This window comes from Hibiscus syriacus, unplaced genomic scaffold (genome assembly GCF_006381635.1).
Source record: "Hibiscus syriacus cultivar Baekdansim isolate YM2019G1 unplaced genomic scaffold, ASM638163v2 tig00110931_pilon, whole genome shotgun sequence".
NCBI lineage: Eukaryota > Viridiplantae > Streptophyta > Magnoliopsida > Malvales > Malvaceae > Hibiscus > Hibiscus syriacus.
Window position 1 is genome coordinate 1269313 of NW_024062918.1, and position 135600 is coordinate 1404912.

The following is a 135600-nucleotide window of genomic DNA, read 5'->3' on the forward strand; positions in this document are numbered from 1 at the left end:
ATAATTTTCAAAAATGCTTTTTTTTCTAAAAACCATATACTTTTCAAAAATGTTTTTTTATAAAAAATTTATATATTATATAGGTTTTTAAAAAATGTTTTCAAAAACTATATACTATATAAGTTTTTAAAAATGTTTTAAAAACTATATATTATATAAATTTTCTAAAATGTTTTAAAAACTATATATTATATAGTTTTTAAAAGTATTTTAAAAACTATATATTATATACATTTTCGAAATGTTTTTAGAAAATATATATTATATACGTATTCTCAAAAACCGTTTGCAAACCATATAATATATATGTATGTATATATAAAAAAAGATACATAAAAAATATGTGGATGAAAATTAGTGTCTACAGTAATGATATATTAGTATTTTAGATCGAAATTTATAATTTTTCAAATATACAAAAATTAAAATGTTTTCTTTAATTACAGAACGACTAAAAATGATTTTAGATATAATAAGAAAATTTGTAGTAGACTTTAACTTATAAATATTACCATATTGGTGTAATGAACATATCCTATTAATAATATCTTTTCGTTATTTTAAGATGTTCAAACTATTTTTTATAAATAATACAAAATCTAGTTGCAGATCCATACAATTGAAAATGAATAATAAATAATAAATTTTGGTTTTAAAAAATAAAACATAGGTAAAAATATAAAGCCTTGTGACTTGGTCAACAAGTAATAAAACCCTAGACCTAAAAGAGACCAAAAAAATACCTATTTAATGGGGGCTCTGGTGCAAGAAAACAAGGCCCCTTGAATGCGACACTAGCACAGATACATGTGTATTAGATCGTAGTATACAATGACAGCCCGCCGTTAAAGGGAGCACAAAACCGGAATTTTCGGTAGACGGACAATGTATTTCTAGTCTAACAAGTCATTCTTCTTTGTTGGGGTCGGATGAAGCAGTCAGCGATATGAAGCTTCTGTTTTCCAACTTTTTGGATGCTGCTGCAGCCGGCATTCTTGGAGGGTTGTTAGTTGGGGTGGGGGGCATCTGACCTTGCTCGGATAACTTTCCGATAAGGTCCGTAACGGTGGGAATAAACCTAGTGGATAATGAAATAAGACCCGGGAGCTGCAAACACAGAGAGAAGAGGTTCTAAATTAGTCATTTAATCACAATGGAAACTGTAAATGCAGTCCAACAAAGACTTTTCCATTCCAATACTCCAATGCATCACTTATACTATAACATTTACGAGCTGTGAAATCGAGACCAATGGAATCTTTAATCTGACAACCGTGTTTTAACTGAAGCAAATCCTTCTCAGCAACAGGCTTTTGAAATTCTAGTTTACCTGCTTTTGAAGTAAACTGTTTCGGCGCATCGTGCCATTGGAGTCGTTGGCTTACCAAATGATTTTAGCATGCTCATAAATAAATAGGTGACAAAATGATATTAGTTCAGAACTCACAACACCATAACGGAATTGACCCGAAACGTCAAGCTGCAACCATAGAGCCTTCACAACCAAGTAACCCACAAAGATAACAGCCAGATAGAAAGGATTTCTACAATGAAGGATATTGACGAATAAGCACAAGCAAGCAGAAGAGGATAATGATATCAACAGATAGAGAACAAAATTAGTTCAAAGCTATGAGTGTAAAACGCACCTCAGAACAGTCATAAATTCATTAAATCCCAAGACCAGCAAGGCAACAATTGCCCATGGAGGTGGCAACCAGTTGTTGCTACGTTTGTTGGCTTCCTGAAAGTAGAAGAAAACTAGCCAGGCATCAATAAACTCGGGTGACAGAAAACAGCTGCAATGGGAAGGGTGGGAACGAAATCTTCAACATAATTAGAATTTTAAAATTCATGCCTGAGCAGAAATGGCCTGAGTGACAGTGTACTCCGTCTCAGTTGTGAATTGCCGCCACAAAGCCTTGCACTGGACAGGTGTGATCAATGTCCTTGCCGGAGGGACCTGAACCAGTTTCAATTAACACATTGAGAGAAAAATCAAATTATGACGATACAGCATTAGTGAGAAAGACAAAATGTAAATGCCCTACCGTAGCTTTAGCGTTATACATTTAGTAGGTGAATGCTAAAAATTTGGTTTTTATGGTATATGTATCAATGTGGGTTTTCATATTCAACCAATGTCAGGCAAATACGTATCAATGAATAGTATGCAATGATCGAACAGTTTGTACAGTTAAACTATATCTCATGAAGATCATCGGCAAGAACAAGACTTCACCTTCTCCCAAGTGCTCGTGGCAAGTGGATCAACCATTGTGGTCGCAGCACTCCTGTTGGTATCCAACAAGGCAGAAAATAGTATTTTCTCAATATTGTCAACACCATCTTCCAAACGGATTGCAGCCATAACAGCGAGCAGTTTCAAGCACTGGTAATAGATAACAAGTATGTTTAGCATAGAGCAGAATGTAGCATAATTCTGAAAATCCAACAACTGATACTACATAAACATACTTCAGTACGAGCTGTTCTAGTTATGGCCCGAATATCTTCGTTCCCAGTCCAAATCCGAGGCATTGAATCAGAATCATGACTGAACAATGTTGTAAACCTGCACTCTTTTTTTTTCAGTCAATTCTGTAATGTACAATGTCTAGCAAACCAACTACTTTGACTCAAACATTGAAATGTGTTAGTTACCTATCCTTCATACGGATCACTACCCTTCCAGCTTCTTCTTTAGCTTTTGTTTCAACCACTCCTCTGGCATAATCCTGTAGACTCGTTAGCATCTTGCCTTTAGCATGTTCATCCAAGTCAAAACCAGAGAGAGCCTTTGACATTCCACTGACAACGGATTCAGTTTCACACCGAAGAAGGTTCCTTATCGAGAGCCAGGTCTCGTTATTAGCTCCATCAAAAAGTGATTCAATGGGTCCTGCTAATGCATCATTCAGCTTTGCCTGCAAAAGAACCATAATTATCTCAATGATTCCAAGTAGTGATTTAACCAATCAAAAAAATGTGCTGTTGGATGTCACCGTGACTAATTATTCAAACGTTGTGGAATTTTACAACTATGAACCACAGAAATCATCCAAAGTAATTTGTTAATTATCCTTCATAATATATGATAATAAAAAAAGCACCCAAGAGCAATAATCATTGTGTTCAAAATAATTAAACTAGAAAACTGTGGGCCTTCCTTGTTCAGACCTATATAAATAACCCAACTGCTTAACATGACACCTTAGTTAATCGAGCTTCAATTATTTCCAAGGAATTCATATTGTATGCAACACTGTGAATTTTGAAATTTTCAAAAATTTGAAACATAATGAAGTTTAGAATAAGTTTGGCTAATATGGCATCTTAACTAGGTTGGCTAAAATTAATTTTAAAGTAAATTTTCAACAACTTGCAAGACCTTGAAAACGAAGGTCATCACACCACAGTATCAACATCAGTTCACCTTGCCTCTTTCAAAAACAAATTAGGTTACACTATCCACAATCTTTGTATTATTGCTTTATCGGTTAGGATTACTAAACAGAAGGTGATTCGGAAATATAAAATTGTTGATAATCATGAGGAAATATCACTTAAATAAATGGTCAAAAGGGGCAGACAGATAAGTTTATGTACCTGATAAGCTGAAGTAAGCTCTGAAAGTTTAGCAGCTTGGGCAGAAGCCACATGTGCCTCAATATCGCGATGTAGCTTATCCCTAAATTTAGAGGAATCCCAATTTGCTAGTTCAACAACGGCATCTGAAAACAACGTTAAACTCCATATTGAACTAGTGTTCTATAACTTTCTTTATAATGCCAGCTTATAGTAAACGAAAATGATTAATAAAGGTCAACCATACCTTCATATCCTTCATCAAACCAAGCCATGTAAGATTCAGTGCAGTTACGAGCAGCCACGGCAAACTTCTCTCCTCCATTCAAGGCCTTCTCAAATGCTTCCTTAAATTTTTCAAGAGTTCCAGACCTTAAATGTCCTAGTACGGTTTGGTGGGCTGGTTGGGCAAGCTAAACCAGAAGAAGAAAATTTAAATAGCAACAAAATTTTGAAAATAAAAGAATTGAATGGCATTACTTGGAACAGTTTTTCTTCAAGGTATTTTCTCTTTGATGATCTGACACCGTCATCAAAAAACGTGGCTTCTGAATCATATCTGAAGTCAGAATAAAATGAGCAAATAAATCAATGTCCCTGATATGGTTGTAAAACCACAGATAATAACTACAAAAAAGTCGAGAATCTTAAATTTTATCATCGGGAATCTTATTTGGCCAAGTTATGCCTTAATTTTCATCCACCAATTTACTGATGCAATATGTCATTATCACCATCATGACTTACAAGTCAACAGATTGCCAATCAGCTATCACGACATTCCTACTTATCCTATAGTGACAGAGTTCTGTACAGTCACTATGGCAGGATAAATCCCTTAAAAGTAAGCGCAGCTCTTCAAAATGCTTATTATATAGATTCAAACTTATTTGTAACTTGACACAGAAAATTTTCTTGAGATCTCATTGAATTAATCTTACTCTGATAGAGAAGCGTAGAGAAATGAATTCAGCTTCTTCCCGAAGCCAGCAACTGGACCAGTCTTTACATCTTCTTCTAACTTACGCCAGCTCTGTTATATGAAGTAATAAGTTGGTTTCAGTTTCTAGAAAAAAAAAAGTCAGATCACATACATATGGATCTGGGAGTGTCTACATGCATACATTTAGGATTCACAAACAAATCTGAATGTCCATGTACCTCACTTTCAATGAAAGCAGTGTACTTTTCATGGGCAATTTCTTCGCAACGTACTGTAGCCACCATGACCTACATGCAAATGAAATATGGATAACCTACAAGATTTATAAAGTTACAGTCAAATAATATTCAAAAGTTTACCTTATGGGCTGGAAGGTCAAGGTCCTTATTCTCCTTAATGACTTGCCAGATCTGCTGTGCACTAAAAGAGAACCCTGAAGCAGGTACCACTCCCCTCCTATCTCCAGCAAGCCCCCCCGGTGCAATAGAGTGGAAGAATCGTTGTCTCAAATTAGAAACCTTCAATAGTAATAATAGAATCAGACAAACTGCCCGTTTGCATGCCAATTAGTCAAAAGTTTCAGCACCATCATCCAACATACAGAAAAAATATAAACCGTTAGTAGAGATCTTTTATTTTAGCAATCTCAAGAGAAAAAGTAAACTGCACCTAATAACCAGGACAAGTGAGACAAAAAGAAATGCAACAACATAAACGGAGAAAGAAGAAGAAGAGATTATCAAACAATCAATGAGTCGATGTCCAATAGTGTGAAAGTCTCATTTGCATGCTATGCTGAATGTCCTTACGGGTGATTTAACCACAGACTGTGTACCTGCTCCTTAAATAACCCTTCCTTTTCTTCATAACTATTAAGTGCCACAACCTCAACCTGACCAGTATCGAAAATAGTATTAATCATCAGAAGCAATACCCATCTTTAAAGATATAAGGGGACATTAAACGTTTAAAGTATGCTGCATGAAATAACGACCCAATGTATCATACATTGAAAAATTCTCTTAATGGGGTTTCCTTATGTGCTTCAGGCTTAGGAACCGAATCCCATAACTGCAGTTCAAGAAACACTGGTCAGAAGATAGAATAACAGAATATACTGAGGAAAACAAGGAAGCATGGGCACCATATACGTACCTTCTGAATATCTTCTCTCAGAACAGGTTCTAAATTTTCTAGTGGTGTCTGCAAACAAGGAATGTTTAAGTAACTAATAAAGTCGCTTGAAATTATAAAATCCTTATTGAGATATAATAACAAAATAACTCTCCAAACACAAAATACTCCATAATAGAAGAAAGGCACCCACCCTCGTTTTATCACGAATGACAAACATCAATGTTGTTTTGCGGGGACTAAACAATCTCATCATGACCTACAACCAAATTAAAAGAAAAAATGAACCTCTTGAAATTCAGGGCACTGATTATAAAGGCAACAAAGTCAATACCTGGAATACAGTCTTAAGAAGAGGCTTGTTTGCAGCTTGCTCACGTCCAATATCATGACACCACCTAAATGAAAGTTGCTCAAGTATATTACTCGACACTTGCACATACTACTGATGGCAAAGAACTTAAATGAATCGAGCACCATGTAGGTGTCAAACCTTACATGTTTATGAGTACTATATCAGAAACTGCCAGTGCAAAAAGTGCACTTTGCTTTTCAAATGCTGTGTCATCCTGGAGTATGGCAAAACAATAAATAATATGTTTAAAAAAACTCTGCATTCCTCCCCATTTTTCGTAAAACAAAGGAAAATCAAATAAAACTCAAAAAACAAAAGTAGATACAGAAAATACACTTCTTCATCTTTTATAATCTGAATTCATCTATTGATTTGGTTCAGCTTGATCCATCACTCTAGCTTTCATGTTATTAGAGTGGTGAGACCTCTTTCAAGACATTAAAAAATCGTTAAGGGTTCTTTTAACTAAAAAACCCCAGAGCAATTATGTGATCGTGATCAGTTCTTCAATTTCACGTACAATCTACTAATCCATGTCCCTGAAAATATGCTATTGAATAAATATCCCCTTTTGTCGAACTTTTATGACAGAAATAGTGGTAAATCCATAAATATTTTTTAGGGAAGATACACATATATCAATAATACAAATTTCTATACGGGTGGACATAAATAAGATTTTAGGATAGACACAATCAATAAAAATAAGTAAATAACATATGAAAATTTGGATTTCAGGGTGGGCACTAATACTAATGTGAACTCTCCACTAGACAGAAAAAAAAATGTAACATTCAGAATTAAAAGCTTAACAAAAATTAAATAATGACTGAACGACTTTATTGATTTTACTCTGCAGTGAAACAAAAAAATTCATTCAATGCTATAACTATTCCTACAACTGACATATTATTAGCATATCCAACCCATTGAAAATTTCTCAGAATTAATTGGAGGAAGGATGCACTTGATAAAATTTCCATCAAAGCAAGGGAAAAAGATATCTAAGCTAATAAGGAGGGCAAACAAACAGAGTGAACAAATATTTATCAGTGAATAAAACGGTGTAGTTTCAAATTTTGGACGCTATAGTTAATAATAGGATGCAAGTTAGTAACGGTACCTCCCCACGTTCCCTTCCATCAGTACCCTCCAAATCCAATACTAGAGTGCAAGGCTCTATACCAGAGCATTTTGCCATCCAAATACCTTTCGTGGTTTGAGACCTAAAAGCAAGCACATCCCATTAGTTGTTTGAGCCAAGTGAAACAAATGCAATGTCTTGTTATTACAATAAATAAATAAATTACCTTCCTTTAAATGCATCCATTTCTCTGAAATTGGTGTAAAACAAATTATTTAACAGAGTGCTTTTACCTGTAAAGATCATGGAAAACAAAGTGAAACTTTAAATGCCATAAGCAGTAAAGCAGAACTTACATGGCTACCAAAACTTGATAAAAACACCAAAAGGTTAAAATCTCTCGTGGTGTGTGCTGTGTGTAATATAGAATCAAAATATTTATGCAACAAAGATGGATATAAAACACTGAAGTGACTGAACTTCCAACTAATGATACGCTAATTTGTGTTCCACGATCCTAATTCAAAATACAACCGACAAATGAAGCAGCTTAGTATGAATGGACACCTTGGGAACAACGAAAATCATAAGTACAAAGCAGGAAATCATGAAGATATAGCATACCGCTGCTCTGTGGTCCCATAATAGAAACCACGGCATATGACAGTCCGCATTCGGAAAGTCTTACTTCCTTGATAAACTGTTCGAGTCCGGTAACATTGAATGAGCCATCTCCATCAATAAGTTGAGTGGAACAACATTCTGCATCCGTCGCTGAGAAACAAAATGTTCATAGCATGTGTAATTCAATAGATTAAAAGCTTCCACAACAAACACCGATTCCTTGTTAATTTAAAAGCTAATTTAAATAGAAAATTCATATTCATATTCCCATTTTCTTTCTTTTTTTTTACTTTCCATTTCCTTAGCTTTCTCAGCATCCAAACATGCAATGAACATTAAACCCATCTCCAATAGCTCTTCAAAAACAGTAAAATTCAAATTCAGATCCAATTTCCGTTCTTCATATGAAACAAAATTGATCCTCCCCCTCCTTAAATCCGCGTTACATGCTTTAACGCTCTCCTCCTCATCACATTACATAAATTAAAAAAATAAACCGCCAAAATTGATTAACCAACGAAATCAAGAAACTCAAACATCAAAATCAAAAAGGAAAGAAATCATGGGACAATGAGAAAACATTACCCATTGAACCCTGTTTGAAATCTATAGCTCAAAATCTGAGGCGAATCATTTCAATCAAAGACACATAGGGAGAAATATGAATCGAACTTAAAGGAGCAATTCGAAGTTCCTCATCATCTTCCATTTTTATTTCTTCGTCCGTTAAAAGTGGGGTTGACAGTTGACTGCTCCCGCCTCCTGTAATTAACCATTAAACTTGATTTGGATACTAATAATTGTACTTTTTTTGCCTTGTGCTTGTGATTTTCCTCCGGTTTTGAATAGAGACCAATCATGTTATCTACGGTGTAAATGAGTGAATTGAGCTAAAATCTTATAAAGGTTAATTACATCAACCTCTTCAAATTATCATCAACTTTGTAAATTAATTATTTAATGGCTTTGTATTTTAGACATTAAATGTAAGTTCGCATGCAGTATAAAAAGAAAAGAATAGAACGATCTATCTAAAAAATAAAATATTTATCTACAACTTTTTGTCCAAATCAAAGAAGGTGAACCATCAGATCCCTTATTTTTGAACGTTGAGATACTTATGATTCACTCTATCATTCCACTAGTTTCAGTGTTAAGATGATTTCTGATCCATCTGTTGATCGTCTTACTTGCACAGCATAAGATACCCTGCTTGATCTTCAGTTGTATCAAGATATTATTCATAAAACGCAAAATCAAAAGAATAATTGTTTTTAAATCGTTAAGGGTCTCACCTGATCATATTGATCTTCCAAAACCTCTTGAGAGATTCTCAATGTTGTAGCGATATAAGAGCTAAGCGGCACAACCTTCTGTATAAATCGAAAAATGTAAATCATTTAACGTTCGCAACTTTATCAAAATTTTGTTAATATAAACAATGTTTTAAATTAACTTTGTTTTAGATTCATCTTGTCATTGTATAATGTTCTATCGATTAGGGAGAGACAAATGTTATACTCGTATTAAATAAGTAATAAATAATATATGTAAAATATTTCTTAACTATTAACAACGTATAGTCATATACACAACTTGCAGACTCAGTTATTTGAAATGTAAAAATTTTAGGAGAAATAAAACTATCTTTAATCATTGATGTCACTTGATAGGTTCATATTAATGTAAATTATAGTAACCGTACATGTATATATTTTATAACTTCTTTTACGATTAATATTTGAAAAATTATTTTATTAAATTTCAGGTTTTGTTAAAATTTGAATAATTAATTAGAAATGTATAATATTTCTTTCGTGTAAAATCTTTCACTGTGTTTATAAAGATGATTTTTTCCCATATGATAGAGGTATTTGATTGTTTCAAAAAACTTATTTATGTGTATGAAAAGTTCAATTATATTTGAATCATTGAACGATGTCATGGTAAAAGGAAATATTATTTTCTTTAATGGTATCAGATTCGAGCAGTTATGTTTGTATAATGTGTATGTTATCAATGGTTAAGAAAATTATAAACAGATAATATTTTGTAATAAGATTATTTAAAAAAATCAATTATATTAATAAATTTACAGTTAAATTATTAAAACATCAATCATATAAAAAAATAGAATAAATGTTAAAATTACTTCATTTATAGTACTTGGATTAAACTTTAGGCACTAAACTTTAAGAGTATAATTGTTTTATCATTATAGTTTTTAATAATTTCATTTTTGGCACTACACTTTTCTGAAAGCAGTCAATCAATGTTCATCATTGATCGTCTTTCGTGGCATGATCGATACCAAAACGTTCATATTACACACATATAGTCCTTAAACTATGATCCTCATTTTAAATTGTTCCTAGACTTGTGAACACTCTAATTTCATCCTTAAATTATGACTCTTGTTCTAAATTGATCCCAAATTTTTGAACATTCCACATCCATCCCTGATATATGACCCTCATTCTATATTGGTCCCCTAATTTTTTAATGTTCCAATTTATCCCCAAATTTTTTAATGATTTTGGGATATGTTATTGGAATGTTAAAAAGTTCATGACCAATTTAAAATGGGGGTCATAATCTGCATACACACATAAAAACAATCCTTAAACTATGATCTTCATTTTAAATTGGTTCCTAAACTTTTGAACACTCTTAAATTATGACTCACATTCTATATTGATCCCAAATTTTTGAACATTTCAAGTCCATCCTCGATATATAACCCTCATTCTATTATTTTCCCCTAACTTTTAAATGTTTCAGTTTTATCCCTTAACTTTTGAATGATTTTGGTGTACGTTATTGGAATGTTTCAAAGTTTAGGGTCCAATATAGAATGAGTTTCATAATTTGGTGATGAATTTGGAACATTCAAACGTTTAGGAATAAATTTAGAATGAGAATCATAGTTTGAGGATGATATTGAAATATTCAAAATATAAAAACCAATTTAAAATGAAGTTATAATTTAAGGATGTGTGATATAAATCAGCTCAAAATATATTCATTATAATTGCATTACCAAAGTCAATATAAATACCAAAATGTAATAAAATCATAAAGTTTATTCAAACAAAATAAGAAACCATTAAGTAGACTCAATAATAGAAGGAGTGTTATTTTCTCTAAGGTTTCGGATTCAAGCAACTGCATCTGTAGTGAGCGTGTGCGTTATCAATGATTGATAAAGATTCTGAACGAAAATTACCTTGTAATTATTTTTCAAATTTTATTTTTATTTAGGATACACATTTAGAATCTCAACTATCTCATTTGTTCTATTTTTATCATCCAATTATTTTTTTCAAAATCATAACTAATGTTTATTTTTGGTTACATGTCGTTAAAAAATTAACGATAACGCTGACGTGTCACTATAAGGTAATGCCACATTATCATTGAAAAATATCACGTCAACAGTTATGTTAATTTTTAATAGTGGATAATCAAAACGAAACCAAAATGTAATGTTAGATATGATTTTGAAAAAAACAATTAAGTGACTAAAAAAGAATAAAAGAGATAGTTAAGATACTAAAAGTGTCGTTTACCATCTTATTTTTCAAGCATGGCTTGGTCCCATCAACTGCAGACATCAATTACCATGGTGTTCTTAAGACCGATCTAAAATCTAGTGCCTAGTTGTAAAGTATAACTGTTTTTTCTCCCCCACTGTCCTTAATTATTACCTTTTTCTCGGTCTTAAAATCCTCATTTTTCTCCCTTTTTCTCTCGGTCATCCTTTAGACCCGGTCCATCACCTGTTTGCTGCAAAATCTCCCCTTTTCCCATTTATTATAATCTCTTCTTTAGTGTTTTAATTCAATAATTATTAAGTAAAATCTAAAGGGAAAAAAACCATATGACCACAATGAAGAAGAATATGTTACCACCTGGTTTGGTTAACAATCTTCAAGAAGTTCTCAGCAAAAAAGGAGGAAACAACAACAATGCTGGAAAACCAAAGGACGAATACACTGAGACATCTACTTCTTCAGCTGTTCTCGATGAAAACGACAGCTCCAAGCCTGTCGTTTTGGTCACCAATGGTGAAGGGGTTGATTCCCTTGGCCTTGTTTATCTCGTTCAAGCTTTGGTCGGTTTAGGACCTTACAATGTCAATGTCTGCGCCCCTCATTCGTGGGTCTTTCTTACTTTTTCCTTGAAAATTTTCTCGAATTTTCTCACCCCTTGTTTGTTTTTCCCGGAAATTTTCTGCATTTGCTTTTCTGGGTTGTCTCCGATTTTTGATATTTTATTCTTGTTTTTCATTGGACATGCATTTTTTTTCGTTTACATTTGCTTATTAGTTTGCTGTGATTTATTAGTTCCTTGCCCCTTGTTTGTTTTCTCGGAAAATTTTCTGCATTTGCTAAAGTTTTCTCACTGGCCATGCATTTTTTTTCATTCATCATAATAAGTATGGTTTCAGATTTTTCAATTTCTAATTATATCAGCTCTTGCATTTGATAATCTGCTGTTATTTAGTATTAGTTTCTAAGTGGATTGCTTTAGGGACAAATCGCTTTCGGTCATTCCGTCACTGTTCGAGAAACAATCACCGTTGCTCGGGCCGACATTGATGGTGCCATAGCTTATGAAGTATCAGGTCTGATCAATTTTAAGCATCTGAGTTTTTCTTGAATAGGAATATGAATCCTTGGTATTGTGATAAGCCAAGTACATTGTGTTAGAACCACCGTGTATATGATGAAATTCGGCTTTAACATAGAATTTTCCGACTGTTATTCGTTACCGCTTTGCTCGGAAACAAATTATTCAAAGCTTGTTAAAATTGACATTGGTTTGTTACTTGGTGTTATCTTTGATGGCAATCAGCTTCAACGACGATTTTCCACTTTCGAGTTTCGAGGACTCCTTATATGATGAAAATTGGCTTTAACATGAACTTTCCAACTGTGTTACCCTGTGATATTAATTGGCTTCCATGATGGTTATCCGCTTTCAGGGACTCCGGTAGATTGTGTCTCCTTAGCGTTATCTGGGGCGCTGTTCTCATGGCCAAAGCCTCTGCTGGTTAGGCTTTCATGCCATTACCGATGGATTATAATTCAGTTATGTTTTGAAGAACTTAACGACTTTGATGTATTTTCCAGGTAATCAGCGGAATTAGCCGAGGATCAAGCTGTGGTCATCAAATGTAAGTCTTTGAAAATGCCTGCACGATAATGTGTTATCGATTGTTTGGTGCTTGGATGCTAAGTAATTTATAATGTGTAATAATGCCAGGTACCACTCGGGTGTGGTCGCTGGAGCTAGAGAAGCGTTGATTAGTGGTGTACCATCTCTATCATTATCACTGAATTGGTGACTTACGATCCCGTTTTTGTGGATTTTGTATCGACTGTTTCCTTCTCACTTTTTTCGTGATTGAATGTTCATTTGAATGTTGGATATGACTGCAGGAAGAGGGAAGAAAGCCAAGAGAACGATTTTAAGGATGCGGTTGCCGTTTCTTTACCTTTAATAAAGGCAGCCATCAGAGATATCGAAAAGGGTGTTTTCCCTAAAAGTTGCTTCCTAAATATAGAAATTCCCACTTCTCCTTCGGCAAACAAGGTTCGGATTCTATGATTTTCGGAACAATGGTCTGATTTATAATAATATCCATCATGTTTAAAATGTTTACTGTAGTGGTTTTGTACTTCTGTGTTTAAATTGTCGTAATAATCTAACATGAATGTCCGGGAATCGTTGCTTCCTTGACAAGAAATCGTTTTTATTATACAAGGATCATTTCTTTATCTTCTTTAAGATAATTGACATTCTTCGAGAACCTCGTTGTTGTATTCAGTCGTTGCTTCATATATTTCTTTCTTTTTCGTAATCGGTTTTATCTGGTCTTATCGTTTATATATCTTGCTTATTCATGTGTGGCAGGGCTTTAAATTGACCAAGCAAAGTATGTGGAGATCCACGCTGTGTTGGCAAGCTGTTTCGGCTAATCGGCAACCTTCGGCTGCACATTTCATGTCTAATCAACAAAGCCTCGGGCTCCAACTTGCTCAGCTTGGTCGTGATGCATCTGCTGCCGTAAGTTTTTCCCTTATTAAAAGGAATTGCATCATTTCTTTATATTAATCTCGTAAATTGGATGGTCATTATTGTTGTAACTATTCACTCCTGATAATGTATGTATTTTTCGTTAGGGTGCTGCTCGCCGCGGGACAGCACAAAGTAAGAACGAGGAGGTAGAGTCTGTTGGGGCTGCCAAATCCGACACGAGAGTGAAAAAGTACTTTCGACTGGAGGTATGCAAATTCCAACAAGAAAATCTAAAACTCTGTGCTTGTAGCTGTAAAGCTGAGAACGACAAAGCTTTTTATATTTCTCAGACTCAAGTAATTATGTTCAACATTTCTAGAATCTGAATTTGTCTACTTCAGAAATATCTTGAAAACGGATAGCCGGTTTTCTCGTAAGGGTTGTGTATCCTCTCTTGCTCGTTCGTTGATCTTTTTCTGTATTTACGTATTTTTGCAGTTTGTAGATAAAGAAACGGAAGATACGGATGAAGACTTGGATTTCAAGGCACTCAACAACGGATTTGTAAGTTAAAACCTTACTGTAATTTCCCCGAAAAACCGGTGCTACGTGAACTTGACCTTGTGTAAATACAATATGGATAGATTGCGGTAACTCCACTGTCGGTTTCTTTGCAACTCGAGCCGGACATCGAAACATCTGCATCGAGCTGGATCTCCGGCGTGGTTAGTGGTGGTGGCGAGCAATAGAGACCCCGGGACGGACATGGAATCCGGAAATCATAGCCATTTGTACACAAAGTGCCTGAAAGCCAAGCAATTTGTGCTTCTTCGTTTAACATTTTATATATAAAAATCATCAAGTTGGGGTGTTTTCTTTTGTTATTAGCTTTTGATGCAAGGAAATAGCCTGGTCTGAAATTATGTGACCTTGTGCTTCCCTTAAATTATTACTATTATTATTTGAATGAATATTCAATATTTATAATTAGTATTAGTGGTGGATCCAGAGTAGATATAAATACTAATTTTCTAATATTCGTTATTTAAATTTATATTTCTTATGTAAGTAACAGGTTTTAATATTTAAATATAATATCTAAAATATTCTATTTTTTCGGGTAATGAAATCGATATGGGACGGGCATTGATCAGCTTAGATTAGAATTTTTGCTCATCCGAATTTAATCCGATTTAAAAAAGTTTTAATATTTAACTCAATTTAGATTTAAAAAAGTTTTATCCGATTAAAATCTGATCTATTTTATAATGTAAAGTTTAGACCTAATTGAAAAAAAGTTGGAGAAAATAGATATTTTTGTAATTATCTCTAAATACGAACTCAACCCGACCCGGTTGTATCCTTAAAAATCTAATCAAAACTAAATTAAAAAAACAACACTGAATTTATAGGATCGGATCGCATAAAACTTATCAAATTCAAATCGAATATTCATCCCTAAAGTCAAATATTCAAATACGTATCTATTATTTATTTTATAATATAAATCTGATTATTAAATTTATAGATTATTTATTTGATGAAACATTTTATTTAATTCATATAATATGAGAATTTAACATATACGATAAATAGATTCAAAATTTACTATTATTATATAAAACAACGTTCAAATATTGTAAAAAAGATAAATAATTTTTTTGTATTATTAGATATATAATTTCTTAATTATACATGTTTAATTATAATTAAAAAATTGGTACAAATTTTAATTATAATTAATTTAAATTTATAATTTTAATTTCATTTAGTTATAATATATGTCAACAATTTATAGAAAAACTAAAATATATATTCGACTGGGAATAATGGATGGTTTTAAATTAAAGCCCAAATCAACTTTATTGGGCCTTAACTGGTTGACCCATTAACTAACTTTACCTTCTTCCTTTTCATTCATTCTCTAGAGCAACTAGGGTTTTAGCACAAAAACCAATTCTTCAACTGAGAAAAAGAGAGCAAAAAATGGCGACGAAATCCCTAATTAGAAACGGGGCCTTGTTGATGAATCGAGTGTTCGCGAATCAATTCATGAACCCGAACCCGGTTACAAATCATCGGGTAGTGAATCAAGGCTTGCAAATCACTCCCCAGCTGTTCCCATCTCTCTCAAAGCCGAAACCCTCTCTCCATTTGACTCAAAACGACGCCGATTCTATCTCTCAAGTCTCTTCTATGGGGTTTCTTTATCCCACTGGCCTCCCTTCTCTCCGCTTCTTCTTGCCCGACGGTACTCTTTTCTCTATATATTTGATTGCTTTTGAAATGAAGTGGGAATTTATTTGTAATTATTTTAGTAAGTTAATGTGTTTTAGCTTATTTCATTTAACTCGAATGTTGGTCGGTTTTAGTTTATATCGTGGAAACTCATTTGTTTTCATATGGTACATCTTCATCAAGGTTTGCTTGAAATTTGCTTTGATTAAAGTCTGAATCTTTGATGCTGCTCAATTCGTTATACATTTTGATTGCATTATTGTGTTTGTTTGCTTGCATTACAGTATGCCTTTCTTATTGATGTTCAGGAGATTCATCAAGTGAGCCAATGCTCTGTTTCCCCAAGAGAACATATCAGCCTAGTACCATCAAGCGCAAAAGGAATCATGGTTTTTTCGCTCGGTAATGTTTTCTCCTCTTAACCCGAATCATTAACTTCTGGCATGTTGAGTCACTGTATCGATACAGTAGTTGATGAGTTGGAAAAACTGAATCATGGACATTTTGTTCAAGAACATCTTCTCTTAACTAGAATCATTAAACTTTTGACATGTTTGAAATTCATAGCACCTGTATAGTAGTTGACGCTTTCGTTTGAACTATAGTTTGATTTGTAAAATCTGAATCTTGGATATTTAGCTCAGAAGGTTTCTTTCTCTTATTGTGGATCATTAATTTTTTTACATGTCCTAGAGTAGATGATGCTTTAGTTTGAACTATAGTTTGATTTGTAAAACCTGAATCTTGGATATTTAGCTCCAAACGATTCCTTTTTCTGCAAATCACTAATTTTTGGCTAGTCGAAATTCACAGTATCAGTATAGTAGTTAATGATTTGGTTTGATCTTCAATAACCCTTCTTCAAAAAGGTTCCCTCTTCTACATGATGAAAAGCCGCTCTTTTGGTTTTGTTTTCTCATTCTGGTGTTTAGACTTGTATAATTACTATTTCGTACATGTACAGCAAGGCAACAAAGGGTGGCAGAAGAGTCATCGCTCGAAGAATAGCAAAGGGTCGTTCAAGAATTACTGCTTAAAATCTGGATCTTCTGCGATGTTTTCATCAGAATTAAAATCTAGAAGCTACCTGAAATTGGGTACAACTATGCAATTTCACCTTTGCTTAATTCCATTGACTCTGCCTTTTCTTTGTTCAGATAGATGTATGCCAATTTTTAGATTGTCTTTTTGGTACACAAACTTTTGCAAGTTGTTAGTAAGTTCTGAAAATGCTTGTCATTTTGTTATTTATAATGTAGCTGCATTTCGATTGATCTGTGTCTGGCTACTTAGAACAATTCAAAGTTTGAGTTTGATTCCGGTTTCAAGATTCTGTTAGGAGGAATAAAGAGAGATTCTTTTCCATTATGTTTTTTTTGTACAGCACATTTTTCTTTGAGTATTCATGTCTGGTATCACTTTCGACATGAGTACGAGTTGAATGGGCATCTAAAAGTGTTTACACCATACCTTTCCCACTTTTGAGGATAAAATGGTGAGGTTCAATGGATCCACCTATTGATGATAAAATTGTGAGGCCGAATCAAGTTCATGCAACTACCCTTGAAAAAAAATGACATTTAAGAAGTCCGGGATTGTTTTCAGCATCAGCAGGTCTGCTACTGCTGGAAACGTAGTCGTTGGCTAACAACATCGAACGCAGTCAGACCAATGGCTAGTGATGGAACAACCTGCAATAGGGTTAAGATTATTTCTTGCAGATCATGTCAAAGAACTTAACAAAGGGTAATGGATATAGTGAAATCACCTTTATATAGTTAATGCATAAACCTGCATACAATTGTCTCCATCCTTGACTATGAATAATGGATTTAAAAGCTTCAATGCTGTTTTTGTACCTCACACCATTCTGGTTCCGAATGTCAACCTGTAATATAAACAACTTTGAATTTGAAGCTCGAAGATGAATCTAGTTTAAACATGTAAGTCCGGTTTATCATGGAAACTATCGATGTTTAGTGGAAGTTTGTACTCTATTTTAAGTTGAGGTTTCATGAAAGCAAAGAGATGGGTCCGAGGATGCAGTCTGCTCTGATGCTTCCAGAAAAGGTTCTCGTAGTCCGGTTTATCATCGACACTATCGGTGTTTGATAACATGGAGTAGGTTTGGTTTGCCTGGGGATTCATGTTTGGCTTACATATGAATCAAAATTATACATGCCCCAAGTCGATCTGGTCCGAAAAATGAGTCTATAATATGTTTGGCTTGGGAAGATAATCCAATCATTGGACAAGTCTGTAACAATAAAAATCGGGCACGGAATTTACCGACATTTGTCTCCTAACAACATCCAATGGATATATTATAGTTTGTCCAACCAGGCCAGCCAATGCTCCACACGAAAGATTCAATGCCATAGGGCTTTGATCTTCTTTGGGAACCCATTTTTTGAGCTCCTTATTAGAATAAAACTTCAGAACATTGTAAGGAAGAATTCCTGCTAGTGTTGGACCTGATGTTTTAAAAAAACAAGTGAGTATTCACTCAAATTCTCAATGTGATGTTTGTTCAACTTTTCTTATCTGTGAGAAGGGAAGCCTAGCATACCTACACCTCGATTGAACCCGGACATTCCACCTTGATTATAGATCGTCTTGAAGATGTCTCTTATCCTTCGATGTGCAGGAAGACCCGAATGGATACATCTATGACTATCACCGAGACTTTGATATCGGTTCACCACCTTGAAAACAGATAACAGGAGAATCAGCTGCACCGATCAAGAGGCATACAACTGGCCGTGTCAAAAAAAGGGTTTTTGCACGAAGAGTTTGCGGTACCTGATATGCATACTTGGTTCAAGCCAAATCCAAGGGATAAGTGCACAAAAATGCTGTTGCACTAGCTGCAGAGCCAGCTAAAATGTCCAGCAATGGGCCTTTACCAACACAAGGCCATTTGTATAGCAGGAAACCTCGGTATTGTTCGTATGTCATGTAATGGAATATCGAATGCGGTAACATCCGAATGATGCAAACACCATTTGCTCTGCGAAGAAACGATTTAGTATGTATCTATGTGTGTGTGCATGCATGTCGTTTCTAACTCGAGATTGTTCATGTCATGTAGTGATATATCGAATGGGGTAACATCCGACTGATACAAACACCATTTGCTCTGCAACTATATGGGCATATATCATGTATGCATGCATGTATGTATGTACTACGTTTCGAGCAAGAAATACTTGAATTTCATTAGTGAACTTATTTGTATAGCCCCTTAAAACCTTCATTCTTCATTACCTTCTTCAATGATCCATACACCCCAACTGAATGAAACCCTTCTGCCCTTGTCTATCAGTTCAATCAATAGAAATAATTATAAAACTTTATAAATTTGCAATGAAAACATAATCAACCACAGACATAATGAATCAAACGATAAAGATTAATCTATATTATCCAGACACTTTGATTTCCCTCAATTATTCGTGTACCAGTAACATTTAAGAATCAATTATTCCATGAAAACAATAAACCGATAAATCATTTAATTTATAGATGGATGGATAAACCTTAACATAAATAAATATACGAGTGAGTCGAAACATGGATTACACGAACACCAGTACTCACTCTAAGCCTGAATAATATAGACAAAAATCAATTACAACAAGACACCTATATATCATTCAATCTTGATAGATGGATAAACCTTGACATAAATATGGGTAAATCAAAACATATTAAAACCGAACACCAATACTTTTTCCGAATCTGAGTAACATAGATAAGAATCTATTACACCCTAACAATTATATATCATTCAATCTAGATAGATGTACAAACTAATGACATAAACATCGATATGGTGAATCAAAACATGGATAAACGTGAATAGTAGCATTCATTCGGAATCAACGTAAAATAGATAAAAATCAGTTACATCATAAAGTCTATAATTCGATCTAGATGAATGGGTAAAGCTTGGAATAAACACGGATACGAGGTGTGTAAACACACACACGTAAGAAGTAATAACAATGAGAGTCCTTTGAAATAACGACGATCCATCTAAAACCAGATAAAATAAGCAAGAAATCATACCTGCAAAAGAATCTTGATTCGCTCCAATGGTGCTACTGTGGTTTTAGAGACGGTTGTGGAAGCACCGGCAGCGATCAATTCCATGAAATAAAAGGGATAAGAATGAACAATTTGGACGTGCTCATCTTCATAAGAACCAACCAATTTCATAGCTTTCACTGCCCATTCCAACCCCACCCCAAAAAAAGTTAGAATAATATTTAATGAACCAGTTACAGACCGGTCAATTTGGTAAGCTTTGTCTTATTTAATATGTTAAGACAATGGCAACCAGACCGGTTCTTGAGCATACGTGTTCGACTCTCATCGATTTGATTCTGGTTTAAATTTCGGTTATTAGTCTGATTGTTTCATATTTCTATTTAAATCAAATGTGTAGGTCATTTCTATAATTATTTTAGTTTAGTTCTATATATATTTTGATTATTAGTTTGATTGTATTTTATAATAATTAATTTTGATTATAGTTTATTAATATATATGTAAATAGGTTTGTATAATCAAAATCAAGTAAAGTGAACAGTGACTAGAGTAAATGATTAAAAACTCTCAATTAACACTTTCCTTCTCCCCTAAGTTGTGGGGTCAATACCTAAGAACAAAATTCTTTAAAAAAACAAGATTCTAGCAATTTGATCCATATTTTGTTAAAATTTATATTGAATTGCCCTAAAAGATTTCTTTCACGTTAACTAAAAAGAAAAACTAAAAACCCTAATAAGAACAATTTTCTCACCATCCAAACATGTCCACCATCTTTTTGTAATCACATTTTGGTTAGTTCTTCAGTGTGAAATTCTTGTTTTTTTTCCCGGTGATTATTGTTGCAGAAATTTGAACATGACTTCGTACATACTTCAGTGTGTTTTATCTCTTATTTAAATTGTTTTCAAGTGTTTCGTAAAAATAGTAGAGTTTAAAAATATTGTTAAATGTTTATGTTAGTTATCGAAATGAGTTTATTCTCAATTACTTCATATATCATGTCAAATACATATTTATATCTGTATGCAACGTTTATTCCCAACTACTTCACTTGTGATGATGTTCGTGCTACAATCGAGACCTATGTTACCCGGACTTCACATTTTCACCCAAAAAAATCGGATCTAAATTAATGTCCGACACATTCGGACAAATTTAAAAAAGAAATAATGTCGGAATCTATATTCATATCCAACACTCGTATCTAAGTCCGGGGAACATAAGTTCGATTAGTAATGATAAACCATGATACCGATTTATTATCTGCTAAATATCGAATGAGCTTTCCTACAAAAGAAATGTACTCTTGGGGTTGGCAAAGAAATGCTCCCGATAAATTAGTTCGCATTTGGTCGAATTACCGCCGATCATCGTTCCTAGAATTGCCGGAACTCCAGTGCGTTTACTTTGATGCTTCTTGACAAAAAGATGTCCGCCCCGAACCATCAACCTTAATAATTTCTTCAGGGGCTGTTTAAGAAATGTAAAGGTAAATCCATTAGTTATAAACTCAAGAGTAGGGAATTATAATAAGAAAAAGCAAGGAAAATTAAGGTTTTTAACTATATTTCTTAAACTTTTTATTTTTATCTTTTGCATTTCTAGTGTTCAACATGCTCATATCACCGTACTCATATCTGGATATGTGTTAGACGGATTCTCATACCGGACACTTACACTTGGGTTCGAGTTACATAAGTTTTTAGCTTGAAAATGCGGTAATGGGAAAATTATAATCCCATTTAAATGATCAACACTAAAGCTATCACACGAAGAATCCTACGTTATTTCGACTCTCCATTTTTAAAAGGTTCTTCTCTTGTGGAGTATCAATGTTCGAAGTATAAGTTGGAACCTGAACTTGGACTCTCTTATACATGGAAACCTTGAAAAAGTTAAACGTACTCGTGTACGACACTCATGTCTAACATAGGTTAACATTATATGCTAGCATCTAGAGAAACAAGGAGTTATGAGCTAGATACTTGCAATAAAATTTTATTATGTCTATGGCAAGAGTTTAACAAAATAAGCAGAAGTTTATGAATGTTCTGATAATCAACCGAATCGCATCTTACCTGGGAATTTAGCATTGGGAAGTCCATTTTGCGAATAATATCACCCTGCACAAACAGTGAGTATAAATAATAACATCAGAAAATGTGTAGACTCCCAACTCGTAGCTGCACATATCGAATTCAAATCTAAATTACCAGAATCTTTCATTGTTCCTAAAGTGCTTGTGTTCGACACCAGTGTCCAAAGGTATATTTGGAGTTTTGAACATGAGTATGAGAGTATGATTCCCAAAAGTTTTAAAAAATGGGGAAAATATTGACCTACTTTTGACAGAGGCACACTTTAACCGATATTCGCCTCCGAGTTTGGCTAACATAGGTCTTAATCAGTCTAACTTCTAGTTCGGTACCAACCAAAAAAAGGTTACCATTTATCAATCACCTCAAATTTCCATGTCACACTCATCAGAACTTTCAGAGGAAGATTTATGAACAAGTATAGAACACTCGCTTAACTTCTATATACGTGAATTTCTCAACGCAAACATATGAATAATAGAAACAATTTAAAATTGGAGGGGAGACATAGATAGCCATGACTGATTACAGCTTTATTGGGTAAGCATAAATCCTTATTTTATAAACTAATTTATTCTTTTACAGGGATCTAATGAAGTAGACCAATCCCAATTCCCATTCTTTTGCACTAGTTACTTTTTTCATGCACAAAAAGCGAGCAATAATGAAAATAAAAGCAAATATAAGAATCTTGTACCTCCAATATTCCTGGATTTTGCATCACAATACGAAAAGCCCGGTTAATTATTCTCTTATGCATTTTCTTCTTGTTGTTGCCTTGCATAGTTGATCGGGCAATGAAACGAAGTGAACCATCAAAAATAACCTGTATAACCAATTGTTAGGACGATATTTGACTCGTGCAGTTGCAAGTCACCAATCAGAGATTCAAACTCCCACTGTTCAACTATAAATGAAACCATATATTTGTGAATCTAAGAAGCTATAGATAGCATAACAAGTCTCCTTTCCCTTTGACTACTAGATGCTAGAAAAGTCAGAAAATCTCATCAAAATCTGTTCCTTGATTATGAATAAATGTTCTAATTCTTGTAATGGGTTTGTAAATACGTGACACAACATAGTTAACTGAAATTGTCCAGGACAAGAAGGAATCAAATAGAGATCAGAATGGAAGATGTTCCATAAGGAGACAAGAAAAATAAATCCCCAGACCTTCTACTTCACACTTTCACCACAATGTGTTATACCTAAGTATTTCGTAGTGCTATATATTTTTTTCTTTCTAAATTTTGTAAAAAAGTGTGGTCAAATGAAAGAATCAAACTACCTTTTCTGCTTGTCCAAACTTTTGCAGAACATCAATGACAAGTTCAGCCATTTTTTTTTCTCCTGAAAAAATGAAAAAGAAATAAATATGGGATCATGTATGTATGGCTTTTCGACAATAGGAAAGAAATGCATGTTTAAATATGACCATCCTAGTAAAAGTTAGCATGGATACCTAACGTATTCATAACTGTGGAAACTTCTTCAATGGTCAAACCTTGATCACCAGCCTTCTGGATGGCAGTGTAGACACATTTAAAGACCTCCACAGACAAACTACCAACATATTCTTGACTGGAAGTTAATGGCATCAAATGTGCAGCATGATCAACCATCAATTCCCAAGGTGACTTGCAAGAATCCCCAGGTGTTGGGACAGTGTGTTCAAAATTGACATTTTCCTTAACAATTTCAGAATGTGATGAAATGCTCCCAACTACAGGAGTTCCAGAATTACTGCCTAGATAATACCCATCAATAAATTGTTCATCACCAAAATTCTCCCCGTTCTTGAATGATGATTCTAGAGAAACAGCTCTTGGCACTGATGCTCGATGCACAGATAACTTGATACCTGGAAAACCTTTTTCACGCCGATTATCAATGGAAGAGTCATCAATAAAAGGGGCGGAAAAGCCTTTAACAAATTCAGCTTCTCCAACACCTTCAACTGGAATAGAAGGAGAAATGAACAGTTCACCCGAATAAATTAAGGCAAACAAATGAAAAGTTTCTCCACACCTTAAATCTACTGTGAGATCAAGTCCTCCTCTCATAAAATCTTTTTCATGTTCAGCAAGCCACCTAGAAAATTTAGCAGCGTTACTGCCAGTGTTTAACGGAAATTGATAGTCACAGACATTTGCATTTCTTGGGGCCTCCAGTAAGGGCTCATGCCTGCTCCGAAGAACATCTTCCAAGGCAAACTTAATCTTTTCCTCATTAAAACTATCTGAGTCCAGGAAACCTATGCTTTTATTACATTCGATGCCTTCAAACAAACTTCTCTTAGTACCTGTCCCCGATGAACCAGGCATGATTGGTCCACAATTATCATCATCCATTGATCTCTTCTCCATTTGTTCCATCTGCTTCTCATGTTGTTTGCTAAGCATATTACAAAGGCTCCTTAAAGATTCCTTGAATCTTCTATTATGCTTTAGGAATTTCATTCTTCTGTAGCAAGCATTTGGATGTGCTGGAAGGTTACCGAATGAGAGCCTTTGTTCCTCAGTTAAGTTTGCTCCGAGACCCACAATGTTTTTTACATATTGGATTACCAATTGCCTTAAAGAAAAATATTCATTTATGCAAAATGAAGCAATTAGTAAATATACACAATGGGGGGGAAAAAGGGGGGGGAACCATTTTTCTATTTTTAAAACTAGTAAAACATTTTTCAGCTAGACAAGTCACCTGCGGCATACAAGTAACTATTGTTCACATGCAATATATAAATGCAAACTTCACAAAAATTCGCCATAAGGCCATTTTCACAAAGAATATTTTATGCAAACTTCAATGGGAACATGGAATTGACATTATTTAATTCATTTTCCATACCTGTCTGCGTCATCTGTCCACTGGAACCTTTTTGGGCGTGCTGACTTCAATTTGGAAAAGGCCGAATGGTTAGTAGATGAATGATGTCTGTCTCCATTTGCTCCAGACCTTTCAGAATCCTTCAAATGATCTTCCTCTTGTTGTCCTTGCAACTGACCTGCATGCTCCTGAGGAGAGGATAACATTTTGTTTTCTTCTCCTATAAAATCTTTATCGCTTCCTGCTGAACTAGAAAAAAATTTCTGAAAAAATGACCCAGTTTCATTGCCAACTTTTCTACGCTTTAAAACTCTAGATTTTGCAGATCTTTTCCTTTTTTGAGAAAAGGAACTAATGGCCATCGGATCAGATTCAGTCTCCAGTGCATTTACAATTTTATTTCTTTCACGACGTCGCAGCTTAGCATTATATACACAAAGCACCTGCAACATTTCAAGGGAGATATTTTAAACAATAAAACAGCGAAGGAACTCTTTTACAGTTTTTCAGGTAAATATGAACATTAGTTTCATCAAATTAATAAAAACATTGAGCAAAGAAATTCAAGATCGCGAGCTTTGGTCCAGACTCCAGACAATTTCTAAGAAAAAAAGGGGGGATATCTTAAGGAAAATAGGGCATGATCTAACCTGCAATATGGTGAGATTTAGGTTCTTTGCAATCTCCTTACATTTTTTGTATGGAAGTTTTTCATTGAATTTGCTCTTGGCTAGAAGTTTCAGTAGCATTGCATGCTGACCCACAGTCATTCTTCGAACAGAGGTCCATGATCTGTCGCCAAAAATCTGAAAAAAATATTCAATTACCTCATCTCTGGGATAATAACTAAGCAAAGAAATCTTGGAATTAACAGTTAAAAGCGAAAAGCATACTGAATAAGATATAGAATACTTCCATTTCCTCATTGATCATGTTCTCATTTGAAAATTCTTGAAAGACACCAATTTGCACATAAGTGCAAGAATAAAATGATGCATGCATACCTCATGAACAGTAGACCCGGGGAATGCATGCGAAGCAGCTTTTGGATCAACCCTAGCATAAGTATATTCCAAAAATTGCCAGTATTCATCAATGTCATCTCTGTTTGAGAGGGTAAACTCATGTCTGACAATGTCCTGTTCTGGGCCAAGATCAAGAAACCCAGAATTTGAATGTGTTGCAGCCAATAATGGCTCCTCTATATAAGGCTTAAGCTCCAGGGCATAAACAGGACTGGCATGCGACAAATTGACTTCAGCATCAGAACTTCCTCTAGTTACCAGCCGAATCAACTACGTAAAAGTATCAAAGTTTGGGATTTGATACTAGGAATATATAAGATAAAAAGCATATAAAGCGTTGCCGAAAAATAATTCAGAAATAAATGATAATTTGTGCTTTCAAATATAAGACAAGTGGCATGCAGTACATGACATCTTACACAATGTTTACCTATTTGTAGATCTAGAAGTGGCACATTCAAGTACGAGAATTGTCCAAAATGCTCATTTCATGAATCTACAAGTAAAAAACATCAACGTGCATAATCATCTTAAGATTGATGTTAACTATTTAATTCTGTTCTCTCCAATATTCAAAGGTAAGCAATATGGTTTTGATGGTTCATGTTATCTTAGGGTCCTAATAATCAGATGAAAAGCCATCAGCTACAAAGAAAGGATTCTCTTAGAAGAAGGAAATCAAAAGAGAGAGAGAGAGAGAGAGAGAGAGGAAGTGGCATCTCAAATTCTTTCATTGGTGAACCAATCAGGCATATGATTACCTAAACACTGTTTAAGAGATTGGATGGTACCTACACCAAGGCAATAGTATCACATTCATACATTCAGAAATCTGAATAAACCCAGGTCAATTGATATAATAAATGAAAAATATAGAAAGAAAATATTAAATTTACTTTCAAATGTGAGCACGGGGTTGTACCTTCAGCCTCTGTAAAATAGATACAATCGAAGATAGTCTCCTAATTGCTGAAGTATCATTTAGATCATTATACTCTTGAATAGAAAGATCACATAAACACACTCCCTTCTTAACCTTCTCTCTCATGTTGTCAACTTTAACAGTAGAACCCACAACTTGAAGAAATAGCTCAAGTGGAATTCCCTTGGTGGCTCCTTCCATATCAAACAGATTGTGAGTGACATAAGGTTTCTGTAGATCATTATCTTGTCTCCCATATGATAAAACATCACCCCTAGCAGATAAACCATGTGCATATTCCCAGAGAAAACTATGCAACAGCCTTGCTTTTACCATTTTTCCAAATATGAATCCATTAGCACGCATGGCTTCTGTCCTAAGAGATAGGAAATTCGAACTATCATAAGTTTGAGTTATTTGAACACAGTCCAATAGACGAACTGGGTTATTGTTCCTCTTCCTGAATGAGGCCTTCCCATGAGCAAGCTTGCTAGAAGACTTGATTCTAGCACGAATTACACCAATTACTTCAGAAGATAAACTTTGAATAGATGGGTGCAGTACCACCTTGACTTTGCGGTTAACAGCCGTATCCATAATCTCATGTATATCTAGGTCTATATATTTGCATTGTCCTTCATTTGCAAGCTTCTGCAATATTTTGTCTACAGTTTTCCTGTCCATTGTTGTGCCTTTGTCTTTCTCGAGATTCACAAGAAACCTATACAGCTCTGTTCTCAAGACAAGCTTTTCAACCTGCATTGGTTTACCCACAAACACACACATGAATGGTAGTTAATCAGTAACCAAATTAGAGGGGGGGAAGCCTTAATTCACTTCGAGTAGAAGAGGCAAAGACCTGTAATAGTTCAAGTATTCTCTGCTCTCTCCGGGCGCTATCAACTGTCGAAGACTGACAAGCTTTAAGCATCAATGTTGCAGTCTTCACAGAATGAGCTGTTCTGTTTGGAGACACTGCTCTTGTTTCATGGATCAACTCTTGTGGCTTGCACGCATTGGAGATACTACTACTTGCCCCATCATCTCTTTGAGAGAAAGAAGAGAGATTCATTTCATTTTCATGGTTGTTTGTCTTCCAAAGGGTGTCACTTTCAGAACTCCAAAAATCTGATATTCGGGCTGATCCATCTGAACACCTAGGGTTGGCAACACCCAAACTAGAATTTTTGCCGAAAAGGTCTTTTAATCTACTAGGAATTACATTAGAAGATTCACTATTCCTGGCTGTCCAAATTCTGTATTCATGGCTTTTATTATGAAGTTCCATCTGCATAGGCATCCCAAATTTGTTGCTCATTAGAAAACAGTTTCTATGATTCGACTTCTTTTCAATTCCAAACCTCTTGCCTACCTGTTTCACAACAAACTTCATGAATGAGCTGAAAAAGAAAAGGTCTTAGATTCAGAATTAAACATTGGAGTTTGTGAAATCCACATTCCAAAAATCTAAAATGAAGAAGTAAATGTGACAGAACAGAATAACAAAGAGAAATTTTTGTTTAGGCAAACAGTTAAAAAAATATCGATCCCGTCTATAATCAAGAAATAACTTTGGTCTCTGATTTAGTCTGATTTGTCCAACATGGCCCCAAATTGCATAAAATCAAACACACAGTTATTCACTTACATCATTGCTCATTTGACACAACCACCACCTCTTGCATCATGACCGAAATGTGAATATTTAAGCATTTCAAGAGCAGCAATGTAGCTTAAACAAGATATTTCAACCATGAAACTAATGAATGACTATAGGCCCTGAAATGACTCATATGGTTAAAAACACATTAGAATCATGAAAAAGGCTACAAATATCTCCAATCTCAACCAACTTTAAAAAGAAATTTCTCAACTGTAAGGAGATAACTATAACTCTATCGAACTTCCAACCAAAATATACAACTAATAACCTTTCTCTTCAATCAATATGAAAATGAAGTTGCATCTGAACAACCTCCATATTTCCATTATCTCCAATTACTCATCAACCAGGAGCAATCATGCAAACCCCAACTGCCGTTTTCTCATTTCTTCCAAAGAGTAAACCTCTCTACCAATTTTTCATTTACTGCCAAAAGTAGAAAGGGGCAGAAAAGCATAATGTTATGAATGGAGCAGCAGGAGCTGATGATATCCACCAGCAGGAGGTTGCAATGGTTGAGGCTGAGTCAGCAGGGAGACGGCTAAGTTTAAGGAAGAAGAGAGCCCAATAAAGCTAACGGATTTTATCTGTTATTTTAAGGAGAGACGGATGTACACCTGGCATGAAAAATCTAATGAGAAATTCTTTCTAATCTTCTTCCTTCTATTTCTTTCTTTTACTGCAAATTCTTCTTTAGTTTGACATTTGGTGCTCTTGTTGAGAGAATACCGAGATGAGCTATAGTGAATCACAGAATCAATCAAGGGGTTGCAAGAAACACGAGAATGCATTAAGCATCATGTCTCAAATTTTGTGTCTTTCTATAGACTCTCTCAACAACATAAAAACTTTCTTATCACCATCAACTCTATTTCAATACCACAAACATTACAAGAAGCACTTAGGAATAAGAATTGTTTACAAGCTATGAAAGAGGAGATGAATCCCCTAGAAAGAATAAAACTTGGGAAATTGTAAACCTTCCAAAAGGAAAGAAAACAGTCGGGTGTGAATGGGTATTTACTTTGAAATATAGAGGTAATGGCTCATTAGAAAAGTATAAAGTTCGGTTAGTCGAAAAGGATACACACAGACATATGGGGTAGATTACCAAGGTACCTTTGCATCAGTAGCAAAAATGAGTGTTGTGTGTGCTCTTTTGTCTTTATCTTCAAACTTTGGTTGATGTTTACAGCAATTGGATGTTAAAAATGCATTCTTACATGGGGAACCTAGAAGAAGAGGTGTACATGGAAACTCCACCAGATTTCAATGAAATGTTTTTTGAAAAGAAAGTGTAGAGGTTAAAGAAAGCTTTGTATAGACTAAAACAATCACCAAGGACTTGATTCCAAAGATTTACCAAAGTGATTCTAGCAATGCAATACAAGGAAAGTCAGGAGATGATACCTTGTTCACAAAACATTCAAAAGGAGGAATTACAGCTCTACTTGTATATGTAGATGACATTTTTTTTATAGGAATAAGGCCTCATTAAAAAACCCCTTCATAACTATTAAGTTTTGTAGAACTCCATAGTCATTGGAAGGGGGAAAAGAGTACCCAGAATTTTATTACCAAACATAAGAAATACAACCAAAACCAAACATAAACAATACAAAGACCCCCATTACAACAACCCAACACCCCCAGTCTCACCGAACCAAAAAACCTGTCCTCACACTATTCTATTCCTTATTTAGCTAAACAATCAGCTTCCCCATTAATACATCTGTTAACATGCCTAGTTATAACATAAAAAACTGCTTAGCAATGGAGTTTGAAATTAAAGAACATGCAATCTTAGATGCAAGGCAGCAAGCACATGCAATCTTAGATGCAAGGCAGCAAGCACACCTATAGAGCCTAACTTGAGATTGAGTGGAGAAAAAGATGATAGCATAATAGATAAGGGAAGATATCAGTAATTGGTTGGGAAACTGATATACTTGTCCCATACAAGGCCGAAATAGCATTTGTCGTAAGTGTAGTAAGCCAATTTATGTATGATCCAAGAGAGAAACACTTGCAGGCTTTCAACAAAATTCTTTCTTATCTCAAAAGAACATCAGGTAGAGGAATTTTGTTCAAGAAAGATGAAGGATTGCTCATAGAGGCATATACCGATGCTGATTATGCAGGTTCTATTGTAGATCGTAGATCAACTTCAGGATATTGTACATTCTTGGTGGGAACCTAGTGACATGAAGGAATGAGAAACAACCGTTGTTGCGATATCACGTGCTGAAGCAGAGTTTAGAGCTATGGCTCATGGGATTTGTGAATTGCTATGGCTCATACTAATACTTGATGACCTTAAAATCAAGTGGGAAGGACCTATGAAACTTTGATGCGACAAGAAGTATGCCATCAACATTGTACACAACACAATCCAGTGCAACATGATTGCACAAAGCACAATGAAGTAGATAAGACACTTTTATTAAAGAAAAGCTGGAAAGTGGCATGATTTGCACTCCATATATAGCATCAAGTAATCAATTGGAAGATGTCTTAACTAAAGGAATGCCTACTTTCAACTTTGAAGACATTGCATGCAAGATGGGAATGGAAAATATTTATTCACCATCTTCAAGGGGAGTGTTGAAAATCTAGCATATCTATATCGTACAGCTATAAATGATATGTACATACTATGATTCCTGCACTACTTTAGGTTGGAAAAATTTACTTCTAATGTATTTTAGGATAGAATTATCTCCTAATTTTTGGGAGATTACAGATTTCATGCAACTGACAAAAGTCAACTTCCACTTGTATAAATATTGTAGAACTTAAGCCTAAAAAGGTGTAACAGAAAAATTCAGTTCTTTTTTCAGGTATTATGGTAGGGATAGGTATAGGATCCTGAAGATTTTCTAGGAAGAATATAAAAAGGAGTTCAGGCTTAAATATTGCAGCTAATGTCTGTTATTTTAATAAAACAAAAACATGTAGCTTCTTCTTCCCTCCAACACCTCACCTTTCTGTTTCTTTGAGAAAGGTGCAGTCCCATACTTATGATTCTTGAAATATAGAAGATATCTTAATATAAAACTCTTTCACAAACCTCAGTAATAAGCATCCCTTTGGATCCTGTAGCATCAATTGTGTCATAAATCTGATGATCAATGGGAAGCTCCACAAGCTGGTCAGCTATTTGACATCTTCCCAATTTCAGCTCTTTGCCTTCAACACATCTGATCGTGTTTTTCTCAAAATCCAAACATGAAAATTGTTTTAGCAAATGCAAGCACCGCTTATCCTGTGAAAAATTGAAGCATGTTAATGCATAATATTTAGAAATGAACATCTCCACGAAACAGGAAAAAGCTAGTTGAAACATCATAGGCAAAACTATCTCACAATTATATTATAAGCATGTACTTTTTCTCCAAAAGCCTATCATGATTGTAGTTATTTATCATTTATATTCAGGAAACTAACCTTCAATTCTTTTTTTAAAGAGGGAGCAAGAGTGATCATGGAACAAATATGTTTCAAGTATCAAATAACATATGCAAGGTTTAGCTTAATCCAAAATAAACACTTAAATTCGGCTTAGTTTGTATTGCAACAGAGAGAAGAAAGGAAATTATCACTTGGACTGGATTTCACTACATCAATTGAATTCAAATGGCTTCTTTCTAAAGCAGAATATACAAAGCCAAATAACATATTTAGTAATATTCAATGAAATAAAATATCAAACAAGATTACTCTAAATCATAAATGTCTGACTACAAAAAGTGTAACATGAATGTAGAAAACGGTGAATAGAATGCAAAATCAAAAAGAAACATTCATGACATAAGTCATCAAACTAACCTTCCCATTCACTTTTACATTAGTCTCCTCTACTACACCAGCAGTTTTCAATCTGTCATATATCTGGGAAAAGTTGAAGATGAAGAAATAGATTAGAACTATTAAGAATAAATCACCGAGATAAATCTAGAATACATGCAAAAACACAAACAAATGAACTAACTTTCTGCCATCTATGTTTTGCCTGCCATGACCCAACATAGCCAAGATCGCGTTTAATATCTGACATGACAAGAACCTAAAAGGAAAAAGGAGAATTCAAACAACATCAGTAAAAATTATTAAAAAGAAAATGAAACTACATATATCTATCTGTCAATCTTTCAAGTACAAGACATAAGTAACCTTGCCATGAGCTTCTTCGAGTTTATCACAGATTGCTTTCATTGGTGGCACATTATCATTCACAAGAACATCCTCTTCAATATGTTCTACATTTGAGTCCTCTTTGTCCACAGTCCCTTCATCTTTGGTAACCTCAAATTTCTCTTGAGATCTCAACTGCTTTGCATAACGGTATAAATGAATTAACTTTGTGGATAGGCATTGTTTACCACTTCCTCTAGTTTTCACGAGTGCTTCTTGTCTTATGATTAAGCCTCTTTTCTCAAGCTTCTTTACCAAATAGAAAAATCTGTTTCCTTCAATTCCAAATTCCTTGCTAAGTTGGCTTTGAGTTATTCCATTCGTCCTACAAGCACACAGTTAAAACTTAAAACAGCAATAACAATAATAAAAAGAAGACAATATCAACAATTCCATCTCAACATACAAGATTTCAGTACACACATTTACTTTGTTGCCCATATCATATATTCCGCCATTCGGATAGATAAAATCTTTCGATTTTGGATACTTAAAATAAAAAACAACTAACTACATTAGTCTAATGATTAAATTGAATTTCAGCCTTTTGTTTTCGAAAAGAAAAACAAATAAAACATCATCTAAACGAAACCTATGCTAATAACCAAATTACTCCACAATAAATCTCTTTCTCAAAATTCCTATAAAAAAATCTCTTTCTCAAAAAAACGGAACTGGAATTAATGAAAAATGTTAAAAAAAGGAAAGGAATACGACGAGCAAAATTAAAATTAACCTAGCACTGGCAATACGTTCAAGAACGAGACGCTGTTGATGAAACTCTTTTTCTTCACCTCCCAAAGAGAAATCATAAATGCCTAAAAAATTATCGCATAATTTGTCCTTGGCAACAACATTCAAATCCAGCTTTTCCGCATCGTCAAATCGCTGAATCAAACGATCATTGCGATCGTAAACACGATTCCGCTTCCGAAACTGAAGCGCTGGAATCTGAAGTAGGTTTTCCCACAGGACCCGTTTAATTTCGACGTTCAAAGCGAGATTTGAGCAGAGAGAAGATAAAGCAACGCCGTCGCGACCTGTCGAACAGATTTCTTCGACAGCGGATGATATGATGGCATCCATTGATTGAAATCTTCGTCTTCGATCGGATAGTTTCCATTCACTAGTTGAATTCAAAGAGCGGCCATGATGGAAAAATTGGCGGGAAGCGAAAGCAGCGTGGGAGAGAAAACAGGAGTGGGAGAATGCAGTTAAAAAGAAGCGTATCGGAACAGTTACTACATGTACGAACTTTACTCTAGCTCAAACTCTCAAAGCAGAGTACGAGGGTTGAGCTCACTTAAAATTTTTAGATTAATTATAATGGAAGTCCTTAAGTTAGGGCTGATATTCTAAATTGGTCATGAATTTCACAATCTTTTAATCAAATCTTCAAAGTATCAATGTTCAAGTCTTTTTGACGGCCTAATTGTTAGTTTATACCTTAACATTTATGGATTTTCGTTTCATCTTAATTCTCTAAAAGTACAAAAATTATATAAAAAAAACAAAATATTTTCATATTTTTAATAAAACTCTTTATTATGTTTTAAAAATTTTAAATTTTAAAAATTATAAGAAAAAAAAGCATTATTTATTAGTTTTTATATTGTAACATTACATGACTTACTCAAAGGTTAAGAAATTGGTTTTACTTGAAGTCCTGATTTTGATCCCTCCCAAACCTAATATTTTTTCTTATTTTTTATTAATAACATAATGAAATATTGTCGTTACCTTATAAAATGTTGATTAAATTAATAAAATTTTTAAATACTAAATTTATTTATTAAATTATTTCGAATTATGACTAAATTGGTGGAATATATATGTATTAGAGACTAGAATTATTTTTATATCAGGACGTAATACATTCTTTGTTAATTTTTAATTGTAGTTGATTAAAATAAAAAAAGGTAAACTATGTAAATAAACCTTTATGTTTTCGGTCTATCTGATTTTGGTCATCGATTAAAAAAAAAGAGCAATTTCCGTCCAATTATCTTCTTCTGAGTTGACAATGAAGGCTAATACCCATGCATACGCGATATTCAAATCCGAGTAGGGATTCAAATAGCGGTTGAATAAAGGTATCGGGACCGTTATATCACGGTTGTGGTAGTGCTCGAGATCGCAATCGCGGAAAATAACGATATGAAGCAAGATCATACCAATAGTGACAGATCGCGACCGCAATTTAACAGATCGGTGTTGCGGTAATAGCGAACCGCTATTATGCTATTATTTCGTTATTTTAATTTTTTTAAATAGTTTTTTAATTAAAAAATCAGCTCTTTCAAAAAATTCACGACTGTAATATCCACAATTACCGCATAGCATCTGTTATATTCACAACTGCGGTAAACGTAACGCTATCGAAAACGCGACCCTACTGTAATTTAAATCCCTGAATCTGAGACCTCAAAAAATTACAACAAATTATTTAAGCATTAAAGTACCTTGTTCGCGAGAAATCTTCAGTTCAAATCTCAACGTCTGCAATCTTTCCTTTTTTTCATGGTTTAGAACCGGTAGGTTAGCTCGGTTGGCTCACACAACACAACCACTGGCACTGCTGATAGAGTGCTTATGATTAGATTAGCTTATGATTTTATAATTTATTAAGGGATTTCTACGTTTGTGTAAAAACTGATAAAGTGCTTTGGCTAAACCTCTCTTTCATGATCAAAGAGGAAATCAAAAAATGGTCAATCTCCATTGCAAAAACGGTGACTGACGATGGTGATGAGTGGCTGTTAAGGGCGGAAACTTTGATATGATTCAATGATCAAATTGATATCTTATCTAAAATTTAGGGATCAACTTAATATTTTATCTAAAATTTAGAGTCAAATTAGTAGTATATCTAAAAATATAAGGGTCAAGTTAAAATTTAACCAATTTTACTAATGTATCACTTCAACAAACTAACATGAATTAATGACAAATAAGACAAATGGAAAGTAAAAATAACCAAAAACTAATTTTTCAAAATCGATGATCAAAATAAAATTTACTAAAAATAAAAGGGATCACAACTATAATTTCTTTATTTTTTATTCATATTAATCTTCAACTTTAATAATTTGTTTCGTTTTCAATCATTTTTAATAACTTTACACTGTAAAATTGTATAAAAGCTAACGCGGATCATAAAACCACTTGTGGATCAAATCGAAAAAAAAGGTTGAATTTAAGGATTAAATTAAAGAAAAAACTATCAAATTCAATAACTAGATAATTCAATGTACATATTTTAATGATAAGTGAGAACAAGCGTTCCTTATCATGTAGTGGCATATACGCCAACTCAGCTCAAATGGATATGAATTACACGTCATCTTACACAAGTCTTATACGAAAACCGATTTAAATCGTCTGCATCACTGTCCACACTAAAACTGTAGTCGTTTTATAATTGGTTGATATTTAAAAGTACAAAATATCAGTTCAAAATCTATTTAATGTCATTATTCAATTCCAATAAAGCAAATTATTAAAAAAAACTTAAAATGTCCACCAGAAAATAAGATAAATATTATTAAATATGATTTTTTTAAATAATTTGTTTACATTATTAAAAGAATAGCAATAATATTAATTTATGACAATCGAATTACAATTGAAGTGATAAAATCTAAATTTAATTATACTTGTTTCGAGTTATTTAAGTCTAAATCCTTATGTTCCATTAAATTGTCTCTTATTAATTTTTGTCAAATTTTTTAATTTTAACTCACTATTATTTAAAATTTATATTGATAAAATATTAAAAATATATTTTAAAATTTTCAATTAATTTGTTTTAAATATATTTATTTAAAAATTATTTAAATATGTAAAATAATCATGGTCAAAATTTAAAATTTTGACTTTTAAAAAGTCAATAAGGAGCAAATTTAATGAGACGGAGATTAATATTATCTTATTACTGACATAGAATAGTTAAAAGTTTTTTTATAATTTAATTATATTTTTATTCAATTAAATAAATAATTTTCTGATCAATGTACTTTTAATTTATAAAATTATCATTGAGCTTTATTAAATTATTATATTTAATGATCACTTTAAAAAATATTTAAATTCAATAGCTAAATATTCATTTAAGCATGGTTTGATGATCTCAAAGTATCTTACCCTTTTTTAGAAGAAGGTGAATGAATACAATCTATCTATAAGCCATCGGATAACCCAAATTTTATTCATACATACAACAACCGCACAACTAAAAACCAAGACGACAACCCGACCCGAAAGCCAAAACAGAAAAAAAAAGTACGTGTACCTAAAATATGCAACCGACTTGTCAGTTTTCCCTTCCTTTACTCTCTTTGCTCCACATGTTTGCCACCGATAATATCCGGTCACAATTATCACGAATCTCTCTTTAAAAACACTCCAATTTTTCTTTTTCTATTTTAATATATATTTGTCCATTTGTTAGAATTTCGTTTTCTCAAGCTCTTTAGAGATCCGTACTTACGGAGTTCCGTTGCCGGCGGTGACGACGATGGTCGGCTCCGTAAGCTGAAAACATCGTATGATCCCAACGATCGAATCGATCCCTTATTGTTTCTTTTGTTAAAGAAATGATAGATCATCCCTTTGCTGTATTAGTGATTCACGTTCGATCCAGATCCTGTTACGCAAGAGGAAAAAAAATCCATTCATCGTTGCTCTTAATCTTGCCCTGACCCAGATTTTTCACCGTGAAAGTGGTGTTGGGTTTTGTTAATTGTAATTTCAATGCAAAACTGTTGATTTTTGTATATATTTCGATATATAATTGGGAGATTAGGGGTTGTGGATTCGATCTTTCGAAAGTGGCAAAGATGGATTTAAGCGCGGACGAGGAAGAAATCGGCACAGAGATTCACATACCGCCGGATATAAATTGGGAAATGCTTGATAAAACCAAGTTTTTTCTTAGGTGCGGCGTTGTTTCCGGAGTTCGGCGACTCTTACCCTATAGTTTTGGTCAAGACACGGCAACAAGTTGCTCAATCCCAATTTCCGGCATCAGGACGGCGTTTTCGATCGTTACGACGGTTTCCGAGCTTTATACCGCGGTTTCGGCACTTCATTGATGGGAACAATCCCAGCCGAGCTTTATGGCTGCCCTTGAGGTAACCAAGAGTAATGTAGGGAGTACCACGGTTAACTTAGGCATACCCGAACCGACTGCGGTAGTGATTGCCAATGCGATTGCCGGATTAACAGCTGCGATGGCGGCTCAGCTCGTTTGGACCCATCGATGTGGTAGCCAAAGGCTAATGGTTCAAGGAACGAATTCGAGCTGTGGTGGTTCACATTGTAGATATCAAATGGGATCGATGCCTTCAGGAAAATAGTTCTAGAGATGGTCCAAAGGGATTGTACAGAGGCTTGGGATATCCATTTGACATACGCACCAAGCAGTTTGGTGGGATCTTATTCAGTTGCTCAAAGGCTTGTTTGGGGTGGCGTTGGAAGTTACTTATTGAAAAAAGACGAGGACAATCAGACCGGATTCAAAGACTGTGATGGCGGTTCAAGGAGTGAGTGCGGCAATGGCAGGCGGGATTACAGCTTTGATCACAATGCCGCTCGATACAATCAAGACTCGGTTGCAGGTTCTCGATGGTGAAGAGAACGGACGGCGCGGACCGACTATCGGGCAACCGTGAGGAATTTGGTTAAAGAAGGAGGGTGGCTTGCTTGTTATAGAGGGTTGGGACCAAGGTGGGCTTCATGTCTGTCTGCAACAACAATGATCATACTTTAGTTTTTGAAACGATGTCAGCTAAGAACAAGAGAGCTTGATGTAAATCAACAACAATAGGGCAAATTACCATCAAAACCCATACTCGTTTAATACAAGTAAGTTCATTTCTTCTTTCTAATTTCCGTTTGAAAAATGGAAGTAACACAAAATAAAAGTATTTCGTAAACTCAGCCTTAGTATTTTGCTGATAATTTATTGTTCTTCAAATATAATCGATCAAATTTTTACTTGCTCATATCTGAATGAAAATGAATGTACTAATTATCTAAACTAGAATATCGATTATTAAATTGGGGATAAATTATATCAAAATAAAAAATTCAATTTGAAATTCTAAAAAATACAGAGATTTAACTCGAAATTCGATAAAAGTTTCATTTCCTTTTAGCTTGATCCATTTATCAACCAATCTATAGTCAAATATCACGAGATTCAGGCTAAGCAACAAAAAAGAACAATTAAACAATATATTCAGAGGTTGTATGGTCATGATGATTGAATTAAATTAAAATTATTTTTATTTAATTATAGTTAATTTCAATTATTTTATAAATGAAAAAAACTTTACAATTTCATTAGAAAAATATTAAAAATATAAAATAAAATTATCTTGTCAAAAAAATATAAAACCTCAAAAATCAAAAAATATGAAAAAAAATCAAAAATAAAAATTAATCAAACCAAAAACCAATAGACGGTTTAAAAATATACTGAACCTTATACCTTGGGTTGAAAAATGAGGATGGCAACTTTTCAATTTGGAATGACCACTAGGACAATGGGAGATAATACGACTTTAGGAACCCTATTTTTTTTTTTTTGAATATTCTAAAATAATGAGATAATGTGTTTATTTTCTTTCTTAACCATTAATAATCATACTCTAAAAACATAACTGCTCAAATTAAAAATCTATAATCATAATAACACTTCTTTTAACCACTAAATCATATTATTTGATAGGTTCAATATTTGATTCTTTTTCCTCACAAAATGAGGGAAACGAAACGTTATTTCTCAAAATAGGTTTAGAGTATTTTTTTTGCAATAACTCAATTCTAACATCGAATTCGCCACAATTTTTCATTGAAACCCCTATCATAGTTGGACTTGAAAGGTGACCAATACCTATGATAGAGTTATCATTACCTAAATTATATCGATTACAAAAATCCTATCTGAAATTGGGATTTAGCCATGAATGGGTCAACTCATTTCAGGCACACACAGAACCAAGGCTCTAGTGAGTAAAAACTTAAAAAAAGAGGAGAAAATATAGAATACAAACACAATACTACTATTTTGAACCACAAATTGATCCAAAACCATCAAATTTTAAAAAACCACCAGAGAAAAGTGCAGGTTATTTAAGAAAGCTAGAAATCCAGAAACACGGATGTGAACGAAAATGATATAATGGGTTTATAAAATCATTTCCATAACGGTAAATATTATATAATTGCAATATGTGGGGTGACCAAGACAACCTATACGATCTTTCACGGACAGCTAGGGCTTTGTTTCGAGTTTCCAAGCAGTCTTTTGAAAGTTTATTCTTTTTACGAGCACAGCACGGCTCTCAAAAATGCTGACAGCAAACTGCAACCGGTTAATAGTCCGTCCTTTGTATTGCATTTCCTGCAAAATGGTTCCAGTTCTGTTAGGTATGAGTCCAACACCGATTTGTTAAATCTTTTTGTATAGTTGGAGAACCCTACCACTATATCCATGTTCGACGATGAGTGTTTCAGCTAAATGAAGAGTCGGAGTTACATATTAATTTCTCCTCTGCAAATCTACAAAAATTCTTACTACAACTCCCGGGAAGCAACATTGCAAAATGGGAGTGTGTTCCACGAAAACTAACTTAAGAGTGCTGTAATTGTCATGCTAAAGATGATTGACCGACAAATCTACACAAACTCAGAATTTTCAGAATCACTTACTGGTTGGTAGTATATCACAGGTCGTTGCCCAAGAAGCATCTGCTGCCCATACTGCAATTTTGAAAAAATTAAACGATAAATAAACATATCAAGATGGGATGGGTCGATAAAATAATAGCAAATTAATGTAGAGTTGCCCACCTGAGGCCCAGTTGGATGAAAATACGCTTGCGGTGATTGTATTGGCGCCACCTGTGGGTTGAATACAACAGGGTGGTGACCAGGAAAGGAGGGTCCAATCTAAAAACCATGTGATCATCGACAGTGATAAACACGTAAAGTAACGAGAATATATTTTGGATTGAAAAGAGAAAAATTATAAATACAATGAAAGTGAACCTTAATAAGGTCATATACCAATGCTTATTAAAATATATAATGCTGAATGATGTTGTGCATCCAGTTAAAATTACTGAATACAAGACTATTTATTAGAAAAGGTTACAGGTTCTGGTGAATTTCCTATTGACCAAAAAAAGGCCACAAGTAAACCGCTACACCTGATCCAATTTAGACGAATGCAGGTTGAATCCAGCTAGTAGTTTTCCCATTCCAAGTCGAAATCTAAGCTAACCGACCTAACCATTAACCAACGTAAAAGTAATAACCACCAGGAAAAAAAATGATGTCCCTGGAATGAGTACTATTAAGAATAAATGCACGTCAAAACTGAAAACTCCTCTTAGAGCTCAAGAGGTTTCCAGTCATAACTCGATTTCCGGAATTAATTATTATGTATTAGTCTCCGTTATCCAGACCCAGTGTGAGTGTCACATAAACAGGTATCTGTCCTAACTCCTACATAGGCATGTTCAATTTTCTAAGTTTTTCCATGTATTGAATGTCCCTGTAGGGTCATATAACAGGCATTAACTGAGGAGTCTAAACAACATAAGTATCCGTCATTAACTTATACATGACACAAGTAACAAAGGAAAACCATTGAAACAAGATTTAGTAATTTCAATGTGCAGTAACATTGGGAGATTTTTATTCATAAACAGCCCCGGATAATGCAAGAGTTGCCTGTCTGCTTGCAAATCAGTGTTCATAACAATTGCAATTACATTTAAGCAGCTTACCCCAAAATTAACAGGCAGTGCATATGTGGAACAGGAGACACTTGTGTTGATAGTAGAATGAACCATCAGAGACTGGGGATGGAGGCCCTAACAGATGTTGAGATGGTTTGAAACTCTTCGCATTAGGGTTCAGTTTGAATTCCTGATAAAACACTAAGATGTGTGAAATGACAACAGAAGACAAGAGACATAAAATCATGTCAAAAGTAAACAATAGAACAGTTAAGATTCTTCAAAGTTAAAAATACAAGTCTTGGAGTTGGCTTATAATGCACTGGAAAGTAAAAAAAAAGAAACGCACCTTTGCATGGGGGTTCAGTGTGACTTCTCAGAGGATAATGAGCCATTGATAAGCTTGGTGATAAGCAGGGCCACTAGATGCTGAGACAACAGCAACAGAATCTGAATTCGATGATGTAGAACTACAAGGTTGTCCGCAGACTTTACAGAATGTGTTTCACCAGTACTTTGCTAGAAGCTGGCCCTCAGAGAGTTCACCAGAAGAAGCTGATTTTTCACTAACCTTTGATATAGTGTTAGATGGATGAGTAGTAGAATTGCTGATGGCCCAGCTTTATCAGCCCCATCAAACTTGTCATTCAATAATGACTGGGAATCTGCATTACAAATGCTTATAAAAATAACCAGCTGCAGCAGCAAGATTAAATGCAGATTGATAGTTATAAAAGCATGATTAAGCATACTCACCATTGGAATTTGACAACTGCCAGTCCTCAGATGGCTGGCATTATAACGAACAGGAATTCAAACAGAAAACAAAAATGTTAGAAGAAAATAAACTAGAACTAGGATCACTAGAACAAAGAAACCAATGGTGATTGGTGATATGGATCAGTTATGGAAATTAAAGCAACAAATTAAGGTGCTCCACCAATAGCGGATCCAGGAATATTTTCAGGGTGGACACATGTATATTATAACATAAAACTTTTCGTATGGGGTAGACACAAGTAAATTTCAAGGTGGGCACCCTCAGTAAAATGAACTACTAATATAAAGAAATTCGGATTTCAAGACGGGCCCGAAAGCCTACATCCGTCACTGTGCACATTCCCATACAAGATTTGATTACAGCGATGTTTAACTTACATGCGCTTCTGAGCAAACTCTTGGCATCAATGCCTTCCTCCATGTTGACCAAGCAAATGGTCTTGGATCCTATTACAAGTGTTCAAATCAGGAGAAATAAAGAGCTAATGTCCAGAGAATTGCATCTTAGTAACATATCTAATATTGCCTTAAACTTGACAGAAAGGAGGAATCACAAATAAATCAGCAAAATACACATTGTAGGAGTTGAAAGGGTCAATGCTTCCTCCATGTTGACCAAGCAAATGGTCTTGGATCCTATATTACAAGTGTTCAAATCAGGAGAAATAAAGAGCTAATGTCCAGAGATTGCATCTTAGTAACATATCTAATATTGCCTTAAACTGACAGAAAGGAGGAATCACAAAAAAATCAGCAAAATACACATTGTAGGAATGTTGAAAGGGAAAAAAACAATTAAATACCTGCTTTCACTGCCAGATGCAGAGAAACTTTCAGAAGGAAATTCAGATGCCAACTGTTTGGCTTGATCATTAAAGCCAGTATGGTTCAAATCCGCAGCAATGGCTGCTTGGGAAGATGGTGCCTCATCCTACAAAAAGAAACAGAAGTCTGTCATAGAAGCTAAAAGATCACACAAGGAGTAAACGCATGCAATACAAACTCATGGGTTAAACAATTATCTTTCGTAGCACATTGTAGCTGGCATGGAACTAACTTTAGCATTACATCAAGTAAAATCCTTTACTAGTTCCCAACATTTAAAATGAGATAACGATCAAAGCACAGTCAGAGAAAATTATGTTTAGGAACGGCTATGATGAAATAAAAGATATGAAGAAACATCAGATGATGCATTGTTGAAGCATGTATCCCAAATGAAACTTCAATTGCAATATATATCAAATAAAATTAATCAAACTTGCACAAAAAACATACAAGAATCAAGTGACTAACAAAGAGATCAGAAGCTTAAACAAAATATACAACATGCAGTTTCATCTCAAAATGCACTGCAAAGAGGTGCATGCTCTCCCTACATGCCTAAGACATACTTTTTGCTTCCAACAACCAACCGAAAGTCCTTAAACTAGCAACTCAGTCAATTAGAAGCTCATTCTACATTCAAATTCCATAAACATTTACACACTCCCATCCGTATTCAATCTACCCATTGTTGTTAACAAGAAAATTAGATTTTTAAGTAATAATCGAAGGAATAAAGAATATAAACCAGCAATTCATGTGAACCTTCTCAAGTAATAATTGAAGAATAAAGATATCACTTAAGATCAACTTCAGTAAGCTATCCAAATTGTAATTGACACCCACCACCCAACTAATCTCCTCTCAAACCAATTCATCATAAAATGAAAATCCATCTTGATCAATATTGGAGTAAAGAAAAATTAAAAGATTTAGCGCAAGGTCCAATACCAATTTTCTTCATCAAGAAAAAAAAATATTATGGTTCTAATCTTGCTATTTTATTTACCCTCCTGGTTCATGGCAGTGCATACCAAACTTAAACTGCTGATTTTTTTTCTGAACTAAAAACACAACCTTAAAATAGTTTACATGAATACTCAAAATATGTGTGCATGTATGTGTATATATGTGTGTTTGAGTGTGAGAGTACGTTCAGAAAAGAAAGAACAAGAATATTTCAAATTCCAGAGGCCAAAAACTACCATTAAAGAAGTGTTGATGACATTCGAACACCGCCACTGCTTTGCAAACTGGTCAAATCAGTAGGTCCTCTATTGAGAGAATCAGAAGAATCTCCAAAGGTCTCAGTGTTTGGGAATCTAACATAATGTCCTCCTCTTCCTCGTAACCACTATCGTCAACCCCCTACCCCTATAGACCGAGAATACCTCATCTCCTCATCAATATCAAAATTATCATGAGATCCAAGCCTCTCTCCGTCATAAATTCAATACGCAAAGCATGAGAAATTTTAGAGACAAATTAACAAACTTGAAGCGACAATAATTCATATTAGGAAAGTTACCTCAGCTAGATGAAGGTCCTGGGTCTCTCACCCTCAATCTCTCTTGCTATTCTCATTGCTTCCTTCTCCAAGTCTCTCATTTGAGGACCTCTCTCAAGTTTAGTTGTGTAAAGTCCTCACTGAAAGTACTTGTACACCAAACAGCTTTGATTGGTTTCAAACTGATCCCAATTCCTAATAGTGCAATTACACACATATATATAGAATGTTAATATGAAAAAGAGGAATGTTACATATATTAACTGAAAATACAGAAAAAACAATTGTCAAAAAGCAAAGATTTGCCATAAAAAGTTTATTTTAATGCAAAGGGTCTCTTCTCTTTTCAGCTCAAACATTCTAGCATTGACAAAAAATCAGGTTCTGCCTGGTTATTGCAACAAAACGACAGGAGTACCCCCCAAAAGAATTGACATACTAGATTGACATGACAAAAGGAGTCTCAACCAGCATTTCCACATTCAACTAATCTCACAGAATCAAATACCAATGTAGAAATCATGTTTTAGTTGATATCCTTGATTCTCTTGACACAAAACCATTAAAGAACATTTCCCACGTACATCACACTTTGAAATTTCTGACATTGATTTTCAGTCAAATTAATTCAATGGGAAATAACCAGGCAAGAAATAGAGATCAAATAGAAATAAGAAAAAACAAATTACATGCAAGTTGGTTGAAGAAATTGGAATAGAAGAGTTATGACAATAAATTTTTGAAATAAGAGAACATTATTGCAACCTATTCCACGAGCCAGCAAAAATATTTTCTAGCTCAGGACATTGTGGGTAATCCTTGTCAGGAACCCAGGGCTCCAATTCTCTCTCCATCCAACATGACGGGATTGTGATATCACAGAATCTATCAGAAGTTCCTGATGTTTTTTCATGTTGGAGCTCACTGCAAATCCATCACTGGTTACAGCCACATCTGAAATCAATTCAAGAACAGCCAAATAATATGAAGAAATAAAAGATAAAAAACAAAATTTTGTTTTAACCAAGTTTCAACTATTCATTCACAATATCTAACTGAAACAGACTATCAATCTTCAGAAAGCCCCCCATAAATAACTTAACATTCATCTCTCACTGGCAACTCCACAAGATGGTACTCTAAAGATAGGAAAATTGGCAAAAACCTTTGCTATAACTTGCACAAGTTCTTTGGCAGGTATAATTAAAATATTTGGGTGCCTTGCTAACAAACTCGGCAACAGCCTTGTTTCCTTGCAAAGTACCTTCCTTATCATGCGAGCCATTTCAAGATTATTCCTGAAGTGGCAACAGAATGATGTTTCCAGTGTAAACTGATCCATTTTTCACATGGACTTCCACCATATGCCCAATGAGACAGGTTGTCAAATAAACTAACCGATCACGGGAAGAACTCTCATTACCTCCACTCTTCCCACCAGTCACTGCACCTATACCAAGTAAATTAGATGAAGAAAATAGTTCAATAACAAGAATTCATGTAAGAGAATGTTCACCTGTAGTTTGTATTCTCCCCTGATTAGATTTTCCTGACTGCACCTTATTCTCCAACCTGGCCCCACCCTCCCTATCACCTCTTCGACGGGCAAATCCATTAGCAGAAGATTTGGGCAACAAAGCTTGTTGGATATTCATCTAGAAGGAAAAAAAGAGCCTCTGTAGAGTAAGTTTTTAGAATCAACTCAACATTTCCAAGATCCAATTCTAAAGCATTAATGCTAGGATTTTTCATATTCGAGCTTTTTAGTTTAATACACTCAAGTGGCTTTAGAAACCAGGAAACCATTACACCTAAAGTTAAGCCAATGAAATAGAACGTCTCCTCTATCTTGTCATTGTTCCATGAAACCCATACAGTGATTAAATTAGCAAAAAGAAAAAGCAATGTGCTATTCTGAGAAGCCATGACAATGTTAGAATTTTAGGTTAGTGTTTTTGGTTTGTTGTAATGGTGTATTTCTCCATTCGAAATATTCTGTGTTTCCATATGTATTCGATACTATTATTAATAACTATGAGGTACTCTTTTCTTCCTTCCAATGTTCGTTAACATACTTTTAGTATGTGGACGAATACGAAGGGAGTTTTTTAATGAGGCCTCCAACTCTATAAAAAAAATGTTAGAATTTCAGGGCTCTCATTGTTAATCTAAAACTTTCCACTTATAAAATTATTAATAACTATGAGGTACTCTTTTCTTCCTTCCAATGTTCGTTAACATACTTTTTAGTATGTGGACGAATACGAAGGGAGTTTTTAATGAGGCCTCCAACTTCTATAAAAAAAATGTTAGAATTTCAGGGCTCTCATTGTTAATCTAAAACTTTCCACTTATAAATGTAGCATAAACCCGTAAACATACCCTATCCTCATATTGTTAATCTAAAACTTTCCACCTATAAATGTAGCACAAGCCTCTAGGATTAACTGTTGTCAAAGGTCCATCTTCACCTATTCTGCTAGTTATATGCAGAAATCACCATTTATTCGGAACACATAAGAGGCAGATCGTGATCTACTTAAATATGTTACCAGTAAGACATATAGACATATAGACCCTACAAGTTAACTACAGAGGCAAAATATATAGACAAATACATCCTACAAGTTGACTACAGAGGAAACAAAGCTCCCATATAAAGAATAGGAACAGTCGCTAAAGCATAAATTCCTTATTTTTTTAGGCTAAAAAGCAATCAATAGACCTCAAGGTCATTTTAACATAAAAACAAAATGCATTAAGCATGATTCGGTAAAATACACAAATAGATTAGCTGAGAATAGTGCAAAATTGTTGCAAGAAAATTTTCACATAAACAGCAGGGCCTTTTATCAACTTGTGAAGGATATCAGAACACGCTTCTTGAAAATAGTTGAGCTAATGCATGAAACAGTTGTACAAGCACCTAAAAATATCAGTTCAAAATTTCAAAAATCTTTGGCCTCACAGATGCATTTTCCCTGATCAGATAACTATTAAGATAGCAAAAGTAGGCAACAACCACCCTTAAGTTATAAGTCGACAGATTGCACCATCGTTAGCAAATATAGCTTCATAAAATCCATGTACTTAACAGTCACCTAAAAGGGAAACAATATAGTTACCTTATTTGTTTAAGTGCCACCTGTTTCTTAGGAGTTTATGATAAATATACCTCCATCAAAGAGGAAACCAGATTTCAGGGGGATTTTAACGAGGCCTTTTTCCTATCAAAAAATAGTTATCAAATTATCTAAGAACACCCTTAAAATCAAATAAATAAGCAAAAAAATGCAAACGCCTAAGCGTAAAGTCTAGGAGATGTTTTATTAGATATCAAAAGCAAATCAAAATGAGCACCACTTACAGAGTTTACGGATTAAAAAGAAAATTTTCATATCCAAAACCCTAAATTAAATTTTATAATTAAGCCAAATAGTCCTAAAATATAACTCCTAATTGCATCCGCAGTCAACAAATTTAACAAATAAATAGAAAGAAAAAAAGACATTCAAAATGAGAGGAAATGCGATCCTTGCCTTAATAAGCTTAATTAATTAATACATTCGGCAGGGAATAAAGGTAAATAAGCACCACCTGCAGAGTTAATTAATTACTTTGGTATCTAGAACCCTAAATTAGATCGATGATAGACGGCACGTAACCCTAAAATTCAACTGCTAAATGCATTGGCGTTCAGATTTTTCAACAAGAAATAAGCGAAACTAAATAAATAAAAATGAGAGAGGAAAAGCGATTCTTACTTTAAAAAACTTGATCAATCGATAATAACTTAGGCAGATTAAAGCGGTGGGTAATCCGAGTTAGGAGGGAGGAGGGGATTGGGAATCAGTGAGTTAGGGATAACGAGTTAGGGATAACGAGTTAGGGTTTTAAATAAAGGGGGGAGAGAGAGAGACCGAAGATCGAAAGACAAGCGACTAGGGGGAGAGAGACAGGGAAAAGGGAGAATGGTGATCAAGCGAGAGAAAGGGAAATTCAAAAAGAAAATTATTTCATTTCTGGGAAGAAAAAAGGGGAGAAGCGAAGAAGAAAATATATATATGGGAGAAAATTATGAATTGAAAAAAAAAATATTTTGCGTAAACTCATGTTTAGTCACTTAACTGTCAGAATATTTCTTTTTGGTACCTAACTACATAAATTTTCAATTTTATCGCTAAACTTTTGAATTCATCTTGCTTTGGCCCCCCATTCCGAAATTTAACATTATTTTAATTTTTTGGTAAATTTCTACAAAATTCCTCTAAAACTTTCACCTAAAACTTAGATTTTTTAACCCCTTTTGATTGATTGATGTTGTGAAGTATTTTCTTCTTAAATTGAATTATGTGAAGTTTGAGAAAGAGAAAATATATATATTGGTTTTACGTTAATTAGAAGAGAAAATCGCCTCAATGACCAAAAATGACTTATAATATACGATTTTAACCAACTTTTTCCGGATTTTCCAAAATGACCAACAAAATAGCAATGCAATCGCTAATTCGCAACGCGATCTCCATTATCGCAAATTCGCGTTGCATTTCGCGTTGCGATAGTTGGAAATCGTGTTGCGATGGTCTACAGTATCGTTGCGATTTTCCCAATTCGCAATGCGAATAAGTAAATCGCAACGCGAATTGGGAAAATCGCAATGCGATACTTACTATCGCAATGCGATAATACAAAATCGCAACGAGATACTGACTTTCGCAACGCGATTCTGATTTTCGCAACGCGATAATACATAATCGCAATGCGATTTTCAAAGCGCCATTAGTATCCTGGCCAAGTATTTTATTTTTAAATTCCAAACACGAATATTAATATATTGGAACACTGAACCGTCCACAGTATATCCCGTAATCGCAACTCATAACCTAAAACCTAAAATCACAACTCAGTCCTATCTCCATCTCTCACTCTCTCACCCATCTCCGGCGAAATCCGTCCCCATCTCCGGCGAAATCCGTCTATCTCCATCTCTCAGAGCCACCCTCACAATCAGAAATGGAAAATCAACCAAATCAACCAACGAGGGTTAGTTTTTTTAATTATTTTCTTTTTGAAAATTTTGCATTATTATTAGGTTTTTCATATTGAAATTGATGATAAGTTTACTGGTAATTTCAATAATAGATTAACCATTTCACTTAGATTGCTTATTATTAACCGAGAATCGCAACGCGATTTTAGTTTCGCGTTGCGATTCTCTCGTTGCGATAGTCATTTTCGTGTTGCGATTTTCATTTTCAGAAACTATTCTTCTTCTGCAAATTGAAACTTGAATGAATTGCATTACTTCAACCAAAAAACAAAGACAAATAAGAAATTCACAGTGTTGCAAATTTAAGTTTGAAGAATAAACTACTACTCTTTATGTTTATTATTGTTTTTGGTATATCTTCACAGTGTAGTTTTTGGTATATCTAACTTAGTATGTTTATTGTTTTTGTAGAACTTTTATTCGGCTCAATTAACCTTAAGAAATAAAGTCAGCCTGGCCAAAACAATTGCGTCGAAGCTTTCACCTGCACAAAGAAAAATGTTTGAGGATACTTGCTTCGGGCCATGGCTGAAAGTACAACATCCCGGTGGAGATGCGATGTTGATACACCTATTTCTTCAAACCATGACTAGGGATCTACCAGATACTATACAACGTCGTGATGAAGAGATATGGTTTGATTTTCCACCGGCGTATACGTGTTTTGGGCGGGAGGAGTTTTGCTTAATCACCGGTCTACGCTTCGGACACGTGATGTAGGTCGGTACACTAGACATATTACCCGCCCATCATGGTTATCCCGGGTTTTTCCTGAGCTGGAGAGGCCGAATCTACACGTGGAAGACCTGACGATATTATTGAATAAGAAAGATGGTTTTACTCGGATGGATGACGTCGACGTTGTCCGAGTATGCCTTCTAATTCTTTTGCATGCCGACTTTTTAGGTAGAGAGGCCAGACAACCTATTCCAAATGATCTAATCAAATTGGTAGAAGACCTAAATGCGTGGAACCTATTTCCGTGGGGCTCGTATTTATGGAAAGCTACATGGAATAAGTTATCGTCTGCCTTGGATGATCGAAAAAGTTTGCATGGCGATGGTTCCAAATACACTTTGACAGGCTTTATTTGGGCCTTTAAGGTAAGAATTTTTATATAATGTTTACAAAATTATAAGTAATTATTTAACAATTACTAATGTTTGTTATTATATTGTTTGTAGATTTGGATATTTGAGGCCTTTCCCGCCATGAAGACATATGCAATAAAAACTTCAAATAATATTCCCAGGGCTATTTCCTGGAAGAGGAAACGGACCTTGCAATGGGAAGATTTACTACGGTATACGACAATAAATAATGTAAGTTAACATAAATACTACCATATGTTTATAAACAAGTTATTACTAGTACACGTTTAACTTTGTTTGAGCTTTTATATTGTTAGGAGGCCAACACTCCTCTACAGAGGCTGACACCCACGGAAGCTGAGCTTGCCACTGATTGGTGGCAAGCTAGTAAGCGTTTTTTTGATGGAACGGTTGATGAGCAGCCTCCACTTCGGGAGCCATCACCTCGCCCAGAGCTATCACCTCACCCAGAGCCATCATCTGATCGACCCGGCTATACACCTCCACAACGACAGCCATCACCTATTCTGTCACATCATCGAGCCTCTTCTCCACCATCACCGCAAGATAGGCGACCGGCAAAGATGTCACGACGTTTATCTCCCTGTTCTCCACCTCCACCTCAACGGGATGAGTTAGGGGGAGTTACGTGATGAGGTCAATGCCTTGCGTGAGGAGGTCGGTACTTTACGCAAAGACGATGGTGCATGGCGTGTTGAGGTGTCTACATTACGTGGTGAGGTAGCCGCTCTACGTGAGATGGTAGCATCGTTGCAGAATGAGGTTCATACTCTACGCAACGAGGTAAGTTTAAGATTTTTCATACTCGTAATTCATTCGGTTGCTGCTAATACTGCTAAACTGTTTTTGTTAGTATTTGTTTTTGGTTTTGTTTTTGTCTTTTGGTTGAAGTAATGCAATCCATTCAAGTTTCAATTTGCATAAGAAGAAATAGTTTACTTTCGCAACACGAAAATGACTATCACAACGCGGAAATGACTATCGCAATGCAAAATGAAAATCGCAACGACAAAATCGCAATGCGAAATAAAATCGCAACGCGAAATGAAAATCGCAATGCGATTTGTGTTTCGCGTTGCGATTTTGTCGTTGCGATTTCATTTCGCATTGCGATTTTGTCGTTGCGATTTTCATTTCGCATTGCGATAGCCATTTCCGCGTTGCGATAGTCATTTTCGTGTTGCGATTTTAAGTTTCGTGTTACGAAAGTAAACTATTCTTCTTCTGGAATGTTTATATGTTGTCCTTTTAAATGTTTATATAAGTGCTTACTTCTGGAATGTTATCTGAGCATTTTGTGAACTATGATAGAATAATGACTTGGGTGAATATAATGCTAGTTTGAAACATATTTGTCTTTGTTTAATATCATGTCTGTTTATTTACTGATTTATGTATTAATTTTTTTTAGCGGCCCGATAAGGTGGATGCTTTACGTCGGGTTTTTCTTGCACGACGGAGTTCACGCATCAGACGGCGTGGACGTGCTATTACGTCTCCGTTCACCCCAATGGTGCGAAGACTCCGCAAGAAGAAGCCCGACTCACCGGTCATCCCTCAAGAGTCCCCTCCAATCGTTCAAGAGGCCCCTATCCTCCCTCAAGATTCCCCCCCACCGTTCAAGAAGCCACTGTCATCGTTGAAGAGGTTCCTCCCACCATTCCAGAGCCCGATTCATATGGGGTAATATATCGAAGTATTGAGAAACCCCCACCGGTTCCGGACATGATGGATGAGAGTTGGCTCTCGTATGAGTTACTGGCTAGTACCCTTCCGGTATTTGAAGTGGATAGGAGACAACTACCGGAAACAATTGTGGATAATACCCTTTGGGCTAAGACCGGCAGTTGATTTTTATCTACATGAGCGGAGCCAAGGGTGTTACACTGACATCAGCAAACTCAACGATGAAATGTTTTTGTTGCTTGATCGGTCTTGGTGAGGTGTGCTATTAGGGGTTGAAGACAATGGCTATTTGGATGGGGAGGTAAGTCTTATATTTGTCTTATATATGATTTTGATTAATTTGTTTAAAAATTAATGTAATTCCCTAATATATGTATTTTTTGTAAAACAGCATATCGATGCGTTGGTGTCACGTCTACTAATAATAAGGAAGCTTAGGAAAAATAAAAAAAAAATCGCTATATACAATAATGCCGGCGGTTTTTCACGCAGTTCACTTGAAGAATCAACGAGATGAATCATTTTCGTTGGGCAATGGACAAGCTAAACTTTATCCTGCATGGTGGGAGGTCGATAAGGTTAGTGTTTATTTTTAAATTTTTTAAAGGTGTTCATAAATAAGTGCACAAATAAATGAATTATTACTTATGATTGCATGTGTTTATCCCTGTTTTGGAACGTCGTCACTGGCTTCTCGTCCAACTTCAGCTCCCATCCCTTAAGATAATAGTGTATGACAACATGATCAATTACATATCACTGTCTGATTTGAGAGATATTTTCAAGGGATGGAGCTCTCATTTGGCTAAATTCTTGGATGGGATTAATTATTGGATTCATTCTGGACACAAGAAGCCAAAGAAGTTCAATGTCACAGTTGTCAGAGACGAGACCGTGCCACAGCAATCGCCGGGAGCCAGAGGGGATTGTGGTCCTCTCGTATGCCTTTGCTTGGCGCGTTTGACGACGGGAAGCACAGAGTTTTTACCTCCCACCGATAGAGATAGAGCTGCAGTAGGCTTGTGGTTTTGGCATTATATGGCTAGAACAATATATTCAAGACGCTGCCTACCTGCATCCGCGTTATGAAAGTGTCCATTGTTAATTGGTAAGTCAAATGCAAGTTTTGTTAACATATATACTCCTTTTGGTTTTAAAATGTTTGGTTAAGTACCTAGAATTCAATAATTTGTTGTTTGTAGGTTTTAGATGTGTAGGAAGTCTTGTTTGAGCAAATGTTTGGTTTCTGCAGGTTAATCCTTAAGTGAGCTGCGTGAAATGGATGTACGGGGTCACAAAGTTGTTGATTCATTGATTCAATAATTGATGAAGAAATAAGAATTATTATTATTTTTTGATTGTTTAATTGATTTGTAAAAGATGATTTGTAAATGTTGATTTGTTTAATTGATTTGTAAAACTGACTATCGTAACGAGAGAATCGCAATGCGAAATGAAAATCGCAATGCGAAATGAAAATCGCAACGAGAAAATCGCAAATTTCGCATTGCGATTTTCATTTCGCATTGCGATTTTGTCGTTGCGATAGCCATTTTCGCGTTGCGATAGTCAAATGAATGTCTAATAAGTGATAACAACTGAACAGATCATAGCAATATTCAAACTCAAGTTACTAATACATGCCTAACTGAAAATGTTAAAAGTGCACACATAAAATACACATAATGCAAGTTTTGTTAACATATATACTCCTTTTTCATTTCGCATTGCGATTCTGTCGTTGCGATTTGCATTTCGCATTGCGATGGTCAAATGATTGCCTTTCGCAACGCGATTCTGACTTTCGCAACGAGATAATACAGAATCGCAATACGAGTTTCAAAGTTCGCAACAGGTTTTAGTTTCGCAAGCCAATTTTTTGTGTATATATCTACGCAGCAGCACAATCAACCTAAATCCCTAAATCGCAACTCATTCCATCTCCATCTATCACTCTCTCCGGCGACATCCGTTCCTATATCCAACGACATCCTTCCCCATCCGGCAACAGGTCTTAGTTTCGCATCTCGTTTGTTTAGTAAATTAATTTACAACCATGAAATCATCTAATGTTGATCATGTTTGGATAGATTTGTGTTTTGGAGTGTCATGGGAGAATGTTCATGGTGTTTTACAATATATGCCTTTACCCATGAATCTTCAACTAAAACTGTTATTAAAGAAGTTAACTTATGAAACTCTAATGTTACGTGTTTCAAAGAAATTGAATTTAGATCCCCTAAGTGGATTTAGGCTATCTTATCAGAGAAATGGTAAAGTTTATTTGTTAACCGACAATGAAGATGTTGAACGATTCATTGCTTACATTAATGTTTCAAGTGATGATGTTACATTGTATGTTGTTGAACCTAGAAGTAGTATTGTTGGGTCAGTAGCGGGTAGTAATCAACTAAGTGGGTCTCAAAACCCACACCTTCTCTAATCCAAATCCAAATCAACTTTCAGCACCAAATTCCGGTTTTCGTATTGACCAATTAGACGATGATGAGCCAAGAGAAAAAATTGTGAGTACTAGTCAGTATTCGAAATTTGATCTTGGTCAATACCCGGACTTTGATATTGGTCAATACTCGGATTTTGATGATGTTTCAAAAGAAGAAACAGACCCTGCGTGTAATGATTTTGATATTGGTTAATACCCGAATTTTGATGATGAAACACCCGTTGCCGAGGAAGATGTTATTGATGATAATGAGGAGGAAGTTACGACTATGAATGAACATGTTGAACATCCATTCTGTAATTCATATAATCCTGAAGAAGAAAAAGAAGAAGAAAAAGTCCCCGAAGAAAAGAAAATGCCACGGGAGTATAACTGGAATATGCCAGAATTACTTCAGCTACCGGAAGAAGAGTTGGCAAAGAAAGTAGTTGATTGTTACACAAAAGTTATTCGTATCAAGAAAGATGATTGTTTTGATACAAAGGAAGACTTGAATATAGCTTTGTATACGAAATGTGTGGAAGATGGCTATCAACTAAAAGTTAACAAATCAAGCAAAGATCGTTTCGAAACAAGGTGTATGATTGACAAAAACTGTACGTGGCGTATGATTGCAAAGAGGATAAAAGATTGCGAAATGTTTCAAGTTAGGACTTTTATTGATAAACATACATGTTCAAGAACCCAAGTTTTTCCTAACCATAGACAGGCAAACAAAAAGGTTTTGGGTGGTTTTCTGGCTGAGTTAATGTTTTTGAATGGCAGGGTATATCGGGGACATGCAATTATGACTGACATGAATGCTCGGTTCAAGATTAGTATATCATATTCTTAAGCTTGGAGAGCCAAATATTATGCCTTGGAATTGTTGAGGGGGTCGCCAGAAGCATCGTTTGCCCAACTGCCGGCTTATTATCACAATTTAAAGCTGAAAAATCCTGGGTCGGTAACTCATATCAAAACAGATAGAGATGGATGCTTTGAGTTGCTGTTTATCGCCATTGGTGCTGCGGTTAGTAAATCAATATAATTCTGTTGACTCATTTCTGTTAGTTACATGCATTTCACATTTAAATGATTATATTTCTTGTGTATATTATTTTGTAGATTTGTTCGTTTATTACTTGCATGCGCCCAGTTATTATAGTTGACGGAGCACATTTGAAAGGTCGATACCTTGGAGTAAACTTATTAGTAGTAGTCATGGATGCTAACAATGGGATATTGCCAATAGCTTACGGGGTTGGCAAATCTGAAACCTCTGATTCATGGATATGGTTTATGGGGCATCTTAGGGATTGCATAGGTCCTATTAACAATGGACATACTGGAAGGCTGTAAGGCTTATCGGGAAGTGGATTCAATAAGCATATAAACTGTTTAAGACGTGTTTTGCCTCAGTGTGCTCAAACACTAGAAGATGTCGGGTTTGAAAGATGGTCAAGAGTACATCAACTTGGAGCAAGATATGGTTTCTGACGTCTAATAGTGCAGAATCAATCAACGCTCTAAGTCGTCATTCCCGGAAATTACCCATTACTATGTTAATGGAGTTTTTTCGAGCCTCTATTCAACAGTGGTACTACAAGAAAAGAACCATGCAGGTATTATTTCTTTGAATTCGTAACTTATCATATATTTACTAAGTATTATTATTTAAATTTACAGGAACATTGGAACATCGTGTTACACCATGGACTGAAAAAAGATAACAAAAGTGTTGTGAAGTCAACGTCATGGAGAGTTGAACCATGTTCAAACACTTGTTGAAGTACTGGATAATAACTTAAATGGGCTTGTCGATCTAAATGCAATGACGTGTAGTGTATGAAATGGTAAACATCTGGTTATCCGTGTGGCCATGTTATAAAAGTTGCTCTTCATCTAAACCAAGATGATTCAAGCACATACGCTATGGATTGCTACACTACAGAAGATCGACAGACTTATGCCGAGATTGTCTACCCTATTCCACATCCTTCTGAGTGGGACATACCAGATGACTTACAAACAGTTTTGCCACCAGCCATGGACAGAAGGCTACCTGGCCGACCAAAAAGTCACGATCGTATACCGTCTAAGGGTGAAGAGAAGAAGAGATCGACATGTAGTCGGTGCAAGGAAAGTGGTCATACAAGGTTGACATGTGGATCACCAGTGCCATCACAATCATCTTTTCCTCTACCAAAATATGGTTCATCATCAAAATCCAAAGCTCATATGGTGTCAAGAAAAAGGCAATCAAAATCGCAATAACCTTTAAAATCCCAATCACAACTGGCTTCACCTTTTGGGACGTTAACTTAGGTGATTTTTAAATGCAAACATGTATTATGTAGATTTTATGTGTGAACTTTTAACATTTTCAGTTAGGCATGTATTAGTAACTTGAGTTTGAAAATTGCTATGATCTGTTCAGTTGTTATCACTTAATAGGAAATCATCTTAATGTCTATCGCAACGCGGAAATTACTATCGCAATGCGAAATGAAAATCGCAACGAGAGAATCGCAATGCGAAATGAAATCGCAACGCTAATTTCGCAATGCGAAATGAAAATCGCACGAGAATCGCAATGCGAAATGAAAATCGCAACGCGAATTTAATTTCGCATTGCGATTCTCTCGTTGCGATTTTCATTTCGCGTTGCGATTCTCTCGTTGCGATTTTCATTTCGCATTGCGATAGTACTTTTTGCCTTCAACAATGCAGATTGAAATCAACAAAATCAACCATTACATTTCAATCAATTAAACAAGCACAATAAGAATTATGTTAACATCATTAAACAAATCAATTTTACAAATCACCTTTTATAAATCAATTAAACAATCAAAAAATAAGCAATAATTATTAGAAAATAACACTTCTACTATTGAATCAACTTTTGCAGCCATACATCATTTCACGCAGCTCACTTCTGAGATTAACCTGCATAAACCAAACATTTGCTCAAACAACACTTTCTACACATCTAAACCTACAAACAGCAAATTATGAATTCTAGGTACTTAACCAAACATTTTCAAACCACAAGCCTATAAACATACCAATTGTATGGCATTTTATAACGCGGATGCAGGTAGGCAGCGTCTCGTATATATGATCTAGCCATATAATGTCGAAACCACAAGCCTACTGCAGCTCTATCTATATCGGTGGGAGGTAGATACTATATACTTCCTGTGATCAAACGGTCCAACGCCAAGCATACGAGAGGACCACAATCCCCTATGGGTCCTTTCTTTGTTGTGGTGCGGTCTCGTCTCTGCTAACTGTAATATTGAGCTTCTTTTGCTTCTTGTTTCTAGAACGAGTCCAATAATTTATCGCATCCAAGAATTTAGCCAAATAAGAGCTCCATCCCTTAATATCTCTTAAATCAGCCAATGATATGTAATTTATCATGCTGTCATATACTATTGCCTTAAGGGATGAGATCTGAAGCTCGACGAGAAGCCAATGGTTACGTTCCAAAACAGGGATAAACACCTGCAATCATAAGTAATAATTCATTCATTTGCACACTTATTTATGAATACCTTTAAACTCAATCTAAAATAAACACTAACCTTATCGACCCACCATGCAGGATAAAGTTTAGCTTGTCCATTGCCCAACGCAAATGATTCATCTCGTTGATTCTCAAGTGAACGTCGTTAAAAGACGTCGGCATAATTGTATATCGTGTATTTCTTTTATATTTTCCTTAAGTTTCCTAATTATTAGAAGACGTGACACCCACGCATCGATATGCTGTTTTACAAAAAAAGACATATATTAGTAACTTACATAAATTTACAAAAAATAATCAAATTAAAATAAGAAATATAAGACTTACCCCTCCATCGAAATAGCCATTGTCTTCGACCCTAATAATACGCCCCACCAAGACCGATCAGCAACAAATAGATATCATCATTAAGCTTGCATATGTCAGTGAAAACACCCCTGGCTTCGCTCATGTAGATAAAAATCAACTGCGGTCTTAGCCCAAAGGGTTTATCCAGAATTGTGTCCGGTAGTTGTTCCCTCTCCACTTCAGATACCGGTATGGTACTGGCCGGTAACTCATACGATAGCCACTTGAATCCATCATGTCCGGCACGTCAGGTTTCTCAAGAATCCTACAATGACGCCATGTGAATCGGCTCTTGAATGGTGGGAGGGACCTCTTCAACGATGACAGTGGCCTCTTGAACGGTGGGAGGGGACTCTCGAGGAATGATAGGGGCCTCTTCAATGATAGGAGTGGACTCTTGAGGGATGACAGTGGCCTCTTGAACGGTGGGAGGGGACTATCGAGGAATGATAGGGGCCTCTTCAACGATAGGAGTGGACTCTTGAGGGATGACAGGCGAGTCGGGCTCTCTTCTTGCGGTTCTTCGCACTATTGGGGTATACGGAGACTTAATAGCACGTGCACGCCGTCTGATGCGTGAACTCTGTCGTGCAAGAAAACCCACGTAAAGCATCCACCTTATCGGTCTGCTAAATAATTAATACAAATATCAGTAAATAAACGGGATATTTTAAACAGTGAAAACAAAGACAATATATTTCAAAACTTCAACCAAAAGACAAATACTAACTTCACAGTGTTAAAGAATACACAATTTAGCAGAATTGGCAGCAACCGAATAAATTTACTTCAACCAAAGACAAACAAAAAGACAAATACTAACTTCACAGTGTTAATAAACAGTTTAGCAGTATTGGCAACAACCGAATAAATTTACTAAGCAATCTAAGTGAAATGGTAATTTAAGTGAAATTACGAGTAAATTTATCATCAAGTTAAATATGGAAAATCTTAACTTACCTCGTTGCGTAGAGTATGAACCTCATTCTGCAACGATACTACCATCACTTAGAGTGGCAACCTCACCACGTAAAGTAGACACCTCCACACGCCATGCACCATTGTTATCGCGTAGAGTACCGATCTCCTCACCAAGGCATTGACCTCCACACGCCATGCACCATCGTTATCGCGTAGAGTACCGATCTCCTCACGCAAGGCATTGACCTCATCACGTACTCCCTTGACTCATCCCGTGGAGGTGGAGAACAGGGAGATAGAAGTCGTGGCATCTTTGCCGGTCGCCTATCATGAGGTGATGGTGGAGAAGAGGCTCGATGATGTGACGGGATAGGTGATGGCTCTCGTTGTAGAGGTGTATAGTCGGGTCGATGAGGTGATGGCTCTCGAAGTGGAGGAAATGGAGGCTGCTCATCATTCATGCCATCAAGAAAACGCTGACTAGCTTGCCACCAATCAGTGGCAAGCTCAGCCTCCGTGGGTGTCAGTCTCATTAATGGAATGTTGGCCTCCTAAAAATATAAAAACTCAAACAAAGTTAAACGTCTACTATTAATAACTTGTTTATATGATAGTATTTATGTTAACTTACATTGTTATTATCGCATATGGTATTAAGTCTTCCCAATCCAACAGACGTTTCCTCTTCAGGAAATAGCCCTGAGAATATCATTTGAAGTTTTTATTGCATATGTCTTCATGGCGGGAAAGGCCTCGAATATCCAAATCTACAAACAATATAATAACAAACATTAGTAATTGTTAAATAATTAATTATAATTTTGAAAACATTATATAGAAATTCTTACCTTAAAGGCCCAAACAAAGCCTGACAAAGTGTATTTCGACCCATCGCCCCGCAAACTTTTGCGGTCATCAAAGGCAGACGACAACTTAGTCCAGGTAGCTTTCCATATATATGAACCCCACGAAACAGATTCCATGCATTTAGGTCCTCTACCAATAATATTAGCTCCTGAGGAATAGGTTGTCTGGCCTCTCTGCCTAAAAGCCGACATACAAAGTAGTAGAAGGCATACTCAGACAACATTGACGTCATTCATCCGAGTAAAACCATCTTTCTTATTAAACAATTTCTTCATGTCGTCGACGTGTAAGTTTGGCTTCTCTTTGACTCATCAGGAAAAACCCTGGATAACCATGATGGGCGGGTGATATGACGAGTGTACCAGCCTACATCATCGTGTCCGAATCGTAGACCAGTGATTAAGCAGAACTCCTTCCGCCCAAAACAAGTATACGCCAGTGGAAAATGAAACCATATCTCTTCCTCACCACGTTTATACTGTCGGGTAGATCTCTAGTCATGGTCTGAAGCCACAAATGGGTCAATTAGCATCTCCACCCGGCTGTACTCTCAGCCATGGCCCGAAGCAGGTTTCCTCAAACAATTTCTTTGTGCAGGTGAAAGCTTCGAAGCAATTGTAGTGGCTAGGCTAACTTTATTCCTTAATGTCAATGAAGCCGAAAAAAAATTCTACAAAACAATAAACATACCAAGTTAGATATACCAAAAACTACACTGTCAATAATACCAAAATAATAAACATAAATAGTAGTTTATTCTTGAAACTAAATTGCAACACTTTTGTCTTTTGGTTGAAATGAAATCGCAACGAGATAATGAGAATCGCAACGCGAAATGACTATCGCACGAGAGAATCGCAACGCGAAATGAAAATCGCAACGCGAAATGAAAATCGCAACGCGAAATGAAAATCGCAACGAGAGACCAACGCGAAATGAAAATCGCAATGCGATTTTGGTTTCGCGTTGCGATTCTCTCGTTGCGATAGTTATTTCCGCGTTGCGATTTTCATTCTCGAAACTATTCTTCTTCTGCATTACTTCAACCAAAAGACAAAACAAAGACAAATACTAACTTCACAGGCTAAACAGTTTAGCAGTATTGGCAGCAATCGAATGAATTTAATAAGAAATCTAAGTGAAATGGTTAATCTATTATTGAAATTACCAGTAAACTTATCATCAATCTCAATATGAAAAACCTAAAATAATGCAAAATTTCAAAATAAAAATAAAAAAACTAACCCGGAGGTTGATTTTCCATTTCTGAATGATTGTGAGGGATTTTGACTGTGAATGGTTGTGAGGGATTTCGCCGGCGATGGGGACGGAAATCTTCGGAGATGGAGACGGATTTCGCCGTAGAGAGTGAGAGATGGAGATGGGGACTGAGTGTTGTGATTTTTGGGTTTGAGGTTATGAGTTGCGATTACTGTGGACGGTTCAGTTTCCGATTTACTAAGAAAAAATTCGTGTTTGGAATTTGAAAAAAAAAATACGCGTTAATACGAATGGCGCTATGTAAATCGCGTTGCGAAAGTCAGTATCTCGTTGCGATTTTGTATTATCGCATTGCGATAGTAAGTATCGCATTGCGATTTTCCCAATTCGCGTTGCGATTTACTTATTCGCATTGCGAATTGGGAAAATCGCAACGACACTGTAGACCATCGCAACGTGATTTCCAACTATCGCAACGCGAAATGCAACGCGAATTTGCGATAATGGAGATCGCGTTGCGAATTAGCGATCGCATTGCGATTTTGTTGGTCATTTTGGCAAATTCGGAAAAAGTTGGTTAAAATCGTATATTATAAGGCATTTTTTGTCACTGAGGCGATTTTCTCTAATTAGAATCACGTGAAATAATATAAGAATCATATAAAGAAAAGATTGAAAACCTATTAAAAAAACTCAAGCAAAAGATTTATATGAACAAATCTGACTGTATTAACAAACGAATCACAACAGGTAATTCAACTATTGAAAAACCATTGACAATTGCAAATAAGAGTAAAGTGTTGTGAGAAAACTATCTTTGAATGCAACCCGTGTATCCAAATCCAATCCAATGATCAAAGCAAGAAAGATCAATATGATAACAAATAAACAATATCTTGATCATGTGAGACGACATCAAATTCAACCCTAAAATATATCAAACAATTGATAAATAATATCGAAAATGTACCAAAAGCATAGGAAAATGTGTCATAAAGACACAATTATTAGAAAACAAAAAAATAAAGAAAAAACAAACATACAATATAAAGAAAATAAGGGGAAAACAAAAATTATTAACTATCGATGACCATAATTAAGATTGGTGTCGTCGCTTACTAAACAAAGAAAAATAAAAAGAGCTCATGACATTTAATGATTTTCCTTCACATTTCATGTAAAAACTAATTAAGTTTTAGTGTCGCATCAACACTCACACGTGAAGTGTTACTTTAACACTAGAAACGTCACATTAGTAATATGAATCATTATTTTAATATCATAACGATCAATAATGATTTTTGTAGATTAAAAAATTATATTATTTTTCTTATTAGTTTAAGGATCACATTAAATATAAAAAATAGAATCATCATTTTTACAAACTATAAGGTCTTAAGAATCATTAAACTTTTCTTTTATAAGGGTGTGAATACTATCATACCGTTAATAAATAAAAAAAGACAACATATTTTAGAGATTTTACGTTAAAGCAACTACGGTTATAGTGTTAGAGGATATTTTGATAGATTTAATCACTCAAACTATTAAAGAAAATTAAAATATTTAAAAAAATAAAAAATAATTTAAAATCCAGACCAAAGTGTTAAATTTTAAAAAATAAAAAATAAATATTAGATTCCCTGGAAAAAAAATCCACGGTGGGATTAACAAATTCCGAGCTCCCCAAAGGGAAACAAACCAAAAGCCATGGCTGAAACTTCTTCAACATCATCTCCAAAACACCTCTAATCCCCAAATTCCATGATGATGGACCTTTCATCGTCGGTTCCGGTGCCAGTGTCAGCAACGGTGACTACAAACATTAACCCAACACCGCCGTTGACATATCCATCTCCGTCAACAACACCAACAGTAACGAATTCCTCAATTCTTCTTCAAAACAACAACATCAACCCTTCGCCTTCAATTGATCCATCACTGCAAAGTTTACAGCAGCAGCAGCAACAGCAGCAATCTCGCAAATTTCATCGCCGCCTCTCCTAAATCTTACCCAACAACAACAACATCATCAGTAGCAAATTTTATAGCAACAGACGTAACAAGGTGTTGGGGGTCTATCCAATTTCTAAATGCAGCAAACCCTTCAAAGATCACCGTCGATTTCGCGCATTAATCAGCTCCAACAACAACAACAAAGCCAGCAGTAGCGACAATAGCAGCAGCAGTCTCAATATGGCAACGTTTTAAGACAACAAGCTAGGTTGTATGGACAAATGAATTTTTGTGGGTCAGCTTCGATTCAAGCAAATCAACAACAGAATCAGCAGACGGGTAATCCCAATTTATCTATGTCAGCTTTGATTGGGCAAAGTGGTCATTTGCCTATGCTCAATGGTGCAGCTGCTGCTCAGTTTAGTTTGCAGTCTCAGCTTTTAGCTTCGGTATGAATATTTCTTTACGCCTTTTCTGGGGGGATTTCATTTTTTTTAGCTTTCAAGGCATTGTTTTGGTCGAGTTTTTGTTTAAAAGTGAGGAAGTAGTTTAATATTATGTAATTGCAACTTTGGTTTGTACTTCTGCTATGAGTTGCATGAATTGCTGATGCTAAATTATTGGTTTATTTGGTGATTTGTTTTATTTATCTTTTTGGAAATACTTCTATGTTATGTTTTTTATAGAAGTTGGAGGTCTCATTAAAAACTCCCTTCGTATTCGTTCACATACTAAAGTTATGTTAACGAACATTGGAAGGAAGAAAAGAGTACCTCAAATATTATTGATAAAATACCCGATACAAAAGATACCACGGAATATCCTCTCATGGTGATGCACACCATTACAACAAACACCTTAACTTCATATGACCTCATCCAAAGCCACAGTCAAATCACCTTACTTCTAATTACACCACCAGCAGTAGGAATAAAACAGAACATAATACAAATTAAAAGCAACACCTACAACCATATAAAAAAAACCACAATTGAGACAAGATCTAATGACTCGTCTTCTTCAGGAGCCCAAGTTTGGTTTGAATGAAGGTTTTATCTCATGCACCATGACCTTGAAGAAGTTGTCAGCAACCTTCAATTCCACCATCGCATCAATTCTCGCATCAGCCTTTGTGAGGACTTGAATTTTTGCCCGATCAAAAGATGATGGAGACTGACAACTTTCGTCAATAGCTAGTAATAAACCCCACTTATCAGCAATGTTCTTGAAAGTATCCCAATTCCATGCGTGAAAAGGAACACCCTCGCAAACTAACCATACTCGACGACACTCCATTGCCAAACTCTCTGACCAAGCTTCGACTATGGAGAACCACTCTGCGAGAATCTTTGATTTATCTTTCTTCACGCTTCTCAATTAAGCATTGTCCTCGAAAATCATTAAAATAACATTACCAGTAGCTCTCATTAAGGTGAAGCCAATGAGGCCCTTCGCTTGCATTTGTCTGGCGAGATGACCAATTTTGGCAAAGTCCTTGCACCACCCCCACTAGACAATTGCTCAACACCTGAAGTTTTTTTCATCTATAACACCTTCAACTTTATAATGATTCTTCCTTGAAACATCTTCCCATCCCGGACTTGCGAAGAACACCTGTCGAGGACTTTCTCCAAAAGGACTGTTGAGGTTTGAATTTAGCAAAATAAACACCAATTTTGCTTTCGTCGATATGAGAACCATTCATTTTTGAGATCGCTCTCCTTGCTTCATCGAAAGTTGCGAAGCGAATGAACCAAAGCGAACTCCTTTTGAATTTCTTTTATTTGGAATAAAGCATCAAGAACCCGACCATGAGAGCGAAATAAAAATCCAAACCTCTTCCAGAATGTTCTCTGGTAAGTTATCAATAAATAATGTAGCATCCAGTCTTATCATTACTGCACCCCTTTGAGGTGGACTCCAACACATCCTCTCCCCGCCGCAATCCTACACTGCTTCTCTTTGGCCTTTTTCGCTACCTTCAAAGTCGGCACTTGCTGCTCCACTCTCTGTTTATGAAGCTCCGATTCCGTAACCTTCGGCACCAAAATCTCCACTCGATTCACCTTCTTATCCGGAATTTTCAAACTTTTTCCAGCCTCTTTATCCCCGCTATTGGACTGCCGGCCAGCCTTAGCACCGAGAGATGCGGTTTCAACCCTCATCTTATCTCCTTCCACGTGTTTCTTGGTCACCTTTTCCTCCAGCACATGGACATCATAACTTGATGGACGAACTTCTTTAGGAACGGAAGATGAATTTGTTGTCACCCTCCCAACTGCAAGCTTCTCATCGATAGATTTCTTTAAGGTTTCTGCATCTTGCACAACTTCTCTTGCTTCCCTTAGTTTAACTGAATACTCTTTAACGAGCTGCTCAATATCAAGCCTTGTCTTATGCAATTTGTCACGTAATTCAGCGGTGTCTTTAAGTGAACCGAGGGAATTAACAAGGCGATCAAATGCCACAATAGCAGTTCGTATCTTGGAAATCCCCGCCTCCACAGACTGCAAAGCCGAAGCATGTTCTGCAGCTAGCCTTGGCTTTTGCCGAGAGGACTTGTAATGGAGAGGGGTAGCAAGACCCACTTCAAGTTTCCGGGAACTCATTTCTTTTGTGTTGCTTTATCGTTGAAGAAAAGCAAAAGAATAAATGGTGATGAACAGAACCAAAACTGCAGCTAAAGATCAGCGACGAACGTGGCTGACTTGATTGCTTGTGGAGAGACGACAGACGCAAGGAGATGGAGAAAGTAAAAATGTTGTTGTAGATCGCGCCGTCGTTGGAAAAGAAAGAAGAACGTCGCCAACAGCTAAAAAGTCGAAGGGCCACGTTTAAGATCCACTGAGTTGTAGGCTCTCCTTGGTGAAATGAAGCCTAGATCCTTGATGCTGGCGTTGAGTCGAAAAAATCTGGAAGTTTTGGTGTTCAACGGCCACCGGAAGTGACGGCCAGCGCGGCGTCTGACGGCGGCGGCGAGTGGCTGATGATGGCGGCGGACAAGGGTCGGAGGAGAGAAATTTTCAAAAACGCCTGGGGAATTTGAAATTTGAAAACGCGGGTTAGAGAGAAGCTGGAGCTTCTGTTAATTGTTTTTGGGTCGACTTTAAATCCCAGCTGGAGAAATCATCGTCCAAGGAAACAGATGCACATCCGTCCCTTCTATGTTATGTTTGAAACATGAATTTGAAGATCTGGATTTGGATATATTTGCTACATAATATTGAGGAATATATGCATACATTGTACTAATATTATTTTGATTCAATATGATTATATATTTGAAAGGTATGAAAACATGAATTTCAAATTTCCAAATATCTACAGGAATTTAGATTTCATTACTAAATAGGCATCTGACAAATCGATGAATTAGAGAAAAAATCATGAATGTTATATTTATATGTGTTCTACCCACAACTCCACTATTTTTTTAAATCTAAATCCATCTTTCGAAATCCAAGTCTCCAAATACTATCTCATACATTTTGGATTCAAGTTTTTCCTGTGAATTTTTTTTAGCAAGGATTTAAGCTGTTACATTTGTCCTTGAGATCTTGCTGTTAGCTAATTGAGAAAGAATCATGAATTTTATATTTCTACCACACAACTCCACTATTTTTGAAATCTAAATCCATCTTTAAAAATCCAAGTCTCCAAATACTATCTCATGCATTTTGGATTCAAGTTTTTCCTGTGCATGCTTTAGTAAGGATTTAAGCGAGTTACATTTGTCCTCGAGATCTTTCCGTTAGCTAAAGTTGGAATTATCGATGATTGCTAATGTTTCTTTTATTTCCACAATATAGCCGTTACATAGTTGATGGTTTTTGTCGGTGACTATCTCAAAGTCATTAGTGCTTTGCATTTCTTGCTTTTTGAAAATAAAGATTGCGCTGTTTCTACGCCTTAAGCCTTACAAAGTTACTAAATGGTGTATTCTTTGTGATATCCTTTCTTGCTATGCTACAAAGCAATTTAAACCATGTTCTAGTTTTCATCTAAATTTGTAAGATTATAATGATTTCTTGAAACATACCTTGTTTCATTTTAAATTTATTGTGATTATTTATTGTTGATATTAATACCTGGTTAATGCAGAACAAATTACTATCTAGGCTTTGATAGATACCACTCCTGTCTAATTTCGTATTCTTGAAACAATTTTTTCTTTTCTTAAAACATCTGAGGTCTTTTTTTTGTAGCCGAGACAGAAAACTGGTTTGGTGCAAGGGTCTCAGTTTCATACGGGAAACCCAACTGAGCAATCTTTGCATGGGATGCAGGCAATGGGGATGATGAATTTGAGCTCACAACTAAGGACTAATGGTGCTCTTTATGCTCAACAACAGATGAATCAGGGACAGATGAGGCAGCAGTTATCGCAACAGACACAACTCACATCACCTCAGGTATTTTTTACCTTTCTTACAATGATGTATTGACCACTTCGGTAAGCTGTGGGTTTCCCCCCCTTAATTTGTTCTGCTATAATTGGTCAATTTGAGAAATCATTTTCATCGGTAGGTTCAGTTCATCTAATTTATCTATGGGTAGGGAAGTTCAATTTGCACTAATATAGAAGTTACTGTATGTTTTAATGGACTCTTTAAGCTATGATGCAATTTTGAGACTTCAATCTGCTGATGTTAGGTTTGAAGCAGTACATTTTTTTACTACATATTGGACTTTAGTTATTCTTTGACTTATGTCCACACAGAATAGATGAATAAAATTTTAATTTTATTATTATAACTGGAAATTTGCAGCTTTAGGTTGCTCAGGTTTTCTGTAATATGTATAGGATTACTACCCAAGAAGTGAAATGGAAATCATGTATCTCCAATGCCACACTGACTATCATTTTCGGGAAAGTTCTAATTTCCTTTGACCATAGTTGGAATAGAAGCCAAGTTTACTCAGCATGCTATTTAACTCCATAAGTTAACTAAAACAGAATATGTTAATTGGAGTTTATTTCTTAACCTGCCTTGTTATTCCATTGGCACCTTTGGTGGAAATTTTATGGGGTAGGAAATACATAAGAGATTTTTCATGTTGTTTTAATGCTTGTTTTCGAACTAAATTGTTATCCCTTTAATTGAAGTTTATTTTTCATCCCCTCTTTGAACTACAGGTTCAAAGCTTACAAAGAACATCTTCTCAGGCATTTATAAACCCTCATTATCAGGGCTGGCTCAGAATGGACAACCGGGTATGATGCAGAACTCCCTCTTGCAGCAACGGTTGTTGAAACAAATGCCGTCAATATCAGGTGCAGGGTCACCTTCCTTCCGCCTGCAGGCAGTCACAATCCTCTTGCCACAGCAACTCCCTTTTTCTTCACCTCAGTTGCAAAATTCAATGGGCTTGAATCCTCAACATTTGTCTCAGCTAGTACAACAGCAGTCACAAATGGGGCAATCTCAAATGCAGCAGCCACAGAAGCAGCTACAACAACAGCCTCAACAACAATTACAACCACAACAGTCACCATTGCATCAGCAACAACAGCAGCAGTCTCCAAGGATGCCCGGACCTGTAGGCCAGAAAACTCTCAGTTTGCAGGCTCACAGCCCAATGCAACTGCATCCAGTACAACCACACCAGGGGGAAGTTCAAGCCAAGGAACTGAAGCGACCAATCAACTTCTTGGAAAAAGAAAGATACAGGATCTGGTTTCACAGGTTTTTCCTCCTTTTGACTTTGTCTTGATCATTCATTTGTGTTAGTTTCTGATCATTTTCTTTCTTCATTTACTGTGGCATCATTTTTTGGCTACGTTCAGGTTGTTTCACAAGGAAAGCTGGAACCTGAAGTGAAGATCTACTTCTGGAGATTGCTGATGATTCATAGACTCTGTAAGGCTCTGCTAAGCTAGAATGCATCTTATTTAAAGTGTTGATGTTGCCTTTCTGCATTTGGGGTTGTGGTACATAGTTACGAATCAACCACACATCATAATATCGATAACCTTAAAGGCTGAGCTTCTACAAATACCAATATGGTTGCTAGGCTAGCATTAGGATGTCTCTTTATGTCAAATATAACTTGAATATTGCAGAATATTTTTAAAGGACTATGACATTCTTCCTGCAATATTTGTGCTTAGACTGAAGAGAAAATTGATATTTTGGACTCAAAGGTATTTGATATTTATAAGCATGATTTTGAGAGGAAAAGAGTGTTTTGATTGTTATAACCTAATAGAGTGCTATATCTTTAACTTCTCCATCAGTTAGTGCCTAACTAACTAGTTAGTATTTGTAGCTTGTACAATTAAACCATCCCTAGCCACAGCTGTATTCTCTTTATTTCAATCTTCTTATTTTTGACCATTTCCTTTCCTGCCACCTTCTGGGTACCTTCATTGGTAGTAGGTAATGTTCTTCTTTGTTTAATGCTTTTATCGTTTTACATATTTTCAGGTGACTATATTTGCATGCAATTTGGCAAAGCATCGGAAATCTTCAACATTAGAGTCCAAGGATATCTTACTGCACTTAGGTTTGTGATTTACTATTTTGCATTTCTTTGGAAGATTACATGTCAACATAAGGATACAACAAAACTAAATAAATTCTGTTGCTGGCGTCACGAGACGAGACCATAGCTCCAAGCTTGTGTGGCTTTTGAATCCTGGAATCGACTCTTCAGAGATTCTAGATCAGCCTTCCATAATACCCTGGCTGTCAGAAAATTTCTAAAACATGCCATATTGGGACTCTTATGTTAAATTATGTAGTACTTTACTGTGTCTATACTGTGGGATTGCAGAAAGTTTTATATGTTTCTGCATTAATCAACCTTTTAGAGTTTCTTCTTATTTCAAGTGAAGCTTCAATAAATGTTCTACGTGGGATTATGTACAGAGAAAAACTGGCGTTTGACTATTCCTGGATTTTCAAGCGAAGAGCGGGACCAAACAAGACCCGTAAGTTTTTCAAGGTTATTCATTTCCTTCTGGGAACTTAGTTTGACACATGTATATGGTAGTCAAAATATTTTCTCTCATTATTATCTTTCTATTTTACATTTAACTTTGCCTGTTCAATCAAACCTTCTTGAGCTGTCTTCTCTAGCATTTCGTCAGATGTTATTAGCATAAGAACCTTTCATTTTATATGGAAATCTTTGATTATTTGCAAGATAAGAAGATTACAACTGCCGAATTTGAATCCTGTTTCTGAAACATGCAGTTATCGAGTGACCTCCACAAGAAGCGTCTTAATATGGTGACTGAAATTTTCAGTACTAATGTATAACTTTTGTATTACCCTCCTTAAGTATTAAAACTTTTATGTTTATGCAAATTTTTTGATTAGATACGTGCACTGATGGAATCGTCACAGCTTGAAACAAATGCAAATCCTAAAGAAATGACAAGGGCTGGCAACCCAGCTGGTGCAAACCATTTAATGAGACCTTCACCAAGTTCCGAGCAGTTGGTTTCACAAGCAGCTGGTTCACAAATGCTGCAGCAAATAACTCGATACTGACAAAAAGTTATCCATAATTTGGATCCAAATTCCTTTGTTTATGGATCAACTGTAGGTGAGCAATGTTATGCACTTTCACTAATGATTTATTGTCTCTCATCTTTTGTCACTGCCCGGATAGGTATTACTTTATTGTTACGTTACTCAAAACTTGAGTGTGAGGGGGTATATAAGCATACAAGTATGTCTCCGATATGGGTATGTTCATTTTTTTTTAAGTTTTTATCCTATGTGTTTGGAGGGTCATACCCTCTTACCCATGTTTGGAAATATGTTGGGCATGGATATTTCATGACAACCAACGAGTCGAAGCAAACATAGATTTATATTCTACTTGTCTATGCTGTATCTTGAGCTTATAGAACCATATCGATAGGCATTCTACGCATCATAATGTTATAATCTGAGGGGAAAAGGAATCTGGCATGCACTACCCATTTTCAAAGATGAAATATAAAGTTTCATTGCCAAACATGCCAACTTGCATTCATCAATTTACATGTCATTCTAATGCCATCCTTTATTCCGATGAGCCGGATAGAGATTACATGTCATATTTGATACTCGCACTCGAGTTTGAGTAACATAGGCTAGGCTTGCCCTGTACTTCATTCAAGCTGTCCAAGACTCTGGATCATACTACATTCGTGTCTGTCATTTATTCGATATAAACTTCCATTCCCTATTTCATTAGAATTTAATTGCAATATTTCCGACCGCCTCTTTTGCAGGTTATAGCAACTGAAGCTTGACAAAAGCAAAAGCTGTAATTACTTGATAAGTAAGTATCAAAGACGTTAAACTTTTTTTAAAACTAGCGCACTGTTTGACCATCTAGTTTATGTTGTGGAGTCTATAAAGCGAGTTTATTATCCGGTTTAAGCTTTATAGTCCTCGGTCACATCTAGAGCTTGGCCTGGATCTGTGCCGTTCTTTTTTATTTGTTTTTGAAGATTTATTGTCATTTATTTTACTTGACCCTCAATTTGTATTTTATACATAAACCGCTAGGTTTTCCCAAGTTTTTTTTCCATTTATGTTAAGGATATCATCATTATTAGGATGATCATTTTACCTGAACCCAACGGGTTTCGACTCAACTTTATAGGATCAAATTTTTTTATATAAAAAAATAAATTCGGGTTAGATCTGAGTTTAGGGTGAAAAATCTTATGCCCAAGATAATAGCATGTTTCTCCTCTATATAATTAGAGATATTATTATAATATCTCTCTATATTTCAACTAGATTCTTATTTTACTAATTAAAATTTGTAATATTTGTGATGATTCAGGTTGGGTGTTGTATTTTACCCAAATTCAGGTCAGGTTTTAGATTGAGTGAAATCTCTCTAAATTCGGGGTTATATTTGGGTCAGCCAAAAATCTGACCTAATCGACTCATCACCGTTATTATACACCTGCCCAAATATGTATCAAATACACATATCAACTTATGAACATGTCTAAATATGTATAATTTATTTTAAACATATTCAGTCGAATCGAATATGAGCACACCGACTAGATGTGGTCCAAACAAACGACAACCTTTCCAATTAAGTCATAATAATCACATGTCAAGAATGACTACAAACAGAATGATACCAAATAGCGTTCAAATATGTTTTCCGTTAATTATTATTTATAATTATTTCAGATTTTTAAGAAAATATATTTTTTTGTCATTATTTGTATTTGATTTACTTTTACTTATAATGAACTCAAACGGGAGCTTATTAGGTGACGTCGATAGTGAAAGGGAATTTTGTTCTCCTTAGAGATCATAGGTTCGAACAGCTACGTTTTATAGGATATGTGAGTTGTTTGCCTTATTCTAACTTATATTTCAAAATCATAGATATCCCAGTCAAAGGAAAAGAAACTCATAATCATTATTAAAATTGCTAATCATGGTTTAGGAGGGATCATCAACTTGAAACAAAAGACAATACTAACTTATGATCTCATCAGGTGACTGTTGTTGCAGCATGCCCTGCATTCTTTATTATCTCCAACCTTGAACTGAACCCAAGTGCCTAATCCATGAAAACCCTTATAATCAGAGATTAAAAAACTTAAAATTATAATTAGTGAAAAGAAAACTTATTAGTTTACCTTTGGAGTTTGTATGCAAGTTCTAATGGGAAAACCTTGTCCTGTTCCCCCCAAATTATAAGTGTTCCTACATCCAAATATGAAAATCCCAATCTATTAGTTTCAAGATTAGTAGCTTATTGCAATACAAGAGTTTGCCTTTTCAACCACGAAAACATCCGCTATTTAAATTTAAGGGTAAAATACACTAGAGGTCACTAAGCTGTGTCAAAATCATATTTGGTCAACGAACTTTCAAATGTTACAAAGTAATTATTAAACACATCAAATCATTATAAATGATCCTTACATGCTACAAATAGTAATAAATTTGACAAGTTTAATGATCATGTTATAACAATACGATAAATTCAAATGCTTATTTTATATCATCGAGAGATTTAATGACTATTTTACAATATTTAAAAGTCCACTAGTAAAAAATATTATTTTGACATAAGTTAGTGACCTCTAGTGTACTTTACGCTTAAATTTCATACGTTTAATAATCTCATAATTTTACACCTTTAAATTTCTAATATATATATTTTTAAAAATTTCACACAACACAATATTTTATGACCGTCCTTACTAATAAACAACTGTATTCGACATTAATAGGTTAAAGCAAAAGAATTTTCGGACCACCACCCCAACCGATGAACACCTCAACAAGCCAGTTGACCGAAACAATTAAGTATCTCCGACAGAAAACTTTAGTCGGGAACCTTTCCTTTCCTAATTAAGAAACATAAATTCAAATAGCGACGCTAATATCAACTACAGACGGCGACGCCAAAAGCAAAGGACAATAATCGGAAACATGGTTTGGAAGAAGCAAAACCTGAGATATAGCAGGAAGATTTGTGTCGGCTTTCTTCTCCACCAAGTAATTCGCAAGCTCAACCTTTTCTTTCCGGCAATGGTCATACATCAGCTGCAAAACACTCAAACCTTGAATTTGTCGTTCTTCGACGATGTTCACGACGTTAGATTATTTTTGGGTTTAACTATGGTTATAGTCCCCGTTCTATACAAAAACTTGGGATTTAATTCTTCATTTTAATTTGTTGAGTTTATGCTGATAACACCCTTAGTTATTTTTGGGTTTCCAATCCTTGTACTCTTTCAAACTTTTACAATTTAATCACTTATCTTTCAAGTTCTAGAAATTCAGTCCCTCTACTTGTCTAATTCAAAAGTTAAAAGCTCCAGTTGATAACACTACATAAACTTAATTTTAATTTGAACAATACTTGATTCAAAAAGTTAAAATCCAATTGATAAAAAAATACAAATTTATTGAAAATTAATAAGGCGTTATCAATTAAATTTTAATTTTAAAATCGGACAAGTAAAGAAACTAAATTTTAAAAAACCAAAGAGAAAAAGGACTGAGCGCATAATTAAACCATTAAACTTAACACAGTAAAGGGACTATACAGTGAAACCATAGATAGACCTTGGTTTTACTAGATGAATATGAAGCATCGAACTTACATTTATGAACTGTCGAATAAAAAAATCAGGGACCCAATTCAAAGCATTTTCCTTGCACATTGATAGTTTCACCAGCAACCTCAAATCATCGGTTTCTTTGGCACGAGAATCTCCGAAGGATGCCGTCCGATTTCCCTCAGCTGCGCCGCCCTCTGTTCGTCGGAATACAGCAGTCCACTGCTCATAATAACCATTCTCTCCACCGCGTCGGGGTGAATCTCCGCCATTCGATACGCCGCGAACCCGCCGTAACTGATGGCGTAAACGGAGAACCGATCGACGCCGAGCTTCTCCAGCCCATTTAACAAGCATTTCGCTTGGAACAAATCGGATCTGAGCGGGATTTCGAAAAAGATTTCCGAAAACAGCAAATCGGGATGAACAAATTGAACCTTCGCGACAAAGGACCCACTTGGTAAATGAACTGCCAGAGCGGGTTCCCGCCATAGCCATGGACCATGACGAGAGTCGGCTTGTCGAATCGACGGTGATTGGTGATCCAGAAATGGAGGGTGGTTTGATCGTCTAAATCAACGGCGATAGGAGAGAGATCGCATGAACGGAAATAGAGAGACAAGATTGAATCCATGAATTTGATTATGGATTGGTTAAAGGTGAGGATGTGAAGAACAAGGTGACGGAGAAGGCCGAGGGTTGTTGAGAGATAGAAGGAGATGAGTTGCCATAGATTTTCGGATTCCATTACTGAAACAAACAAAAAAATTGTTATGCTTTTGGGAATTTGAGTTCAGAAACAGTATTTGAATATGTTAGTGAATAATTATTTTTATTTTAACACATAAATCAATGATTAGTTGAAGTTTACGGAAAGATCTACCTTGCTACACCTTAATATATATTAGAAAATAGCGTTATTAATTTTATTATTATTTAAATAATAAAATCAATAAAAAAATTATCTTACATCAATATTTTTTAATATTTTCAGTAAAATATCCAACAATAACAAAACTAGTAACGTTTTATCAGTTTTGTTAACAAAATCGATAAAACACCTAATAATAATAAAATCGGTAAAAATAATAAATGTTTCGGTAAATTTTACCGGTTTTGTTATTTAAATAATAACAAAACCGATAACACATTTTTTAGTCGTAATAAAAGCCGCACGTGATCATTCCCCCAAATTTTACGCATGTGAATGTTAGTGAAATATCATTTTTATTTTAATTATAAAAAATATTAGAACTAATTTTATATCATTACTATAAAATGATTCAATTGATTCACATTATAGATACGATATATAGGAATGAATATGTCTAAACACTTAATATCCTCTAATTTAAAGTGAAGAAATTGAGGCTCATAATTAGCGATGGACATGTGTCGAGTCGAATAAGTTTTTGACATATTTAAATTTAATCAAAGTATAATACTTTTTCATTTGTCATTCGATTTGAGGTTAAGAAAAGTTTATCTTAACTCATTTTTAAGGTAAAAACTCGTATTCGACCTAATAAAATAAAAATATAAATAAAAATTTTATTTTTGTTAGATGAAATACATAGAGGCTCATAATTAGCGATGGACATGTGTCGAGTCGAATAAGTTTTTGACATATTTAAATTTAATCAAAGTATAATACTTTTTCATTTGTCATTCGATTTGAGGTTAAGAAAAGTTTATCTTAACTCATTTTTAAGGTAAAAACTCGTATTCGACCTAATAAAAATAAAAATATAAATATAAAAATTTTATTTTTGTTAGATGAAATACATATTTAATTAAAAAAAATAGAGAGACGTATATTATAGTGATTATCTCCAAATAGTAAAGGTCGATTATACTATTTTTCTGAATTAAATCGTAACGAGTATTTTATATTCTAAATCCAAATTTAACTCAACCCTAAATTTTTACACACAAGTCCAACTCTTAAAAAATAAAATTAGATCAAAATATATCAAATTGTATATCCCTACTCATTACAAAGAACTCGATTCCAAAAATCTTTTAAAGTACGTAAATTCACTCAAATAATCAAAATACTAATACATGGATTGCTGTCTATGATTAATTTCAAACTCGATTATTAACATTTAATAGTACATTTAAATCTATATTAAATTTTAATATCAGTTAAAAAATAAATTTATTAACTTCATAAACTCATAAAATAAAATATTAATGATGTTTAAATTCATTTTTTTACATTATATATATCATTTAAATTAATTTTCATTCATAAATTAAAGATTATTAGACGTTTATATATATATATATTATCTTATATTTTATATATCAACAAATAATATTGATAAAACAAAATTCAATAATCAAATACAATATAATTAATAACAATAAAATAAAAACTAAATTTACATTCTTATCCATAAATAATAATAAATTAATGTTACCTTTGTATATATCACACAAGATTCAATCAGCTCCACGTGCACTGGTCGGCCATGCAACGATCAGCATGAAAACCACACAATAAACTTTGAATTTAAATCAAAATAAAAATTAAGTTTAATATTTTATTAATATATGTCGTGAAAATGATTTGTTTCTGAATTTTAACTCCATTAGACAGTTGTCTCGATGCTTTTACTTATATCGTTGAAATATAATATATATATATATATAATGATATTAAATTTATTGTTAACATTTTTATATAAAATCTATAAAAGAATCAATTAATTTTAAGGTTTTATGTGGTTTAATTATTTTGTAAGTTAATTGCCGTCCAGCTCAGTTGGTAGAGCACAAGGCTCTTAACATTGTGGTTGTGGGATCGAGTCTCACGGTAGTCAATTTATATAATTCTGACTACCGGAGGTCTTCCACGAAAGCTGCTCTCAACCTGGCGTTGGGGACAATCTATTACCTTACCTCTCCTCATCCCATTACATATGGAAATAAAGTCAGTTAATTTTTTTAAGTATATATTCGAAAAAGAAATATGCTGAAGGATCCTTATTGTCAACTTCGAGTATTACTCGTCGTTCTCCCAAAATACAAAAACAACGTAAATCACAATAAAAATGTAGTTACATTTAGTGCATGCACTTTGAAAAAAAATTCTATCTTAATATCAATATTTCTAAAATATTTAATATAATAATATACATTTACTCCAGAGATCGTTGATACATACATCAGATATTATAAAAGTATATGTGTTATATTAGTCGTACTTTAAGATAGATTCCAAACTTAACTATTAACAACGTTAGCATATACTACAAACAACACCCTATAATTTTATTACTTTTAATAATTAAATAACTTAACAAAAAAGTATCCTATGACCGAAAGATTATTTTTATAGTTTATAATTTAATATGGTATGTAAATTTATAAATTATAAAATGTATTATATGTAAATGACATTACTTTTGCATTATTGATTCTAGAAACATTTATCTTAATCTAAAAGGATATTCGGTAGGTGAGATATAATAAAAGGAGTTGCTTTAGTAATTGCGTAGCAAAATTGAAGGCCTTACATGTATCATAGTAAAACAACTAGAGGTTTTTTTGAGGTTGTCTTTCTCTTTCTATTTTGAAGGAAAAACTAGATTGATCGAACACTAAATCTGTCCTGGGATGGATCGAGTTGGTAGGTGAGTATAGATTCTCTTGAAAATTTTAAATTATTATATATTTTAGATTTTTTAATAAATTTTTTATTGGAAATATTTTCGCTCCCGAAATTTTATAAATTGTCCATTTCTAAAATTTTATAAATTAGTTTTCTCATCCTAAAATCATTTGTTCGTTTGTCTCTATCGTTTAGAAGGTGCTCGAGAGACTAATACTAAAACGAATTAGCGACGTGTTTCACGAACATGAACACAAGGCAATTTTCAAGCATGTTATGTTTTTTTTACTCTCGTTCTTTTGAATATTAACATGAAATTTCTACAGTAAGGGCCTACAAGATCATTGTAGAAGCCATTGCAACTCAATTCACAGTTGAGAATTATATACAGACATTATCCTAAGATGAAAAAGACACCCTTATCTTTACATTGTTGTGCCTGTAATTACTTTTCCACTCGCCGGATAGATGTTCGAAAGCTTTTTCCGATTCATGTACCATCGCCGCATTGCCTTCTCGGATACTGGATGAATCATCCTCTGATTTTGCATCAGCATGACCTTCTTGAAGAGACGATGAGGCTTCGATTGTTGTAGCCTGAGGGTCGGACTCCGGGGTGGTGTTTACTCGTATTTCTTGCATCATTTTAATAGCTTCTTTCAAGTCTAGTCTTTCGTCCGGGCTTGTTCGCGTACAGAGTGAGCCTATACGAAGGAGTTTCTCCATTTCCCGGAGTGAATTCGAGCCACTGGCGATCTCCAGATCGAACAGTTCGGCTTGTTTTCCTTCAGAAATCGCTGTTGCCGCCAATTCGACTACATCAATTCCACCTTTACCGTGTTCAAGATATTGAGATGGGAATTTCCCTGTAAGGATCTCAAGAATGATAATTCCCAGGCAATAAACATCACTTTTATGACATACTTTTCCATGTTTATAGCTTCAGGAGTATTGTAAGCTATTAGGGTTCCGTTCCGGTCCGTGCTTACCAAGGAACATAACCCGTACTCGGAAACAAGCGGACGATTGTCCGGACCAAGCATAACGTTGCTCGATTTGAGATTGCCATGAGGAACATCAAGATAAGCAAGTTCAGCATGGATATAATCGAGTCCCTCGATGATTCCTTGCACGATTTTTAGTCTCGCAAGCCAGTCGAGTGTTGCAACCAATGTGGCAAGATCACCTATAGAAACCATTTGTATTGTTCATCAGAATCGATCGATGATGTTGTAGTATTGCAGACACATAGTTATAGAAAAATTCGTACCGTGCAACCGATAAAGCAAGCTACCGTTGTCGACGAACTCGTAAACGAAAAGCTTTTCTTCGATCCTGTAATGGTAAGCCAGAGGTGTCAAAACATTAGGATGTTTAAGCTTCCCAAGCCTTTTAACCCATGCATCAAACTCATCTTTCCCTAATGAATTCATCTCCTTCGTCCTCTTCACCACACGGCGACTCCGTTCGCCATCGTGGCCTTATACGAAGACCCCAAGGATCCGTTCCCGAGCACTTTTGCAGCAGCCTTCATCAAACTTGGCAAACAAAACACCCCTTTTCATGATTCACCATAACTAGCTCGGGCTGCACCACCACGGGTAGTTCCAGGGTGACTATTACACCTTCCAAGGCGATTCGGGTTCCTTCTAACTACATGGACTTCTCCCATGGTCGCTGGACATGAAACCTGAGCTTCAATATTCGCAATCGAGTTCCCGTTCTCGGTGGCATTGCCGCCGCCATTGGAGGCTTTCTTCCGCTTATTTTTCCTCCATGTGATTGTGAGGAAGACGATCAGTGCAAGAAGCATAACACCTAACGTTACAGTTGCAGCAATGATCTTTCTACTATCATTTTTATCTCCTCCGTCATTAACACTGCTTGGTTTATCAGTTTTGTTACACTCAACCCTTATTTGAGCTCCACAAAGACCTGGATTCTCAGCAAATATATTTGCTGAAAATCTCCATAAGCTCGAAGGAATCTCGCCTTTGAGTTTATTGTTCGAGAAATTGACAGACGTCAAGTCTTGTTGATTGAAATCCGGGATTTCCCGGAAAACTGGTTGTTTTCGAGGTGTAAATCGATGAGGCGAGAAGCATTCGCCAATGAATCCGGGATTTTCCCGGAAAACTCGTTGTCCGATAGCCAAACCCTCTTCAACGATTCCATCCCGGCGAAATAATCCTGGTATTTCCCCGGAAAACTTGTTTTTCGACAAGTAGAAAGCTTTCAAAGCACCCAAACGATTGATTTCGGGGATGTTTCCATCCAAAGAATTGTTCAAAACACTGAAATAACGTAAATCCTTCAAAAACCAAAGCGTCGACGTCAATTTCCCCGGATAATCCCATGCCTTCGAGGCGTAACCCAACGAGAATCCCATCTAAACAAAGCAAACCTTCCCATGGACCCTCTTCATTACAAGGGACCGATCCGGGAGTCCAAGAAACAAGAGCGCCGGCGTCGTCAAAAGACTCCTTGAGCATCAACAGAGCCTCCAAATCCGACGCAGCGAACGACGAAAATAACGAGGAAAGCAGGAGAAACGATGTAAGAGAGCAGCAAGAAGCAGCCATTACTTCAACAACCAGAAACAGTGAGGCTCTGGGGTCGTTTCGGACAATGCGATTCTGGTACTGCAATTTGCCGGAAACACTTGTTCTGGTGGTTTTCGGAGTTGGTTTCGGTTGTCGTAGGATGTTCATCACGGTGGTCGGATTGTTTGTCCTGATTTTGCCCTTTACTTGTGCACTACAAAATCCCTCCACATAATTCATAATATTTCACTACCTTTTTAAAAACCCTCTAACAATTTACATAGACTACTTTTATTATCTATTATTTACTAAAAAATCCAATAACACAAATTAGTCGATAAATAAGAAAATGAAATCACATCTAAATATTAAAACAACTTAAAAAAATATTACAAGATACAAACAAATATACTGACGATATTATATAAAACACCAACATTAATATAAAAAATTAAATATTAAATTTTAACTATATGAGAGTAACCAAATAGTTTAGCATTGTAATTTTAAGATTATAAAATCATTGTCTATATTTTTTTTTTAGGTGTCTATTTTTTATTATTATAAAAATAGATATCCAATATTTTATTCCATGATCATTTTAAGATCTATTTGTTAGCCGGTAAAAAGGTTGTTAATATATCATTAATGAACTTTTAATCCTACAACTGTTTTTTTTTTTTTATTTTAGAATTTCTTAAATAAAAATACAAAATCAAAACCAATACCTCATAATTGGTGGGAGTTTGATTTTACTTTTTGAATAAATGAGTTTTCAGAATCAGAATATCTGAGAATAATTTTTGAAAACTGGAAAATCAAAATCAAAGTTTTTGAACTAATTTTGAGACTTAAAGTTTACACTAATGTTCTAATTAATGTTTCCCATCACTTCCTATTCATACTATTATATATGTATATATAACATCAAACACCTATCTAAAGTTTAGACACTTAAAAATATACATATATATATAATATATATATATAGTTTGAATATTTATTTTATCAACCCTATTTCTTTTAAACAAATTTTAAATATAATTTTGATCATAGATAGAGGGAAGGGAAAGAGGGGACTCTAAGGGAATGAAAGGTGAGTACTCCTGACATGTCTATATCGAGAATATAAGAGAACAAAGATGAATAACTTAACTAACCAACCAGATGTATTTACTTCTAACCTAATTTTAATGAATTAAACTTTTCATTCGCGGCAAGTATTCTATGTGTATAACTGTGTAATTGCAATTTTTGTATTAGTATAATATTGACAATACAACCCTTTTTTATGTTGGAAAATGTTCCAATGATATGTTTCTTTTTATATGAGCATACCCGTATTGAACAATCCATTTCACACTTCGACAACATAGATAATGCTAGAAATAATCCAAACATAAATTTTCTTATTTGTCAAACGATTCAGTTTTAAATGTTCTATAGAGGTTATGACCAAGCCACCAAACACGAGTGATCATACATTGATTGATGAAACATCTACCTTCCTTGTAGGAAGCACAACATTCTTATTTCCAGGGAAGGCATTCCGGGAAATGTCTACGAGAGCCTTGAAACTATACGGTTCGTGCATGGATATTTCGGACAGAACTTTCCTGTTCAGTTGGATGTTCTCTTTCATCAGTCCATGCATGAGTTACCATAGTTTACCTGTAAACAAATAGCAAAAGCACAGAGACAGCAAGTCAGCATATGAAAGCAGTGACATAAGCAAGAAGACTACATTTATGTACACATAAGAAGTAACAGAGAACATAGCTGCGCAATGTCAGTTGCATAAAGATTTAATTGTAAATATATCACCTGCCGTTACTTGGACTCTGATGCAAGTGTCGGACACGAATATCTCTAACAACAGTATTTGACAATGTCTCTAACAACGGTATTTGACACCGAAATGCTCAATCTCTTATAAGTTTTTCTATACCATATAGTAATGGGATTACGAATTTGCCAAACAAATATGATGAAGTTATCACACTGCCCACCCTTCCATTTGCGTCTCTATGTTTTGAATGGAACAAAGAAACAAAAGGTACACAGCAGTAGTGTCCACTGTCAACACAACAACCATGATGGTGCATGCATAGATATCATGTGAACCACATACCTAGCCAACATGCCCACAATCATGTGAATAGAAAACAGCTCATACCCTTACATATAGGACACTCGATTCATGAAAGGCAAGCAAAATTAGAGCCTAAGATTCATCATACAATCAGGTAACAAACCAAGAACAATGACGACTAAGTATCAGTAGATGGTTTTAGCATTGCACCCGCACTTTATAAGGAGTATTTAGACTCCAAGTGAGCTACAGTTCAACAGTCCAATAAATTTTATGAGATGAAATGGGATGTGATGCTTTCATATCTATATTGACGCTAATAAATACTAAATCCACCCATTAGAATTATTTTTATGATGGCATACAAATTTCTCGTCTAAACTTTCTCAAAGGCTGGTCATGTAATTTTGAACCTATTCGTTTAATCGTGTCATGGTTTTTCTATTGTCAACAAATCATAGGCAAACAGAAAATATCACTGAGTTTATTCATCCTATTACATGATAAAATACAATATTGATGCCCATTCCATTCATTGTTTTTCCAAACTGCAAGTAGTTAGAAGGATCATGGGATCATGATGTTAAAATCAATAAGAAAAAATCACAGATATGCCATGAGCACCAGTGATGAAAAAAAAATTGGAGCGGTCAGTTCAAACAGAACTAGTGGCCTATCCAGTCTGGAAAACCCCCTAGAATTGGGAACCAATGACCTGTAAACAGCTGATTGAACCAGAAAAATACCTAAAAAACCAGATCAAACAGGTGGAGAGGAGCATACACTAGACCGGAATTGTGGAGAGTACTTCCTAGTCATTTCTATGAATTTAAACTCCCAATTAGTATTCTTTTTATGTTATCCACGAGTATCTTATCTTTTTCCTCCTCGTATTAAATTATTGTAGTGAATGATGATATTTGAACTTCTTAACCTCTTAATCATATTAAACACTATAATAAGTCAATAACATATTTTAATCGAACAACCTGAATCAACAGGTTGGAGCAGTGACCCCCAGTTTGAACTCCAATCCTGCTTTTTTTTTAATTCTTAACAAGAACTAAAGCAAAAAAGCAAGCCAATAATAGCTACTTGTGGTACAAAAATGCACATCTACAAACTCTTATCTGTTCTCTTTTAGTCCAAAGCTAATCAAATCTAAAACCAAAACAATATCCAGAAAAGACATTACAAAAAAGATGAATCATATAAACGGAGGAGTTCAAACATCAGGAATTTTCTATTAGAATACGAAAATTAGTAAAGCAAAACAGAATGTTAAATTCAGAGAGCTTACGCCATGTTGACGAGTCCCGGCATTGATGCGTGAATCCATAATGAACGCATGTCACGCTTCTTGTTCCTGCGATCTCTGTAGGAATACTGCAAGGCCTTCTCGACCCTCTCTCTTGCGATTCTTATACAGTTCTTTGCCCTTCCCCTGAACCCCTTTGCCAACTTCAAAATCTCCTTCTTGTTCATTTCTTTTTCACTCGCTCTTTAATCTTCTTTGCTGTCTGTGCATAAATTCAGTGGATGAAACCCTACGACCTAAAGCAAATGGGGAAGAAGATGAACTATATAGATTTTAGGGTTTAAGCCTTTAAGGTGGCAAATTGGTAATGTAATTCGGGTATATTCAATATGATTGGATACCTATATGGAAATAGCCCATATAGTTTGGACGGTTTGTATACTGAGAAAAATGTTTTATTTCAAATGATGGAAATAATTTATAAATCTTATTTGAGCACTAGAGATGGGTATTTATTTGAGAAATGATAGCGTGCAACATCTTAATATACGATTAAAAAAATATTATCGATTTGTTATTATTTAAATAATAAATTGATAAAAATTATCAAAAATATTATTATTTCTATCGGTTTTGTTATTTTTTTCTACTGATTTTGTTATTGTTAGAAACTTTACCGAAAATATAAAAAATTGATATTTTAGGTAAAAATAATAATATTTTAGGTAATAATTTGGTGATATAAAGTAGCTTATGTTCAGAACTTTCTAAATCATTATGTACATACTTGTAAACGCAACTGCTCGAATTCAAAATCATTAGAGAAAAAAATATTTTCTTTACTATTCAGATATCAACAGCGACGATTATCAAAATTTGTCGAGTATAATATTATTTATAGGGTTTAAAAAATTGAATCTAATTTGATTTGATCGAATTAAGATCTAAATTTAAACTCAGGCTCAAAATCTAACGATTCAACAAAAGATTCCGTATTTAGTTTAATTTATTCATAAATTTTATCTTTAAATTAAAATTTATCACACGAAGTCTTAGTTAAAGTTGTCAAGTTGATTTTTAAATTCTCAAATAATTTCTCGAAAATAATAATAACATTGACATACTTATATTAAAAAATATTATTATGTACTTATAATTGTAATTATTCGATACTTAATTTAAATAACAACATATATTGCAATATCAATTTAATAGTTTATCACTACAAAAAAAAACCCAAATTAGTAATAAATAACTTTGATTAGATCACACGTAATAAATGACAACTTAGGGTCTCTTTATTTATTTATTTATTTTATTTCATAGCTTTATTATTTTCTATCTCTTTCTCGAGCCCCCTTTACGATCGAACCATAGGCGAAGGAAGAAAAGGTGTAATTTTCTCGACAACCAAACAAACAGAATAATTTTCCCTAGAAAATATCCTTGAAAAGGAAAAAGTAAATGCAGCACCAGAGGAAAGCTACAGCAACAAGCCTTGATGCAACAGCCTTGATGCAACATCAGTCTCTCTATCACCCAGGCATCTTAGCTCCTCCACAGGTTTTCTACTCTTTCTTTTTTATCCTTTCTCTTCATCTAGGAGTTTTTGATCCGGTTGTTAGGCATGATTTGTTAGATTTTGCGTTTTATGATCTTCGAGCTCGTATTTTTGTTTATTGTTTATAATTAGCTAGTGGAGGTAGGGTTTGTTAGGGAATTTATGTAGCGATGATTTAGTTTTTGAAATACGACTTTCTTCCATGGGTTTTGAATTGAGTGGATTTTTGTTTCCGCTTTGTTGCCTTCAGCGCTCTGACATGCTTTATTGATCGGAAAGTTTATTCTTTCTTTTTTTTCCTGCATTTTTTTGGAAATGAGGAAGAATTTGTCCTTTGTAAAGTGATTCATTGTTTTGGGTTTGGAATTGGATGAGAGGTTGCTCTGTTTCTTAATATTTTTCAATTTTCATCATTGCATGAAGTTCCAATGTTATTTCTTATTTGAAGTTGCAATTAGCTAGCTAATAGGTTTTTCATTCTCATTTACTCATTACTGCGTTCACTACTATGGTTTTATTTAACTGGTGATCAAAATCTTCTTGTTGTTTTGCAAATGTCGAAAAATGATTAGATGTCTTTTAGTTCCCTAACCTATCTTCTTGGACAACCCTTCTTCTATTTGTTCATGCTTATATGTGCTACCTTTAAATTAAAACATGGTTTGGTTCCTGAATTTCATTTTGGGACTCTTTAGGTTAACTCCATGAAGCGAATTTATAAGTACATGGTACTTTTAATATCTGCATTCTCTCAAAGATGCATTTAGAGCAGACACTACAATTCTGCTAAAGTATGTTTGTCTAGACGAGGCTGAATATTTTGGTTGGGTTTCCACTGAAATGCCAAAGGGTTAAAATGGATCACAGTGAAAGCAAACAGATATAGTCGTATTTGGCTTTAAGTTGAAAGTGCATCTTGTTTGTCTTTTATAGGTTGTTTGGATACCTTAAAAAATTCATCTTCTTTCTTTGATTTGAAAGCTTTAGAATTGGGTGAGTGGGAAGGAACATTTTGTACATCATTTCTTTGTTTCCCCTTCTCAATTTTCCTTCTTTTTCACATATTTATTTTGCAGATAGAGCCAATCCCAAGTGGAAATCTGCCTCCTGGTTTTGATCCAAGTACATGCTGCAGTGTGTGAGTGTTTGCCTAGATTTTGTTTTCTTCCTATTTCCTTCTTGTTCTTCTTCATTTTGTGTGTTTGTTGTTATCCCTTCTTAATTGAGCAACTTCCCAGTCACTATTATGCTTATATCCATGCACGTTGTATACACTTTCGTTCGTGAATATGGTGGTTGAAAATGTTGTTTCTGCCCTTAATGCTAAATTCTGAGCTGTATCTTTTTTGCTTGACGATTGAATAGTTTTGCAAATGTAATAGCTTTTATGTTCTTTCATCTTTCTAACAACTCAGGAAGTTACTTATAGCCTTTTATTTTTTTTTCTTTTCTTTTTAAACTTCTAGTTTTTATTTTGAGAAACTGCAGGTATGTGGGAAACATCCATACACAAGTGACTGAACCACTACTCCAAGAAGTTTTTGCAAGTACTGGTCCTGTTGAAGGTTGCAAGCTTATCAGAAAGGAAAAGGTATTGTTTTCAATTTAGTATCCTCTTCTTCCCCATACTGTGAGGATGCTCTAAGTGTTCTATGGTTAACTTTCTATACTAGGCTTTCACCCTTTTCCTTTAGCCTATTGGTTACCATGTGATTGACATGCCTTTTGTTTTCTCTCTCTAATTAAGCAGTCATCGTATGGATTTATCCACTACTTCGATCGCAGATCAGCTGCTCTTTCTATATTATCTCTAAATGGAAGGCACTTGTAAGGGTTAATTTCTGGTTCTTTTTCCCCTCTTACTTTATTTTGGGTTTGCTTTTACCTCATATCATGTAATCTGCAGATTTGGACAGCCTATCAAGGTCAATTGGGCATATGCTAGTGGTCAGAGAGAGGATTCATCAGGTTTGTGCATGTTTTTGTTTGCAAATTTTCCTCTCGAACATGTATAATGAGTTGGAAAGTATTATTTTTTAGTATACTCTTTTGATACTATCATAATTGGTGCAGGTCACTTTAACATTTTTGTTGGGGATCTCAGTCCTGAGGTTACTGATGCAATGCTGTTTGCGTGCTTTTTCTGTTTATCCTAGTTGTTCGTAAGCACCGCATCCGTTGATCTTGATAGCAGTAAATGCATGTGCTGTAACTTATTGATAGTAAATGCTAAACTATCAGGAAAGTGCAAATTTATTTGTCAGTAAACCTCGATTAATGTTTTCCACATTGCTATTAGAGTGATCATCTATGAATAACAAAACTGATGCTTTTACTGATTTCAGGGATGCACGGGTTATGTGGGATCAGAAAACTGGACGTTCAAGAGGATTTGGGTTTGTTTCATTTCGCAACCAGCAGGTACTGTTCCTTGGTTAAGCTTATGGTGGCTCTGTTTTTCTCTTCCATTATAATGTTGCTTCATCTATTGACATGAACTTCTTTTATCTGTTCAGGACGCACAAAGTGCTATTAATGATTTAAGTGGTAAGATAAATGCTCATCAATAAAGCTGTGAATTTTCGCATCAAAATCTGATTACATTTCTTTCATGCTCGGAAGTTATTCTTTATAGGTTGCTGAAATAGTTATCTGAAATAACTTTTCCTTTCTTTTTATAGTATTGATTCATATGTTTGATTTATGTTTGTAGGAAAGTGGCTTGGAAGTCGACAGATTCGTTGTAACTGGGCAACAAAGGGTGTTGGTACCAGCGATGACAAGCAGAGCTCTGATGACAGAGGTGTGGTAGAGCTAACCAATGGCTCATCAGGTGTGTTTATTGCAGCTTTCAAATCAAACATTCACATTATTATTGTTTCGTTAAATGCAAACCCCAAAACTGTTGTCAGTATTTTATTACTTCTATTCAACCTTTTTATGGGTCTTTAAGTTTGTGCGGATGTGAAATAAACTTTTATTTTTTAGTATTGGATGCAGAGGATGGTAAAGAGGCAACAACCAACAACGAGGCTCCTGAGAATAATCCTCAATATACTACTGTTTACGTTGGCAATCTTGCTCCCGAGGCAAGTAACTTATATGGACCTTGAAAACTCCCATCCTTCTATTAAACTTTTCGACCAATGATGGTTTGAGCTTGAACCGGCTGTCTGTATTTGGATTTTGGACCCAAGAAATCCCATCTTCTAATGCAGTTTTGAGTGTTTGCAAGAGTTGGCCTTGTGTTTACTTTGTACTGTAAAGGAACATGTTAAGTTCTCGAATAAAACTTATTATCTTTTATTCCGGCAGGTCACCCAACATGAACTCCACTACCACTTCCATGCTCTTGGTGCTGGTGATTGAGGAGGTTCGAGTCCAGCGTGATAAAGGCTTTGGCTTTGTGAGATACAGTACTCATGCTGAGGCAGCTTTGGCTATTCAACTGGGGAACGCTCACTCATTTTTATGTGGCAAGCAAATTAAGGTTTTTCTCTTCTTTTACTCGAAATTTGGCTTCTCTACTGAAGTGGTTGGAGGAGGATGTTTTAGGAGTTCTTTTACTTGAAATGACTTCTCTACCAAAATGAGCAATGGACTGTTGTTTTTCATTAGATTCTTTTTTCTGATCTATATCTGACATTCGTGTTTGTCACATTATGTGGACATGACTTTCTATGATCCCTCCAAATACATGGAAAAAAGAACTTAAAAAAAAATCTAATTATTCTTGTGTCGGATGCATAACTGAATCTGGAACACTCGAGTCCAACTAACGTAGGTTGTGCTTCCAACTTCTTTCAAATTGTAATCCCTTCGTTAATTTGTTTTATGCAGTGCTCATGGGGCAGCAAACCTACACCACCCGGAACAGCTTCAAATCCGCTTCCTCCTCCTGCTGCCACACCTTTACCCGGGCTTTCAGCGACAGACCTTTTAGCCTACGAGCGGCAACTTGCCATGAACAAAATGGGTGGTGTGCACGCCCTAATGCACCCCCAGGGACAGCACCCTCTCAAGCAAGCAGCGATGGCAGTCGGTGCTGCTGGAGCAAGCCAGGCCATATATGACGGCGGATTCCAGAACGTTGCGGCTGCCCAGCAGCCAATGTACTATCAATAAATCAAAAATCAGACTTTGTGTGGTAATATATTATATCCTTAATTCCATGGCATTCGCAGGTTTTACTTGAGTTCTAAAGCCCCACACCCCTTCCCCCCCAAAAAAAAACATTTAGGAGGCTTTTTAATGTGTTTCCCCCCTCTTTCTCTTAGCAGCGAGATTGCATTGCGCCCTGCATTTTCTACTCTCTATATATCATACATATGTTTGCCTGTTTGTGTCAATCTTATGTATTTCCTGATTATTTTGAGTTCCTATGAATCCTTTTTATTGTATTTTCTCATATATTTCATAACACATATATAGAAAAAATAGAACATATTTAACTATCATCATTTTTAATGTTTATTCTATTGTCTACTTTTATGTTTTTAGAGTTAATTGAACATGAGGTCCCCAAACTATAATCTCATTCTAAATTGATCATTCTATTTCAAAACATTCTATGTAAGTCCTCAACCCATGGCCCTCCTTCTAAATTAGTCTTTTTGTCAATGTGCCGTTAGCTTGTGTTTGACGGTCTTGGGAATTTTTTTGAAGAATTTGGATAATTTAAGTCGTGAGTTTAATATCAAAATTTTTTAAAATAAATAATTTAGCTAGACATATCAATAAAATATCAAAATAAATATATTTGGTAATTCAAATATTGATATAAAATATTTTTATTAGGGATCATTTTAGAATAAGGTCATTTTAAGGACTTGCATAAAATGTTCTTATTTTTATTCTTCTAGTGGTTGTATATGAAAGGGTAAAATAATAGTTTCATATATAACAGGTAGGGCCGAGAACTTTTTTCTAAGCCTGGGCCCAATTCTTCATAAGTTATCCGTTTCACTTTTTAAAAAAAATATGAAAAGTATTATTAGTTATATATTTTATATAATTAAATATTAATAAAACAATATATATTTTAAATCAATTAGACATTATTTAGGACGGGCTGACCTGCGCGTGGAAAATTCTTACCCAAAACCTGATTTGAATGGGTTGGGTCAGGCGGGTCACCCGGCCATGATCGCGTCACATGAACCAATCAAAATACCAAATAATCATTACATTAATTTCACAGTTTCAGTTTATGCAACAAGCAATGGATACTGATTACTGAAGATGGGAGCGAAGGGTCTAAAAAATTCTGCATTACGAGCACGACTTAACGTCTCCCGGTTCGACTAACCCCAGTTCTCAACCCGACTTTCTACGAGAACAATGTGAAAGAAGTTTTCCGATCACAAAATTATTGTCAAAGTCCACTAAACGGAATAAGAGGGTACTTAACGACAAAATGGGCCGAACTGGTATTTTATAATTCAGTGCTGGATAGAGCCGTCATTAATCGATTACTTCAGAACGACAAAAACGAAGAATTTAAGTACATGATCCAACAAAAACCAGTGTTAAAATTCACAATTTCTGTATCTGCAAAGGATGCAACTAAACAACAGCCATTCCGAAGCTCTAAAACTATTCAGAATTACATTAGGCAGAGTTATTGGAGCAGCTCTCATCAGTCTGTTTCTAACCTAGCGATATATTTGTCATAGAATTTACCTGCCTTCTCCAGGTCTCCGAGCTCGGTGTAACAATCGGCAATCGCTCCATATGCTTCTGTGCTTCCTGAGTCCTCTCCTTTTCGTTCCGAGATTGCTAAAACCATTGAATGGTACTTAATGGCTTCTCGATATTTGCCTTGCCTTTGCAATGAAGCACCTGAGTAAACCAAACTAATGTTTAGACTCCAATGGATATTAGATAACATACATTCAAAGGCTTTATAATTTACTCCCATCACGTTTCCTCGCTGCTATGGTATTCATAAACAACTTGGGATTTTTTCATTATCGGATATATGGTTCCTGTATAACCAAATACTACAAAACCCGAGATGATGGATGGATAAACAGAGGTAGATACCTAAACCCCGGCAGCCTTCTTCTCTTCGATAGGATCTTTAGACTCCGAGCAAGCTCCAAGGCTGTCTGAAACTCTAGGAAAGCCTTCTCAGGTTCTTGATTCCTTAAATGGTTCTTCCCACTCTTCAATCGAGAAATCAACTCTTCCTTTCTCGGATCAACAATTACATCCTCTTCTGATATTCTACCGACAACAGGAGCATAACTCAGGGTTGGAGCATATGACTCTATCTTCGCCTGCCTTCTTAGAGCAGTATTGATCTGGCGCAGCTGCTCATTCACTCGCTGCAGTTCGCCTCTCCTCTGCCGTGCAAGCAATCCTGAGGTACAAGTTACGGATTGTCAGGGAAATAATAATTCCGGAGTTTAAAGGGAAAACCATCAGCTTTTGTGACCTGAGACATATCTTGGACCGAGCAAGTTAGCCATTTAGAATATCTTCTCTGTGTATTTAAGGTTTAACAATTTCTTCAAGTAAAACAAAGATGGTTTGAACAATGAATACCAATTGTAGGATCGTGTTCATATGTCATTTGCAAAGCACTCAAAGTTGTATTATTGAGAAGAAGTAAACGATGAAAGAATTACAAAGATACCTCCCACCGTGGCACCAATAAGGGCTACTAGTAGCAGTAAAGGCATGTTGAAAAAGGAGTTATCAGCTTCACATGTTTCCGCTAGGGCTTTGAAAGGAGCGGTAAATATCAAGACATTGGTAGCAAGAAATGCTGTCACTGGAACTCTTAACGCTAAATCTCCCTGCCCCCAGCATCAATTGATTAGAAAAGTTCGATAAAAGTAAACATATTAGTTCTCGAGAAATGACTTCATACACCATAACATGCAAAAGTTCAAATCGAATTCAAGATTTCAAATTATTATCTTAAGCTTTATACACACACATCTACTTACAAAAACTCACACATATACATATTGCACTTCACTTCACTTAGGCTAGCAGTTTATTGTGTGTGCCTTGCGCCCGAGGCAATACATATACATATACATATATATATATATATATATATATATATATATATATTGCTCAAGTTTGAAGGATAACATGTAGTCCACAACCGTATAACAAAAAGTTACAATTTGAAGCTAACTAACTAGCTTGATCTTTTGATACTATCAGCAGAAATAAATAACAAGAGTAAAAATGCTGCTCGGGGGACTCACCGTCATACCTCAAGAGCAGCTAAATGTTGTAAAACTCATCATAATGTGATGAAATACAACCCAAGACCTGCTTTCTATCCGACTTTTGGCAACGGACTAAGGACCGTTTACCCAATTCTTTCGTTAGATGATGAATCTCAACCGGCTCGTTCACATCTTCAAAGGATGGTCCGAAAGTTTCTACTTTACATATAAAAGATGCCGTCTTCCCTGTTTTCAGTCATCAAATTTAACCTCCCAAAAAATTGCTTTCATGATAGTTTACTCCGCTTCTAGTTAAGTTCTAATAGTTTTAATTATTTCCAAATTTAGCATAAAAATCATTTTTTTCAGGGATAAAACTTATGAAACATGACATAATAGCTAAATTACCAACTACTACTCGATCTGAATTAGTTTAAGGTAGAAAAATTCGCTTATTCTGCATAAAAAATCAATCATTTTAAGTGTAAAAAACATTAAACATGGCATATAGCTGAACTAAAAGAACCCCAGAAGCTTACATTGCAGCATTGATTATTTCCAAATCACTCTTGAAAAACCCATTTCAATACCCAAATTTATTCCCAATTTCGCATCTTAAATTCAATTTTCCAGGCAAAAAACACATGAAACACAACATATAGCTGAATCAAAAGAACCCCAAAGCTCACCTTACAGCAAAAAAAGAAAAACACACAAATAAACAAGAAAATAATACAAAATTTTCAAATTTAGAGAAAGATGGAACAGTAACCTGGGAATTGGGGTTTAGAGAAAGATGGGCGAGTGAGGAAGCAAGAGCAATGAATTATAGATGACATTGCTTTGGATAAAAGACCTTTGGATTCGCTAAAGAATTTAGCCTACTACTTTTATCATAAGGTGTTCAGCAAGACATATATGCCCTTCGGATTTTACGAACATTACATCTATGCCCTTCATTATTTTAGGGTAAACTACATTTAATATGTAAAATATTACTTTTATTCCATTTTGATATCACATTTTCTTCAAAATATCTAACATTTAGTTTAGGTTTCATTTTAATATCTGTCATTAAAAACTTAACGACGATGTTGATGTGTCATCATAAGGTAATATCACGTTATCATTGAAAAAATAAAATACTATGTCAACAATGGCATAGTCGCATGTTGTTGAGAGTGGGCACTGAAATCTAAATTTTCTTCATTTAATTATTTATTTTTCTGATAGTGCTTACTCTGAAATTTTATTTGTGCTCATCCTATTAAAAATTTTGTGTTGTTAATATGTTCCCATCACAAAAAAATATTTCTTGATCTATGTTATTGCACTTAAGGAGTTTTCTTAATTTTTAACAACAAAGTACCAAAATTAAACCTAAACTAAATGTTAAATTTGATTTTGAAAGACAAAAATTTAGGTACAAAAAATAAACACAAAGTAATAATTTAAATACTAAACATGTAGTTAACTTTATTTTTATCACACAATTTTATTTTAAAAATAATTTTTTAATAGTATGAAATGATTATAAGTAATATATTTTAAAATTTTATTAAGCATTGATAACTCACACATCTATAGACATAAACGTTCGAATTGAAATATTTAAGTAGAACAATATATTTTTTATCGTCGTCGGTTATTAAATTCTATTTAAAAATATATTTATGTCAAAAAAAATAATGTTTAATTTTTAACTTTGATAACTTGAGATCATGGTATAAGTTCAGGGGCCAAAAACTAATAATAATAATAATAATAATAATAAAAATAATAATATAATAGTAATAATAATAATAATAATAATAATAATAATAATAATAATAATAATTTTTGTATGTAAGGCTCTTCGTTTTCATTTAAATCCTATTTTAAATATTAGTATCAGTTAAGGCGTAATAGCTTTTCAGATTCCTGCCCAATATATTCCCCCGCCAATATTCTTTAACCCTCCCCCTTCGATTCGCCGGCGAATATGTATCACGGCCGCGAGCGAACACCTCGCGGTGGCCGTCCCTCATCTCGCGCTGGTTATTCCAATCACAGTCACAGCCCTGTAAGTTCTTCTCTAACTTTACTAATTACGCATTCTTTGAAGTTTTTATTTTTTTAAAAAGGAAATTTTAAATAAATTACTTGAAAGGTTTAGTTTCTTAGTAAAATTGAAGGCCCGTAGTTTGCTAGATTTGAAGATTTTTTATTTGTCGGTATTTAATTTAATTATATATTTACCATTAATTATAAATGTATAGTTGATTTTGGTTTATTGTGAGGTTTTCCGATGGGGGAATAGTTTTTTAATTTCGACATCATGAATTTTGATTTCTATGGATGGTAAAAATTTCTTAGTAGATTATCTGGCGCTAATGTTTGGATGTTAGGTCACGAGTAATTAAAAGTTTTTTCTTGTTCTTTCCCCGCGGTTTAAATAATTTTGATCACCATCTCCAGGCTGGGGATTCTGGTGAAAAGTCTAATTATACTCGGGATGATGGAATGTTGGAAAGTCGAGGGAGACACTTTTGTAACAAGTCTCGAAGTGGTTCAAGTTACACTAAGTAATGCTGCTGTTTATGAATATAGGCCGAAAACACCATTGGCTGTTGGTACTGGATTTCAAGGTCAAATGATACTCCTAAAACCCGGGGAACTCCAAATGAGGCCCTTAAGGACGATTTTCAGTCATTGTCTCTTCACTCGGGTTCTATTGGCTCAAGCCCCGTTGTAGATAGGGACCAGATTGAACTCTCATCAGTTGAGGAGACTGAGAGTTGTGCAGCTATACTGCATCATGATCTCTCCAACAAGGTTAACATCTCTGATTCAGTAGACAAGTCCGAAACATCCGGACCATCGCAAGAAAGGAGTCCCCAAAATAGTTCAGTTATCGATGATTCATGTCAGGTAAAGTGCCAACCTGTGGTGGAGCCTTTTGATATTTGCTTGCCCAAAATCGGAACTCCAGTCATGCTCAAACCATCTTTGCTTGTAAAGAATAGAGAAAAGCGGAATGAAATGAAAAGATCGACCGAAGGCCAAATAGGAAATGTATTGAGACCTGGGATGGTGCTTCTAAAGAATATCTGTCTATAACTGATCAGGTGAGGCTTGCTAATTGCTGTATCTCAATCTTCTAGCTATATGTGCTTCTAAAGAATTCTCTTGATAATTGCTATATCTCCAGTTTACCCATGAAATACTTGTGTTTCCTTTTTGTTGATATGTCTATAAAATTTGAATTTGAGAATCTTGTTTCTTTGTTACTCAGGCTCGGGTCCAAGTGTTGGATACGAGTATGCATCTGTCAAAATTTTCTAAGTTTTCTATGTATTTGGAGGACCCTATATGCATGTGCTAGACACGGATACTTTAAGAAAAATGAAGAGTTGAAATGACAGTCTTATTTTAGTGGTGTCTGTGGTTATAGTAACCATTGTGGAACTTGCAGCAACCTTGAGTGTTCAATGGCTCAGCATCCATTGCTTTGAGGTGTTTTGACCTATACACTCTTCATTATTCTTGAAATACCCATACTTAGCATTGGTGTCCAATACGTATATACACAAGGAATATGACCATTGAAGAAACCTCGTTACATGGAAAAACTTTGAAAATTTTGAATATACCTAAGTCAAACACATACTTGTATCAGACAAACCCATGTCCAAGTAATATAGGTTTTGACCATGTTATCGGTGTTTTCATATGTTTTAAAATGAATTCTTACCATGCTAGAAAAGGGTGAATGTGATTTGGGGTTCTGATCTTTGTTAATTTACTTTGCATCCTCGTATGTTTCTAGGTCAAAATTGTAAGAGCTTGTCGAGCTCTTGGTTTAGGTTCTGGAGGTTTCTATCAACCAGGCTACCGTGATGGTGCAAAGTTGCATTTGAGAATGATGTGCCTAGGTAAAACTGGGATCCAGAGACAGGTAACTATGGAGATCTTCGGCCAGTTGACAGATTGGTTCCCCCTGCTATTCCTTGTGAATTCTACCAGTTGGTTGAAAAGGCAATAAAAGATTCGCATTCCCTTGTACAACAAAAGACCAAGGCTAGCCATGCAGAAGACATTATCCCATGGATGTCACCAAATATCTGCATTGTTAATTTCTACTCGGCAAGTGGTCGACTGGGACTTCATCAGGTCCAAACTTTTAATCCCTTTTCATCCTTGATTTTCATGTGCCATCATCGAAAGTCTTTATCAGTATCCAACTCTTTCAGTATTCGAAACAATCCTTTCTTCCTCCCATTTCTCTAGGATGTCATAAATATATTTTTACTCCTATTTGGCTTATATCCTATCCATATACAACTGAAAAATTCGGCTCATGTTGTTCGCAGGATAAGGATGAAAGTCCGGGAAGTCTACGTAAAGGGTTACCTGTGGTTTCCTTTCCATTGGAGATGCAGCAGAATTTTATATGGTGACGAAAGGGAAGTAGAAAAAGCAGATAAGGTTGAACTTGAATCCGGCGATGTGCTTGTATTTGGTGGGAAATCTAGGCACATCTTTCATGGCGTGACTGCAATTAAGCAAAAAACTGCACCTGCAAGTCTCTTGGAGGAAACAAATCTCTGGCCAGGTCGTCTAAATCTGACTTTTAGAGAGTACTAAAATCCTAGATGCAAGCTTTTGAATGACATAATCTATAAAGAAGATAAACTTTAAGGTTTACTTTTTGTATGAATTTGTGCTTAACGGCAAAAGAAACGTGTTTGTTGAATAGCATTTCATGCTTCGAATATGTCGGAGTCAACTGTGTTACGAATTCTGTACCCTTCTTGATAGTTAGCTCTAGAAGTTGGATTCTTTCTAATCTTTCACTCATATACTGTTGATGATTTGCCATGTCTTGCCATAGGTTCATTTGTAATGCAACCACAGAATGTTGTTTGCCATTTTAACTTCGTTTCTTTGTCTGCTTGTAACCTCTATGAGATCCCTTGTGATTACTCACGTTCTCATTGCCTCTACCAATACCCAATGTTTCTGGGGATTGAGGGTATGTAGACATGTAACTATTGTTCACCACACACACAAGCAACGCAGTTGTGTTTAAATCCGACCGGACAGGGACTAGTCACAAGCCTAATGTTTCCAACCACCAACCGATTCGATTTGATTCGACAATATCCAACTACATCCACAATGAATTCAAGAGATATTTCTTTAGATACAATCTAACAGAGCATTTAGTCACTAACACATGATACACATTATTAACATTTCTTCAAGTTCAATTGTGATAAATCAATTACAGCAAAGAAAAGCATGATAACTACACTTGAAAAAACAAGCCCTACTAATTCCAATACAATTCTAGTGTCTTTACTCATTACACACAAATAAACACATAAAATCTAACCCACTAATCAAATTCCAATCCTACTGAACTCAATTACTACAATCACTATTGTTATCGTTATTATTGTGTTGTTATTACTATTAGTAATTTTGCTATGATAATTATCGGAGTTGCTGATTCCGGCACCCTTTTTCCCTTGCTTCAACTGCGAAATCTCCAGCTGAATCTTCATGAAAAACTGCATCCTCTGCAATTCCATCTCCTTGGCGAATTTCATCCTCTGCTTCTCCATCTCCACCACTTGTTGAAGCTTCACGGTCTCCGCTTGCTCGTACGTTTCACCGAACCGTAATATCGCTTGAGTCAGTTCCCTAACAGAGTTCCCCCATTTTCTTCTTTTTTCACCTGAATTGGCACCCTTATGGGCCACCTTTCTTGCCATTTTTCCCGGAGGTGGTGGTAAACTATCAAACGAATCCGCATAGTCATCGTCCATATCATCCTCAGAATCCATATCCACCGGACCCTGTTTCCTCTGATTCTTCAATACAACCATTCTCGGTTGCTTTTGTTGGTGTAGTTGTGGTTGTTGTCGTCTTTCTTGAACTTGAGAAACTCGATATGGATTCAAACTGGACCGGATCCCGACCGGAATCCCCATCGGTACTTTGGACAAAAAGTCAACACTTCCACTGCTACCACCGGCAGAGGCGGGGGAAGCTGTACTAGCAGGAATTTTAGCCGAGGGTCCTATAAGTTGATTCAATTTCTCATAAAACACCCACTTACTCCGCCCACCTCCGGCAGCAACCTTAGCTTTCTCCAACTTATACTTCTTCTTAACCGTATCGATTCGATTCTTACACTGAATATCTGTCTTCGGAGTTTTCGCATAATCCTCTCTGCTACTCACAATATCCGCCACTTCTTTCCAATGATTCTGTTTTAAGTTCCCACGGCTCAGCTCCAAATACCTCTCTCCCCACGCATCAATTAAAACCCCAGTAGCGCTTTCGCTCCAGCAGTCTTCCCTTCCACCGCCGTTGCTCTTCGGCTTCTGCGGCGGAGGAAGGGCCAGCACTATCGCCTTTTCGTGTAGACCCGGCTCTTCTGGAGGTGGCGAATTCGGAGGAGGCGTGGCGGCTAACGCCATGGTTACACGACTATTAGACGGCGGTGACGGTGAGGACGGCGATGCAGATCCAGTAGCTGCCACCTCTGGGTACGATTGGATCTCTTCATCTTCTTCCATCGGAGATCCAAAAGATTTGATAATTTCAAAAAATGGTGGGTAATTAGGGTTTCGAAGAGAAACGGAGAATGATATTTATTTTGCCTTGTATTTTCGGTTTATCTTGTTTTTTTTATCGGTGGATGGTACGGAAAGTTGAAGTGGGGCGGGAAGCCAAGTGACGGCGTCGGTGAAGGAGGCATTGAATGGGGAACACGTGGAGAAGGGAGGGTTACGTGTAAGGATTTGATTGGTGGGAGCGTGGAGCTTCCGTCACCGGCGTTAATTTTGGCAATATAGGTTCTATTTTGAGCGTTCATTTTCCGGTGTACCGAAATTACCCTTTCTTTGCCAAAACTATAAGCTTTTGTGGGTCAACGTCAACGCTCTAAGTGAAAAAGGTATCCTCTTTGTTTTTGTTTTTTTGGGTAAAAGACATAAATGGTTCAGTCACTGTACTGTATTGTTTTTTTTGAATTTTATGATTATTAAAAATTATAAAATAATTTTTTAATTATAGAATGCTATGTTGAATTTTTTTATTATTTTTCTTTATAATAGATATCTTATTAAAAATCCTTTCATAGAGAAAAGAGTGCCCCATAATTATTTATTAAAAAATTTGTCTCAAAGTAACAAATGATCCTTACAACAATTGCATCCATATAAACTGCTACACAACCACTAACCCAAACAAAGCAAAGATCCAATCATCCAATTCTTTTAAAAGTTATAAAAATAGGGATCTGATTATTCATAAGTTTTAAATTAATTCTTTTTTGTTAAAGAATTGACGACTATTTGAGCTGGACATTAATCTACTCATTGAGATATGATAAAATCTGATCTCAAATTCGTTTGAGCGTAATTTGTAAATCGAGTTTCTATTTACATTAAGTCGTTGAGTCATTCCTTTAAACATTATGTCTTCAAGCCAATGTTTGAAAGCAACGACGGTGTCAATATATATCATTAGAATATGATTTTATTATATCTCAGTCAGTATATGTTAACGCCCAAATCAGACAGTCATCAATTTTTTAACGGAAAAGGACGAGTTTGGAATATAGAATAGTTAGATGATCATTTTATAATTTTAATAGTTGATGACTTATCAAAGCAACATCTTATAATTGAATAATCATTTAATAACTTTTAATAGTCGGAGACTCAAAATAGTACTATATAGTTGGAGAACTATTTATATACTTTACCCTTATTTTTTATGTAGAAAAAAATGAAAGTATAACTAAGTGGATCCTTCTAGGGACTTTTTACCCTAATAACACTTAAAAAATTAATTTCCTAATTAACACGGCTATAGATTAATTTCTAGATTAATATTTTATAAAGACATTTAGAGTTGAGCATTCAATTGAGTCGAGTCGAGTAAATTTTTTTGAGTTATTCGAGTTGACGAGTCATATTTTATGACTCGAACTTAACTTACAATTTTTCCTAATCGAGCCAAGTTTAAGAAATTCGAGTCGAGTTATTTGAGTTTCTTTACAAATTTAGTTGTAATTATTTAAAGTGCGGATTTATTTTAATTTTCCGACTTTCTCTATCCATATAAAATATATATTTCTTCATATTCTTTTCACATTACAATGTTATCTAATATATCAAATACAATTTAAAATTATAAATATATTTACAATATTATATTTCAAAGAAGGTATTTTGAGGATAAAATGAAGGATGAATTAAAGAAATATGGAAATCATGCAAATCGAGGGACTAAATTGAAAATACACATGTATTCTATGATGATTTAGGAGCATGCGGTTCAAATTTGGTAAAAATTTGACTTAAAATGGAGGAGGAATTGAAGGAATAAGAAGAGGGACCAAATCGTAAATCTGTCAAAACACTCAACCAAATTTTCAGTTTTTCGAGTTACTTGAAATTCTGAAATTTCAACTTGACTCGAACTCGAAAACCGAATTGATAATTCGAGTTGACTCGAAAAACTCGAAATTGAAAAAATGATTCGATTTTTCGAGTCGAGTGGAGTTTTTCACCCCTATATACATATGATATAATACGTTTTTAGAAGATATTATTGATAGAAAACATCTTTTGTTGATGTGGTAGAAGTCGATAAAAGTTCTTAAAGGTTGGATTAAGATGAAAAAAAAAGATTAACATGTGTGGTACGTGTCAATGACATGTATTTACACGAGTTCAAATTGAACAACGACGGTAATGTGCGTGTACAAGCTTTATTTTCAATCACTCAATTAGTACATGTTTCAAAAGCTATATTTAAACACATAATAAAATCACATCTAAATAATGTGAGATTTGGAGAACTCATGATCAAACATGTTGAGCTATATATCAAAGATATGTCATGAATTTTTAACATAAAAAGATGAGTTTTGAACATATAATACTCGAGTGACAATTTTGTAACTTTTAATAATTTATAAATTCAACAAAACAACGTCCTTAATCGAAATACCATTTTGTAACTTTTAAATTTAATAGTTGAGATACCCAACAAAGCATAGCCTTATGTGTGGAACCATTTATATTAGAATTCATAATTTTCAAGAAAAATTAATTAAGTTGAAATTCAATCGACTTATTTGACATTAAACTTAATAGTTAAACATGGTGTAAATTACTTATGTGGCAAGGATTGACCATTTAAGTACAAAAAAAATGTACCTTAAACTCTGAGCAAAAACCTAGAATATATACACACAAACACACATATATTTAAGATTCACGAATGTAATAGCGACCCAATGTCCTTTACATTGAAAACAAACTTATTGGCAATCTTGTAGGACAATTCGAGTATTTCTAAATGGATGCTTGTCAAACATATACAACCAAGACACTAAATCCCAAAATTAAGGACAAATTATTCCACTGAATTCACAAGCAAATTAGTGCAAATTAATGGGTTTTCGGTTTATTTTATTGGACTAGGTAGGTCTAGGTTATAATTAACTTTTCTTCCAGACATCTAGTTTGATAGTGACGTCGATCGGTCCCGATCACATTAGGGGATGATCATGAGTTTGATCATGTTTTTATCTGTTTGAATTTGATCCGAGTATAACTCATTTATCCGTCATCTAATTCAATTTGAGTTTATGAAAGTCATTCAATCCGACTCAACGCAAATATACATAAAAATTCTCGTTTTTATTAGGTAAAATAGGGATCTAATTGAAAGTATATATATAAAAGAGGTATTATAGCAATTATCTCTAAATATATAAAGATCCATTGTACTATTATTCTCGGGTCGAGTGAGTCATATATTTTATCCTAAATTCAAATCCAACCCAAATTTGAATTAAAAAATGATCCTATCGGATCGAGTCAAACCCATCGAGTTTAGATCAAATGTCCATCCCTACATCTGAAGTCGAATTAAATCGAATCAAACTTTTAAGTAAAGGATGAAGTTCTCTGATAACATTTTTTCCATCCATAAAATTCGAATCTAAAATCTTATTTAAAAGAAATCAAACTTCTTAACGCTCCCAAATAATATTAGTGGTAATAATCAACTTTGTTGTGACGGTACGTTGTCTTTTCACCAAACATAAATTTAATAATATTAAAACTTGAGAAATCACTTTCATTATGATGTGAACTACAAATATTTTGATTTAACCTCTAATGGCGGACGGCAAAGGATTAAGAGGACAAACAATGTACGGCATCGTCACAATATATGTTAAACTAAGCTCGTTTCTCAGTAGGGTTCTGATAATGGGAGTAAGAGCAAGTAGGTTGACTAAGTTGGTCGGAGATAGAAGGTATAAGCAAGTCGGATTTACTCCACTGACTCCGAAAGGTTACGTGCCGGTACGCGTAGGGGTTAACGATGATACGAGGCAGTTCATCGTACATAGGAAGACTTTATGTGACAAAGATTTCTCAGATATGCTATGTAAATCGGCCGAAGAATACGGTTTTTGCAACGAAGGAGTTTTGAGGATTCGTTGCGAAGCGAAGGATTTCGAAGAGTGGATCATGAGAAGGACGAAACGGAAAATTTTCGTGTTACTTGAGAATTTGTCGATGTTGATCGGATAATCTTCGTATCAACGTCGAAGGTATGTAAATGTATTTCCATGGAGCTGCTCTGTGCCTATGGCAACTGGATATTAGGAGTTGCTTGTGGTCAGAGGATGGTCTTAAAAATTTAAAGTCATTTGGATATTTTTTAGATGTAAATATGTTTAAATAAATGTGTTTATGATATGGTGTGTGATGTAAACTTGATTTGAAATAAAAAAATTAATTGTAAACTTAATTTAATCAATTAATTAAATTTGAAATGATAAGTAATTTTATTATTATAACAATTTGAAATAATAGCAATAAGTTAATATTTATTATCATATTTTTTACGAAGCACAAATTGACGTAAACATATGTAATAACAATAATTGAATTACAAATATTTATTTATATCGATAATTTAAGTGTAAAAGAATTTAATGGTGACAAATTATTATTATCAATACTAAATAACGTGTTATAGTTATCTGTTTATAAGATAGTATTTACGTCAATAATATTTGATTATAAGATAATATTAAATAGGTATTTTTTTGAGCTCTCTTAAGTCTAGGGTTTTATTACTTGTTGACCAAATTATAAGGCTTTTATATATGTTTACTTATGTGCTTTTAAACCCAATTTTGTTATTTATAATTCATTTTCAGTGGTATGAATCGTTTTCAAGGTTTCGTCTTAATTAATTCGGACCGACCTGCGTCGTACACCTAATTTTAATAGGTGAGTCTCCCAACAATTTTTTTTTGTCTACACAAATGTTCAACAAATTGGCTTCGAATTCTTTAAAAAAAAACTGTTTCCTACTAATTGTTGTCTGAAACAATGCCCTGTTTCTTCTTTACTGTTTTCAATTTCTTTCAACCCCCGAGATCTTGCACAAGTCGTCAACAAGCAGCCCAGTCCAGGTAATTTAATTGGATTATCTACTTCTTTATTACCTTGAGATACATTATTGAGCATGCAATGGTTTTGTATGATTTCATAACAACTGAATTTAAAATGAATCAGTGAGTCAATTTACCTTTTAACTTACCATTTCAACCTTCTTTTATTTCCTATGAACTGCTGGAAAGTTGCATACGTGTTTCCTAATTTTCATACTTATAGAGATATATGTATGCTCTGTTTAGGCACCTACGATTAAGATCTGTCTATCAAATTTCAACAGGGTTTGCTTCTGCTATAGCAGCTTTGTGTGATGGCAAGCAATTGAAGTTCTGCTTCTTTGGTTCTGGTCCTTTGTTTACTGCTTTATAATCTCACGAGAGTTTTAATCCGGTAAGTCAGCTCTGTCTTCTTCCATGAGTCTGTTTGAATGATCTTTTTTCATCTCAACTTCTTTTGGCATTGAAGATTAACTGAGTTAAAATGATAATACAAATATGATTGTAGGCACAAATCAATGAAGTACGTCGAGCCTGCAGTGTCCGCTGCAAATTGTCTTGGATCTCCCGTGTGTAAATACTTGCAATATCACCGAAAATTCAATGATTATGTGAGCAACTTTGAGGGAATCGAAGATGAATTGAATAGTAAATGGAAGATATAGAGCTGCAATTGAAAGCAGAGCTTCTTCATACCTTGGGGAAGGTACCTAAGGGAGTTCAGAATTGGTATTTTGACTTGTTAAGAGTGATTCAAGACTTGCTATTTTGTTTTGTTTTTAAGAGTGATTGCTTCGAGATTGTATTTTGACTTTCAATTAACTCCACTTGTGTAATGATCTTTTACTAAAAACTCCTGAAAACGTGGTTATGTAAATATATATGTACTTAATGATGTTTGATATGATTCATGTTAAGTATGACTATTGTATGTTACCATGCATAAAGTTTAAGCATGTTATAAACGTCGATTTAATATCATTCTATGGACAACAAGGTAAGTATGTATAAGATATGTAAAATGACCCAATAAAGTGACCAGTAATGCATATGTTGTAACATGTTTTAATGTCAAATGCATACCGTTGAATTCTTGGCGAAATGGATGTTTTGATACACTATTGAGATGCCATGGATCGTGTTACATGTTGCATAGAATGTAGGTGAAGATTGAATTTGTTTATAACAGGTTTAAAAGTTGAATTTATCGTTTGATGTATTTGTATAGGTATCAAACAAAGGATATCAATATTAAATCAGTAAGAGGTATCGTTACTATTCCGTGAGTATCGATAACTTAAGCTAAATTCAAAACTCAGTGTATCGATTTACTATCGATATTGGTGTGGAGTATCAATACTGCAATTGTGGTATCCATACCATATACTTAGTATCGGCACTTATAGGCGGATCAAAGTTTATAGACCCCGAATAGACCTTGATACTATTCTCAAATATCAATATTGTTTATATACAATATTAATATTATGTTGGGGGGTATCGCTACCAAATTAAGGTTAGAAATTTTAACTTAAGCAAGGAGTACTATGGGGAAAAGAGTATTTAAAATAGACATCGATACCATTCTCAAATAATTATTTTTAAATTAAAATTAAAATTATTTTAGACAATTTTTAATTTTGATTATTAAAAAATGAATTTTATACATTGAAAAATATATTTTCCACTCGAAATTATAATATTATTTTTTATATTATATTTTTATATAAATAAATATGATGCTTATCAAAATTATTTTAAAGTATAAGTTTGATATACTAATTATATTAATTATACATTAAATATATTTTTTTCTAAAAAGTTAGATAATGTAATAATTAAAAATATTTTTATGAATTTTTTTAAATATTTATAATTTAATATTAAAGTTTAACTTGTTGAGAAAACATATATCACATGATAATTTGGTGAAATGTGCATCCAAGTAATTTATATTCCTTCAATCAAATATTGTAATCTTATTCCTTCTGCTAAACAGACGAAACAAGGTAATATAACATTCCCATGACAATGTTATATTCCAGTAATCTTATTCCTCCCACAACTTTAACAAAAAATGCTACTATTTAGAAAAGAGTATTCCCTAGTAATATTCTTTCTGTGAACCAAACACGGAAATACAATTCCGAAAGATTATTCCCTTGATAATGATCTTTTTCTTGAACCAAACGGCCCCTAAGATGTAAGGTGTAGTATGTATCATATTGAGGTTTAACGTTCTTCTTTAATTAAGAATATTGATATTAACTTTTTTAAAAAGAAATCATTAATTTTATTCAAAATAGAAAACGGCCAAATGATAAAAAAACTTGTCAGAAGACAAAAAAACATATTATACATGCAGACTTGAAAATAAAAAAACAAGAGAAAATAAAAGACAATAAGAATACCGACGGTCGACAATCAACATTAAAGTTGATGTCGTTGTCGATCAACAAAGATCAACAAGAACTCGAACGTGAAATAGAGTGTAAGCAAGTGAACTTGACCTTGTTTAAATACAATCGCCATTTGCAGAGCACAGGGAGATGGTGGTTTTTCAAATGCAAAATCACTGCTGGTGATCATTGTTAGATAACTTAAGAAAATGATCGGATCGAATTTGAGTTCGAGTTTAAAACTGAAAAGTGTGTCGTTTTGAAACAATATCCACTTTTCCAAATCTCTTCTTTTTCTTCCTCATTTCTGGATTGTACGCCAGTTTTTGACCTGTATGCATGCAAAAGAGTATTTTCCTATCTTATGGTTAGATTTATATATTTGGACTGTAACCTGCTCTTCGGTATTCAAGATTTAAATTTTTGATGTTTCGAGTTATTTATTCTCGATTGAGTCGTTTCGTGTTAAAACTAAGGGTAAAGTATATAAATGGTCCCGACTATATTTTTTTGAGTCATCAACTATTAAAAGTTATAAAATGATTTCTCGATGATAGAGTGTTGCTTTGTTGAGTCCCTTGACTATGAAATATATAAAAAAATTAACGCTCATTTGAGCTAAACGTTAACATGCTGACTGTGATATGATAGTCGTTTGAGATTATGAGATCATATTTTGTCATATCTCATTCAGCAGTTTAACGTCTAGTTCAGATCGTAGTCAATTCTTTAATGGAAAAAGACGAGTTCGGAACATATGAATAGGGGTTACCATTAACTTTTAATAGTCGGGGGACTCAACAAAATAACATCTTATAGTCGAAAGATCATTTTTTAACTTTTAATAGTCAGAAAAAATTAACAAATAATATTTTATAATCATGGACCATTTCGTAACTTTTAATAATCGGGAAATTTATTGTTAAATTGAATTGGATTCTATTGTTCGAAACCGATTTTCAAGTTTGGATTGAATTGATAGGTCCAATGGGGATGCATTGCATAATACAGTGAAAGAATAATGACTAAATTGCATGATCCTATGTCAAATAATACGAATATAGACTATATATAAATGTACGGATATTTAAAAACTACATGATATGAATAATTAACGTGTTTTAGCTTGTATAAATTATTGAATTATAAAAACTATGTAATTTGAGGAGTAATTATAAATAATAGGTTCATTATAAATGTCATCGTCCTATTAAGTCTAGTCGAATTAAAAAATTTGAGTCATTCGAATGAACGAGTCTTATTTTTTAAAAATTATTTGAAATTTTATTCGGCTCGAATTATTTGAATTTTTAAAATTAATTGTAAATATTTATAATATTATGGTACTATTTAATTTTAATTTAAATGATTCTTTATAATCATATACAACATATATATATATATATATATATATATATATATATATATATATATTATTTTCATATATATACATGTATCATTTGAGAGTTGAAAGATTCGATTCAAACTTAAAATTTAATTTAATAATTACTAAAATTTTGAGATATTCGAGTTCTACTTTATAACTCAACTCAGATTTAAAAAATTTCGAGTCAAGTTTTGCTGACCCCTAATTCCTTATACAGATTATTACATGAAGTTCTCAAATTTTAAAAATGGTTTTAAACTTTTTTTTCCTCTTATTAATAACTAAACTATAAGTACTCAAAATCGGATTGTGTACTCGAAATAGGCAACCGGACCTGAACTTCTTTTAGTAAAACCCAAGTAGTTTTTACAATGCGAGTTTCGCCGGGAAAGCAAGCTAATCAGAAAGGATGGAAACCCAAATAGAAAGCAATAAAAGCAGTAATGATTTGAAGAACAATTTATACTACATACTACTACAAACTGTTCTATACCAAATTCTAACAGTGTGTCATTGCCTCATTGGGATGCAATGCTCGACTCGAACAAAAAAACGATCAGAGTACATTCTGGCCGATCGGTAAGCATTAACGAATCCAGTCCTCGATGTTTTGTTGCAAGTCGATATCAAAGGACCAATATAAGACTGGAACGTAGATTTTACTCCGAGAAACTACTTAAAGAGTACAGACCTTGAATAGGTACATAAAATAGTGGCCAAGCCTACATCATCATAATTGAGCAAAGTAAAGCGAGAATGTTTAGAGTAGAGACGCTACGAAATAAAAAATTCCGTACTGTATCTTCGTCCAGAATATTCTACACCATGATTTCGTCTTGTCCATCGTGTATTCTTATAGGTTTGATCTGATCCTCTTCTCTTAATCTCAGTCGATTTTCACGGAAGAATATATCTTGCGAACAAACCAGAAGCAAGCATAGAAGCCGATTGTCCCAGTCAGGACAAAGAAAGCATATGAAACAATTACCATATCCGAAGTAAAGGATGCCTGAAACCAGCTTAGTGATCTCCAATTTGGTAAAGAAGTAGAAAACCGAGTAAAGGAAAAAGTAAAGAGCAGAGGAACCAGCAGTCAAGTAAGATCTCCACCACCAACGATAGTCTTCACTGCACAACTGGAAGTAGCAAAGTACGATTGTTATCTCAGCACAAGTGATTATTAGAATAACGAACACTATGAAGAGGAAGCCGAAGATGTAATAGAACTGGTTTAGCCATATCGATGTCAAGATGAAGAAGAGCTCAATAAAAACAGCCCCAAACGGAAGAATGCCTCCGATGAGTATTGAGAAGACTGGTTTCATATACCATGCCTGCCGGCTATCTGCCTCGGAATTTTGTTGGTCTTCACAGGGTCTTCAATGGCTGGCTTTTTGAAACCTAAGTAACTGCCGACAAAGACCAAGGGAACTGATATACCGAACCATAAGCAAACAAGAGCAAACATTGTACCAAATGGCACTGCACCAGAAGATTGCTCTCCCCAAATTAGTGCATTCAGCACAAAGAATATGGCAACAGGATACCCGGAAACATAAATGCGTTTTCAAAGTAATTCTCTTCACTCTGTGCCCTTGAACATTTTGTATAGACGAGCCGAAGAGTAACCGGCAATATTCCCATGAAAACCCACAAGAGAACCATAGCAGTCATGAGCCCTCCACGATTGGAAGGATAAAAACCCAGCAACGCAAATATCATTGTCACGAGACATTGCAAAATCTGGACACCTGTGCCAACGTAAACACAGAGTAAACCGTAATTGATTGGAGGCCTAAAGACATCCCCATGGACAAGTTTCCATCCCGTTTCTTCCTGAGCCTCATCTTGGGTTTCAAGATTATAGTTTGCAATATCTTTGAACAATGTTCTCATCATGATCATGGCCACCATGCCAGATAAGAAGAGACAATCATCAACGAGTTTATGATGGAAAACAGTGGATCTGATCATCATTCATCAGAAGGTATGTGTCCCACGAGAAGCCCATTTGATATCACTCTCCTGAAGAAAAACCATAAATTAACCTATGCATTAGGATATGCAGCGGGAAAAATGATGACAAATGAGAACGGGAAGGCCTAAGTACCTTGAAAGTTACATCATATGTAAAAACAACTTCCTTGCCTACGTCAACTTCTTGCGGAACAGTGCTACCTTGAAATAGATTTTTGGTGTCCTTATTGCATGTTGTTACCTGGGGATTCTTCTCATCCATTCCTTGTATTCATGATTAATACTGTTTACAAGAGACGACGGATGAGTCATTTGATAAAAATAGAAAATAACCATGATCCTAAAAGCGTTAGTTTCTAATGTTGCATGGTGAAGGCAAATTCATTAAATTTCACACCCTTTTGAGTAGCATATTTCAATGAACAATTAAATTTGCTATGTTAGAATCAAATTGAAGAGGATTGCATAGAAACAACTCTTAATGACTAAGTTAATCAAATCCACAAAACCTAATTAAATGCTAAAACAAAGCAAATGAACAAAAGGAAGTAAAAAGGAATTGATAGAAAACCTGTTTGGAGTAACCTCAAATCCAACAATTCGAGCAGCATCGGTCTCAGTATCCCTGTGAAACATAACCCTGAAGCTCAAGTGATTGTTGATAAAATACTTCTCCTCCTTGCTCTGCAATGACAATGAACGGCTAGAAAAGATAAAACACATAAATCTTTGAAAGCAATACTATCTTCCAGAGCATCATACCCCAGCATAATTCCCTTTGAACCCACACGGAAACCATGTTCATATGTTGTTGACTGACTCCATCTCTCCTTTGTCTAAGTACCGCAACCGGAAGGTTGTCGAGAATCCTGTGCATCAACTCCATATATTTAGTATAACATGCACATATATAATACGAGCAGTAAAAGAAGTGAAAACAATCATTAAAATAAGGCTAAGAATTACATAAAACATCTCCAAAAAGAAAAAGGAACAAGAAAATATGAATCCTAGGCATCACATTTAGTACTTACATATTAACTCGATATCATCATCAATTTTTTCCTTGAAATTCTTTGCAGATTTGGCATCAAGTTTTTTTCGACAGACTACTTTGCAAGGCTGATCCTCCCTCATTTCAAACTAAAGAAAAAAATGATAAACATGAAATGAGATTGAAGATAAAATCATAAACTTTTAACATAATTCCCTTTGAACCCAACACGGAAACCATGTTCATATGTTGTTGACTGACTCCCATCTCTCCTTTGTCTAAGTACTGCAACCGGAAGGTTGTCGAGAATCCTGTGCATCAACTCCATATAATATAGTATAAACATTCACCATAATAATACGAGCAGTAAAAGAAGTGAAAACAATCATTAAAGAAATAAAGGCTAAAAATTACATAAAACATCTCCAAAAAGAAAAAGGAACAAGAAAATATGAATCCTAGGCATCACATTTAGTACTTACATATTAACTCGATATTCATCATCAATTTTTTCCTTGAAATTCTTTGCAGATTTGGCATCAAGTTTTTTTCGACAGGCTACTTTGCAAGGCTGATCCTCCCTCATTTCAAACTAAAGAAAAAAAATGATAAACATGAAATGTGATTGAAGATATAATCTATAGAACTTTTAATAGAAAACCACTTGTCACCGACAGCATATAAATACAAAAGGTACAGATGCTTACAGTGTAGACAGAATTCTCTATACGGTCACCACGTAACACCTCCCCTAAATTTTCAGCATTGTTCAGAATCTTGGGTGGTTTACAGTAGTTCAAGTAGTAATAGTCATATGGAAGTTGAGTCTTTGTAGATGACAATTTGTTCACTTTTACATAAAGGGGATCACCCTGTTCAGAATCAGAAAAAGGACAATCTAAGACTTAATACAAATACAATCATACAAATAATAACAATAAAGGAGATAAAAGCCATGACAAAAAAGATCTTGAACAAAATTCAGAATCAGAATAATATCATCTGAATATTCTCTCCACCAATCCCTTGCCTTCAAAATTAGGAAACGGAAAAATATTTTCAAGAAAAGTAACATGTGCCCTTGAGGACCCTAAAGAGAAATGCAAAACAGCATTGCATACTTACCAACATCAGATCATACAAACAAATAGCCCGGGTGCCACATAAAATTAACACCGAGTATGCTTTTATGATTTTAACTCTATAGTCAATGATCTCTTGAAACTTGGAAAATTATTGTATTATCTTCATAGTTTTGGATGTTCATTGAATTTAAGGAAATAAATTGCAAGAAACACATCCTTAATTTCAGAAGATTTTAAGAAACAGAAAAAGTAAGATGCTGAGAAAGAATGAAGTAGCCTTAATTTCTTCACACCGATGATCATTAGAGAGTAGCTGAGAGCTCTATCATCCCTCAAACACCAAAAGCCCCCAGGATCGAAGGGCTAAGTTATAAGCTTTATTAAAAATTAACCATGCATAACAGTAAAGATACTATGAGCCTAAAACTAGATCACTTCAAGGATCAGCAAACAGGTGTTTGCTATTCACATTACACCATAATCAGTAAACACGGTCCTTCTGGAATTAAACATCTTTGCAAGTCAAATATGATGATTCAACGAGCATAAATAATTAACTCAGACAGGTCAGCTTGTGGTTACATTCCATTCTTTAAAAGCTTGCACCAAAGAACATTACAAATTCCAGCTGCCGGTTACAATTTGAACTTTCTATCAATTGTTGAGCAAAATATGAATATCCCAGCGTTAAGTTTCAAAAACAGCATTAATATTCAAGTACCCGTGTCTGACATGCTGCATGGGTAGGTATGACCTCCAAACATGGACTGACACCTGAAATTTTTAAATTTTCATATAATTTAATTATTTTCTTTATATTTTTTATTGACGATCTAACTTTGCCACCTAAAATTTTATAATTTCGTACCTTAAATTTACAATATAAGTTACTAAATATAAAGTTCCTCCTGACATAAAATCATGTGCCGTGTCTTCAAAATCCATCAAATACATGAAAACTAGAAAAATCAGACTATGCCCGTGTCGGACTTACCATATTCAACTTAACAAATCCGAGTCCGAATAACATAGGTAGAAAATGTTGTAAGCTTACAGCATACTAGTACACCATTCAGAACCAAATCCAAACAAGCAACGCAATCACCATTAAAACGAAACTAAAATCAAATCCATTTAAAAAAAAAAAGAATGAAACCCCAAAAGGAGAAAGAACACAACTACAGATCTAAAGAGAAACGAATACACCTACACATCGATCAACACTTAAACCCTAGATCCAAGTCCAATATCCCATAAAAAAACAAAAATTCACCCATGAATCATCACTAACATTAAAGATAAAACACAAAAAAAGAAAAACCCAGAGCGAGATAGAGGAAAAAAGTACCCTTTGAAAATCACGAGGGGCTACACCCGGAGGTAGAAGGAATGAGCAGTGCATAGCAGCAGCAGAAAAGTGAAGAACAGAGTCTTCTTCTTTGTACCCATTTCTCTTCTGCAACAGATAGATTGAAAGAGAAATCCTAGAAGAGAGTTGACAGATTTTGGGATAGACAATATATGTGACACAAACACGGTTAATTGCATTAGAGGTCCTCCTACAATTGATCTTTGAACTTTAAAACATTCAAATTAGGTGACCAAATTTAAAAAATTGTTGGATTATCTAAACGAAATAAAGTAATAGTTGGGACACAAAAAGTGTAGTTTACCCTAAATATAATCCATGAACACTGGGTCGGGTCTTAGTCAACGATCCAGTGAAGTGGTGAACGGTGCCGCTTCTCCAAAATATTAAATCTTTCGGAAATCAATCCACCATGGATAAACTCAGGGAAAATGAAGAGAAGTTCAATGGAAATCGAAGGAGCATATGGTTCAAAATTGGCGCTAAAACCAGGCTTGAAGACCATATTCGGAAGAGGTTTAGGATTCAACAACGGTGACCGGACCGTCTCTCGCCGTCACGTTGAACTCGAGCTCGAAACTCCGGTCGATAAAACCGGCGGGACCCAAATGATCCCATGGTTTCATTTGAAGTTATTGGAAAGAACCCGGTTTGGGTACGGAGCAGAACGAACGGAGAGATTAAGGTTTATAAAAGTTCCGATAAAGGTCAGCTGGAAAATGGCGATTGGTTCTGCGTTTCGGGTCGGATTCCTGTTTGGTTTGTAGTGAAGAAAATTGAAGAAAATGAAAAACAAGAAGAAGATAGAGATTTGGGGAGTGGGAGTGGAGCAGAGAGTGTTGATGTTGAACATATCGATCCAGTTAAAGGTACAATTTGCTTCTTACTTATTATTTTTGTTAGATTGAATTTTTTTTTGGTTACTCTGAAAATGAAAATCCTGGAAAAATTAACCAATTACTTACACTACTTTTAACTGATTTGAACTTTATTCATTTTTAGTCTGATAGTGAATCAGTAAATGCTGATTTTCGTTTTCTTGTAATTTGTAATTATGAGTTTGAAGTGCTAAGAATCTCTCTTATTTCTGAAATTTGTTAGATTAAATTTGTGTTTGGTTGCTGAGAAGTGGGAAATCCACTAAATTAATCTATTAGCTAATTTTATTCTTATCTGATTTGTAGCATTATGATTTGAAAGTTTCAATTTGTAGTTGATTAATGAATTGGAGAATGCAGAATTCGGTTTTCTTGTGATTGGGCATGAGTTTGATCAATACCCTAATCAAAGGATCCCTAATATAAAGAACTGGGACTGGTTTCTGGAGGAACGTGTAAAGGGTAGCGATCATGAAGATGACGAGGATGAAGCTTTCGATGGAAGGAGGAAAAGTCAGGGAGAAAGAGAAAGGAAGGAGAAAACGCTGATGATGACTGGACTGGTGAGAGCGAGGGCGATATCGAGGAGGTTGCATTGACAGGAAAAAAGTCCGGAGAGGGAATTATTCTACAAGATCAAAGGACCGTGATAAGTCAAAAAAGGATGGTGGAAAAAGGAAAATTATGCGCCAACAAAATCGGTTGCTGCAGGGGAAGAAGGTGGTGTTGACGACGATGATGAAACGCTTGGTGGATTTATCGTGGAGGATGATGATGCGGAGGTGGAAGAAGAAAGCGAATTGGATGATCATATATCTTTAGTAGTTAGTTAACCTGTTTTAGCTAGCATGACGTCGAAGTTTGATATACTAATTATATTAATTATACATTAAATATATTTTTTTCTAAAAAGTTAGATAATGTAATAATTAAAAATATTTTTATGAATTTTTATTTAATATTTATAATTTAATATTAAAGTTTAACTGTTGAGAAAAAAACATATATCACATGATATTGGTGAAATGTGCATCCAAGTAATTTATATTCCTTCATCAAATATTGTAATCTACATTCCTGCTAAACAGACAAAACAAGGTAATATAACATTCCCATGACAATGTTATATTCCAGTAATCTTATTCCTCCCACAACTTTAACAAAAAAATGCTACTATTTAGAAAAGAGTATTCCCTAGTAATAATTCTTTCTGTGAACCAAACACGGAAATACAATTCCGAAAGATTATTCCTCTTGATAATGATCTTTTTCTTGAACCAAACGGCCCCTAAGATGTAAGGTGTAGTACTGGTATCATATTGAGGTTTAACGTTCTTCTTTAATTAAGAATATTGATATTAACTTTTTTAAAAAGAAATCATTAATTTTATTCAAAATAGAAAACGGCCAAATGATAAAAAACGTGTCAGAAGACAAAAAACATATCATACATGCAGACTTGAAAATAAAAAACAAGAGAAAATAAAAAGACAATAAAGAATACCGACGGTCGACAATCAACATTAAAGTTGATGTCGCTGTCGATCAACAAAGATCAACAAAGACAAAAGAAGAAGAGATAATTAATACAAAGAAGATAATTTTTTACTATCATGACACCTTCAATGTGTTTGGTAATTTATAGATCTGAATTAATTATCAATTAGTATTTTAATAAATAAGAAATCAAGTCTTTTAAAATTCGAATTCAATATTATATTAGACTGAAATGATCACTTAGGAATCTATTTTAAGTTATTTGTTTCAAACGCATATATTTCTTTGTGAAACCACCCAAAAGATACGCAACAGAAATCTGTGATGGACCCTTTTTTCATATAAAATCATACGTTTTATCTCCATTTTGTTCCCTCCCACGTAACAGAGGACAAACCAAAACAAAATCTCTAGAAAACCATCCTGCCGACATCGCCTCCGATATTAAACCATGACGGAAGATTGCGCGGCGTGTAAATACCAACATCGGCGGTGCACTGCCGGCTGCATTTTCGCCCCCTATTTCCCCCACGACCGCGAACAACAGTTCGAAAATGTGCGTAAATATTTCCCAATACACAAAGTTGCGCAGACCATTATAAACCTAGATCGTTCCAAGGTAGATATCGCAATGCGAAACATCATCGTTCAATCCGATATGCGAGCCAAAGACCCTGTCGGTGGTTGTTATCGGATCATACAAGAACTCGAACGTGAAATAGAGTGTAAGCAAGCTGAACTTGACCTTGTTTATAATACAATCGTCATTTGCCGAGCACAGGGAGATGGTGGTTTTCAAATGCAAAAATCAGCTGCTGGTGATCATTGTTAGATAACTTAAGAAAAATGATCGGATCGAATTTGAGTTCGAGTTTAAAACTGAAAAGTGTGTCGTGTTTGAAACAATATCCACTTTTCCAAATCTCTTCTTTTTCTTCCTCATTTCTGGATTGTACGCCAGTTTTTGACCTGTATGCATGCAAAAGAGTATATTTTCTTATCTATATATTTGGACTGTAACCTGCTCTTCGGTATTCAAGATTTAAATTTTTGGATGTTTCGAGTTATTTTATTCTCGTATTTGAGTCGTTTCGTGTTAAAACTAAGGGTAAAATATATAAATGGTCCCTGACTATAAGATATTATTTTGTTGAGTCATCAACTATTAAAAGTTATAAAATGATTTCTCGATGATAGAGTGTTGCTTTGTTGAGTCCCTTGACTATTGAAATATATATATAAAAAATTAACGCTCATTTGAGCTGAACGTTAACATGCCGACTGAGATATGATAGTCGTTTGAGATTATAAGATCATGTTTTATCTTATCTCAGACAGCAGGTTAAAATCCAGTTCAGATCGTAGTCAATTCTTTAATGGAAAAAGACGAGTTCGGAACATATGAATAGTCGGGTTATCATTTTGTAATTTTTAATAGTCGGGGGACTCAACAAAATAACACCTTATAGTCGAAAGACCATTTTGTAACTTTTAATAGCCAAGAAATTTAATAAAATAATATTTTATAATCATGGATCATTTCGTAACTTTTAATAATTGAGAAATTTATTGTTACGAAACCGATTTTCAAGTTTGGATTGAATTGATAGGTCCAATGGGGATGCATTGAAATAATACAGTGAAAGAATAATGACTAAATTGCATGTATCCTATGTCAAATAATACGAATATAGACTATAGTATAAATGTACGGATATTTAAAAACTACATGATATGAATGATTAACGTGTTTTAGCTTGTATAAATTATTGAATTATAAAACTATGTAATTTGAGGAGTAATTATAAACAATAGTTTCATTATAAATGTCATCGTCCTATTAAGTCTAGTCGAATTAAAATTTTTTGAGTCATTCGAATGAACGAGTCTTATTTTTAAAAATTATTTGAAATTTTCTTCGGCTCGAATTATTCGATTTTTTTAATTTAATTGTAAATATTTATAATATTATGATGCTATTTAATTTTAATTTAAATGATTCTTTATAATCATATACAACACATATATATATATTTCATATTATTTTCATATATAATATACATATATCATTTGGGAGTTGAAAGATTTGATTCAAACTTAAAAATCAATCCAATAATTACTAAAAATTTTGAGATATTCAAGTTCTACTTTATAACTCGACTCAGATTTAAAAAAATTTCGAGTCAAGTTTTGCCGACCCCTAGTTCCTTATACAGATTATTACATGAAGTTCTCAATTTTTTAAAAGTGCGAGTTTCGCCGGGGAAAGCAAGCTAGTCAGAAAGGATGGAAACCCAAATAGAAAGCAAATAGAAAGCAGTAATGATTTGAAGAACAATTTATACTACATACTACTACAAACTGTTCTATACCAAATTCCAACAGTGTGTCATTGCCTCATTGGGATGCAATGCTCGACTCGAACAAAGAAACGATCAGAGTACACTCAGGCCGATCGCTAAGCATTAACGAATCCAGTCCTTGATGTTTTGTTGCAAGTCGATATCAAAGGACCAATATAAGACTGGATCGTAGATTTTACTCCTACGAGAAACTACTTAAAGAGTACAGTCCTTGAATAGCGTACATAAAATAGCAGGCCAAGCCTACATCATAATTGAGCAAAGTAAAGAATGTTTAGAGTAGAGACGATACGAAATAAAAAATTCCGTACCGTATCTTCGTCCAGAAATATTCTACACCATGATTTCGTCTTGTCCTTCGTGTATTCTTATAGGTCTGATGTCTGATCCTCTTTCTACATTCTCAATCTCAGTCGATTTTCACGGAAGAATATATCTTGCGAACAAACCAGAAGCAAGCATAGAAGCCGATTGTCCCAGTCAGGACAAAGAAAGCATATGAAACAATTACCATGTATCCGAAGTAAAGGATGCCTGAAACCAGCTTAGTGATCTCCAATTTGGTAAAGAAGTAGAAAACCGAGTAAAGGAAAAGGTAAAGAGCAGAGGAACCAGCAGTCAAGTAAGATCTCCACCACCAACGATAGTCTTCACTGCACAACTGGAAGTAGCAAAGCACGATTGTTATCTCAGCACAAGTGATTATTAGAATAACGAACACTATGAAAAGGAAGCCGAAGATGTAATAGAACTGGTTTAGCCATATCGATGTCAAGATGAAGAAGAGCTCAATAAAAACAGCCCCAAACGGAAGAATGCCTCCGATGAGTATTGAGAAGACTGGTTTCATATACCATGCCTGCTCGGCTATCTGCCTCGGAATTTTGTTGGTCTTCACAGGGTCTTCAATGGCTGGCTTTTTGAAACCTAAGTAACTGCCGACAAAGACCAAGGGAACTGATATACCGAACCATAAGCAAACAAGAGCAAACATTGTACCAAATGGCACTGCACCAGAAGATTGCTCTCCCCAAATTAGTGCATTCAGCACAAAGAATATGGCAAACAGGATACCCGGAAACATAAATGCTGTTTTCAAAGTAATTCTCTTCCACTCTGTGCCCTTGAACATTTTGTATAGACGAGCCGAAGAGTAACCGGCAAATATTCCCATGAAAACCCACAAGAGAACCATAGCAGTCATGAGCCCTCCACGATTAGAAGGAGATAAAAAGCCCAGCAACGCAAATATCATTGTCACGAGAGACATTGCAAAAATCTGGACACCTGTGCCAACGTAAACACAGAGTAAACCGTAATTGATTGGAGGCCTAAAGACATCCCCATGGACAAGTTTCCATCCCGTTTCTTCCTGAGCCTCATCTTGGGTTTCCAACTGATTATAGTTTGCAATATCTTTGTACAATGTTCTCATCATGATCATGGCCACCATGCCAGATAAGAAGAGAACAATCATCAACGAGTTTATGATGGAAAACCAGTGGATCTGATCATCATTCATCAGAAGGTATGTGTCCCAACGAGAAGCCCATTTGATATCACTCTCCTGAAGAAAAACCATAAATTAATCTATGCATTAGGATATGCAGCGGGAAAAATTATGACAAGAATGAGAACGGAAAAGCCTAAGTACCTTGAAAGTTACATCATATGTAAAAACAACTTCCTTGCCTACGTCAACTTCTTGCGGAACAGTGCTACCTTGAAATAGATTTTGGTGTCCTTATTGCATGTTGTTACCTGGGGATTCTTCTCATCCCATTCCTTGTATTCATGATTAATACTGTTTACAAGAGACGACGGATGAGTCATTTGATAAAAAATAGAAAATAACCATGATCCTAAAAGCGTTAGTTTCTAATGTTGCACGGTGAAGGCAAATTTCATTAAAATTTCACTCATTTTGAGTAGCATATTCAATGAACAATTAAATTTGCTATGTTAGAATCAAATTGAAGAGGATTGCATTGAAACAACTCTTAATGACTAAGTTATAATCAAATCCACAAAACCTAATTAAATGCTAAAACAAATGCAAATGAACAAAAAGGAAGTAAAAAGGAATTGATAGAAAACCTGTTTGGAGTAACCTCAAATCCAACAATTCGAGCAGCATCGGTCTCAGTATCCCTGTGAAACATAACCCTGAAGCTCAAGTGATTGTTGATAAAATACTTCTCCTCCTTGCTCTGCAATGACAAATGAACGGCTAAGAAAAGATAAGAAACACATAAATCTTTGAAAGCAACACTATCTTCCCAGAGCATCATACCCCAGCATAATTCCCTTTGAACCCAACACGGAAACCATGTTCATATGTTGTTGACTGACTCCCATCTCTCCTTTGTCTAAGTACTGCAACCGGAAGGTTGTCGAGAATCCTGTGCATCAACTCCATATAATATAGTATAAACATTCACCATATAATAATACGAGCAGTAAAAGAAGTGAAAACAATCATTAAAGAAATAAAGGCTAAAAATTACATAAAACATCTCCAAAAAGAAAAAGGAACAAGAAAATATGAATCCTAGGCATCACATTTAGTACTTACATATTAACTCGATATTCATCATCAATTTTTTCCTTGAAATTCTTTGCAGATTTGGCATCAAGTTTTTTTCGACAGGCTACTTTGCAAGGCTGATCCTCCCTCATTTCAAACTAAAGAAAAAAAATGATAAACATGAAATGTGATTGAAGATATAATCTATAGAACTTTTAATAGAAAACCACTTGTCACCGACAGCATATAAATACAAAAGGTACAGATGCTTACAGTGTAGACAGAATTCTCTATACGGTCACCACGTAACACCTCCCCTAAATTTTCAGCATTGTTCAGAATCTTGGGTGGTTTACAGTAGTTCAAGTAGTAATAGTCATATGGAAGTTGAGTCTTTGTAGATGACAATTTGTTCACTTTTACATAAAGGGGATCACCCTGTTCAGAATCAGAAAAAGGACAATCTAAGACTTAATACAAATACAATCATACAAATAATAACAATAAAGGAGATAAAAGCCATGACAAAAAGATCTTGAACAAAATTCAGAATCAGAATAATATCATCTGAATATTCTCTCCACCAATCCCTTGCCTTCAAATTAGGAAACGGAAAAATATTTTCAAGAAAGTAACATGTGCCCTTGAGGACCCTAAAGAGAAATGCAAAACAGCATTGCATACTTACCAACATCAGATCATACAAACAAATAGCCCGGGTGCCACATAAAAATTAACACCGAGTATGCTTTTATGATTTTAACTCTATAGTCAATGATCTCTTGAAACTTGGAAATTATTGTATTATCTTCATAGTTTTGGATGTTCATTGAATTTAAGGAAATAAATTGCAAGAAACACATCCTTAATTTCAGAAGATTTTAAGAAACAGAAAAAGTAAGATGCTGAGAAAGAATGAAGTAGCCTTAATTTCTTCACACCGATGATCATTAGAGAGTAGCTGAGAGCTCTATCATCCCTCAAACCACACCAAAAGCCCCCAGGGATCGAAGGGCTAAGTTATAAGCTTTATTAAAAATTAACCATGCATAACAGTAAAGATACTATGAGCCTAAAACTAGATCACTTCAAGGATCAGCAAACAGGTGTTTGCTATTCACATTACACCATAATCAGTAAACACGGTCCTTATTCTGGAATTAAACATCTTTGCAAGTCAAATATGATGATTCAACGAGCATAATAATTAACTCAGACAGGTCAGCTTGTGGTTACATTCCATTCTTTAAAAGCTTGCACCAAAGAACATTACAAATTCCAGCTGCCGGTTACAATTTGAACTTTCTATCAATTGTTGAGCAAAATATGAATATCCCAGCGTTAAGTTTCAAAAACAGCATTAATATTCCAATGGTAGTAGCAAACTCTGCTCCAACTCTTCATTTTTGTTCAAGTACCCGTGTCTGACATGCATGCATGGGTATAGGTATATGACCTCCAAACATGGACTGACACCTGAAATTTTTAAATTTTCATATAATTTAATTATTTTCTTTATATTTTTATTGACGATCTAACTTTGCCACCTAAAATTTTATAATTTCGTACCTTAAATTTACAATATAAGTTACTAAATATAAAGTTCCTCCTGACATAAAATCATGTGCCGTGTCTTCAAAAATCCATCAAATACATGAAAACTCTTAGAAAAATCAGACTATGCCCGTGTCGGACTTACCATATTCAACTTAACAAATCCGAGTCCGAATAACATAGGTAGAAAATGTTGTTAAGCTTACAGCAGTACTAGTACACCATTCAGAACCAAAATCCAAAACAAGCAACGCAATCACCATTAAAACGAAACTAAAATCAAAATCCATTTAAAAAAAAAAGAATGAAACCCCAAAAGGAGAAAGAACACAACTACAGATCTAAAAGAGAAACGAATACACCTACACATCAGATCAACACTTAAAACCCTAGATCCAAGTCCAATATCCCATAAAAAACAAAAATTCACCCATGAATCATCACTAACATTAAAGATAAAACACAAAAAAGAAAAACCCAGAGCGAGATAGAGGGAAAAAAGTACCCTTTGAAAATCACGAGGGGCTACACCCGGGAGGTAGAAGGAATGAGCAGTGCATAGCAGCAGCAGAAAAGTGAAGAACAGAGTCTTCTTCTTTGTACCCATTTCTCTTCTGCAACAGATAGATTGAAAGAGAAATCCTAGAAGAGAGTTGACAGATTTTGGGATAGACAATATATGTGACACAAACACGGTTAATTGCATTAGAGGTCCTCCTACAATTGATCTTTGAACTTTAAAACATTCAAATTAGGTGACCAAATTTAAAAAATTGTTGGATTATCTAAACGAAATAAAAGTAATAGTTGGGACACAAAAAGTGTAGTTTACCCTAAATATAATCCATGAACACTGGGTCGGGTCTTAGTCAACGATCCAGTGAAGTGGTGAACGGTGCCGCTTCTCCAAAATATTAAATCTTTCGGAAATCAATCCACCATGGATAAACTCAGGGAAAATGAAGAGAAGTTCAATGGAAATCGAAGGAGCATATGGTTCAAAATTGGCGCTAAAACCAGGCTTGAAGACCATATTCGGAAGAGGTTTAGGATTCAACAACGGTGACCGGACCGTCTCTCGCCGTCACGTTGAACTCGAGCTCGAAACTCCGGTCGATAAAACCGGCGGGACCCAAAATGATCCCATGGTTTCATTTGAAGTTATTGGAAAGAACCCGGTTTGGGTACGGAGCAGAACGAACGGAGAGATTAAGGTTTATAAAAGTTCCGATAAAGGTCAGCTGGAAAATGGCGATTGGTTCTGCGTTTCGGGTCGGATTCCTGTTTGGTTTGTAGTGAAGAAAATTGAAGAAAATGAAAAACAAGAAGAAGATAGAGATTTGGGGAGTGGGAGTGGAGCAGAGAGTGTTGATGTTGAACATATCGATCCAGTTAAAGGTACAATTTGCTTCTTACTTATTATATTTTGTTAGATTGAATTTTTTTTTGGTTACTCTGAAAATGAAAATCCTGGAAAAATTAACCAATTACTTACACTACTTTTAACTGATTTGAACTTTATTCATTTTTTAGTCTGATAGTGAATCAGTAAATGCTGATTTTCGTTTTCTTGTAATTTGTAATTATGAGTTTGAAGTGCTAAGAATCTCTTCTTATTTCTGAAATTTGTTAGATTAAATTTGTGTTTGGTTGCTGAGAAGTGGGAAATCCACTAAAATTAATCTATTAGCTAAATTTTATTCTTATCTGATTTGTAGCATTATGATTTGAAAGTTTCAATTTGTAGTTGATTAATGAATTGGAGAATGCAGAATTCGGTTTTCTTGTGATTGGGCATGAGTTTGATCAATACCCTAATCAAAGGATCCCTAATATAAAGAACTGGGACTGGTTTCTGGAGGAACGTGTAAAGGGTAGCGATCATGAAGATGACGAGGATGAAGCTTTCGATGGAAGGAGGAAAAGTCAGGGGAGAAAGAGAAAGGAAGGAGAAAACGCTGATGATGACTGGACTGGTGAGAGCGAGGGCGATATCGAGGAGGTTGCATTGACAGGAAGAAAAGTCCGGAGAGGGAATTATTCTACAAGATCAAAGGACCGTGATAAGTCAAAAAAGGATGGTGGAAAAAGGAGAAATTATGCGCCAACAAAATCGGTTGCTGCAGGGGAAGAAGGTGGTGTTGACGACGATGATGAAACGCTTGGTGGATTTATCGTGGAGGATGATGATGCGGAGGTGGAAGAAGAAAGCGAATTGGATGAAGAAGAGGAAGACGATTTTGATGATGAAGAGGAGGACAATGAAGATGACAACTAGTAACATGGTAAGCATATATCTTTCGTAGTTAGTTAACCTGTTTTAGCTAGCATGACGTCGAAGTTTGATATACTAATTATATTAATTATACATTAAATATATTTTTTTCTAAAAAGTTAGATAATGTAATAATTAAAAATATTTTTATGAATTTTTATTTAAATATTTATAATTTAATATTAAAGTTTAACTTGTTGAGAAAAAAACATATATCACATGATAATTTGGTGAAATGTGCATCCAAGTAATTTTATATTCCTTCAATCAAATATTGTAATCTTACATTCCTGCTAAACAGACAAAACAAGGTAATATAACATTCCCATGACAATGTTATATTCCAGTAATCTTATTCCTCCCACAACTTTAACAAAAAAATGCTACTATTTAGAAAAGAGTATTCCCTAGTAATAATTCTTTCTGTGAACCAAACACGGAAATACAATTCCGAAAGATTATTCCTCTTGATAATGATCTTTTTCTTGAACCAAACGGCCCCTAAGATGTAAGGTGTAGTACTGGTATCATATTGAGGTTTAACGTTCTTCTTTAATTAAGAATATTGATATTAACTTTTTTAAAAAGAAATCATTAATTTTATTCAAAATAGAAAACGGCCAAATGATAAAAAAACGTGTCAGAAGACAAAAAAACATATCATACATGCAGACTTGAAAATAAAAAAACAAGAGAAAATAAAAAGACAATAAAGAATACCGACGGTCGACAATCAACATTAAAGTTGATGTCGCTGTCGATCAACAAAGATCAACAAAGACAAAAAGAAGAAGAGATAATTAATATACAAAGAAGATAATTTTTTACTATCATGACACCTTCAATGTGTTTGGTAATTTATAGATCTGAATTAATTATCAATTAGTATTTTAATAAATAAGAAATCAAGTCTTTTAAAATTCGAATTCAAATATTATAATTAGACTGAAATGATCACTTAGGAATCTATTTTAAGTTATTTGTTTCAAACGCATATATTTCTTTGTGAAACCACCCAAAAGATACGCAACAGAAATCTGTGATGGACCCTTTTTTCATATAAAATCATACGTTTTATCTCCATTTTGTTCCCTCCCACGTAACAGAGGACAAACCAAAACAAAATCTCTAGAAAACCATCCTGCCGACATCGCCTCCGATATTAAACCATGACGGAAGATTGCGCGGCGTGTAAATACCAACATCGGCGGTGCACTGCCGGCTGCATTTTCGCCCCCTATTTCCCCCACGACCGCGAACAACAGTTCGAAAATGTGCGTAAATATTTCCCAATACACAAAGTTGCGCAGACCATTATAAACCTAGATCGTTCCAAGGTAGATATCGCAATGCGAAACATCATCGTTCAATCCGATATGCGAGCCAAAGACCCTGTCGGTGGTTGTTATCGGATCATACAAGAACTCGAACGTGAAATAGAGTGTAAGCAAGCTGAACTTGACCTTGTTTATAATACAATCGTCATTTGCCGAGCACAGGGAGATGGTGGTTTTCAAATGCAAAAATCAGCTGCTGGTGATCATTGTTAGATAACTTAAGAAAAAATGATCGGATCGAATTTGAGTTCGAGTTTAAAACTGAAAAGTGTGTCGTGTTTGAAACAATATCCACTTTTCCAAATCTCTTCTTTTTCTTCCTCATTTCTGGATTGTACGCCAGTTTTTGACCTGTATGCATGCAAAAGAGTATATTTTCTTATCTATATATTTGGACTGTAACCTGCTCTTCGGTATTCAAGATTTAAATTTTTGGATGTTTCGAGTTATTTTATTCTCGTATTTGAGTCGTTTCGTGTTAAAACTAAGGGTAAAATATATAAATGGTCCCTGACTATAAGATATTATTTTGTTGAGTCATCAACTATTAAAAGTTATAAAATGATTTCTCGATGATAGAGTGTTGCTTTGTTGAGTCCCTTGACTATTGAAATATATATATAAAAAAATTAACGCTCATTTGAGCTGAACGTTAACATGCCGACTGAGATATGATAGTCGTTTGAGATTATAAGATCATGTTTTATCTTATCTCAGACAGCAGGTTAAAATCCAGTTCAGATCGTAGTCAATTCTTTAATGGAAAAAGACGAGTTCGGAACATATGAATAGTCGGGTTATCATTTTGTAATTTTTAATAGTCGGGGGACTCAACAAAATAACACCTTATAGTCGAAAGACCATTTTGTAACTTTTAATAGCCAAGAAATTTAATAAAATAATATTTTATAATCATGGATCATTTCGTAACTTTTAATAATTGAGAAATTTATTGTTACGAAACCGATTTTCAAGTTTGGATTGAATTGATAGGTCCAATGGGGATGCATTGAAATAATACAGTGAAAGAATAATGACTAAATTGCATGTATCCTATGTCAAATAATACGAATATAGACTATATAGTATAAATGTACGGATATTTAAAAACTACATGATATGAATGATTAACGTGTTTTAGCTTGTATAAATTATTGAATTATAAAAACTATGTAATTTGAGGAGTAATTATAAACAATAGTTTCATTATAAATGTCATCGTCCTATTAAGTCTAGTCGAATTAAAATTTTTTGAGTCATTCGAATGAACGAGTCTTATTTTTTAAAAATTATTTGAAATTTTCTTCGGCTCGAATTATTCGATTTTTTTAATTTAATTGTAAATATTTATAATATTATGATGCTATTTAATTTTAATTTAAATGATTCTTTATAATCATATACAACACATATATATATATTTCATATTATTTTCATATATATATACATATATCATTTGGGAGTTGAAAGATTTGATTCAAACTTAAAAATCAATCCAATAATTACTAAAAATTTTGAGATATTCAAGTTCTACTTTATAACTCGACTCAGATTTAAAAAATTTCGAGTCAAGTTTTGCCGACCCCTAGTTCCTTATACAGATTATTACATGAAGTTCTCAATTTTTTAAAAGTGCGAGTTTCGCCGGGGAAAGCAAGCTAGTCAGAAAGGATGGAAACCCAAATAGAAAGCAAATAGAAAGCAGTAATGATTTGAAGAACAATTTATACTACATACTACTACAAACTGTTCTATACCAAATTCCAACAGTGTGTCATTGCCTCATTGGGATGCAATGCTCGACTCGAACAAAGAAACGATCAGAGTACACTCAGGCCGATCGCTAAGCATTAACGAATCCAGTCCTTGATGTTTTGTTGCAAGTCGATATCAAAGGACCAATATAAGACTGGATCGTAGATTTTACTCCTACGAGAAACTACTTAAAGAGTACAGTCCTTGAATAGCGTACATAAAATAGCAGGCCAAGCCTACATCATAATTGAGCAAAGTAAAGAATGTTTAGAGTAGAGACGATACGAAATAAAAAATTCCGTACCGTATCTTCGTCCAGAAATATTCTACACCATGATTTCGTCTTGTCCTTCGTGTATTCTTATAGGTCTGATGTCTGATCCTCTTTCTACATTCTCAATCTCAGTCGATTTTCACGGAAGAATATATCTTGCGAACAAACCAGAAGCAAGCATAGAAGCCGATTGTCCCAGTCAGGACAAAGAAAGCATATGAAACAATTACCATGTATCCGAAGTAAAGGATGCCTGAAACCAGCTTAGTGATCTCCAATTTGGTAAAGAAGTAGAAAACCGAGTAAAGGAAAAGGTAAAGAGCAGAGGAACCAGCAGTCAAGTAAGATCTCCACCACCAACGATAGTCTTCACTGCACAACTGGAAGTAGCAAAGCACGATTGTTATCTCAGCACAAGTGATTATTAGAATAACGAACACTATGAAAAGGAAGCCGAAGATGTAATAGAACTGGTTTAGCCATATCGATGTCAAGATGAAGAAGAGCTCAATAAAAACAGCCCCAAACGGAAGAATGCCTCCGATGAGTATTGAGAAGACTGGTTTCATATACCATGCCTGCTCGGCTATCTGCCTCGGAATTTTGTTGGTCTTCACAGGGTCTTCAATGGCTGGCTTTTTGAAACCTAAGTAACTGCCGACAAAGACCAAGGGAACTGATATACCGAACCATAAGCAAACAAGAGCAAACATTGTACCAAATGGCACTGCACCAGAAGATTGCTCTCCCCAAATTAGTGCATTCAGCACAAAGAATATGGCAAACAGGATACCCGGAAACATAAATGCTGTTTTCAAAGTAATTCTCTTCCACTCTGTGCCCTTGAACATTTTGTATAGACGAGCCGAAGAGTAACCGGCAAATATTCCCATGAAAACCCACAAGAGAACCATAGCAGTCATGAGCCCTCCACGATTAGAAGGAGATAAAAAGCCCAGCAACGCAAATATCATTGTCACGAGAGACATTGCAAAAATCTGGACACCTGTGCCAACGTAAACACAGAGTAAACCGTAATTGATTGGAGGCCTAAAGACATCCCCATGGACAAGTTTCCATCCCGTTTCTTCCTGAGCCTCATCTTGGGTTTCCAACTGATTATAGTTTGCAATATCTTTGTACAATGTTCTCATCATGATCATGGCCACCATGCCAGATAAGAAGAGAACAATCATCAACGAGTTTATGATGGAAAACCAGTGGATCTGATCATCATTCATCAGAAGGTATGTGTCCCAACGAGAAGCCCATTTGATATCACTCTCCTGAAGAAAAAACCATAAATTAATCTATGCATTAGGATATGCAGCGGGAAAAATTATGACAAGAATGAGAACGGAAAAGCCTAAGTACCTTGAAAGTTACATCATATGTAAAAACAACTTCCTTGCCTACGTCAACTTCTTGCGGAACAGTGCTACCTTGAAATAGATTTTTGGTGTCCTTATTGCATGTTGTTACCTGGGGATTCTTCTCATCCCATTCCTTGTATTCATGATTAATACTGTTTACAAGAGACGACGGATGAGTCATTTGATAAAAAATAGAAAATAACCATGATCCTAAAAGCGTTAGTTTCTAATGTTGCACGGTGAAGGCAAATTTCATTAAAATTTCACTCATTTTGAGTAGCATATTTCAATGAACAATTAAATTTGCTATGTTAGAATCAAATTGAAGAGGATTGCATTGAAACAACTCTTAATGACTAAGTTATAATCAAATCCACAAAACCTAATTAAATGCTAAAACAAATGCAAATGAACAAAAAGGAAGTAAAAAGGAATTGATAGAAAACCTGTTTGGAGTAACCTCAAATCCAACAATTCGAGCAGCATCGGTCTCAGTATCCCTGTGAAACATAACCCTGAAGCTCAAGTGATTGTTGATAAAATACTTCTCCTCCTTGCTCTGCAATGACAAATGAACGGCTAAGAAAAGATAAGAAACACATAAATCTTTGAAAGCAACACTATCTTCCCAGAGCATCATACCCCAGCATAATTCCCTTTGAACCCAACACGGAAACCATGTTCATATGTTGTTGACTGACTCCCATCTCTCCTTTGTCTAAGTACTGCAACCGGAAGGTTGTCGAGAATCCTGTGCATCAACTCCATATAATATAGTATAAACATTCACCATATAATAATACGAGCAGTAAAAGAAGTGAAAACAATCATTAAAGAAATAAAGGCTAAAAATTACATAAAACATCTCCAAAAAGAAAAAGGAACAAGAAAATATGAATCCTAGGCATCACATTTAGTACTTACATATTAACTCGATATTCATCATCAATTTTTTCCTTGAAATTCTTTGCAGATTTGGCATCAAGTTTTTTTCGACAGGCTACTTTGCAAGGCTGATCCTCCCTCATTTCAAACTAAAGAAAAAAATGATAAACATGAAATGTGATTGAAGATATAATCTATAGAACTTTTAATAGAAAACCACTTGTCACCGACAGCATATAAATACAAAAGGTACAGATGCTTACAGTGTAGACAGAATTCTCTATACGGTCACCACGTAACACCTCCCCTAAATTTTCAGCATTGTTCAGAATCTTGGGTGGTTTACAGTAGTTCAAGTAGTAATAGTCATATGGAAGTTGAGTCTTTGTAGATGACAATTTGTTCACTTTTACATAAAGGGGATCACCCTGTTCAGAATCAGAAAAAGGACAATCTAAGACTTAATACAAATACAATCATACAAATAATAACAATAAAGGAGATAAAAGCCATGACAAAAAAGATCTTGAACAAAATTCAGAATCAGAATAATATCATCTGAATATTCTCTCCACCAATCCCTTGCCTTCAAAATTAGGAAACGGAAAAATATTTTCAAGAAAAGTAACATGTGCCCTTGAGGACCCTAAAGAGAAATGCAAAACAGCATTGCATACTTACCAACATCAGATCATACAAACAAATAGCCCGGGTGCCACATAAAAATTAACACCGAGTATGCTTTTATGATTTTAACTCTATAGTCAATGATCTCTTGAAACTTGGAAAATTATTGTATTATCTTCATAGTTTTGGATGTTCATTGAATTTAAGGAAATAAATTGCAAGAAACACATCCTTAATTTCAGAAGATTTTAAGAAACAGAAAAAGTAAGATGCTGAGAAAGAATGAAGTAGCCTTAATTTCTTCACACCGATGATCATTAGAGAGTAGCTGAGAGCTCTATCATCCCTCAAACCACACCAAAAGCCCCCAGGGATCGAAGGGCTAAGTTATAAGCTTTATTAAAAATTAACCATGCATAACAGTAAAGATACTATGAGCCTAAAACTAGATCACTTCAAGGATCAGCAAACAGGTGTTTGCTATTCACATTACACCATAATCAGTAAACACGGTCCTTATTCTGGAATTAAACATCTTTGCAAGTCAAATATGATGATTCAACGAGCATAATAATTAACTCAGACAGGTCAGCTTGTGGTTACATTCCATTCTTTAAAAGCTTGCACCAAAGAACATTACAAATTCCAGCTGCCGGTTACAATTTGAACTTTCTATCAATTGTTGAGCAAAATATGAATATCCCAGCGTTAAGTTTCAAAAACAGCATTAATATTCCAATGGTAGTAGCAAACTCTGCTCCAACTCTTCATTTTTGTTCAAGTACCCGTGTCTGACATGCATGCATGGGTATAGGTATATGACCTCCAAACATGGACTGACACCTGAAATTTTTAAATTTTCATATAATTTAATTATTTTCTTTATATTTTTTATTGACGATCTAACTTTGCCACCTAAAATTTTATAATTTCGTACCTTAAATTTACAATATAAGTTACTAAATATAAAGTTCCTCCTGACATAAAATCATGTGCCGTGTCTTCAAAAATCCATCAAATACATGAAAACTCTTAGAAAAATCAGACTATGCCCGTGTCGGACTTACCATATTCAACTTAACAAATCCGAGTCCGAATAACATAGGTAGAAAATGTTGTTAAGCTTACAGCAGTACTAGTACACCATTCAGAACCAAAATCCAAAACAAGCAACGCAATCACCATTAAAACGAAACTAAAATCAAAATCCATTTAAAAAAAAAAGAATGAAACCCCAAAAGGAGAAAGAACACAACTACAGATCTAAAAGAGAAACGAATACACCTACACATCAGATCAACACTTAAAACCCTAGATCCAAGTCCAATATCCCATAAAAAAACAAAAATTCACCCATGAATCATCACTAACATTAAAGATAAAACACAAAAAAAGAAAAACCCAGAGCGAGATAGAGGGAAAAAAGTACCCTTTGAAAATCACGAGGGGCTACACCCGGGAGGTAGAAGGAATGAGCAGTGCATAGCAGCAGCAGAAAAGTGAAGAACAGAGTCTTCTTCTTTGTACCCATTTCTCTTCTGCAACAGATAGATTGAAAGAGAAATCCTAGAAGAGAGTTGACAGATTTTGGGATAGACAATATATGTGACACAAACACGGTTAATTGCATTAGAGGTCCTCCTACAATTGATCTTTGAACTTTAAAACATTCAAATTAGGTGACCAAATTTAAAAAATTGTTGGATTATCTAAACGAAATAAAAGTAATAGTTGGGACACAAAAAGTGTAGTTTACCCTAAATATAATCCATGAACACTGGGTCGGGTCTTAGTCAACGATCCAGTGAAGTGGTGAACGGTGCCGCTTCTCCAAAATATTAAATCTTTCGGAAATCAATCCACCATGGATAAACTCAGGGAAAATGAAGAGAAGTTCAATGGAAATCGAAGGAGCATATGGTTCAAAATTGGCGCTAAAACCAGGCTTGAAGACCATATTCGGAAGAGGTTTAGGATTCAACAACGGTGACCGGACCGTCTCTCGCCGTCACGTTGAACTCGAGCTCGAAACTCCGGTCGATAAAACCGGCGGGACCCAAAATGATCCCATGGTTTCATTTGAAGTTATTGGAAAGAACCCGGTTTGGGTACGGAGCAGAACGAACGGAGAGATTAAGGTTTATAAAAGTTCCGATAAAGGTCAGCTGGAAAATGGCGATTGGTTCTGCGTTTCGGGTCGGATTCCTGTTTGGTTTGTAGTGAAGAAAATTGAAGAAAATGAAAAACAAGAAGAAGATAGAGATTTGGGGAGTGGGAGTGGAGCAGAGAGTGTTGATGTTGAACATATCGATCCAGTTAAAGGTACAATTTGCTTCTTACTTATTATATTTGTTAGATTGAATTTTTTTTTGGTTACTCTGAAAATGAAAATCCTGGAAAAATTAACCAATTACTTACACTACTTTTAACTGATTTGAACTTTATTCATTTTTTAGTCTGATAGTGAATCAGTAAATGCTGATTTTCGTTTTCTTGTAATTTGTAATTATGAGTTTGAAGTGCTAAGAATCTCTTCTTATTTCTGAAATTTGTTAGATTAAATTTGTGTTTGGTTGCTGAGAAGTGGGAAATCCACTAAAATTAATCTATTAGCTAAATTTTATTCTTATCTGATTTGTAGCATTATGATTTGAAAGTTTCAATTTGTAGTTGATTAATGAATTGGAGAATGCAGAATTCGGTTTTCTTGTGATTGGGCATGAGTTTGATCAATACCCTAATCAAAGGATCCCTAATATAAAGAACTGGGACTGGTTTCTGGAGGAACGTGTAAAGGGTAGCGATCATGAAGATGACGAGGATGAAGCTTTCGATGGAAGGAGGAAAAGTCAGGGGAGAAAGAGAAAGGAAGGAGAAAACGCTGATGATGACTGGACTGGTGAGAGCGAGGGCGATATCGAGGAGGTTGCATTGACAGGAAGAAAAGTCCGGAGAGGGAATTATTCTACAAGATCAAAGGACCGTGATAAGTCAAAAAAGGATGGTGGAAAAAGGAGAAATTATGCGCCAACAAAATCGGTTGCTGCAGGGGAAGAAGGTGGTGTTGACGACGATGATGAAACGCTTGGTGGATTTATCGTGGAGGATGATGATGCGGAGGTGGAAGAAGAAAGCGAATTGGATGAAGAAGAGGAAGACGATTTTGATGATGAAGAGGAGGACAATGAAGATGACAACTAGTAACATGGTAAGCATATATCTTTCGTAGTTAGTTAACCTGTTTTAGCTAGCATGACGTCGAAGCTAGAGAGCTTGTTTCTGTACATGTACTGAACTGCTGAAGGTAATTTGTAAATGGTCCTAATCAAGCGAGTTTAATTAGCTTAATCTTTATCTTTAATTGAGCTTGAGCTTTAAATGTGAAGTTCAATTGACCCGAGCCAAGTATCAAGACTCAGTTCTTGAATGGAGTTTGAACTCTTGAGCTCGGGTCAACTCGATTACAACCATAGGATTTGGTGGGAAATGGTATTGTTGTATAATGTGATAGGTTGTAAAATATGGTGGTTGTTTTTATATCGTGAATGGTCGAAAACTGGAAATTTCAAGATGTGAATTTAATGTTTGCACTTTGCACAGCAATTTATGTTGTACTTGTAGGAGTTTTTCGATTGTTTGCTTGAATGCTGATTTGTTCATCTAACAGTATGGTGCTGCTGGAACTCGAATTTAAATTTTCTCGAGGGTTTTATTTTTTTATCTTTCGGTGATGAAGCAATAACATACTGTACATATTCACTGCTTATGTAACTACTTCGGGCATGGTTGTGTATATATGTATGCTAAATTAGCCTTTTCGGATATAGATTTTCAATAGTATTCTAAATCCCGTCTGTGTAGTGTTCATTTGCAATGATATTCTGAAACTGTACTTGTATAATTCGTTTCTCGACATAGCAGTTCTTACATGAATTTTGTCCAATGTTACATGATTCGATATTGCAGGCGACGACTACTACTACAGGCCGGATTTAACAAAAGCTGCCCTTGCAAGGTTAAACCTGTTTAGCTTTTGTAGTTAACCTGTAATTAGCATGACATTTATCTAGAGAGCTTGTTTCCGAACATATGCTGAAACTGTAATTGTACTCGGCTTGTATTTTCTGTCGTGATTTTATCTATTTCTTACAGTTCAACTAATATAGTAAACTACGTATCCGCATCTGGCATTTAGGCTTAAGTTCGTCTAATATAGCAGACTACAGTTCATCACCGTCATCCGGCGACCTTGGTACGCGGCAATAGGTACAAGTCTCTGATGCCTTCCATGTAATCTTTCTTCAGTTTCAGCCATGGATACATACCAGGCTTGTATGTATCATTTAAACCTTAGATCACCAAACCTTCCCAGTTTGCTTTAGTGGCGCTTTAAGGCACATTTCAACTTCCTTTCTTTCGCTTCGGATTGGCTCGTAAAGAGGATTTTTACAATTTTTGAGCTGTTCT

At 34.9% G+C, this 135600-nt stretch overlaps 11 protein-coding genes, 1 long non-coding RNA gene and 13 pseudogenes across 15 annotated transcripts; 11 read left to right on the forward strand and 14 right to left on the reverse strand.

Moving 5' to 3' along the window:
• Window positions 1-667: 667 nt before the first annotated feature.
• Window positions 668-11486, reverse strand: LOC120146872 (protein ROOT HAIR DEFECTIVE 3-like). Its single transcript, XM_039160352.1, has 25 exons — window positions 11436-11486; window positions 9024-9101; window positions 8019-8190; window positions 7729-7878; window positions 7331-7397; window positions 7144-7246; window positions 6164-6234; window positions 6000-6063; window positions 5859-5924; window positions 5687-5734; window positions 5540-5602; window positions 5367-5423; window positions 4891-5049; window positions 4750-4818; window positions 4530-4621; window positions 4069-4147; window positions 3836-4001; window positions 3610-3734; window positions 2665-2927; window positions 2479-2575; window positions 2243-2392; window positions 1859-1963; window positions 1650-1744; window positions 1448-1544; window positions 668-1107 (listed from the first exon to the last, which is right to left on the reverse strand). Exons 1-25 carry the CDS (start codon window positions 11484-11486, stop codon window positions 907-909), a joined length of 2688 nt encoding a protein of 895 aa, XP_039016283.1. The 3' UTR covers window positions 668-906.
• Window positions 11487-11608: 122 nt separating this feature from the next.
• Window positions 11609-14748, forward strand: LOC120146924 (5'-nucleotidase SurE-like). Its single transcript, XM_039160406.1, is given in 11 exon segments — window positions 11609-11886; window positions 12262-12275; window positions 12278-12355; window positions 12716-12783; window positions 12864-12907; window positions 12997-13074; window positions 13173-13326; window positions 13648-13800; window positions 13917-14018; window positions 14251-14316; window positions 14397-14748. Coding segments are annotated over 11 exon segments (1140 nt in total). The 3' UTR covers window positions 14502-14748.
• Window positions 14749-15687: 939 nt separating this feature from the next.
• Window positions 15688-17348, forward strand: LOC120146927. 2 transcript variants are annotated; one of them, XR_005518258.1, is made up of 4 exons: window positions 15688-16003; window positions 16299-16392; window positions 16955-17087; window positions 17250-17348. XR_005518258.1 is itself a non-coding variant. In XM_039160407.1 (3 exons), the coding sequence occupies exons 1-3, from the start codon at window positions 15739-15741 to the stop codon at window positions 17025-17027; spliced, it is 432 nt and encodes a 143-aa protein (XP_039016338.1). In that variant the 5' UTR covers window positions 15689-15738; the 3' UTR covers window positions 17028-17264. The 2 variants fall into 2 exon arrangements, 1 of the variants encoding a protein (XP_039016338.1); XM_039160407.1 differs by having other exon boundaries at window positions 15689-16003; window positions 16955-17264.
• A 39-nt stretch (window positions 17349-17387) lies between these two features.
• LOC120146925 lies at window positions 17388-20218 on the reverse strand (annotated as a pseudogene).
• An 888-nt stretch (window positions 20219-21106) lies between these two features.
• LOC120146762 lies at window positions 21107-34028 on the reverse strand. The gene is made up of 15 exons (XM_039160258.1): window positions 33515-34028; window positions 32758-33103; window positions 32576-32650; window positions 32413-32475; window positions 31655-31849; window positions 27781-28293; window positions 26922-27677; window positions 25979-26269; window positions 25625-25780; window positions 24996-25417; window positions 23608-24719; window positions 23434-23495; window positions 22840-22968; window positions 22125-22169; window positions 21107-21516 (listed from the first exon to the last, which is right to left on the reverse strand). Exons 1-15 carry the CDS (start codon window positions 33862-33864, stop codon window positions 21334-21336), a joined length of 4698 nt encoding a protein of 1565 aa, XP_039016189.1. The 5' UTR covers window positions 33865-34028; the 3' UTR covers window positions 21107-21333.
• Window positions 34029-37142: 3114 nt separating this feature from the next.
• On the forward strand, window positions 37143-38693 carry LOC120146763 (annotated as a pseudogene).
• A 1183-nt stretch (window positions 38694-39876) lies between these two features.
• Window positions 39877-41677, reverse strand: LOC120146764 (polyadenylate-binding protein-interacting protein 3-like). Its single transcript, XM_039160259.1, has 4 exons — window positions 41577-41677; window positions 40636-40734; window positions 40495-40545; window positions 39877-40186 (listed from the first exon to the last, which is right to left on the reverse strand). The coding sequence occupies exons 1-4, from the start codon at window positions 41640-41642 to the stop codon at window positions 40058-40060; spliced, it is 345 nt and encodes a 114-aa protein (XP_039016190.1). The 5' UTR covers window positions 41643-41677; the 3' UTR covers window positions 39877-40057.
• A 54-nt stretch (window positions 41678-41731) lies between these two features.
• On the reverse strand, window positions 41732-44568 carry LOC120146765. 2 transcript variants are annotated; one of them, XR_005518252.1, is made up of 5 exons: window positions 44339-44568; window positions 43112-43239; window positions 42687-42755; window positions 42285-42318; window positions 41732-42193 (listed from the first exon to the last, which is right to left on the reverse strand). It is a non-coding gene; the product is annotated as an uncharacterized LOC120146765 (long non-coding RNA). The 2 variants fall into 2 exon arrangements; XR_005518251.1 differs by lacking the exons at window positions 41732-42193; window positions 42285-42318; window positions 42687-42755 and adding an exon at window positions 42900-42944.
• Window positions 44569-45932: 1364 nt separating this feature from the next.
• LOC120146873 (polyadenylate-binding protein-interacting protein 4-like) lies at window positions 45933-47804 on the reverse strand. The gene is made up of 3 exons (XM_039160353.1): window positions 47766-47804; window positions 46157-46316; window positions 45933-46090 (listed from the first exon to the last, which is right to left on the reverse strand). Exons 2-3 carry the CDS (start codon window positions 46293-46295, stop codon window positions 45933-45935), a joined length of 297 nt encoding a protein of 98 aa, XP_039016284.1. The 5' UTR covers window positions 46296-46316; window positions 47766-47804.
• Window positions 47805-63533: 15729 nt separating this feature from the next.
• Window positions 63534-72086, forward strand: LOC120146751 (annotated as a pseudogene).
• Window positions 72087-73232: 1146 nt separating this feature from the next.
• On the reverse strand, window positions 73233-75637 carry LOC120146794 (annotated as a pseudogene).
• A 3210-nt stretch (window positions 75638-78847) lies between these two features.
• Window positions 78848-81231, reverse strand: LOC120146874 (annotated as a pseudogene).
• A 1156-nt stretch (window positions 81232-82387) lies between these two features.
• On the reverse strand, window positions 82388-84717 carry LOC120146713 (annotated as a pseudogene).
• Window positions 84718-85805: 1088 nt separating this feature from the next.
• On the forward strand, window positions 85806-90092 carry LOC120146708 (annotated as a pseudogene).
• A 1374-nt stretch (window positions 90093-91466) lies between these two features.
• On the reverse strand, window positions 91467-93953 carry LOC120146710 (annotated as a pseudogene).
• Window positions 93954-95839: 1886 nt separating this feature from the next.
• Window positions 95840-97873, forward strand: LOC120146712 (annotated as a pseudogene).
• A 418-nt stretch (window positions 97874-98291) lies between these two features.
• LOC120146709 lies at window positions 98292-99932 on the reverse strand (annotated as a pseudogene).
• Window positions 99933-109247: 9315 nt separating this feature from the next.
• LOC120146776 lies at window positions 109248-113928 on the reverse strand (annotated as a pseudogene).
• A 258-nt stretch (window positions 113929-114186) lies between these two features.
• On the forward strand, window positions 114187-115280 carry LOC120146734 (annotated as a pseudogene).
• Window positions 115281-116614: 1334 nt separating this feature from the next.
• On the forward strand, window positions 116615-116995 carry LOC120146875 (LOB domain-containing protein 22-like). Its single transcript, XM_039160354.1, has one exon. It carries the CDS (start codon window positions 116615-116617, stop codon window positions 116993-116995), a length of 381 nt encoding a protein of 126 aa, XP_039016285.1.
• Window positions 116996-118605: 1610 nt separating this feature from the next.
• Window positions 118606-123268, reverse strand: LOC120146832 (annotated as a pseudogene).
• Window positions 123269-123533: 265 nt separating this feature from the next.
• On the forward strand, window positions 123534-124927 carry LOC120146772 (sarcoplasmic reticulum histidine-rich calcium-binding protein-like). The gene is made up of 2 exons (XM_039160270.1): window positions 123534-124005; window positions 124380-124927. Exons 1-2 carry the CDS (start codon window positions 123567-123569, stop codon window positions 124883-124885), a joined length of 945 nt encoding a protein of 314 aa, XP_039016201.1. The 5' UTR covers window positions 123534-123566; the 3' UTR covers window positions 124886-124927.
• Window positions 124928-126051: 1124 nt separating this feature from the next.
• LOC120146876 (LOB domain-containing protein 22-like) lies at window positions 126052-126432 on the forward strand. The gene has a single exon (XM_039160355.1). The coding sequence runs from the start codon at window positions 126052-126054 to the stop codon at window positions 126430-126432; it is 381 nt and encodes a 126-aa protein (XP_039016286.1).
• Window positions 126433-128046: 1614 nt separating this feature from the next.
• Window positions 128047-132717, reverse strand: LOC120146815 (transmembrane 9 superfamily member 7). The gene is made up of 7 exons (XM_039160305.1): window positions 132563-132717; window positions 130770-130934; window positions 130546-130655; window positions 130264-130372; window positions 130068-130180; window positions 129623-129773; window positions 128047-129534 (listed from the first exon to the last, which is right to left on the reverse strand). Exons 1-7 carry the CDS (start codon window positions 132662-132664, stop codon window positions 128377-128379), a joined length of 1908 nt encoding a protein of 635 aa, XP_039016236.1. The 5' UTR covers window positions 132665-132717; the 3' UTR covers window positions 128047-128376.
• A 266-nt stretch (window positions 132718-132983) lies between these two features.
• LOC120146757 (sarcoplasmic reticulum histidine-rich calcium-binding protein-like) lies at window positions 132984-135294 on the forward strand. Of its 2 annotated transcripts, none has more exons than XM_039160252.1 (3): window positions 132984-133455; window positions 133829-134341; window positions 135100-135294. In XM_039160252.1, exons 1-2 carry the CDS (start codon window positions 133017-133019, stop codon window positions 134332-134334), a joined length of 945 nt encoding a protein of 314 aa, XP_039016183.1. In that variant the 5' UTR covers window positions 132984-133016; the 3' UTR covers window positions 134335-134341; window positions 135100-135294. The 2 variants fall into 2 exon arrangements, with proteins under 2 accessions (XP_039016183.1, XP_039016182.1); XM_039160251.1 differs by lacking the exon at window positions 135100-135294 and adding an exon at window positions 134471-134713 and having other exon boundaries at window positions 133829-134374.
• Window positions 135295-135600: the final 306 nt, after the last annotated feature.

Excerpts from the sequence above, each read along its gene's own strand:
- LOC120146872 (XM_039160352.1), bottom strand. The coding sequence starts at position 11,486 with ATGACCGAGAGAAAAAGGGAGAAAAATGAGGATTTTAAGACCGAGAAA. Across the intron at positions 6,235-7,143 it reads ATGGAAGGGAACGTGGGGAG|GATGACACAGCATTTGAAAA; the intron begins GTACCGTTACTA and ends GCCATACTCCAG. Across the intron at positions 4,819-4,890 it reads TTGACCTTCCAGCCCATAAG|GTCATGGTGGCTACAGTACG; the intron begins GTAAACTTTTGA and ends ATTTGCATGTAG.
- LOC120146927 (XM_039160407.1), top strand. The coding sequence starts at position 15,739 with ATGGCGACGAAATCCCTAATTAGAAACGGGGCCTTGTTGATGAATCGA. Across the intron at positions 16,004-16,298 it reads CCGCTTCTTCTTGCCCGACG|GAGATTCATCAAGTGAGCCA; the intron begins GTACTCTTTTCT and ends ATTGATGTTCAG. Across the intron at positions 16,393-16,954 it reads AATCATGGTTTTTTCGCTCG|CAAGGCAACAAAGGGTGGCA; the intron begins GTAATGTTTTCT and ends GTACATGTACAG.
- LOC120146762 (XM_039160258.1), bottom strand. The coding sequence starts at position 33,864 with ATGGATGCCATCATATCATCCGCTGTCGAAGAAATCTGTTCGACAGGT. Across the intron at positions 25,781-25,978 it reads CCGGGTCTACTGTTCATGAG|ATTTTTGGCGACAGATCATG; the intron begins GTATGCATGCAT and ends TATTTTTTTCAG. Across the intron at positions 22,170-22,839 it reads AAAATCCAGGAATATTGGAG|GGTGATATTATTCGCAAAAT; the intron begins GTACAAGATTCT and ends CTGTTTGTGCAG.
- LOC120146764 (XM_039160259.1), bottom strand. The coding sequence starts at position 41,642 with ATGGTTCATTCTACTATCAACACAAGTGTCTCCTGTTCCACATATGCA. Across the intron at positions 40,735-41,576 it reads CACTGCCTGTTAATTTTGGG|ATTGGACCCTCCTTTCCTGG; the intron begins GTAAGCTGCTTA and ends CATGGTTTTTAG. Across the intron at positions 40,187-40,494 it reads CTGTGATATACTACCAACCA|GAAATGCAATACAAAGGACG; the intron begins GTAAGTGATTCT and ends ACCATTTTGCAG.
- LOC120146873 (XM_039160353.1), bottom strand. The coding sequence starts at position 46,295 with ATGAATATCCAACAAGCTTTGTTGCCCAAATCTTCTGCTAATGGATTT. Across the intron at positions 46,091-46,156 it reads GGGGAGAATACAAACTACAG|GTGCAGTGACTGGTGGGAAG; the intron begins GTGAACATTCTC and ends TACTTGGTATAG.
- LOC120146875 (XM_039160354.1), top strand. The coding sequence starts at position 116,615 with ATGACGGAAGATTGCGCGGCGTGTAAATACCAACATCGGCGGTGCACT.
- LOC120146772 (XM_039160270.1), top strand. The coding sequence starts at position 123,567 with ATGAAGAGAAGTTCAATGGAAATCGAAGGAGCATATGGTTCAAAATTG. Across the intron at positions 124,006-124,379 it reads ACATATCGATCCAGTTAAAG|AATTCGGTTTTCTTGTGATT; the intron begins GTACAATTTGCT and ends TGGAGAATGCAG.
- LOC120146876 (XM_039160355.1), top strand. The coding sequence starts at position 126,052 with ATGACGGAAGATTGCGCGGCGTGTAAATACCAACATCGGCGGTGCACT.
- LOC120146815 (XM_039160305.1), bottom strand. The coding sequence starts at position 132,664 with ATGGGTACAAAGAAGAAGACTCTGTTCTTCACTTTTCTGCTGCTGCTA. Across the intron at positions 130,935-132,562 it reads CCCCTCGTGATTTTCAAAGG|GGTGATCCCCTTTATGTAAA; the intron begins GTACTTTTTTCC and ends GATTCTGAACAG. Across the intron at positions 130,181-130,263 it reads TCAAAGGGAATTATGCTGGG|AGCAAGGAGGAGAAGTATTT; the intron begins GTATGATGCTCT and ends TTGTCATTGCAG.
- LOC120146757 (XM_039160252.1), top strand. The coding sequence starts at position 133,017 with ATGAAGAGAAGTTCAATGGAAATCGAAGGAGCATATGGTTCAAAATTG. Across the intron at positions 133,456-133,828 it reads ACATATCGATCCAGTTAAAG|AATTCGGTTTTCTTGTGATT; the intron begins GTACAATTTGCT and ends TGGAGAATGCAG.